The sequence below is a fragment of the Sabethes cyaneus genome, chromosome 2 (genome assembly GCF_943734655.1).
Source record: "Sabethes cyaneus chromosome 2, idSabCyanKW18_F2, whole genome shotgun sequence".
NCBI classification, from domain to species: Eukaryota; Metazoa; Arthropoda; class Insecta; order Diptera; family Culicidae; genus Sabethes; species Sabethes cyaneus.
The window spans coordinates 5,649,333-5,793,511 of record NC_071354.1 but is presented as its reverse complement, the minus strand read 5'-3'; the positions used below and the strand labels follow the sequence as shown (position 1 = coordinate 5,793,511).

The window sequence follows — 144,179 nt, the reverse complement described above, 5'->3', positions numbered from 1 at the left end:
AAAATCGTGTCTCTCATTCGAATAAGCCGTCACCTTGTCTTAACCCTCGCAGCGTCTCAAAGGGACGAGAATGTCAACGAGATGCGCACGAAACACATTACTCGATCAAATGAAGCTCTAATCAGTCACGTGAGTTTATCCGGGAAACCGCCTTCGTGCATTATCTGCCATAGCTGGTCTCGATCGACTGCATCGTATGCTACTATGCTAATTTGTTTTACGCTATCGGTGACCGCCGGTTTAACAGGAGTTGGTAGAGTACCTTGGCGGTGTAAGGCTTGCACGCGATAAAATCTGGCCACCTCAATTTTGCAATAAGACAAATTTGCTAGAAGTTTAATCCATGAAACAATTTTATATCATTTATGTGTGTATCGTTAATAATTATCGAACAAATTAACATTATTTATTTGGTATGCATGAAAAATTGGCGAACTTTCGAGTTTACCTTGCCATGAGGGTCAGTGTAGACTTGTTGGCAACCAATTTAGCTACGTTTGCCCAAGATTTTCGAAATTTATCCATAGTTGGTTCTGGGACAGCTCTCTCTTCACCAAAGCCCAGTACCGCTCGATGGGGCATAACTCTGGACAGTTAGGTGGATTCGCCTCCTGCGGTACAATATGGACTCCATTTAGCATCATACCATTCAAAAACATCTTTGGTGTAGTGACTGGATGCCAAATCAGGTCAAAACAGGAACGGTAACAATCGTTTCTGCAGGCATTCTTCACGGTATATTTCCTTGTTAACCGTTCCCGTAGTGATGCAACTTTTGCTTACTCGACCACAGCTGCATATGGCCTGCCATACTGAATATTTTTTGGAAAACTTGGCTTTCTTCTTTGTCCTAAAATGCTCTGCAACTCCATTCCGTTTCATGGCAGTGTAAAAAGACATACCAGGAAGCTGTTTAAAGTCTTCTAGGACATACGTTTCATCGTCCATTATAACGCATGGAAATTTCGTTAAATCACTGACGAACTGACATGATACATAGAAGAAAATTCTTCGAAAACCATCGTCCCACACATTTTGCTTGCACACTAGCGCCCTCTGTTATGCGTGTTGCGGAGTAGCTTACATTTGCAATAAATCGCGATAAAGCTTACGAGCGCGTGTTTTGGCCGTCGTATTTTGCTTATCATTACGGTTTGGCACAGTCCTCACCTTGGAAGAATTCATGCCTTGTCGTTGCTTAGAAGTGTGCACGAATGTTGGCGACATTTTTATTTTACGAGCAATGGTACGCACAGAAAGATCTGGTCTCCTCTGTAAAATTTGTTTTACCTTCGCATCCTTGTGGTAGTTCCTCAGATCCGTTTTTGTTCCACTTCCCTTCTTCCTAGCTGTTGTCAAGCGAGTATCGAACGATTTTAAAAACACTGTGAACAGTGCTTGGAGGAAATCCAAGCTTTTTGGCAAGTTGCTTTTCGCATCTGCTCTTTCTTCGACGCCATTTTACGCTGAGCGCTTGTAAAATAAACAAGTGTTATATTTTCAGAAAGAACATACATACGTCTACCACTCTGCAAAATATTTCACTCATTGGTAATGTATTTCCGAAGCTGTGTGTTTACGGGTTTGTCAAATTTTGTCGCGAACAAGCCTTACCAGCGCTATGCCGCGAAAGTTGCAGCAGTCGAGCCGATCAATCTTTTTGTAGATGGAACAAACCACTCTGTGATGTCCTGCGGTCCATGATCTAACACAAACTGACTTACTCATCCCATTTTCGCGGGAAGCTGTCAACTGACACTCTCTATGCCAGTTACACGCTACCGGCAACTACTTAAATAATGGGTCATTAACACACACTACGCATTCAAGGCAAATCTTATAATATGCTACAAATACCAGGATGCCATACACTTCTTCCATCCATTTCTCCGGTAGCTTCTTCTCAGAATCTTGGAAATTACCCCGTATAGAGCCGTTGCTGGTAAACGGCTGAATAATGCGTACCGTCGGTGCCTTGTGCACGTGTAGGCATAAAATAGACCCTACAGTGGTTCATAGCCTCTTATTCAGCAACTCCTATTCCTACCGCCTCGTGGTACCAGCCGGGATACGAGCAACTTTGATGGAGATCGGGTAACCAACCCCAGTGGAAGCCAAGGTCGTATGCTGACAGGAAAGGAGGGCTCTTTCGAGCTTCGTTGACCCTCCGGCGAAACAGGGGGTTGGTGTAGCAGGCTTTGCAAGCCGTCACCACGAAAAATATTAAAGCATGGAACGAAGAACAAATATATTCTTACTGGAACAATCGGAATAGACCCACGCGACGAAAAAGGACTATGGATTGGAAACTCGGGACGTGGAACTGCCGATCTCTCAACTTCCAAGGGAGCACTCGAGTGCTCTCCGACGTATTGAAGAGCCGCAAGTTCGACGTCGTAGCGCTGCAGGAGGTGTGCTGGAAGAGCTCAACGGTACGTACGTTCAGAGATGGACATACCATCTACCAGAGCTGCGGCAACACACACGAGCTGGGTACAGCTTTCATAGTGATGGGCGAGATGCGGAAACGGGTGATTGGGTGGTGGCCAATCAATCCTCGAATGTGCAGGTTGAGAATCAAGGGCCGATTCTTCAACATAAGCATCATCAACATGCACAGCCCTCACCTCAGAAGTACCGATGACGACAAGGATGAGTTCTACGCGCAGTTGGAGAGTGAATACGACCGCTGCCCAAAACATGATATCAAGATCGTCATCGGGGATTTCAATGCTCAGGTCGGCCAGGAGGAGGAATACAAACCGGTGATCGGAAGGTTCAGTGCACACCAGCGAACCAATGAAATGGGCCTAAGACTTATCGACTTTGCCGCCTCCAAGAGGTGACGGATAGGTGGAAGCAGCACTTCGACGAACACCTGAATGGCGCCCAGGCGGAAAACCATGGCGGCGGGGTAAGCGATTTCGACGGTGCAGCAAACGGGGAAGAGGTGCCAGCCCCAACGATAGGCGAAGTTAAGGAGGCCATCATGCAGCTACAGAACAACAAGTCAGCTGGAAAAGATGGCATCGGAGCGGAGCTTATTAAAATGGGACCAGAAAAGCGGGCCGTTTATCTGCACCGACTAATTGTTAGAATTTGGGATACGGAACAGCTACCGGAGGAGTGGAAAGATGGGGTTATCTGCCCGATCTACAAAAAGGGCGACAAGTTGAACTGTGAGAACTATCGAGCGATCACCGTTCTCAATGCCGCTTATAAAGTGCTGTCCCAAATCATTTTCCGCCGTCTATCACCAATTGCGAATAGATTTGTGGGAACTTATCAAGCCGGCTTCGTCGTAGGTCGGTCTACAACGGATCAAATATTTACACTGCGGCAAATTCTCCAAAAGGGCCGTGAATACAGAGTTCCCACGCATCATTTGTTCGTTGACTTCAAAGCCGCATATGATACCATCGACCGGAAAGAGCTATGGAAAATCATGGACGAGAACAGCTTCCCCAGGAAGCTCATCAAACTGATTAAATCTACGATGGATGGTACACAGTGCAGTGTTCGGATTTCAGGTGGATTGTCAAGTTCATTCGAATCACACAGAGGGCTTCGTCAAGGTGATGGTCTTTCATGCCTGCTGTTCAACATAGCGCTACAAGGTGTTATGAACCGAGCGGATATCAACACGCGGGGCACGATATTCAGCAAATCTAGTCAATTCGTCTGCTTTGCCGATGACATGGATATTATCGGCAGAACATCTGTGGCGGTGGCTGAACAGTACACCAGACTAAAGCGCGAAGCAGAAAAGATTGGGTTAAAGGTAAATACGTCTAAAACAAAGTATATGCTGGCCAGGCCAGCGGAACCGAGGCCGAACGACACCGCTTGGGCAGTAGTATATTGATCGACGGCGATGAGTTTGAGGTAGTCGATGAATTTGTCTACCTTGGCTCACTGGTAACGGCGGACAATGATACCAGCCGTGAGATTCGGAGGCGTATTATCAGCGGAAGTCGTGCTTACTATGGGCTCCACAAGCAATTGTGGTCGAGCAGATTAAGTCCCCGTACAAAGTGCACCCTGTACAAGACGCTTATTAGACCGGTTGTTCTGTACGGGCATGAAACGGGTTTGGACTCCGTCCTATGACTTTTGAATTCTTCGTACATAGCAGATTCGTTAACATTTCAGCCGTAGGATGCGTCGAATGTTGCCCTGGAGAAACCCGGATGTCCTTCCACCCTAAGAGGATCACTATCAACTTGTTGGCATTGTGCTTCTTGAGCAGCGTCGCAAGGATAGCCCCCCCTAACGGAAACTTAGCCCCCCTAGAAAAATTGACTTGGCCGACCAATAAAACCGTCGAAAAAAATTCCGGGGCTATAGCCCCCCTAGAAATGAGCGCTAGTTCCGCCAATGGATATCATAGCTAAGACAGTCAATAAGATTCTAACGGGTTCGTCTGAATACACTGCCGTTTTGTCACTGCGCCAGTAGCATCATTTACTCCTTGGACCCAGCAAAACCATTTACTAGCTACTGTGGGCATTGGCGGAACTAGCGCTCATTTCTAGGGGGGCTATAGCCCCCGGAATTTTTTTCAACCGTTTTATTTCGTCGGCATATTAAAATTTAATGCACATTAATGCCTGAAATCTTATAACAGTCATGCAAATAAACTTTACTCTGAAGTTTTTCGTACCTACAGTTATCTAACCATTGGTTTTTCAAAAATTACAAAACTCAGTCAACTTTTCTAGGGGGGGCTAAATCTTTTCTAGGGAGGGCTTAGCCCCCCCTAGCCCCCCCCCCCTAGTTCCGCCAATGACTGTGGGGCAGTTCACACCGCACCAATTACGGCCTTCATGAACCGATTCGCCAATGAATTTTCAGTGAATTTTGTGTACGATTATGTTATTTATTCTCCATGTATTTAATGTTAAATTTTTGTATGTTTTAAACAAAAAAGACGATTTGAGCAACTTTATTATTATCATGTTTATTCAAGGATTGCTTTCCCAGTCATATCAATACGACAATATGTCGAATCTATACCTATAAAGAAGGATTTCTGTCTGTCTGTCTGTCTGTCTGTCTGTCTGTCTGTCTGTCTGTCTGTCTGTCTGTCTGTCTGTCTGTCTGTCTGTCTGTCTGTCTGTCTGTCTGTCTGTCTGTCTGTCTGTCTGTCTGTCTGTCTGTCTGTCTGTCTGTCTGTCTGTCTGTCTGTCTGTCTGTCTGTCTGTCTGTCTGTCTGTCTGTCTGTCTGTCTGTCTGTCTGTCTGTCTGTCTGTCTGTCTGTCTGTCTGTCTGTCTGTCTGTCTGTCTGTCTGTCTGTCTGTCTGTCTGTCTGTCTGTCTGTCTGTCTGTCTGTCTGTCTGTCTGTCTGTCTGTCTGTCTGTCTGTCTGTCTGTCTGTCTGTCTGTCTGTCTGTCTGTCTGTCTGTCTGTCTGTCTGTCTGTCTGTCTGTCTGTCTGTCTGTCTGTCTGTCTGTCTGTCTGTCTGTCTGTCTGTCTGTCTGTCTGTCTGTCTGTCTGTCTGTCTGTCTGTCTGTCTGTCTGTCTGTCTGTCTGTCTGTCTGTCTGTCTGTCTGTCTGTCTGTCTGTCTGTCTGTCTGTCTGTCTGTCTGTCTGTCTGTCTGTCTGTCTGTCTGTCTGTCTGTCTGTCTGTCTGTCTGTCTGTCTGTCTGTCTGTCTGTCTGTCTGTCTGTCTGTCTGTCTGTCTGTCTGTCTGTCTGTCTGTCTGTCTGTCTGTCTGTCTGTCTGTCTGTCTGTCTGTCTGTCTGTCTGTCTGTCTGTCTGTCTGTCTGTCTGTCTGTCTGTCTGTCTGTCTGTCTGTCTGTCTGTCTGTCTGTCTGTCTGTCTGTCTGTCTGTCTGTCTGTCTGTCTGTCTGTCTGTCTGTCTGTCTGTCTGTCTGTCTGTCTGTCTGTCTGTCTGTCTGTCTGTCTGTCTGTCTGTCTGTCTGTCTGTCTGTCTGTCTGTCTGTCTGTCTGTCTGTCTGTCTGTCTGTCTGTCTGTCTGTCTGTCTGTCTGTCTGTCTGTCTGTCTGTCTGTCTGTCTGTCTGTCTGTCTGTCTGTCTGTCTGTCTGTCTGTCTGTCTGTCTGTCTGTCTGTCTGTCTGTCTGTCTGTCTGTCTGTCTGTCTGTCTGTCTGTCTGTCTGTCTGTCTGTCTGTCTGTCTGTCTGTCTGTCTGTCTGTCTGTCTGTCTGTCTGTCTGTCTGTCTGTCTGTCTGTCTGTCTGTCTGTCTGTCTGTCTGTCTGTCTGTCTGTCTGTCTGTCTGTCTGTCTGTCTGTCTGTCTGTCTGTCTGTCTGTCTGTCTGTCTGTCTGTCTGTCTGTCTGTCTGTCTGTCTGTCTGTCTGTCTGTCTGTCTGTCTGTCTGTCTGTCTGTCTGTCTGTCTGTCTGTCTGTCTGTCTGTCTGTCTGTCTGTCTGTCTGTCTGTCTGTCTGTCTGTCTGTCTGTCTGTCTGTCTGTCTGTCTGTCTGTCTGTCTGTCTGTCTGTCTGTCTGTCTGTCTGTCTGTCTGTCTGTCCGTATGTTCCTTATAGAATCGAAAACTACTGAACCAATCGGCATGAAAATATCCATGTAGAGGGTTTTTGGGGCCAGGAAAGGTTTTAGTGATGGTTAGAAACCCCTCCCCCCACTAAGATGGGGGGCTCCCATACAAATGAAACACAAATTTCTGCGTAACTCGACAACTAATCAAGCAAATAGAACAAAATTTGGCATGTGGGTGTTTTCGGTGACAAGAATTTATTCTATGGTGAATTGAGACCCCTCCCCTCTTTATAAGGGGAATTACAACTCCTCTCCTTTTTAAAAGGGGGGGGCTTCCATACAAATTTCCTCATAACTCGAGAACTAATCAAGCAAATGGAACCAAATTTGGCATGTGAAGGTTTTCGAGGGCAAGAATATTTTCTATAGTAAATTAGGACCCCTCCCCACTTTAAGAGGGGGGGCTCCTGTACCAAAGAAACACAATTTTCCTCATAACTCGAGAAGTAATTAAGCAAATGGAACCAAATTTGGCATGTGGTTGTTTTTGGAGACAAAAATTTTTTCTATGATGAATTGGGACCCCTCCCCGTTTTGGGAGGGGGGGATCCTATACACATGAAATACAAATTTCCTCATAACTGAAGAATTTCCTTGATTAGGAAATGGAACCAAATTTGGCATGTGAAAGTTTTCGAGGGCAAGAATATTTTCTATGGTGAATAAGGACCCCTCCCCACTTTAAGAGGGGGGGCTCCTATACAAACGAAATACAAATTTCCTCATAACTCGAGAACTAATCAAGCAAATGGAACAAAATTTGGCACGTGGGTGTTTTTGGAGACAAAAATTTTTTCTATGATGAACTGGGACCCCTCCTCACTTTAGGAGGGGGCTCCTATACAAATGAAATACAAATTTCCTCATAACTCGAGAGCTAATCAAGCAAATGAAACCAAATTTGGCACGTGGGTGTTTTTGGAAAGTTGAAAGTTTTCGAGGGCAAGAATATTTTCTATGGAGAATTAGGACCCCTCCCAACTTTAAGAGGGGGGGCTCCTATACAAACGAAATACAAATTTCCTCATAACTCGAGAACTAATCAAGCAAATGGAACCAAATTTGGCACGTGGGTGTTTTTGGAGACAAAAATTTTTTCTATGATGAATTGGGACCCCTACCCACTTTAGGAGGGGGGGCTCCTATACAAATGAAATGCAAATTTCCTCATAACTCGAGAACTAATCAAGCAAATAGAACCAAACTTGGCATGTGGAGGTTTCTGGAGGCAAAAATATTTTCTATGGTGAATTAGGACCCCTCCCAACTTTAAGAGGGAGTGCTTCTACACAAATGAAATACAAATTTCCTCATAATTCGAAAACTAATCAAGCAAATGGAACCATATTTGGCATGTGGGTGTTTTTGGAGGCAACCATTTTTTCTATGATGAATTAGGACCCCTTACCTTTTCAAGAGGGGGGGGGGGCTCTGTTACAAACGAAATACAAATTCCCTCATAACTCTAGAACTAATCAAGCAAATGGAACCAAATTTATCATGTGGGTGTTTTTGGGGGCAAGAATATTTTCTATGGTATATTTTCTATGGATTTCCCCACTTTAAGAGGGGGGGGGGGCTCCTATACAAATGAAAAACAAATTTCCTCATAACTCCCCAAGGAACAATTTTTGCTTATTAAACGTTTAACCGACAGCTTTTATTCAGCACATGCTGTATAGCTGCTTTTCAAGTATGTCTAAACACCTCTGTTCAATGCTTATACAGTTGGTTTTGGAGAATTTAAGCAGCACAGTGCTGAATATGGGCGTGGAAGATGCGTTTGTATGACTGTTAAGCAACGTATAGTAAAATGTTTATTCAGTACGTATAGATATGTTTATTAAACTTCTGCTGATGACACTGAAGCTACGTTTATTCCACAGCAGTTCAACTTTTAGACAAGCAAAAAGAAAAAAATATGCAGGAAGTATTTTTTTTTATTTTGTGGGTTTCGCTATTTTCATGGCCATTTTTGTATGCATATATTATAATTTAATAAGAGACTTTAGTAGAAAATCATTGGTTGACTCTAAATTGATCAAGCCTGCCATATACTTTTTTATTCACCCGGATTCGAACTTACATCCTATCGGTCGGAAGCCGTCAACGAACACATCTGAGATAATCTGACATATGACAGGCGCCGAGTTTTCAGCCGATGTAGATTTACCAGCTTAAGTTTGTCAAGTGTGGAACAAAAATTGGCTAAAATACATTTAAGCGCTGAAGAGTAGTTTCTTAAATCATGTTTGGCATCTGCTGTACAAGATTACTTTAGAAGCATTTATTCCGCACATTTAATAAACTATTTGTACTAACATAAAGCATTTCGCTTGTACCACCAGCAACATAACACAGTCGCAACGCAGAGGACTTTTTTCTTATGAATATTGACGACGGTGAGCGGTGCTACTGAATAAAATTAACTGGAAACCAGAAATCCAGAATGTTCGGTTAGCGATTGTTCATTTAGTTAGCAGTGATGTGACTAGCAGCAGTAGTGATTCGTGATGTGATTAGTTAGCAGCAGGAGTGATTCGTGTTAGTACCGCAGAGGAGGAGTACTTTTGTCACCCCGTCATTAGTTTACGCAGATAGTCCTGAGCTTCCAGAAAACAAAAAAGAGCAGCGGATGGCACGAGAAGCAGTGGTGTTTTCGCGCACCGGCAGCGGGAGCAGTGGTGGTATCGCCACTATGCCACCCGATCATAACAATTCTGGCGGCTTTAGCCCGACGGAATTCATCTCGCTGAGTAAATCCATTGTGAGTAACTCGCAAAGCGTCAAGCAGCCGGCTGCTTTTGGATATAAGTTTGTTAAAGTTAAATTTCGGTACGACGAGGGACAACGACACACCGAGGGAAAAGATACACACCGTACAGGCAACACTTAAAAGGATTTCCACGACCAGCAAAGATTTGCGGCGGCTAAAAGTGGTTATGCAAATGTTTTCTATTCTTAATGTACCAAAAAAATAAAATAAAATAAAAATAAAGTGTACCTAACATAAATTTAAAGCATAAATTATAAAGTGTAAAGTATAAAGTGTCATTCAAGTTATTGGTGTTATTGGCTGCCATCAAGCACCTTTTATTCCACCCCTGCTCTTGGTGGTGCTACTGATACGTTTGTACGACGATTATTCGACACATATTCCACAATTCCTCTTAGCAATGCAGCTGATGCATTTGGGCAACTTTCATTCCACTCTTATTCCACACTCACTCTCAGCAATGCTGCTGATACGTTTGCGCAACGCTCATTCCACACTTATTCCACTTTTATTCCACACCTTCTCGCAGCAATGCTGCGCAACATTTATTCCACTGTTATTCCACACTTGCTTTCAGCAATGCTGCAAATTCGTTTGTACAACATTTATTCCACTGTTATTCCACTTTTATTCTGCACTTGCTCTCAGCAATGCTGCTGATACATTTGCGCAACGCTCATTCCACACTTATTCCACTATTATTCCACATTTGATCTCCGTAATGCTGCTGTTACGTTTGCGCAATGCTCATTCCACTCTTATTCCACTTTTACTCCACAATTGCCCTTGACTGACACGTTTGCACAACGTCTATTCGACATGCATTTTCATGGTAGCTTTTAAGCGACCATTATTCCACACCTGCTCTTAGCCGTACTGCCGATACGTTTGCATAACGTTTATTCGACTCTTATTCCGCATTTATATAACAACGTATAGATGTTGATTAGAAGCTTGAAAAAATATAGGTTATGACGTTTAAACAACAGACAATTCAGCAAATTCGCTTATTCAGCACCGAATGCTATCAAACAACTCTTATTCCACACCTGCTTGTTTAGGTGCTGCCGTTTTGTTCCTTGGGTCGAGAACTAATCAAGCAAATGGAACCAAATTTGACATGTAAGTGGTTTTGGACGCAAGATTTTTTTCTATGGTGAATTGAGACCCCTCTCTTCTTTAGAAAGCGAGTTATGGCCCATCTCCTCTTTAAGAGGGTAAGCTTCCATACAAATGAAATGCAAATTTCCTCTTATCTCGAGAACTAATCAATCAAATGGAACCAAATTTGGTATGTGGGAGTTTTAGATGGCAGAAATTTTTTCTATGGTGAATTACGACCCCTTCCCTTTTTAAGAGGGGAGCTCCCATACAAATGAAATTCAAATTTCCTTATAACTTGAGAACTAATCAAGCAAATGGAACCAAATTTGGCATGTGGGAGATTTTGGAGTCTTGAATTTATTTTACGATAGTTAGAGACCTCTCACCCCTGTGGTAGCGGGGCATGGACTCTCATACAAATAAAACAGAAATTTTTGCGAAACTCAAAAACTAATCGAACTCGAGAAATTCGAGACTCTTCCATAAAGCATTAGTCAATACAAGACCACAAAAACTATCTATAGTAACACTAGATCATTCAGGACGAGACGGTCGCGAGTGTTGCCGGTGACCCGCCGTCAGAAGCGCCGCCCACTGGGGGGCTTGCAAAACTCGAGATTGTGACAAAGATCATCCTTGATTCATGATTTATGTACAACACAGGTTAATTTGTGGCAATACGAAGTTTGTCGGGTCAGCTAGTAACGTAATAAAAATATTAAACTCTCAAAACTATTTAACAAATCTTGTTTTTTTTTTCAGATTAGAACGTAAAATGCTTAACAGTCCCTGCTTTCGTTATATTTTTTCTGCTTGTTTTCGATGTAATTTTTATGCCGTCCATTCCCTCGCTGTAACGGCACCTGTCAAAATCCGTCGTAACGTAACTCCCATGCGATGACAGAGAGCGCAAATACGCAATGTTCCGTTCGCTTGGTTCGCTTCGTCGGTATTGGATTGGAGGAGGCGCACACACTTGTGCGCCCTTTCTGTTACGTGAGTAAGAGTGGTGGACGTTTATAGTTGGATTAGTTGTCAGCCCGCTTATACACAAGCAAGCGGCACATACACAGCCAACAGGTTTACACGGGCCATTTCGATTCATTATTCGTTTTCGAAGTTCGTTCAGCAGAAGTGCGACTCCACTAGCTCTGGACTGGGGCGAGCCGTTTCAAACGCTGCGGTAGTGCGGATCCGTTCTGTGGTGTGTCTCCGCTGTGTTCGTAGTGCCGACCGTGTCTTCTGCCTGTTCGTGGCCTCTGTTTCGTGTCTCTGCTTTCTGAGACCTAATCTCGGTGTATACAAAAAAGTCGCTTTTCTCCTGTATAGATTCTGCCTAGTTCGTGTAATCGGAAGAAAGTCGTACCGTATTTTGTAAGGATTTTATTTTCATTGTCCGGAAAAAAGGGCGAAACTAGTGTTCCGGATTGGAGGAAAAGTGTGTGTATCGAAAGGAAAATCGTGTAATTTGTGCAATTTGCTCCACTCGCGGAGGCATCGTGCGGAGAAGTAACATGACGCCGCAAACCAAGTGACTATTATTTTGTGGCACACAGAACGCAAAGTTTAAGGATAGTTTTGTTCGGTTCCACGGAGTGAAATCTAGTAGTAAATAGAGTTATTGTTCTGTTTCTTTGACCGTGAAAGCATCTGATTTTGCTTTGCTAGTAGACGGCAGAAGAGTAGTGCTCTGCTATTTGTGTGTTGTTCTCGCAAGTGTTCTTAGCGCAAAATGCCTGACCACGACATAGAGATTATTACCAGCGAACAGTTGCACAGTGAGCTGCGAAAATCGCACAAAAATTTTATCATCCTCGATTGCCGCAGTTCTAATGAGTTCGCGGAAAGCCACATCCGTACGGCGGTGAATTTCAGCATTCCAAGCATCATGCTGCGGCGGTTCGCCGCTGGCAAGATCGACATTACCTCGACGATCAAGTGTCGTGATTTGAAGGAAAGGATTCTGTCCTGCTACAAGGAGAGTACCTTCGTGTTGTACAACAATAGCAACGATGTGGTGATCAACGATCCGGGCTACAATAATCAGACGACGAATGACACTACCATCAACGTGTTGCACAGAAAACTCAAGCAAGATGGCTGCCGTGTCGTGTGTCTTGAAGGTTAATATATACAACATTGTTTAGTTCTGTGCTATCTAACCAGTTTCCGTTCATTCCACCCAACCTAACATTCTTCATCCCGTCCCACTAGCAGCTGGATCCATTTAAAGCCATTTCCTTATTGATGTGATCCAGATCTTAGTCATCACCATTCATCATTAATTGATTTAAAAGGAAATAACATTTGCTGTGCTGTTTAGAGCAGTAATTATTATTCATAGTTTACCAGACTGTGCGTGTGGTGGTTTACACCAACATCATGTCATGTATCAACCTTAGCGCACACACAGAGGAAAATGCGAGATTATATCAATGAGTCTTTCATTCCCATACACCCAACAGCACAACGCCAACCGCGATCCAAACTGTCAATTTCATTAAAAAAAATCTGTCCCGCATAAGCTCTCGCATGACACATACACACGCACACCAATCGAATCCAATAATACACAGGTTGTATCGGTATGTTTCTTCATCGGAAGCGAATTGAGTCCAGCAGCAGCTATAAAACGCGCCTGCGCATTGTTTATATATTTACAGTCGATTACTCCACACGCCCTTTCCCTGTTCCTGCTGCTGCCGTCCCGACCTCACCCAAAACCGTTCCACACCCCTATAATGTATGTATTTTATTCATCCATCCCAGTATGTCTCACAGCCAACGTCCGGCACCCTGCCCATGTGTCTTGCCCACGGGCATGATTTCATTCAGTTTTATCATACCAAAGCAACCTACACGTTTATTGGAACAACGGAACAAGTAGGTATTCGCTGGTGCAACGGGCATACCGTAGCAGGCGGTGAGAACAACTATATACTACAATGCCGCCCTGTTGCCACTACTGTCATTCAACCCGTGCCTCTGCTACTTCTGCTCCATCCAGCAGTGTCTACTTTCTTTCCCACCCATAGAAAAAAAAGAAACAATAGTACCTAGGGGAAAAGCATTCATTTGAGAAACCAACCAGTCAGCAGACTGGAGCTAGTAGATTGGTCCCATGTCAATACACATTTTTATGTCGTACCCGTACACCCGAAAACGGTGTCGGAAGGGGGTGGGCTGGGAAACGGCAAGAAGCAAACATGCGATTTTCATGCTCACTAACACGATGATTTTCATTCATTCCTTTTCGGAGTGGCTAAAACGCGCTATGCGGGCGTCGTCGGTCGGCTGGCTGCATGCAAGCGAGCACAAGCAAGCAAGCGAGCAAGCACAGGCACAGGCGGCCTTGGCGGTCGCGGTGTATGACCAACCATCCACCGGGAGGAGGTACTGGGATGCCTTGATGCTTTTCTGCTGATGGTTGGTAACGAACGATGATGTCTGTCTTAGTTCTTAGATTTACGACTATCGATTGAACTGTTAGGTAGCCTCGAACAGGTTTCGATCCAGGCAGGCCGGTATGTTTTTATTGTTATTTCGGTTAAGATGGGAGACGCTTGTAGAAGGTGATTTTTGGGCCGTCTGTACGTAATGCCACACAGTTTTTGAGTGGTTGTATTGTGAATCTTTCCGATAACTAATACCGATGCATCAGTGGTCCTACTGGACTGATAAAACACTGATATGTTTAACAGCGGGGCTGCAGGGGCTTTGAAAGTGCAAACAATATGACCACAAAAATGTGAACTAAATGAAAACAGCGTTGAAACTTTGTTCAGATTTCCTGACAAATCGTCAGGTTTAAGTTTAATATCCACGTTTTCACTGTGAGATGAAATTTTTCCATAAACAACTTTATACTCATTTATACAGCAGTGTCAGTCAGAACGTTTAAAAATCAATAGAAAAATAGAAATTAATTGACTTATAACAATTATTTGAAGTTTCACTGGAAAACTATAATATCGATTAGTACAGCCGCTTTTTACGCTATATTTTTATGGAAATTTTCATCATTTTTATTTTTTTTTGATTCATCCTAATGATCCCAATGAGTCATTCTCGACGAATATTTAACTTTTGAACAAACTTCTTTCTGTCTCGAGAACACTGATAGAGCTAATAGTTTGCGTAAAACTTTTGTAAATTGGTAAGAGCCGCAGAACAAACTACTGCGGTTGACAGTTGAAACGCCTACTGTGATCGTATTGTCGCACCATATCAATACAATAATTGTCGTCTTCAATCGCTTGAATCCGTTGACGACGGCTCCCATCTTCCGGGAAACTGCGTTGATGCTTTACCAACATTTCAAGCCGACTTACGATGGTAAGGAGCGTCAGAACTCGGACTGCTAGTCGAGCCTTGTAGCGAACTACGTTTTCCTTCTCGTCCTGCTTCGTTTTGAATGTCCAATCCAATTAAATATGCAATCAATGGCCTTACGGGAGACAAATATTCTTGGTCCATCGCGTCCTTCCGAAGTTTTGCTTTTGGCCCTCTCGATGGTCGACGTCCGGCTGTTAGTCCCTGTTGTTGTACGCTTGCCCTCAGCTGCTGCAGAGCGAGCGTAGCTTCCTCCAGTATCCAGTATCGTTGGTCCCAGGCTCGAGTTGGCTGTCTAAAAAAAACAATCGGAGGGTAGTCCTTTGCTTCGAAAGAACCTACAATACCACCTACAACCTACAAATTTTACCTACAATACTGCAACGATGGCATGTAAGAAAGCTGCTGTGACTTTTAAGGACATGGACCCTTTCATCATTATCAGCACACACACCTTCTCTCAGCCGTAGAAGTTGACAGGGCCCAGTCAGACTCTTATGCTGCATCTCCGCAGCCGCACTCTCCTGAGACAAACACACCAGGGCTTCTGATGACTGCAGCTGATTGAATAGGTCATAGGCTTCCTACTTCCAGTAGGTCATTATTTCACCTTCCGGGTTGATAACTTCAATGCCATCCTTGTCACTGGCGTGCTAAGAACTGAACAGAAAGAAGGTAGGGTACCGACCTTTCAAAAGTATTGGACAGAAAGTCACCAAGTAATCGTGGGATAACGGATTCAAAGTTTGGAGTTCCACTATTAGGACTTTTTTACATTATGTTTTAAAAAGAAGACGGGATGTGAAATCCGAACTGAATTTGACTTGGAATTGTTCTGGACATCGGATATTTCCCAGTCGTCTCAGAAGTCACAGTCTGGATTTTATGATGTCTCCGGTAATTGCCACTCCGGAATTGTCGAGCGCTGATAATGGCCGTATTCTTCAGGCGGTATTGGTCGGTATTCTTCAGGCCAGTAGAAAAGATCCGATCCACCCATCGTCCACGTCGACGTTTCCATGGAGTAGATGATGGTAGGGACGTTGTTATTGGTTTTTGCAACAAGCCGACTTTTCGTGCCAAACTGGTGTCCTCGAACGCTGTTTCCAACCTTGACCAGGCGTCCTTCGCAAAAGTAGCTTCCCGCCCTCTATGGACATAATTCGCCAGCTGCGGTAGAAGCATGAGATCCAGTGATCCATTTCCAGAGATCTTCTAGTTTCAAGAACGTCTGCCCAGCAAACTTCCACGTAGGCCAGTTCTACGGCGGCCTAGCAGAAGTGGTATAGACTGACGACTTGACGAACCGCCTAGCTGAGAACTTGTCGTTGGAGTTATCGTGTTCGTTTCAAAATAGCTTGAAACTGGATTTCACTGGTGCTGGGCCCATAATCTCTAGTGCGTTGGTTAGAGCGATTGTACGATTAAGTAGAGATTATTTTCTCTTCTACCATCTATATTCCACAAGCAGAGAGTGCAATCATAGACAATAACCATTGTATTCCACTGGCGTGTTCAACCTTCTCTGTAAAATTCAACGTAAAATGAAATAATTCCTCAAGGTGTAACCCTCGAGGTTTGCAGAGCAGCACTCGACTGGAATCCACAAGGACAGCGTAGAAGAGGCAGACCCAGAGGCTCATGGAGACGGAGCTTAGCCAACGACATCCGGGCTGTAGACGAGAACCTGTCCTGGCGACAGGTAAAAACCATGGCGGGTAACCGTCAGCAGTGGAGATCTCTGATTTCATCCCTTTGTTCTGCCGAACCGGCGGACATGGACACATAAGTAAGTAAGTAAGTAACCCTCTTAATCTTAAATTTTTATGTGGTTGCCGCTGGACTAGATTCAATCTTTTGATTTTAGAAGAGAGATAAAGATTTGTAAGATTCCAGTGGTATGGTGTTCTCGGCACGTGTCCTTTCCTAGCAGTTTTTGTCAAATGAAGGTAGGTTTTAGCTTTCTTGTGGTGAAAAAACCAGTTTATGTCGAGAAAACTAGAGCAAAATGCCTTCTATTTGGCCAAAACTGCTGCAAAAAGACACGTGCCGTAAAGAATGCAAAATGCACTAGAATTCCTATAATGGACCCGGTCGCCATCCTTTTGTAAACCAAAAGGTCCCTAAAAGGACTATATCGGCTCGTTTCATTATACCTGATTTTTATTTTCAGGTATAATAAGTTCAAGTTGTCACGTGATTTTCAAGCCACCATAAATCGCCATTTATATCTACCATTTTACCATTTTATATCTGAATTTTCGTAATTATACTGGCTTTTCAAGAAAATTTTCGAATGTCTAGATACAACCAACATGGTTCTAGGTAGTTGATCTGACTTGGATTGATCTAGTTTTTAAATTCTGGCGTAATTTGAGGTGTTGCATGATAAGTAGTTGTTCACGTCCTATACTGACCATTTCTCACAACGATAACTTAATCCGGAACATTTCCGGTTAGTCCCAATACAGCGTAAAACTCCTAAAATGGTCGGAAATGAGCATATGTTGCATAAAAATTAATACCGGCTGTGATTTACGTTCATTTTGGAAGTGTCATTGAAGATTTTTATTTACTTTATATGAGCAATCTGCCCTTTCAAACTTCAAAAGGGCGTAACTCAAAATTTTCGTCGATCGATTTTTTAAAAAATTGGCTCAGAGGTGTAGAATGACAATGCAAACCAACTGGCATTTGCCGTTTAAATGGCCTATTTTATTTTTTGATAACGTTATTTTGAACACCGTGCTTTCCACGTAGTTCACGTAGTTCGGAAGTTTACGTACGTAAAAATATTTAGTTTCGATGTGCTTTGATCGTTTCTCAATTCTGTCGCTTTTCACCAAACGAATGCAGCTTTGACTCGAAGATATTCTCGCCCATATTGATCAGCAATTTCCAAATCCAGCTTAATTCCTGCCACGCTACAGTCAATGCCACTAATTCGGCTTCTGTTGATGATAACGCAACTCATTTCTGTTTGTGGGATGCAAAACTGATGACACCTCCTGCAAGTCTAATAAAAGAAAAACCGGAATTGGACTTCGGATTTCGATGGTCGTCTGCCCAGTTCGCGTCTGCGAACATCTCCAACCCCGCAGCGGTATACCCGAGATGTAGTTTATGGCCATAAATAGACCTCTTGCCAGTCCAACTGTGTCGCTGTAAATACTGTCTGCTTGAATCACATCTTCCGGCAAGTTGCTTCGATGTTTTGGTCGCAGACACGAGCGGATTGCTTAAGTCCATACAAACTTCTCTTCAGCATGCAGACTGTGTTGGATCTCCCATGGTCTTCATGCAGGTGATTTCATCAAGCTTCCAATGAAAATAACATCCATATGCTTTACCAACATCTCACATCGGCTTGCAATGGTAAGGAGTGTCCGGAGAGTCACTTGCTGGCGATGGGAGCGAACACCTTATCAAAGTCCACGACGAACTTCCCGTACCGCTTTTCGTCCTCCTTCGTTTTGAATGTTCATTTGCCGCCAAAGGCCTTGCGTTTCAGAAGCAATTCGACCTGGTCTTAAGTACCTTTCTTAATCAGAGACAAATACTCGTCATCCGGACTCAACTTCGCTCCTCTAACGGTTTCGGATGCGTTTCGTGGATCTGTACTGCTCAACTGTCGTCTAGCTGCTAGTCCCTACTGTTGTACGCTTGCTTTAGGCAGTACTTAAAAAGGGATCGCAAGTTGACTGTAACTGCGTGAATCCGTACGCTTTCTGCATTCAACTTGCGCTTCATTTGACTGTTTTTTGAATGCAGTCAATCTGCCGCTTGCGAAATCTGCCGCCTCCAGTTCATGTGACTTCTCAGGAGACTGGGAGCATAAGATGACGTATTTTTTCGTCTTTCTTTTTGTCTTCAAATCGACTACCCACAGTAAAAGTTTGTCGCTCGGCATCGGTCCGACGCAAGTAGAATGTTCGTTATGACGGACAGCGTCCGACCGATTTCTTGGTGGTTGTTTTTGTAGTATTGTCATACAAAAGCGCACTGACTTTTCGTTAGTGCGATGACTGCCTGTTAGTTGACTGTTTTGCAGTCATTCGCTGCTCCAAACGGTAAAAAAAAATGTTAGAATGTTTGCGGTAGAAAAAATGTTTTAACTTGCCAATCAGGTAGCACTTCCTTACGGTTCGCTGCAACACCTGTAGCTCGGCTGGATTTGAAGATGTTTGTGGATGGAGCGCAGGGATGGTCATGTCATTTCTTGGGCAGTCATAATCGACATCAGTGCGTGATTCATCGTCATTTATCGCTGGTAGTTTTCTGACTTCGAAGACCTCCTTGAACGGAAATGGATCCCCCAGATCTAGACGGACTGTGTTACGATCAGCTGCGGTTGAGTGAGTTTTGAAAGTTGACGACGATTGCCCTCCTATCTCGCTGGAGAGTGTGTCAAAAACCCGTCAAGTTTTGTCATCCGTGAACGTCAAATAGTATTGGTTCTTCCTCCATTGGTCGTCAAATCGCTTCCAGTTCATCTCAACTAGTTACTGCTCATCGATTGTTGCCTGAAGGTCACGCGGCACGCATTAAAGTTAGAATTATGGAAGCCCTCGATCCCTCCGCCACTGTCGTCCCTGCCTTGTGTGTTGGTGTGATGACGGGATCTTCCAAGTTACGCTTCCCAGTTATGTAGGCAAGTGCAGTTGTAATCCGAACATTCCTCTTCCGCTGATGTATTTCCCGTTTCCAGCTTAGGATCTCTACGTGCAGGGAGTTCTGTTTTGGACACGCTAATGACGCGGATGTGCGAGGCTTAAGAAATAAAGTGAACGACCTACTCTTTGCATCTAATGACTGCAACTATGGTGTAATATAATGCTAGCTGAAACCGACTTAGAAATTGTCTGGGCTTGTAAATTGTCTTGAACGAGACTGTGTTTCTGCTGTCATCTGTGGAATGAAGTTTTTGCTTATTGCAGTTTACATCCCACCTGACAGAAGTAAAGTTATCAGACTTATCGACGAGCATATCCTCTCAATCCATGAATAACGTGACAAAGGATCTTTAGACGAAAGAATTCTCATTTGCTGTGATTATAACTAACCGCAAATTTCTTGGTTTAATGGAGAGGATGGAGTACAGTACGACAATTCTCTGTCGCTTCCTGCTGCGGTCTATGGATTTGAATTTCAGGTTAATCCACTGCATAATTAGCTTTCGACGAACACTGCCCAAGTTACGTACTCGACTCCGGAAACTAGGTCATCTTTCATCGGTTACAGACTGTCTGTGCACTCTCCTGAGACGAAAACGCCAGGGTTTCTGATAACTGCAGCTATTTCAGCTTAAATAGGTCACGCTTTCCACTTCCAATAGCCATTATTTTACCATCCGGGAATAACTTTAATGCCATCCTTACCGAACATAACCGTTATTCCACATTTGACCGGGATTCACCTGAACATCATACTTCCTTTGAAGAAAACCTTCATTTTTTCTTGGTTGCCAGGAACGACTGTACCACTGCTACTCGTGGAGCTCTCCGAGAATCGCTCCGACAGCAGTTAGAGTATAGGACAATTGCGGTGACTCTAACCGCCTCTCCTAGCCGAGATTCGAACATACGACGACTGGCTTATTAGACCAGTATCGTATCTCGAGGTCAATGGGAAGCAAATTTATGGCACCACCTACGTTGCTACCCTTTGCTAGATCATCAGAGGGAATCGGTTCTTCATTCTTCTTGTCTGGTTTCTTCCACGGTCTGTTACTTGCGTATGCGTCTGCACATCTCGTTCACTCCTTTCCTGGGTCCGATCCACTCGTCGCCGTCATGTGAAACCGATACCTCGTAGATGGGGTGCCATTTTTATGATACCGCTGATGAACGCTTCCCTCGAGTTGCTGGTAGTTAGGGCTCCCGACAAGGAAAGCTACCCTCATAGGCAGTTACACCTCCACTCCGCTCGTTCCACTAACTTCGACAGTTTTTTCAACAGTATGAGTATGAGAAGCATAACATTCAACGCTTACGCCACGCACGCAAGCGTAAGACAAACGGCCGCCGTTGCTGTGTGCAGACATTTTGCTGCCTACCCAATCGCGAACGCACAGCTTCATATCGTCTTTCTGCATAGCCCACTCGCGAGTCAAACAACTCGTGAGCAAACAGCTGCCCGTGAGGACTGCGGGTGCACTGGGATGCATTACTTTTTCTTTTCACGGGTGGCAGTGCGAGCCCTCGCGAGGTATCAGCAGCTCGGGTTGCAATGACGGACGAGAACGATGACCGTGACTGTTAGCTAAATAGACACTCGCGAAAACTCATCGCAGTGCATGAATGAATGAATAAAAGCGAAAGTCCGACAGAGATGCTTATGGCGGCGTGTTAGTTAGCTGGAGTTCCGTTTTCATACAGCTTCGGCTTGACTGCTTCCCAAAGAAGATCTTCCAGTTCCAAGAACATCTGGACCGCAAAGTTCCACGTAGGTCAGTTCACGGCCTTCGGCCTAGCAGAATCAGGATCGGTGCAGAATCCCCTCCGCCTAGATGAGAATTTGTCGTTGGAGTGGTGGAGTGAGTTCTTTTAAAATAGTTTGAAACTTAGCCTAGAATAAACTACTCCGGTTAGCTGTCGAGACAGTAATAAAAATTTTATTGAACTTGCTATAGAAAATTTGGTAATTTGAACTAGTAAGCAGTGAGATTATTTTTTTTTCTACTATCACAATCTAGCTTCTATCTTTGTATAATCAGGGGCAGAGCTGTCCGCTAATAAAATGGGAAATTTTGTAAATTTTGGCGAATCTTTAAAAATTTTAATTGACTATTTCGTTCCGACATTTGTCTTGAGGCTTCAGAGCTGTCGTTAAGAACAAGGTCGTCAGAGTCCATTTATGGCAGTCAGCATGGCACCGAATATCAGCCTTCCCTTCCCTTCTTCAGTGTATCAACATGCTCCCATAGACTCGGGAAACCATCACAAATAAAAATAAAATTAGTTCAACTAACCTGCTAGCCATAATCAGATCTAGCAACTCGAAGCACTAAACATTGCATTCTATAGGTTCTATTACTTTTTGGGGCTTAACTTACACTAAATACTAAGATTTCTGCCCTATTAAAATTCATCACTATATTTTCACTTTTTCGTCGTCTTTTTCTTTAATTTTTTTCGGCCGTTCCATTCATCACATCACTTGCGAAACTTAACTTGAAACACAGAAAACTTTAATTTACCACCCAAACAGTTATCTGGTAAGATATTATTATGATTTTGCCCAAACTGTTCACTTGATTTGATATGAAAAACTTTACTTCATTCCGATTGCAATTCCGAATCCGCGACCGTCGTTGTTGATACGTTACCAAGGAAACGGAAGTGATGCCATATTTACGTTGAGAGTGAAATTGGCCAATAATTTTCACTATAAAATTAACGGTCGTAAAGTGTCGAAAATATACTTATAAAATTCTCTGATAATAAAATTTACCGTAAACAACATTTTATATGATAGAATTTATTGTCGGATCTCGTTCAACAGCAAAAATAGATACGCGATTCTACGTTTCATAATTGTTCATAACAGATTATTACCTACTACTAGCGACTTAGCATAAACAAAACGATAGTGGAAACAAGTACTGAAATCAGTAAAAAAGCAGCTGGCCTCTGACGATCTTCACCTTAATTTGTGCTTGTCAACCTGTCTGTCTGTATAACACTTATAGACTCGCCAATCGGCGTGAAAATTTGAAATTCGTTGAAAATTCGTTCATTCAGTTGCAAGCGTAGCAACAGTATAATCAATATATATAGAATGCCAGTGTCGCTGGTGATTCATGGATATTTTGGTGGCAAACATGTTGCTGGTTCGTGTCTTGGATACGGGAACTACATTGTCAAATTGCCCAATAGAAAATTTTCCTGCCGACGAAATACCCCAAAACGACCAAATCGGGTGATTTATCCTACGTGATTTACGGAAAAGCAGAAGGATTTTTTATTTGGTTGCCTTTTTAGTTTGACAATCAGATTCCCGTTTCGAATCGATCACTCACACATATGCGCATACAGTGTAAATACGTAATTTTCAAATGTGTGATGTTTACTATGAGCACTGCAGCGACACTGGCATTCTATATATATTGATTCTACTGTAGCAACACTCGCACCGGGTTCGGCTAGTGAATAATAAAACATAGGTGGAGCAATTTTCACGCAAATTTTTAAAATTTATGCGGTTTCCTACGCGCTTTACGTTACTATCCCTCGCGTAAAAGGCGACTTTACTGCGCAATAAAAAAAAAATATCACTCATTTATCCCACGATTCGAAGAAAAAAAGCTTACATCAAAAAGCGCTGACCGATCGCAGCAAACCTCGCCACCGGAACTTACAACACCGGTCGATCGGTCAAAGAAACGCACGACGCGAGGGGTCGCAGTGCGCGCAGTAAACGGATTCAAATTAAACATCCCGCCGTCGAACACGGCACCTACTGCTGCTTACTAGGTTGTTGTCTACTACGTGTACGTGGATCAATGCGCGAGGTCGCTGGCTGGCTCGTACGGTACGTACCTACCTACGTTCACCAGAGGAGCTAGCTAGCAGCGGAGAGGGAAGACACGCACGAAGGACGAAACGATATCCGCTCATTCATTCGTTCGTGTGGTCGTCGTCGTCGTCGCTGTCGCCACTTTGCAACTCATTCAGTCGCAGTTTGTGCGGCTTTTTTCCGCTGCAGCTGTGCTGTGCTGTGGCTGTGGCACTGTTCGCACACTACCTGCGACGGACGATAGTTCCCTTCGCACTCGCAGAGCCGTCCGCTTACGTCGTGGTGTATTTTACCTACCCTTTTGTGGCGACTTCGCCGCTCCGTGGGGACTCATTCATAAAATATTGAAGTCGACGGTGCTTCGGCACGATTGGGGACGAGAAACATGCGTTACAAAACGGAAACTGCGAATAAAGTGGCGAAGATGAGGGGGTGGTCTAAAGCCGTTGACTTTTACGGTGACAAAGTGATGTGTGGTCAACAGTTGCTACTCAAATGTAAGCTTACTCACCGACGCATAATATTTGATAATTTGTGCCACAACAACCGGAAAATGACATACTTGAAAGAAGAAAAAAAAAACAAACACTTGACCGACAGTTTGACACTTGCTATTTCGTAACCCCGTGCTGGGTGCTGAAGATTGCATAAAATATTAGCAAACTTCTACGTTACCATGGCTACGTTTTTCGCGCAACAACTTGCTGGCCGGTAAAACAGCAATCAGTTTTCGTCAAAGAAAACCTACGCGCCCCAACTTTCGTGTGTTTGACGAATACGACGGGCAAAGACGTCGAAGTAGCCCACGATCCGGTGTCGGTTGCTGCGAAACTTTCCTCCACTGCACTGTGCTAAACTATCCGCCCCGTTGTTGCATCCGATCGGCCACCGGCACGGATCGCCCCCTCGCGTGGAGCTATGGCAGAGATAGAAAAAGCTAGAGCGAGAGAGAGGGAGTGAGCTGGAGCTCAATTGCGCCATTTCCTTTCGCCAACACAGTTACTCTGCTGCGTGCCAGCGGCAAAATTGGCCTGACCGGGTCTTGTGGGCCGCCCTCTTACCATCCTACCATCCTACAGCGAAAAACAAATAGCTGACACCATTATCTAACCGACTGTATGCGACTACGGAATGTGATCTATAATAGTGCGCTGATTGGTTCTAGAGAGGAAGCAAACTACCAATGAATGAAAGGAGCAAGGTTTATTCAGTGATAAGACCGACCGACCAACCGACCGGCGTATTGATCAACACCAGCTGCATGCACCGGAAGATTAGATAGTAAGCAACTTCCGCTGTCACTCGGTGAGGTACAGAAGCACTATTTAAGTACAGCTCGATCGGACGCGTTTGTCGGGGTGTGACTTTCTACACAATCATAATCAATAAATTAGAGATACATAGACCGAACGAGCCTTTCACAATCTTCGCAAAATGTAGATAACAAGGTGTATATAAATAGGTGACGCACCTTTCATAGTTAACAGCAAATGATTAGTCAAACCTAAGTACCTACTACATTCTGTTTTTTGTTCGACATTTTCAAGGCCAACATGGGACATGGCAGTTTGATGAATTTGGCACATTAGAACACCTACCTATGTAGGTGTTTTGGGTGCAAAATCGAATTGACACAAATGCTTTTTTTTGCACAATCCAACGTTTGAACTAAAAAAAACTGCACCAGTACGCAGTCCCCGCTTGCTATGGCCCCGGTAAAGTCTCCTATCAGCAACAGCTGGCCCGATAAGGGACGGCTGTGTATTATTTGCACCGGATGAGCATAATAACGGATGATGTTGTGGATGATGATGATGATGGTGATGGTGATTACCCGACAACGATTTGATTATGTAGACTAACCAATTTCCAGATTATTCAGACCTGCTGGAGGAGCTGTGGTACACATTGCTAAATTGCACTTATGAAGGTTAAACTTTCAAAGTACTTTCAAGTGCTGTCAGTCAAGTGGCAAGAAATGAATCCAGCTCGTGTTGAACTGAATGAATCTTTAAAATACAAGATTTAGCAGAAATAATACATCGATAATCGCTGCGCCCTATTCGAAAGCGCACGAGCAATGGAAAATTTCCGCAGCCACCAACAACCAGTATAGGACTCGAATTTCGTTTGGCCAAGTTTGCTATATGCTGTGTACGAAAGAAAGCCTGCCAACTGAAGTGGATTCTGCTGGCTCGACGATTGCACAGCACAGAAGACAGAAATGCCGTGGAGAAGTAGCAAAAACATGAATGAAATTCGTCACATTCATTCCACTGCTGCGAGACCTTTGGCTTACCTAACCCTAGCTTGGCTAGAGCATGGTCGAACCACACCAGTTTAGCTTTCTCACACTCTGCCACGATAAGCACATTGTCGTAACGTGTAGCACCCATCGCAGTAAGCTATTGTGGTGGTGTTAAAAGAAAAAAATACACGAATAAACATCATTTCATCGAGTTGTCGCTGTGGGGCTTCAGTGTGTGAGAAAGCAAAACACAAATATAATAAATCGAATTGATCTTCGTCCGCTGCTAACGATAAATGGTTCTGGCGGTCGGGACGGGAAACGTAACCGAAAAAAACGATCCTTAATTTCAATTTCCGTCAGCGGTTACGAATGTTTTACGAAGCGTTCCGGGAAAGTTGCTGGCAGTGTCGGTTTACCGAAGGGAAACCAGTAGTTTAAACCGAGCATTTTGCTGACGTTTTCAAAAAACTTCAACCAACGTTATAATCAAAGTTGCCTGGAAAACTCAAAATTATGATGCCAAAGCTGTCAAATTTTTGCAACGTCATCATTACTGTTGGGCTTTAACAGTTTAACAGCAAAGTATTCCGTTTAAACCAAACACTTCATCGAATGAGAGAATAAACAAGCAGAATTTTCATTTTCAAGTCCGAACACCTACATCTTTTGACCCAAACGAAAGCAGCTTAAAGCTCGGAAAAAATTCTTGTGAAGTTACAACGCCCGAAAACCGATTTCAGTGAAAGCGATGACGCAAAATGTAACCGACCGACCGAAAGAAGAAGAACACAAACCCACACAAAACACGTTTCTCTATTACCCATCATGCCGCCCCGTTTCCAACCGCCCCCCAGCACCCAACTCACAGCCACAGCCACTCCTCCGACCCGACCATTCAGAACGACGACGCGCGTTCTAAGCAAACGAATCGCTGCTGCTGCTGCAATGACGTCATCCCCGCACCGGACTCCGGAGTCCGCGTCCGTGTCCGTTTGTTGGCCGCTCGCTGTTTGCTGATGCGTGGCGTGACTGCCTGCCTGCCAGAAAGTAGAGTATAAACATTGAACAAACAAACCACACAAAATCCATCGAAGCACACAGAGCATGGGCGTCAAGTCAAAGAAGCAGTGGGCTTTCCGTGCTGCCGGTTCCCTCCGGCCCGGTCGGCCGGTTGACCGGCCGGCCTGCCTGTTCATAAGCAAGCTTCTGCTTCTGCTGCTGTAAAATTGATTGTCAAAACCCGCGTAGAGTTTACTCTCGAAACAAAGAATGGAAAACTATAGTCTGTCTGGTCTCTTTAATGGAATAACTAGCTGATTAAGAGTGCTACTTTCGTGGTAAATTAAAATAGTAAACCACGCGAGAGCGAATTCGGAAAGTAGCAAAAAATGTGGGAACTAAAACGGGAAACGTTTCGAGACTTTCCGAACGAGCAAAGCAGATTCGCACAGGCTCGCTGCTTACAGGGGTCGCTCATAAAGGAATTTTGTACGTTGTCTGGAAGGAATTCCGCCGAAGCTTGGTACAGATTGTCTTATTGCTTATGGAACTAACAGTCATGTGCAATAAGACATCACTTCGGTAAAGTCATTAAACTCATTTTAAAAACTAAACAAGATGTTTTTGAGTTTCGTAAACAAACCACTGCCCGAAAAAAAGGCAATCCTTAAGCGATGTTCAGAGTAGTTTGCCCGTTTAACATTGGAGTTCCACAAGGAAGTAATATATAGGTCCTCTTCTATTTTTGATATACATCAATGATATTGGAAATTTACTCGCCCTCTTATCTAGTTGCTCCGCTTAGCATCGGCCACAATGAGCACCCGGTCACCCGGTAGAATGATTCTCTCTTCACCGATTCATCTCTCATTGGAACCATCTCCCAGATCCATCGTCTCCAGAAGCAATCTAGTTAATGTTGTGTTATACTCCATGAATTCTACACCGCTTCTGAGTTATACATCGGCTCCACCACAAGATGTCGAATGCCGCTCGAGGAAGAAGCTTCTATGACCAACGTACTAAGCGGCTCTTCGTCCAGCTTCCGGTTACTACTGTAGGCGTCCAACATGACCATGCTTTACGGAGCGTATTTTGCGCTCCCATGCACCGCCCATATGGCGAACCGAAGGAAGAATTTTAGCGTTATTGTATCTTCCTTCCAACAAAGCTAAGCAGACGGAAAGAAGTGAAACCATGCTATCGTAGCTTAGGCAGAATCACTGCAAACTTCATTACAGCACACACATTCGTCGCTGTCTCTATTTGTCCATCCCCTTACACAATACCCGTTTCGTCGACGAAGAGTGTCAGCTGGTAGAACGTGTTTTTTTTTTCAATGTTGCTTGACCTGTTCTTGGTCGGTCATGGTTAAGTGTTTCGTCGGGGAGTTCCTATTATAACGGCATCGCAATCCATATCACATCCCATGCACGTATGACGAAACCCTGGTTAAACTCTCCTACTTAGAAAAACTTTTATCAGAACTCAATCCTTGCAATGCTTACGTGGCTTTAATTTTGCTTTTAACGGTACGCCCCGCCAGTTGTTCTTCAGTTTTAGTATTTCACCAATCCTATAAGCTAGGTACTGCCTATAAGCACCTGTGACTCGAGCAGCACGTTCCCCTCATACTTGCGGGGTTCCATAATAAACCGCATCAGTCCATTATTTGTTGAGAGGCTAACTGCGATAGCTTAGTTCCAGTAGTTTTTGCCGGACTCGTATTGTTGGGTACGGAGCTAACTGATTCCAGCTTATCAAGCATCTCTTGGTAATGATTGATCAATTGAGAAGCAGTTTCCGGTTTCGGAGTTATTTGTGACTTTAAAGTAGCAGGCCGGGTGGGATCAGAGGGAATAAGTTTACCGATGAGGATAGCGCACGACCGTTGGTCCAAGCATTTGATATCGTTTTGCAAAACAAGTCGATGCTATTTGTTCTATTGTTAAATTGGTAAAGACTCGAACAAATGAAACACACAAAAATGGTTGCTAAAAATTCAAAAAGTTGGCTTCTTTTACAAATGCTCAGGGAATAAACCACTACATTAGGTTAGGTTTTTAAATTTTCTACTTGATTGCTACATTGGATCTTCTCTTCATTACCGAATGCTCGCACCTTGCCCTTGATAAGGTTATGGGAAATGGGAAACTGATTTGTTTGATACTTTTACTCGGCGCTTTTCCTCCAATAATTTAATTGCTGTAGTAAGTTCTACGCAGTCTGGCTTGTAACTTGTCCATCGAGCGAAGTTCTAGATGTAGAGGCCGGCACGTTTAGCTGTTTTTTGGTCAAATTAGAAGGAAACATCCGGCTGCTTTGCCGCATCGCGAATCAACACTTTTGGCCGACACCTTCCTGGTCTTCATCAGGTCAGTTACCTTCGGTTTTCAGCCGCTGCCTGACCAGGACCACCGCTGGGTCGTCTGGGGTCTCCTTGAATGGCTTCACCACACCGGACGCCGTCGAATGATGAATTCCTATGTATTTCCCGAACCGATTCCCGGTTCTAGCATTATCCGCCACACCTAAATTCGTTTGACTGAATCGTACACCGCCTTGAAGTTCACAAATAAATGATGTGTCGGCAAATTGTACTCCCAGAACTTGTCTAGTAACTGATGCAGTGTAAACATCTCATCCGTCGCGGAGTGACCCTCAAGCAAACCACCTTGGCACTCACCGACGAAACACTCCGCTAACGGTCTCAGTCTACAGAACATGGGATATGGGAGAGAACCTTATAGGTAGAATTGAGCAATGTAATGCCTCGATGGTTTTTATACTCGTATCGATGTCCCTTTTTAAAAATAGGGCGAATGAGACCATCCAACCAATCCGTCATCTGTTTTTCCTCCCAGATCTTGACAATGATCCAATGGATTGCTGTGTACGGCCTCTCGCTCCCCGCTTTTAGAAGTCTTTTTTTAATTTTATTTTATTTCTTCTAGGGAAGGAAAGCCCGTTGGAGTGAAGCTTCTTTTAAGCCTTTTTTCCAATAGGCACACAACCTTCAATCTTTTCTCAATACATGTACTTCCAGTGAGCTTAATTGCTCTTTTAAGGAAGTGCGGTAAACTAGGAATTGTCACAATTCATTATTTATATGATTATATGAAAGAATAAATTGAATGCCTGATGATTATGTATATCGGTATCTTGAATTCGACGATTTAGTATGGACTAGAACCGTCTGGACCTTGTAGAGCCGGAAGAATGCAGCGTTGCAGAAGATCACAAGCAGGGCCGTCGAATGGCATAGATGTGGCACCATGTTCTACCGAGATACCGTCCTTTCCAGCAGCCTTAGCGTTTTTCATCTCACTTATTGCCTGCTTAACCCCCACCTATGTTGGTGGCTCCACGGGCTTCGTCGCGTTCGACAAGCTTGCGCGAATCTTACACACGACGAGATTTGGTCCCCAAATAGACCGTAACATACAAGAGGCTCCATTTGAAGGTCTCCAGGTGTGTTTTCGAATATTTAGAAGGTGAAAAGTAGGTGCTTCAGATGGCCACTCCTCTGGGTACGGAAAAATGTTCGAGCCTCAGACCGTTATCATTGGTCGACAGGTGACTTCCAGTAAGAGGACGGAAGAATTTCTCCCTCCTGATCCGCTAAGCATTTGCATCTCCGATGATGATATTAGCGTCACGTTTTGGACAGTCTCTCATACAAGCAATGCGTTTAGAGAGATCCCATAGATCATAGCTGCCGGACGGAGCATTGTTGCGGCTGGAAAGAAGTAGCGGATGATGCTGGAAAGTGATGCATCCGCAGATTCCAACCTGACTGGCATTTCGACAGCTTTTTCTGTCGTACATATTTAGGCAGCTGGGATAAAGTTCATTACTTTGCAATGCTTTCTGTGTCACACTCCCGCATCCGATGTCGCGACGCTTGCAGACACTTCTTCGCCTGTTGTCTTCCTTTCCTGTAGCAATTCCGGCCGCGGTTAATATACGTTTTAATCTTTTGTTCTTCATCTTCGACTGCACCTCACTGGCTGTGGCTGTGTACTGGGTCACGTTACTAGCCGATACCACCCCTGCGCTTATGAAATCCCGGAAAGAAGTGTTGAGCTTTACCTTCGGAAATTCGCCCACTCCATATTCCTACGTGCGAGTAATTCCTTAATCAGTTCCAAAAGCAGGAATGTGTTCGTCAGATGAGGTCTACTGCTTCAGGCTTCTAAGTGGTCATATACACTTTGAACCGCTATCCCATGCTCGTGAATTGTCTCAAGCCTTGGAAGCCTAAGGTGCTTAGCTAAAGACCGCATCTTATCCAACAGTCTGTAAAGAGGCACAAGTTCCAGCAGTGAACGATGGCTTTCTAACGACTTCGTAGGCCACACATTTCACACATCCTTATCGTCCGGTTAGTTTTTCCACAGTGGACTACCCAACCCGGTGGTTGTATCCCTAAATGTACTGAAGGAAATAGGCCAATCCCTGCGGGTTTTTTAAGATATATATAAGATTTATTGGGAGAAGGAAAACCCCTGGGAGTGAAACATTTACATTTGAATTCATTTACAATGGATTGCACTTCCAGTGAGTGAGAACTCTTTTAAGGAAGTGCATAATTATCACATTTAACAAAAAATAAAAACAATTGCTTAATTGCATAACTACCGGATGTAATATACGATACAGTACAGCTGTGGTGATTCGTTCTGAGGGTTACGGCTGGATCAGAGCCAACAAGGGCTCGCATAGTGCCTTATTCTGTGCGTCTCGATGCGACTCCGACCACAATACCGAAATGACATTGGTGGCAGGGTACAGTGTGACTATGGCGATTCGTCCTGAGGGTCACGACTGGGTAAGAGCCAGCAGGGTTTAGTTGCGTGCGTCCCGGTTGAACTCCAACTGCTGACTGATGACTTCGGAGTACTGGGCTCTAGCGGGTTCGTAACCATACCTCTACGGACAAAAAACATTTCAGGGGCAGAAAAATCCCGAATATTCAGCGTACTTGCCTGAGGGTACAGGCTGAGAGACCCCTGCCACGACTCCGACCACAAGACCGGGACGACATTGATGGCAGGATACAGTATGGCTGTGGCAATTAATCCTGTGGGTTATGACTGGGTCAGAGTCAGAAGGGGCTCTCATAACACCTTGGTGCGCTCGTTCCGGTTCACATTCGTGCAGCTGAGCTGGAAATGCAGACTGGAAGACCCTTGCCACGACTCCGACCACAAAACCGGGATGACCTTGATGACAGGATGCAGTATGACTTTGGCGATTCGTCCTGAGGGTCACGGGTCAGAGCCAGCAGGGGCACTCATAGTGCCTTGTTGCGTGCGTCCCGGTTCACATTCGTGGAGCAGATGAGATGGATCGTGGTATGGCGAGATGTGCGAAGTCTTAGGTTGATGTTACAATGGACATATGGCAATGGACATATGATCGGGATGACATTATCGGCGAGATACAGTACGGATATGATGATTCGTCCAGAGGGTCGCGACTGGTTCAGATCCAACAAGGACCTTGTTGTGTGCATCCCAATTGAGCTCCGACAGTTGACTGCTGAACTATGGGCAAAAAACATTTCAGGGGCAGAAAGATCTGGGATATTCAGCGTACTTGCCTGAAGGTACAGGCTGAGAGACCCCTGCCACGACTCCGACTACAAGACCGGGACGACATTGATGGCTGGATACGGTATGGCTATGGTGATTAATCCTGAGGGTCATGACTGGGTCAGAGCCAGCAGGGGCTCTCATAGTGCCTTATTGCGTGCGTCCCGGTCCACATTTGTGCAGCTGACGAGATAGTTCGTGGTATGGAGAGATACGCGTTCGTTATATGGATATGAGATCGTTATATGGAGAGATAGCACTTGGTTGAATGTTACGATGGACGTATGGTTGTTTTAAATCAAATATCGACGAATCCGTGTTCTTATCAACGTTATAACGGCTTGCTTATATTTTTTTGTATTTTGCTCTGACTTCAACGCTCTGGGTAAGGTATTGAAACACTTCCTGCTAAAACATGAAACCGATCTCTTTGCCATTTCTGTATGTGTTCGCGTCATAAGCAGAACTGCAGGATTCCTTAGTGAATATACATGTGACGGGCGTTCCAGATGTTGATTGTGATGCGCTTTTTGGTTGTGCAGGTTATTGTGAAGCTGAAGCAAACATTGGAGCTTTCTCCAAGCAGCTACTGGTAACACTGACCGAGGACTAATGTTGTACAAATCGGCAGTTGAGTACAACCTCGGTTTTTAAAGTATAGCTTTCATACAGCAGCTTTGCACGGTTTGTAATGGTTTTAGTCGAGACTTCGTTGCAGCTCCCCAGATGGAGACTAGGTATTGTAGTCGAGATTGTATAAACGCGTGATACATAATTATCAATGCTTTGGATGGTAGAAATTTGGAAACCGTCCATAGTACGCCGCACATTGAGGTAATATTCCGTTGCAACGAGTTCACATGATCACCCCATGTCAGCTTTGAATCTATTTGGAATTCCTCTGACTCCATAATACTCTAGCTTCTGCAGCAAAATCTCATGGTCCATAGTGTCGAATGCCTTCTTTAAGTCAAGATAGAGTACACCTACCAGTTTCTTGGAATCTATTGCTGTATAAATCTCGTCAACTAGCTCACTGGCTGCTGTTAGTGTACTGGAACCTGCCCTGAATCCATATTGGTGACTGTACAGGATCTTGTGATCGTTTAAGAAATTAAGCAGCCTAGTCGCAATCAGTTTCTCTAATATCTTACTCAAGACCGATAGTATAGATACTGGTCTGTAGTTGTTGACGTCAGTTCTGGATCCACTTTTATTAATAGGCGTTACACGTGCTACTTTCAAATAGCCCGGGAAAGTTCCCGCACTTATTGACTGGTTAAAAACATTCCTCATCAACACTGAGAAAATCTGATGATGGTCCTTGATGAATTTTACTGATATGCCATCTGGTCCACAGCTTTTGTTCACGTCTAAGTTTTTGATTTCGATTACAAGCTCGTGCTCTGTAGTGGGTCGTAGGAAAATCGAAGCATTGAGTGGTGTGAGTGTATCGTGTTTGTTGATTTTGCGACGACTGTTTTTTGATGAGGCAAGCTGGGGTCCAATGGTGCAAAAGAAATCGTTGAATGCATTCACTGCCGGTTGTCCGCTAGTTAACCGTTCATTTACTGATAATTTTATTTCCGTTGAGCTATCGGCTCCTCTTCCCAGTATTTTGTTTAGGTTAGTCCAGTTCTGTTTATGGTTGTTTGAACGAAATAAATTCTCATAATACTTCTTTTTGCATTTATCCTTGGCTTTTTGCACTATCCTGGAAAACTGTTTACTGACCAAAGGAAAAGTTGACCGGCCAACTGCAATGGGAAAAAGAACATATTTCGGGCATTCTTGCTATTGTAAAACCCAAATTCGCTTTTGACCGGTGTGCAGGTAGCGGATGTGTTGGCCTTTAGAAATATGTACGAATTATGGTCCTCCAGTACTGTCGGTGCTCTGTTGCCATTCTAATCTCAAGATCTCAAGAACTCCATTTTACTTCGTTTTACTTCGCGGCTTACGTCATTGTCACAAGTCACGAGTGGATCAAGGTATATATAAATCAAGTGGAATTTGGCTCCACCTCGGCACCACCAACACAATTTGGACGGACCTACATTTCCTGCCAGCAATCGTGTATTACGTTTTGGCGGTGTTAATTAGGTAAGTCCCAATCTTGCTACTGCTTACACTGCTCTTCGGTTGACTCTGAGGTTGACTGTGGTCTCACTCGCTATTCTGACGCATGATTTTGACCCATCTAGCGTAGCGTCGCACGAATCAACGTAACTGGTTTCGTCGGAAAAACAAGTTCTAGTATCATCTGCTACAGCTCATTTCGTTTGACTAAATCGTACACCGTCTTAATGTCTACAAAGAGATTATAAGTGTCTAGTAACTGACGCAGTGTGCAAACCTGATCCATCGTGGAGTAAATCTCAAGAAAACTCCCCTAAAACGGTCTCAGTCTACAGAACAGCATACAGGAGAGCGCCTTACAGGTAGAATTGAGCAATGTAATGCCTCGATAGTTTTACACTCGTGTCGATGTCCTTTTTTTAAAAAAAATGACATATGAGGCTATCCAACCATTCCTCCGGCATTTGTTCTTCCGCACAGATCCTAGCAACAATCCGGTGAATTGCTTCTTACAGCCACGTTCTGGCGTATTCCACAATCAGGCCATCTGTCGTCAACCGCTGGATGTTGCAATGTAGCGTCTTCTCTATGCGAGCCTTCGCCGCGTTCGATAACCTTGCGCGAATCTAACACATAACAAAATAGAGTCAACATTTGGTTCCCGAAAAGACCGAACATTCTAGAATCTCCACTTAGATGCCTCCGGGTGTGTTTTCGACTATTTAGAAAGTGGAAAGTAGTTGTTTCAGCTGACCATTCCTCTGGCTGCGGCAAAATTTATAAGCCTCAGACCGTTATCGTTGGTCGACAGATGAAGGCCATGTCTTCCAATGACAGGACGGAACAATTCCTCACTCCGACGGCGAGTCACCAGCGCACCCTCGCGGCCGTCTCTAAAAAAAATAAAAAATAACTTTTTTGTGTTAGGAAATATAGACATAGTTTCTTCGGAAAAGTTGTAAATATTGTAAAAACAAGCAACTTTGCTGAAGAAATAAAATTTCTATCTTTATCGAGTGCTGAACTATAGGGCCTATTCTTTAAAACTTCTTTAAAAATTGATTTTCCATAGTTAGCTTTTCTTAGTTGCATTTTACAAGAATACAATGTTCTAGGCAGTTGTCGAAGCTCTCAAAACAGACGTTTTTGCAGAAGACCTCAAGTCTCTTGGATCTTTACTTGCTGAGTTATCGCATATTCAAGCTATAAATTTCCATAGCTTCACGTGTCCGTGGGGTAAAATGGGACAAGTGGATTTATGAAATCAGTGCTTCATCTTAAAGCTTAAGTCGAGTACTATAAACTTGTAAGGGGTTCCGCTTGTCCCCAACCACCCAAATGAGAGTACGGCAAGCATACGTTTTATGTGTTTCGCGTTCGCTAAAGGCTCGATATACGTCCATTTTTTTGTGTTAGTAGATAGGCACATGGTTTCTTCGACAAAGTTATCGAAAATATAAAGGCACTCTATCGAGTGCAGAGCTATAGAGCATTTTATTTGGAAATTCTTTATTAGTTTAATTAGTTCTTCATATATAGCGTATGTTGGTTGTATTTTACAAGAGTATATGGTTCTAGGCGATTATTGAAAGACTCAAAACACATGTTTTTGCAAAAGATTGCAAATCTCTAGGACCTTTCCTTACACAGTTATCGCTTATTTAGGCAATATTTTTCCTTAACTTCACGAGCCAAAAGCGCAAAAGTATCAGTTATGCTCTGACAAGCCTCTTCTTCGATGTAGGCTCCATTACCCACTGAACCTTGCGTTTCTGGTACGGCTTGCATCCCAGGTCCTGTAGCTCTCGAGTAAACAAGCCAGCTCATGGCAGTACATGGAATGCTCCGACCTTCCAGGTACTTAACGAGTTACCTTGTTCTTTGCCGTGTCCTATACCAATTGATCCGTTTCGTATTTCCGTTATTTGTAGTAGATGAGAGTTTCAGTATACTACTTTACCTAGGCTATGATACGTGCATCCCGCTGATGGGCCTATCAGGCCGCACGCTATGAGGCAGACACTGTTTAAGCCGTTCCTCACCTGGGGAACAGGCGCTCAAGCTTGTACCTCCTAGCTTAGCTGCTCCAGTATGTCCATGAAGTATTTTCAGGTATGGCCAAGGCCATAGATCGTCATTGTTTGATTTAAAACCTCGAGAAGGTGCTAGGTAGGGACTTGAATGAACCAGAGCTATGTTCAACACTCCTTGCTGTGTAACTCTTCCCATTTCATACCCTTTCAGTGAAATCTATGTTGCACAAATTCAAACTACGTCATAAACGGACTGTGTTTGTTTATTGAAAAACAGTTCTGACAGTCACAGACACAGTATCTTTTTACTCGAAAACAAATAATAACCTCTGAAAATGAGGCCATGCAAAAGCCATAGCATACTAGATTGCATCAGAAAATTTGCCAAATTCATTTAATCGCAGGGTGAGCACCGATTAAATTATAAAACATATTTACTTGTCTTTTAACTTAGAACTCGAGTATTTCTGATTGTACTTATGCGTAAAGAAAACCATCTCATTTATCGGCAAAAAATTTCCCAGCAAGAAAAGGCCCGTCATCGTGATTAGTAAAACTAATTTCACCGACTCGCTCGTTCGACCAAATTTCACTAGAATTTCGCAGCCACTACTTAGAGTTGTGTTTTAGCTCATTGGCGGCGTTATTTTTTTTTTTTTTTTTGCTCCTTTCGCTTCCACTTAGCTGCCTGCCGGCAGTTTGCTTCCTGGCACAGTGGCAATTACAGCCGCCGCCGCCGTAAGTATGTTTATTATACAACACAACACAGCTAGAACAGTGTGTGGCGGTGTGCGGCAAACACGGACGGAAAAACGTGCTCCCAATCATTCATCAACTCTTTGGCTGTTTGGCTGTTTGGGTTGGCGGTTGGTGGTTGCCTTCGATTTGTGCTCAATGAATCTTGCGAGGCCGGTGGGCCGTGGGGAAAACACACTCACATTCGCGCAAACACACCGAACGCAAACGCTCCAAGCTACTTAGATTGCGCTTGAGGTTACGTCATTGTTGTTATTTTTTTTTAGTAAACTTCAGTATGGGTGGCCAAGCTTTAATGCCATAGGGTTTGCAGTAGATTACGTTCGAAATGATTTCATCATCCTTTAAGTGCATTCTGCACTTAAGTTAAGCAAATCATTCACATTCGAAAACGGTGACATTTTAAGAACTTTTTCTGACGTGTTTTGTTTTGTTCAAACAAGGAACGTTAGCTGACCTTGCAAGCGCCGCGTACAGTACAAAATCGGTTCGGTCAATCTCGTAATCGAAGGTACCAACGCCCACCCGAGCCGTCTATCACGGCCCAGCCTTAGCGAGAGAGAGATAGACCGACTCGGCACTGCACTGGCTGAAAGTGGGCGCGAAGTAGGACGGATGCCTCGCACGCGTATCATTTTCCGATACGCAGCGAATTGCGCGCCGCTGCTTCTGATAAAAGAGCTTCTTCAAGCAAGCCGGGCGGCGAAGACGCGTGGGACGAGTGCCTATACTTCTTGCGTGTTTGCCGCAGCGAAATGTGCACGCAGGCAGAGACGTCAGAGCGAGCGATGCGAATTCTCGTGGTTCGTCTCGTGCCGTCCGGCAGCCAGCCAGCAGTGGTGGTGGCCCATGAAATTTTAAACACCCAAACCCGAGAAACAGAAGATATTTTTATGACAAATGATAAAGGACAGAGTAGTTAAGTTTACTTAAACCTGGCTTTCCATCATCGCCCAAAGGAAAATTCTAAAAGTAGTAGTCGATCCTGCCAAATTCTGCGAATTTTTATTCCAGAGGAGTCGGACATTATTGATTGCGCAGTTAATTATTTTCGGTTGTCGGCAATGGTTGAGAATAGATGCGGATAATTTTACTCCGAATTCGTGTGACGACATTCCTAAAATTGAATTCGAAGAACTGAACAAAAATAATTATTTTTCAAACTTTGAGAATAATTTATGTCTAGAATGAGCATTGTTAATTTTAGGCACTCCTATTTTGGAGTGTTTCATCCTACTCAATGTTTACAAAAACCATCTTTTTTTTTCAGAATCAACATCGATCAACTGAATGAGTTAAAAAACAATGTTCTTTAACGATCAAAAGATCATGAGAGCCCTTGGTTGTTTCGATTTTCATTATTTGCATTACAGCATGGCATAAAGGTTATTCGCTCTTTATTACCTTTTCTATTTAGGGCTTATGCTTCAGCGTGACTTACAAACGTGGATGAAGAAGTGCATCTGTAACACAACTACAACCCACTTGCATTTACGTTGAATAGTTGTGCAGCAGTCAATTCATTTCGGCGAACCATGCGGCCAAATTGACTGACGCAGGCATCGATATTGGCTACATCATTAGATACCTTTTTACCGCTGATCTTAAGGAAACGAATGTTATGTCGTTGGATAAATTTTCGGGTACATCCTCGACTTCCTTTGAACTACCCTTCCCCGTAAATATAAGCGAATAAATTCTTAGCTTGGATAGCTGACATGTCTTGATTGACAGGAATATATTGCTCGCGTTTTAGAAGAAACTAAATGTCCGTCCGTCTTTCATCCTATCTAACCTCAAAATGATTCAATTGTTTCATTGATTCCTCAAAATAATCAGTTCTGGAAAAGTGTTTCTTGGATTGGAAATCTTTTAAAAATAAACCTTCGATGTACTCTTCTAAGTTCACTATACACAATTAACATCGGTAAAAAAGTCCATTTTGATCTGATAATTTGTTTACTAAAATGTAAAACTGAACTGTCAACCGAAACAAAATAAAAAGTCAAACATCAGTTCTAAGCAAGCGCCTACTGCTACCGTGCGTGGACACACTAAGGGTCGGGACAACTGCTAGAACTAGAACTGCCACACGAAGAATTGCCTTGACCGGCGGCTGTGTGTGAGTGTTAGTGTGCGTGTCTTTCATACTGCTGTTCGGAGCGGAACGGAATCTCTGGTGGCTTTGATCGCCAGCGCGTCACCACCGCACCGCACCGCACCGTTCGGTGCTCTTTCGGTAGGCGGTGGGTGGTTGGTGGTTACTCCCAGAAAGAAAGAAAAAAAAAAACAGAAAATCTTCGTCCAGGGGTTACCACTTCGTCTGCCACTTGGTTCTTGGTTGACTCGGTCGAACGAAACGGGTAGGCAGTAGGCACTGCGCGCTGCCGCTGCTGCTGCTTGGACGAAGGAAACTCCAAACGGAAAGCACCCGCTCGGACCGGAAAAACATTGGAAGAAGAAACCAAATCGCTGCGTGGGCTGCGACCGGAGAGTGTTGTGCTTCTGAAGGGTAGTAAGTATAGAATCAACATCGAGCACGTGTGGGCGAACAGAAGCGAACGTGGGCGTTCGGAGCGTCTATATAGGGACAGACGTGGTCGCAATGCTCTGATTACATTATGTATGTACTACAATTTCCCTACCGTAGTCCTGTGTGCCGTGCCGCCGAATGTCCTTTGTTAGCGTATATTCGGAAGCGCCCACGGCCAGACAGCAAAATGTAACGAACCGGTGGTAGTTCGATGGGTTGTACAAACAGAGTAGCACCAGGTTGGCTACGGATACCTTCGTGGACAAATACTTTGCCAAACATCCTTCTTGTACATATATATAAACGAAGGCTGCATATCGCAAAAAGTATGAAAGCCTTCGGTGCTGGTACGCTATATGTACACACCCACGCCACCGATAGAGAAGAGAACTGGGAACGAACTTTCAGGCACACAGTTGAACCGCCAGGATTCGTGGGTTATCCTTTCAGCAGCGGACTGCACGCCCACGCCAAACAGGCTGTCGTGTTTTGGATTCCATTTTCGCATACCGAATGGGTATGACTGCGAACACAAACAACAATGTGGTGGGAAGACGGTGGGTTTTATGCTTTATGTTATCTAAGCTGGGCTTTATGATTTTTCCTCTGCGTTACGGTGCTAATTTATGCGTTCGTGAGCCGCGCTACTGATGTAAGCGGCTCGTTTAATTACGTAAATATTCGGGCGTCTGACGAAGCAGGCCATGATATGACGGATCGCAGTTGAACACGCATCAGAGCGACGCTTTGAAACGTCAAAGAACTTTCCTTCTAACTAGCAGGGGTGAGCAGAAGCAGCACACCACCAGCAGGGGTGAAAAATCGATTTCTATACGTAACTTCATTTCCCGGTATTGCCTGCCGTTGTAATGCCAGGTAAGGTAGAATAGGGTGTTGCTGTCCTCTAAAACGAGTCGTAAGCAAATGAATTATCGTTGTGAGCACTTCCCTCTGTGTAGTCATAATGCTTGGTCCATTGAGTAATGAAGCAAGCACAATTACGTGTATTTCGAATTCTGAATTAATTTCACACACTTAATTTATATTTATATTAATTTCAGGATTTTATTTATATTTTCGTCACAGCCTTGACGGAATCCTCGGTTTTCTTAAAATACCACTCGTCCAGTCCAACGAGTTTTTATTTCACGTGGTTTTGGCCATCAAATTGGCCTGAATCCGGCATAACTAGAGGAGTTTGGGTGTTTTGGCACAAACTGCATTCCGTTGACGAGGTACCATTGTAGTAGTATCAGCTCGCATAAGATCAACGCTTATCAAATCACTCCTAGTTGCGATACTCGTACCAGAAACAATAACATGAATGATTTTAGTTGTAGGAAAAAGAAACTCGTTTATTATCGCTATAAAAGAAAAACAACGTTAGAGGTTATCTAAAAAATTGTCCCTTCAAGCAAATGCCAAGCCATATGGGTATTCAGGTCCTTAAGAACTTGACCCTTCTTTATCGACAGACTTCGCAGCCGGTTGTTAGAGCGTAGAACAATTACGGGGCAAGTGGAACGATCCTACTGACTCTATAGCAGCACCGGCCAGTCGAGATTTGAACACACGATGACTAGTTTGTTAGGCTAGAATCGTACGCCGAAGCTAAATAAAGCGACAGAAAAGAAGACCAAAAATTACTTTCTTTGGCAAACTGTTTCTCTTGGCCCTAATCATTAATATTTGGTGGTATATCCGTTGTTACGAATAACTTCTCCCATACTCTCCACGGCATGGACTCAAAAAGGTTTCGACATATGCTGACAGGGATAGCGCACCATGCGTCCTGGGTTGTGGCCCACAGTTCCTCCTCGTTTTTTTATTTCAGAGGACTCGCGCTTTCTTTTATGGATGATCGTGATATTTGCTACTTCATGTTTAAATGTTTTTATTGTGTACCAAGGTTTGAAAGCAGAGTCCTTAGAACGGCGAATCCATCCGGCGTTTTCCTTCGAATCCAATCAAATTTACTTTTGTGTCATCAAATCATAGAATATTTCGCTATTTCTTACCCTTTTCGACTCCAATCCGGTCTAGATGTTCCTTAGTGTATTCCAATCAAGCTTGGAGATGCTTTCGCATGAGCATTGGTACTTTTCTTGGGCTCCTACCAACGAGCCGCTTCTCAACAACCCGTCTCTGAATTCTTCTGCAACTCACTGGCAACTTGGATTTATAGGCGTGCTAAAACAGAATTCACTCGAATATTAATGCCACTTGGTGCAAAATTTATTAAACTTTTTCCACCGTTTGAAATAAGTTGGTCTGCGTATCAACTTTACTGAAAACAGCAACTTTCTTTGTTTGTTGGAATCCCGAGATATACCGAGATAAAGTTAACGGTTCATAGACGTTGTACAAAATACAACAGCGCGGGTAACGGACGGTTAAGCAACAGTTTGATGTGATCATCATTCTTAGCTGTGGTTTTCTGGGGACGTACAGTATTATCCAGGGCTGCTGTATCAGTCGAATTGGATCAGCATGTGTTCGTAAAGCGTTCGAACATGAGTTCTGGAGCCAGGCTGTTCTCTTCAAGAGACCGGCTTGCTTGCTTTTGCCGGCCGGCTCGTCCTACTGAAACCTTGCCGAAGTCGAAAACTTCGAAACCGTATTGCGGGCGGCATCGAACCTTTTCATCAAATTACGATCTGCAGTGCTCGGATTGCACTGGCTGGGAGGCTGGAGGCTACGAACAACATTATTGAACGGTAAAAGTCATATCTCGGGAACCTTTCTTCATGTGTGAATTAGAAAACGACAAATCACACATTTCTCTACGAGCCCTTCTAGTGTACCATAAGGAAGTCATTCAGGACCATTATTACCATTGTTTTTGTTTGCTTCGAACTGCATGTTCTAGAATGCAGCAAGCAGCTCAAGGGTTGATGGCTCCGAAGACCGAGAGTCTCTGAGCACCACGCGCGGGGACGAAGAGAGTGTGTGCAAACCTCTCGCACGCCGCTGCTTAAATTTTAAAACAACACCCTTCCCTGAGTCACCAAATGAACTCCCAAAAAAAAGTTGTTTCGCACTTCGTTGTTATTGCAGTATCGCTATAGAGTGAGCGAACTGCTTATTATCCGTGCTTAAAGTGTCGGTGTGTTTTCACCCCTTTTTCCCTCTACGCTTCTTACTACTTTTCAACCAATCTAGCTCTAGAGCCAGGAAGTGCGGAGACTAGTTACAATTTGTCCTTGGACAAGAGGCTTCGTTCGCACCTCGAGCAAGTATCATTCTTATAACCAGTCCCGGCTAAAGGCTCAAGTTAAGCACAGAGTGAGGGTGTGTATGTGTGAATGTATGTGTTCCTTACTACTTATGCATTACCAATCTCGTTCCCAGAACCAGGAAGCGGACCATGCTATAATTTGCCCTTGAACTAAAGGCTTCATTCGCATCTCAAGCAATACCACTCTTATAACATGCTCTGGCAAGAGGCTTTCATTGTTAGTAAATGCATAATGCAGTAGGAAGGATGTGGAGTGGCCTGAGAATAAAGCCATGCTAATATCACTCTACATCGAATGGCCTGATTCTACTAAGATTCGAACCCACGACCACTCGCTTGTCAAGGCAGACTCGGTAACCTTGCGGCTACAGCTCAAGTAACAATTTGGGCTTTATTACACTCTTATGATGGCGTTTAAGACCAAAATTGGTCTTGAAAACCACCATAACAGTACAATAAAACTCACATTGTTGCTTGGGAGGGCCCCCTTGAATGTCTATAGTTCCTACGCAAGCATACAGCTGTGCATTCTAGAATTGCTTGTATTTCAGCTTGAAGCACGGTTGGCCATCTGCCCATTGGAATTGACATGTCAATTCCTGGCCCAGTTACTCTTGCTCCCACTTTATTGTCCATTCTAGAACCATTTGTGTAGAAAACCATCGAACCTGAGCGATGATCGGGATCACCATTATCCCAAGATTCACGCCTAGGTTCAAATACACGAAATATTTGATTAAAATTGTATTTTTTTGCCATCCAGTCCTCATTCTTAATAACAAGAAAATTAATACTAGTTGCTTTTAGAATACTGAGATGACCTGTAAGAACGCCTTCAAAGAGATTCTTAGATAGTTCATAAGGATCAAAAGCTCACAGCACTTTTTTTCAGTTTCTAATTGTATAAGCTGATGCAATGGAAGCATATAAAGTCAATCATCAAATGTCTTCGATGGTGTACTTCTTATTACACCTGTTATTAAAAGGGTCGCTAGCCTTCGAAATCTTTCTAGCTTTTTTGGGGTAACCTTCTCGTTTGTTTTTGGCCACCAGACCAACGAAATATAGGTAATCCTGGTTCTCACAACAGCCGAATAGGTTCAAAGAAAGGTACAGTAGGACTTCGTATTGGGCAACAATCGAAACCGTGCCAAAATCGAGACCCTTTTTTGATATGAAAAAATTGAATGTAAATGCGTTAGAAATTGAGTGAATATTATTAATCAAAAATTGCATCCATTTTATGTTTAAAAAGTCCGTCAAGAGCTATCCGTCCGGTGGAAGTATGTTTTCGTCAACCTGCGGTAAGACGTAGTCCTACCACAGGTCCAACGGCAATAAAAATATTATTGTTCAAAACATTATATAACTGCAAACTTTTTTTCATGAACACACTCTGGGCATCATTTTTCGTGAAATTCCCGTCGTAATAAGTAAAGCCATTCTAATTTTCATCATTTTTTGGATGGATTTAATGAATACTCCAAAAGTTCTTGTGCTGATTTGACTAAAACACGCTTACCTTCCGATCCGTGAACTTTGAAATCACTGAAAAGCGATTATTAAAGCGTATTATTGAAATTACGCAACTGACTTTATTTCTTAAATTCGTCGTACCGTTTTAAAATCCGTCCATCAAAATTTTTCATCGTCCGAACTAAAAATCACGATGTTTACGAAGTTAACGCACATGTATTTGTGTAGGACGGCATGACAAATATTATTCTGCAAAATTTCTGCAGGTCAGGCAAGTTTTCCAGGCTGTAGAATAACGACAATGCCTTGCGTGAGTTATTTTCATTTATGAATGACGGAAATTAAAACGATTAGTCGACATTTTCTTGTTCATCGCTCGAAAAAACGTAGAAAATTTGGCTGGTAAGACTCATTTAATGATAAAAAGCATTTAAATAGATCTTAGCTCACTTTGATTGATCGCGTTTGATAGACAACAAACTAAAATATTAGGGAATGACTAGTTTTGCATTGTGTGTCATAAAAATGCTGATATTTTTAATGATTTATGTTGGATATGACGGGAATAGGCAAATATGACGAAGCAGCAACATACCCTATCTACAGAGCATTTGTAGCTTTGTTTACTGCTTGCTCTAAATGTGTGTTCCAATTGAGCTCTCTGGCAAGAAATACTTCAAAGTATTTGACAGCGTTTAACAATTTCAAGTGTTTCTTAGTAGTTTTATTGGCATTAATGTTGAGGCCCTGCCTATCACATACATCTTATATCATTCGACGTGAAATTTTTTCTTCGCATTAACGGTATATTAGTAATTTTACTGAGATGAACATTAAGGGCTTTCCCATCACAACAAAACAAAATTTTATGCAATTTGCATTCAATTTTAGTTATAAAACAATTAAACATTTGACGTACAACTATTATTATATCATTTAAAAAGCAAACTCCAGCCTATGGCTGTCAATGTGAAACGAATTTTTAGTTTATCCACAAGCTCAATTCTGGAGTGAAATTATAATTTTTTCTCGAGAAAACATTTGAAAATAGAAATGAAAATCTTTTGAAACGCCCACGCACTCAGCGAGACCAATTTTTAACGAATTAAAAAAACAACATTTCCAATTTATAATAATTTACTTTGCTGTGGTTAGTTTAGCTGCGGCAATGCCCGTCTTCACCCTAGCCCTGCTGCGCTGGTTGGTTCGTTCGTTTGTGTGCAAAACCCACGCGACGCACGAGCACGGAAAGTATGAATGAAACGAGAAAAATCGATATCGTAGCAACCTGTGCCCGGTCGGTTGGATCGTAACTTGTGTGGTGTACACCGGTCCGGGTGACATCAGCAGCGGAGGCCATGAGAATTGCTCACACCACCGCCGCGCCGCGTCGGTTTAGTTTAGCATGCTCGAAATATTTATATTGTAATCCATCAGGTATTTTCACTAGTTGGCAATGGGGCAACTACGGCAATGCTGACACAGTGTTTAAACATCTGCTTTGTTCACGAACGTTGCACTCCCGGGTCCGTTACTCACATCATAGATGAATGTACAACACTATCATTAGCCCATTCCCGCTGTTAAACAAAAGTAAGCAACATCGTTTGGAACCTTCACCGTTAGTGAGCAAACAAAAGCATATCGTATAGAAAAATCCCGTCCTACTTCCGTTTCTACCTTCTTCCCAGCGCCGGCGGCGCATATTTAAATGCGCTTTGTGCTACGACGACGGGGCTGGATCCGAATTACAACCAGTTTTTAGCGAAAGGTGCAGGCAGGGTGTGTGTATCGGCGTCTTGAAGGCCGCCGAGCTAATCAGGTCTGCTCATCCGGTCGCAGCAGCAGTAGCAACAATCCAGTAATACCGGACCGGAAAGATCATGCGATGAATGGCGGGCGGAACTACGAGCGAGCACGCGTGATTCAAACCATACACCAACGAAACAAAGCATTGAAGAAGCTCATTCATAAAAAACGGACGATCTCCACTGCTCTATTCGGGTGACATGTGCGCGCACAGGTTGCTGCGTTAGGAACCAGCGTTAGGAACGGTCTGTCATTTTTATTTTTAAGGTAATGTGACCGAACAAAAGTGATAGATAAATCAGTGTTCAATCGCGGTCACATTTTTGGAAACCAGGAAGGATCGTTATTGCCACATGAAAGTCTTGGGAAAGGCGTCCGACAAAGACAAAAAAAACGGTTTCAGGAGTCGATTAAAAACAAGCGGATGCCAACGGAACGAGCTTTTCCGATTCGCTAAATTTAGCGTCCCCGCTTGCGATATGGCTCGAACGGATGGCACAAGCATAGAGCCGACAGCGGACAATCGGATTCGGCATTTTGCTTGTCCAAAATAGATCTACAATCAACCCAAAAAAAAAGAAAACTAACAAAAGCCTAGATGGCAGGCTTGAATGAGAATAGCTAGCTGTGACTGTATGAATATCTACATACCACCAAAGCAGGCGACGACGGGTGTCGTTTTTCGATCAATGAAAACAAGTTTGTATGTAGAGGGCCCCCTTTTCGTTACAACACAGCGCTACCAGGGCTGAGCTCAAGCCGAATGAGCTAGTGAATGGAGCGGGGTAGGCTCTACTGGAGCCTAGGTGCTAGATTAGTTGCATGTTGTACTGCACATTATACACAAACAACCAGGCATCAGGCACAGCGAAAAAAAAACTAGCTGTATGAATGACTCAACAACTACTCCATTCATTGGAAACGCGATGAGCACATGAATGCGCTGCAATACTTCAACGAGAGAAGGAAGAAAAAAAAGCTATTCATTCATACGGGCATACCTAACGGGCGACTGTATACGAAGAATATCAAATGAATTTCCTTCGGATTTAAACTATTTCCTTTACGAAGGAAAGGGGAGAATACGATGAAGGCCGAAGGTTGCAGCGTTTTTTTTGTCGATTTTCCTGATTTGAGGAAGCACCAGCGGTAGTTATTCAACGCTTTCTTTTATCAGAACAATGTTTAAGGGAGTGTGTGATAACTGGTGATGAACTGGTGATTGTGCGATTCCAAATTACAATTTACAATTAATTTTGCCGTATATTTTTTGATTTCATTTAAGAAATTCTATGGCATAAATTGGAGACAGTAACTAGCAAATCAATCGTACATAATTAACACACTTAAAAGGTGAAAAAACTTGCACCGCATTGAGAACAATGAAAGGCCATAATATGTTACGACCGTAAATATGTTCGAAATCTGTAATTTGAAGAACTTTTGTTATTTTTGTTTCCTGCAATCTTGTCAACAAGGGTTCTACTTCTCTTTTTTCTGTAATTTAGTCGATCTGCTGTTATTTTTCGGTGCAAAGGATTTCAAAAATAATACTAAATTTGCGATACAATGGTTATTCGGTTCCTTCGCTATTACTAAATCGAAATGCTTCCATCTGACTCGTCCGCCTGACTTCCACTGCACTTATAATTAACGAATCAAGTGAACTTTTAACCTTTAAAACCATCTGGTTTATTAATTTTGCCACCGTTCGAAGTCAGACAGACGCATCCGGAAAAACGCCTTAACGAACTTGACGCGAACCGGCAAACGGAGTCCGCTCGCAGCCTTGTCGGGGAGTACACGTGGCGGACGCGTTCGATTGATTTGCGTATTTCTGGGCACTACATAACCAAGAATAATGGCACTTTCCCTAACCTCTCCAGACCCTTTTCATCCGTCAACATCAGCCCACGCACCAGCAGCGGAGCATATCCTCCGCACTCCGGCGCTGACTGTTTGGCCCTAACACCATCCACCATCATCATCATTGCACCCCCGCATCGTACACAAAAACGTTTTTAGCTGTTTGTGAGACTCACACTTCCATTCCGAGAAGAAAATGAATGAAACGATTCCCAGAGACTCTCCTGGGGCTGCCCACTCGTTTCTTAAACTCATCCCCCCGTGTCGACAAGGACGGCGGACGGTGCGGTGGGATGGTTTAGAAGCAAACAGGCACCTCTCTGTCTGCTCCCGTTATCCTTTCCCATCTAGCATTGTAACAATATTAACCACCGGGCGTCTCCCTCTGGGTGTTCGCTCGATACATCGATAATACCAGCTTACACAACATTCGTTTATTTTTTCTCATCCGTTAACTTTCTCTTTCACATGACCTACCCTGCGGCTCGGCGCCTACTCATCCCTCGGTCGTCACTGAACGTGCGTGAAACGTGAAACAAATTCTTGCCGCTCTGCCACCACTACGACTACGACGCCGACGACGACGACGGCAACCGATCGCGTAGGCGGCTATGCGAACTTTCGGCAGTCGTTTCCGGAATGGTGCGAGGATGAAGTCATAAACGCTAACCTGCAGTCGGGATGTGCCGCTACCGAACAACTGATGGGATTGAGGTAAGGAAAACCTTCACTTGTTTAACCACGAACAACCGAAGAGCAGTTCCGCGTATCGCTGCGAGCGAGCTGGTCGGTCGTCCCGCGTGACGCTTAGCTTCTCGAGTGAAAAACTTGCAGTGAAACAGAAAAAAAACGTTAAAGTTTGTGCAAATGGTTGTGACAATCAGCGCCAACAGTGCCGCTACCGCTGGTTGGTCATTCGCGGGGACAATTTTCACGCCGGACATGTAGTGGAAAATGTTCAATTCACTGTGTGCGATTGTGTTACATTACGTTCTGATGGAATCCCACTATTGTTTAAGCTGGATTATGTGGAAGAAACGCTCGTACGAGGCGCCTGTTACGGGCAGGCTGTTCAATAAACGGTACGATAGTTTTGCTTCTACACCGATGAGCAGTTTGCAGTGCACATAAAGTGTTCTTGGGTTCTTTTTTCTGCGTCTAGAGCGTCGTTTTCCAAAAAAAAATCAAAGCAACCTACGTGCCGACGCGACGCTCGTTTTGGTTCGACTCTGGCTGGGCTAGCTTTCGAAGCAACGCCTGCCTAGCAACGTCACTTTCATTATTTTTCCGTATCGATTTAGAATTGATGCAATAATTTTAAGGAGACATGAACGACCAAAAATGTTGAAAAAAATTCTATTGTTTTATCTCAGATTTGGATTCTACATACTCTTCCGCTTATTTTGATATTAATTTTGTAACGATCCGACCACGAAAAGTGGATGAAAACGGTCTGTAGGATCCAAATCTGAGCAGTGGTCGAATCATTATCAAATTGCTATAAAAAAAGACTATAAAAACTAAATCTGAAATAAAAAAAAGTGATTTTTAAAAATTTTTGTAGTCGTTTATGTCCTCCTAAAGACTTAATTTTGTTTCAAAATAATTTAATTAACCATTTAGTAGAGACTCTAGTAGAGCAGTGGTTATTGTAGCCCTACAAATACGAACTATCACTGTAATTTGTTGTCTCACGTCCGGCAGGACGTCACTCGTCTAATAGTTCAATTACAAACGAAAAGGCGATTTACGTTTCGAATAAAGTCATAGGAAAATTTACTACTTTTTTTTCGACCCTTGAGAAGTGTTTTCCAGAGAAAAAATTCTCTTTCAATGTAGTAGGTAGAATCAAAGCAACCTACGTGACAACGTTTGTTTCGATTTTTTCGCGCCCTGAGCTTGCGAAACATGATGAGACTGCCTAGCAACCGTCGCCCGCTTTCGTCAGTTTTCTACATACCTAATAATCAATCGATTTGAGAATAAAATGAAGATAAATCAAACAAAAAAACCTTTAGAAAGTGGCTGTTGTAACAAGTAACATTCATTCTTTTTTTATTTTTTACATCGTGAATCGTGCAAACGGCGTTTTCGTAGGGTTTAACTGCGGCATTCAGTTCGAATAACAAACATTTGTACCATCAAACTTTGTGCTAAAAAGTACATTGCACGCCCGTCATGAGAATAAACCCGATTTACATAGATTGTGAAAAAGTTATGTGAAAAGCCCGTTTTCTATTTGGAAGTAGCTAAGCGTAATGAAACTATTAATATGGACAAAACTAACTGTGAGGAACAAGTTCTTCAAACAGAACTAAGAGAACTGTTTGGCCCTTAAAGAAGCAACTCTCTTTGCTGATATGGCCCAAAGTTCGCATTTTTTACGTAGGACTACGTTTTATTGGAAGGTAGCGAAGGTCAGGGGGTCATTCAAAAAAAAATCGAGAAAAAACCCAGAAAAAGGATAGGTTTTAAGTGCAAATAACTCGGTCATTTGTCAACCAATTTGAGAGATATTTATATCAGTCGGTCAGAAACCGTTCGACGAATAGAATGATACAGTGAAAACAATTTATTTTTAAATATTCGCTTTTGATAAATGCATAAAAGTCAACCATTGTCAATTGATGAATCGACCAATCGCGTATCAGTGCATTTTACCTTCCCAAGTCTGCAACGGCAACCATATAGACGTTCAATTTATTTGTTTCCATTACTGAAAAACGGTGCCAGGTTTGATGCCAGATCTACGGATTTAGGAATTTTCTACGAACCTACGGATAAAGTGCTCCAATCTACGGGATTTTCATAAACTTTGCGGAAAAGATTGAAAATTTGATTTAGTGACAAAAAGTACGCGTACGCTACATGCAATGAATAATATCGATAATATATTTTTTTTTGAAACGATGATTCTACAATTGATGAAGGGACGGTAAGGTAAAGTAATGAAGAAAGATTTTTTCGGGAATAAAGGGGAAGGGTGGAAAGGAAGGGGGGGGGGGGGTAATAGGTAGCTATGGTTAACAAGTTGTCGTTGTGACTCCTATCTTTTGTCCAATGCTGGAAGGTGCATGGGTCGAACCAAGCTGTAATCAGAGATTATAACCGGATTTGAACCCACAACACCTGCCAGGGCGTGTCGCTCACTGGTACCCGTGTACCTTTGAACCACAGAGGCGCTGGACAAAAGAAGTCTGCACAACCCCCCCTTATTAACCATAGCGCGACCTTGCAAGTCGTAAGGGCCTGCATAGTGTCGTCGTCCTGAAAGTAAAAAGACGTTAGACTAAAACTTCTCGGTCGGTGGTTTCTACAGTAGGTGTAGGAAGAGGCACAATTTGTGTGTCTAAAAATAGACCAACCCATGTCGCGCTATGGTTAATAAGGGGGGTTGTGCAGACTTCTTTTGTCCAGCGCCTCTGTGGTTCAAAGGTACACGGGTACCAGTGAGCGACACGCCCTGGCAGGTGTTGTGGGTTCAAATCCGGTTATAATCTCTGATTACAGCTTGGTTCGACCCATGCACCTTCCAGCATTGGACAAAAGATAGGAGTCACAACGACAACTTGTTAACCATAGCTACCTATTACCCCCCCCCCCCCTTCCTTTCCACCTTTCCCCTTCATTCCCGAAAAAATCCTTCTTCATTACTTTCCCTTACCGTCCCTTCATCAATTGTAGAATCATCGTTTCAAAAAAAAAAAAAATTAATATATGCCTGACCGCATTTCAAGGTCATGACTAAAGTCACGAGTTTGGTCAATCGATAATATCTCGAAAAGCACAACTTTATTGTTGCTGAGAGAAAGAAGCGAATAGAATACTTTTTTTAACGAGAATTGTTTTCAAAATGGAAGATTCGCTTTATTGCTGTTATGCTATCAATAATACTGATATTTTGATTGAAAATGTGAATAGAAGTCGATGGAACTATGCTGAAAAGATGGCAAAAATGCGATAAAAAGGCGACAAAAAACTGCAACAAAAAAAACACGACAAAAAATGGAAAAGAGACATTTAAACACTGTCAAACAGTCGATAAAACATGCAAACAAGACTACGAAAAGACAAGAAAATTACAACAATTTTGTAGTCTTGGAAACAAACAGGACGAAAGATGATAGAAAGATGACAATGAAAACGAAGAAAAGGCGGTAAAATGTCATAAAACGAAAATACGATGGAAAGATGGGAAAAAGACTATAAAAAGACGATAAAAATGTAACAGAGAAATGACAATGAGATGACGAATACGGAGAGAGCGCAGTAAAGAGATTACAAAAAGACGACTAAATGGTTCCGAAAAAGCAACGATAATATGACGAACAGACAATGCAGGGTAGCGAAAAGACGATGAAAGAACGATCGCCGAACAGACAGTGAACTGCCTGCGAATAAAGCTTTTTCGTGACAAAATCTGGACACCTCAATTTTGCAATAAAACAAATTTGCTAGAAGTTTAATCCATGAAACAATTTTATATCATTTATGTGTGTATCGTTAGCACATAACACAACAAATTAACATTACTCATTTGGTCTGCATGAAAAATTGGCGAACTTTGGAGTGCAGACTTGTTGGCAACCAATTTAGCTGCATTTGTCCAAGATTTTCGAAATTTATCTATAGTTGTTGTTTGTTGTTTGTGCTGGGACAGCTCTCTCTCTCTCTCTGCACCAAAGCCCAATATCGCTCGATGGGGTGTAACTCTGGACACTTAGGTGGATTCGCCTCCTTCGGTACAATATGGAAACCATTAGCATCATACCATTCCAAAACATCTTTGGCGTAGTGCCAGGATGCCAAATCAGGCCAAAACAGCGAGGGTACATCATGGCTGCGTAGGAACGGTAACAATCGTTTCTGCAGGCATTCTTCACGGTATATTTCCTTGTTAACCGTTCCCGTAGTGATGTAAGTTTTGCTTGCTCGACCACAGCTGCATATGGCCTGCCCTGCCCATGGATGCATAGTCGACGTAACGACCAGCACCATGATTGTTGAGAAAACGCATTTTTATCGTGGAAAACGTTTAAAGCCATATAATCTTTGCTATAAACTTTTTCAATCGAATAATCTGTCAATTTAGTAGAGTTTATTAATCAAAACAGGACTGATAGGGTTTTACGATTCATTCCTCATTTATTGTGTTTAAAAAATGCGAACGCCAGTTTATGCGAATAAACAGACTGTTTTTTTTGAACGATTATTCACATAACTTGGCGTAAAGCTACAAAAACAAATAGGTTACTATGCTGATTGATTATGCGGGTAATTACGTCAATCATTAACATTACGTGAAACCAATAGCAGAGTAGCTCAATTTTCCTAAATTTCTCGAATATTTTCGAACAAACTTAGGTTGTTTGAGTATTGGGCATGTGAACAACATAGTTAAGAGTGCGTAGGACCGAAAAAGTACATTTTGTCATTTTGGTTTTTACGTCAACTATGCATCCATGGGCAGTGCCATACTAAATATTTTTGGGGAACTTGTCTTTCTTCTTTGTCCTAAAATGCTCTGCGACGCCATTCCGTTTCATGGCAGTGTAAAAAGACTTACCAGGAAGCTGTTTAAAGTCCTCTAGGACATACGTTTCATCGTCCATTATAACGCATGGAAACTTCGTTAAATATTCGCGATAAAGCTTGCGAGCGCGTGTTTTGGCCGTCGTACTTTGCTTATCATTACGGTTTGGTACAGTCCTCACCTTGAAAAACTTCTTGCCTTGTCGTTGCTTAGAAGTGTGCACGAATGTTGGCGACATTTTTGTTTTACGAGCAATGGTACGTACAGAAAGATCTGGTCTCCTCCGTAATATTTGTTTTACCTTCGCATCCTTGTGGTGGTTCCTCAAATCCGTTTTTGTTCCACTTCCCTTCTTCCTAACTGTTGTCAAGCGAGTATCGAACGATTTTAAAACACTGTGAACAGTGCCGGGGGAAAATCCAAGCTTTTTGGCAAGTTTTCTTAACGAGAGATCCGGATTTTCATTGCGGCCGCACACAATTGCTTTTGCTCTTCTTTCGATGCCATTTTACATTGAGCGCTTTTAATATAAACAAGCGTTAGATTTTCAGAAAGAACAGACATACGTCTACCACTATGCAAAATATTTCACTCGTTGTTAATGTATTTCTGAAGCTGTGTGTGTTTAGAAGTGTCCAAATTTTGTCGCGAACAAGCCTTAGATATGACGAAGAAGTGAAGACACTAAAATACAGGTAAAAGACGCCAGAAAATCGTAACAGACAGCGACAAAAATGCCAAAAAAAGCCATACAAAACGGCGAAAAGACTGTAAATAGATGTAGCCTTTGGCTAAAGGTATTGGAGAAACAAATAAAAGTCAACAAAACAGTGACAAGCTATGCCAAAAAAGACACTAATGACGATGCCATCAAACCAAAAACGCCACAAAAAGCAATAAAAAATGACGACCAAATCACTTAAAAGAGACAAAAAGACGATGATAGAATACCAAATGTTAAAAATAACCCAAGCTGTCACACAGCTCACATCAAAATAAACAAAAAACGACAAGAAGATGACAATAACCTTGGAAAAATTGACGGAGTACACTTAGCAAAACAAAAAAAACGAAAAATTGAAGACAAAATACAAAATAACCAAACGACGAAAAATTTAAGAATTTGGTAAAATAAAGCCTAAAGGCGAATGACGAAAGCCAAGTTTATGCGTTCTTGATTAATATAGAGAAAATTTGCAATGTATCATAACCTGATTCGATTCAAAAGAGTATTAGTTTGTTTTAAATGCAATCAAGAATACCTATGCGATCAAAAATGTTACTTTTTAGCAAAACTGAGAAACATTTTATATGAAGAACAAATGTCGGCCAAATTTCCATTTAAATCAAAAGTTTGATTTCAAATTTGATTAAGTTTTATAATTTATAACCCTTTCCTCTGTGATTAAAACACAGATGGTAAAACTACGGATTTTTCTTCTGCAAAACCTGGCATCACTGGCCAGGACCTCCCTGCCCCAAGAGGTCACGAGTTAATTTTCTTTGTGTCCACTTAAACGAATTTGATGTGCTGAACGTAAAATTTGTTCGTAAACCATGGAACAATTCATTGTGTTCGGACACAGTCCGGAACGATATTCTATTAGAATCTAATCAAAATTGATGTCTCACGCGAAAACGTGGGTGGGTTGTAGCATGCTTTTTTGCAAAAAAAGCTCGATATTTAAACACTATTCTTCCGAGGACAAAGGGTCTATCAGAAATACATGCAGCTGAAAACGAGATAGGCTAAATTACCACAGCAGTGGAAATACCAACTGAAAAATTAGTAAAACAACTGCTGACTCGATCAGTTAGGAGCGCAGAAGATTTCATTGAAAACTTAAAGTCCTCGGGATATTAAGATGTACTGGGTATAATGTTGTAATTCGACGTGACGAGATTGTTTCCGAGCGTTCCAGCGCGCTCCCTGCTTTCGCAGCACAGTGAAAATGAATTAAAAAACAAAATTACAAATATGTAGGTATGGAAAAAAATCATATTTTATAAACAAACGAAAGGGGCACCCTTGAGGAGCCTTCTTCCAGTTTTTCTATGTAAGCTCTTCATGGTAAACATAGAAAATAAATTCAATAAAAGAATCTCTTACTAAACCATTGGTGGTGAACACAAAATGGCTTCTTTTCTTATATGATCCGTTAAATGGACTCGATGCCTTTCGGTTTTAAGGCAAATATTAGAATTTACGCGGTTTCGAGCGTAGCCATTCTTTTTCTGGTCTCCCAGTTGAGGCACGACACTGGTCTCGCAAGCCAATCGTCGCATGTTCGAATTTCGACTGGGTTTGGACTGTCAAAGTCAGTAGAATCGTAGCACTAGCCCCGCATTTGACCTGTACACTAACACCTGACTGCGAAGTTTTGTGAACATTCCATCGGAATGTAGCACCAAAACTTCACCTTGCCTATTACTTCATTCGAGCGTGTCCTTTGCTTAAAAATTAACTTCAGTGTAAGACATTTTTGAGCAGCATGACCTAATTAAAATTTTTTTTCAAAAGCTTATTGGCTCATAGTTGAGAAGAATGAAAAACTTCATCCAATCTAACATTGAGAGACTCTCTTCAAACACCTTCTCTTCCGATTATCACGGCGACATAAACGCATTTCAACCCAAGATTTGTTAAATATTAGCTAGCCAATGATGCATTTGAGGGGCCCTGAGTCTGCCTTGACAAGCGAGTGGTCGTCGGTTCAGGTCTTAGTAGACTCAGGCCTTTCGATATTAAGTGACTTTAGCATGGGCATATTCTCAAAGGCCCCTCTACATATTTCCTTCCTACTGAATACTGCATTAATCAACAATGAAGCTTATTTTTGTCCAAGGAAAAATTATTTTCTAGGCTCTAGGCTTTCTGGCTCTAGTAGAGATCGAGATTGGTTGAAAGGTAGTAAGAAGCTTAAAAGAAAAAATGATGAAAACGATGAAACTTAAGCACGGATAATAAACAGCAGTTCGTTTACACTATAGTGATACTGTAAATAGAATGAAGTGCGGAATACAACCTTGGACCGTATGATAATAGACCAAAATGCTGGTCTCGGTAATAATGTCGGAAAAGACGTGCATTTGCCTCTTTGTAATAAGCTCAAGAGAGCAGAGATTTCTCATTATCGCTTAAAGCTAAAGTATTCATGTATCTTTAAAAACCAGCCTAGCGATGCTGTTTCTGGCCCAAAAAAATCTGTCGCACCAAAGTGGTTAGCCCACTGTCAGATACGTATTTTTAAAATTTCCTCACAAAAAAAAACCTCACAAGCTGCTATAGCCTTGCCCCTTTCCCTCTATCAGTGATATCCATTTATCTACCATGCCAAAACTTCAATCAGTCTTTAGTCAGACCAGTGAACCATATCTGTGCCTAGGGGATCCAATTTTCTGTTGGCTACTTTACCATTTACCACCAGTAAATCAGTTTGAACTATTGTGGTAAGCCCCGTTTATCCCTCAATCTATGACGGAAGGAATTTTTCCGAGTGTTTGGAAGTCTGCTGCAATTACACCTTTCCATAAAGCAGGTAGTACTGACTCATGACGTTACGAACTACCACGGTATCTCGATTCTTAGTTGTTTGCCAAAGGTTTTTGAAAGCCTTATCCATGATTTGCTTTATCCGAAGGTTCATCATATTATCTCGGAATGGCAGCATGGATTCGTGAAAAAACGTTCGACGATCACAAACTTGATGGCGTATGTTTCAACACTGACGAGAGCGCTTGAAAAGCGACAGCAAATCGATGCGATTTACGTTGATTTTGCTAAAGCTTTTGATAGGGTGCCGCACCTGTTAATAGTAACGATACTAGAAAGAATGGGATTTCCTGTGTGGCTGACACGGTGGATATCGTCATACCTTACCGGTCGGAATGCGTTTGTGCCTGTAAATGGAGCCAGTTCAGGTTTGCCCCAAGGAAGCCATCTGGGCCCATTGCTATTTATCCCTTTTGTGAACGATTTGTGCTCTACAATTGTATCCCCTAAGTGTATGTTTGCCGACGACCTGAAGCTCTACCGTGTAATAGCTTCGAGAGTTGATTACTGTGCCTTATAATCTGACATTGATTCGTTACTAAATTGGTGCAATCTGAACGGAATGGAGGTGAATGTGCAGAAATGTAATGTCATCTCATTCTGCAGAAATAGACAGATCACTTCGTTCGGCTATAAGATGGAAACAGCCAGTATCACCCGGGTCGATACCGTAAAAGATTTGGGTATTCTTCTGGATAGCAAACTTTGTTTTGCGCAGCACGTCGCAGTTACTACTGCTAAAGCTTATGCTGTACTAGGCTTTATCAAACGGAATACACAGCATTTCCAGGATGTCTACTGGGTGCTTGTATGGGCGCCCTACCATGCAGTTCAAATTAACCGGATCGAACGAATCCAGCGTAATTTCATCCTGTACGCTCTTCGAATGCTGCCTTGAAATGACTCAATCCGTTTGCCTACGAGCCTACGAGCACCGTTGCGCCCTAATACGTCTGCCCACTTTAGCAAATAGGAGGAGTATGTTGCAACCACTATTTATCTTCGACCTCCTGCAAAACAATGTCGATTGCCCGGAGATGTTAGGACAGCTTCAACTCAACGTCCCGCCAAGGCGTACCCGACGAGCGGACTTCTTTAGACTTTCAATGCACCGTACTTTGTTTGCCAGAAATAATCCTATTGATGTGTGTTGTCGTGAGTTTAATGTTGAATCCGACTGTTTTGACTATAATGTGACAAGAACTACTTTTAAACTTAGAATTAGTATACATTAGAATTGTCTGTACGATACCTTCGAAGACCAGTATTAATAAATTATTATTTTTTCTGTACGCTTCTAGCTGACCTGACCTATTACTTATTGAGGAAAGGATAGGCTGGTAGCTGGAGCGAGACAGGTGTCAATCAGACGCGACTTGGTTTTTGAACCTTATTACCCTGATCGGCGACGCAGACCATATCCCCCCTTCCCTTTTAGGCATATTGCAGTCTGCGTGCTATTTGTGCTCCGCAATTGCAGAGCAAGTGTTCCGAGGTTAAATATCATCTTGTACAAAACCGAGGTTCCGAACATGATATCTACTCGGACAATGTCCTGTCACAAGACCGGTAAGCGTGCTGAGATCTCTCTTATTTAGACTCAGCCATTTTTGAGTACCTTAATACTCAAAGTTATAGATTTCTAGATTGTTTGAGCGATTGTACGGCTATCCAATTGACTATGACTGTTCGGCTCTCCCTTCAGAGTTGGAGCCACCTCGTCTGTCGACTCACTACGAGTCGGCGTATTGAGGATAGACGAGGAACAGAGTTGTTCCTCCCCTATTCTCCTCTCCACCTCCTTCGTTTTTTCGTTTTTCGGCAGAGAGAGCATGCACGGTAAGAAATCGTCCACTGCATCAGCGACCAGCTTGATGCAGCAAGGGCAAATTACTGTGGAGGGAGCCGTGGTACTCCAAAGGCTCCGTTGCGGCGAGAGAATTTATAGAACCCCCTCCATCATTCATCCCTCGGTACGGCTTACGTCACAGCTATTAAAACCATCCTCCTTTTAGGAGCTTTGGACCCTCTGCTTTGGTTCTTACTTATTTACTTAGGAGGCTTGCCGTCCTGCGCTCCTGGTCGTCTTGTTCCTACCGGATTTGAGGCGAACACCATCTTTACAAGGTAGTTGTCCGGCATTCTTGCAACATGCCCTGCCCGTTGTATCCGTCTCCGTCTTCTGGATACTGGGTTCGCCATAGAGCTGTGCGAGTTCATGGTTCATCCTCCGCCTCCGTACTCCGTTCTCCGTTCTCCTGTACGTCGCCGAATATCGTTCTTAGCACTCGTGGTTCGAAAACTTCGAGCACTCGCAGGTCCTCCTCAAGCATTGTCCATGTTTCATGCCCGTAGAGACAGGGATGGTTCGATCACTTTGACTCAATTTTGATTCATTTGACAGTAGCGTCCTAACCGAGCAAAATTTAACAAATTGATGTATGGGACATTTCTAGATAATAGCTAAATCTACAATTTTGCTGAATAAAGTGTTGCTGTATCTTTTATAGTTACGGTGCTACAATGCTAGTACCTCATTAGTAACTAAATGAACGTTCATTTAGTTACTAAAGAGGTACTAGCATTGTAGCGCCGTAACTACAAAAGTTACAGCAACACTTTATTTTGCAAAATTGTAGATCTAGTTATTATCTACAAATGTCCCATACATCAATTTGTCAAATTTTGCTCGGCTGAGACGGTAGTGTCAAATGAATCAAAATTGAGTCAAAGTGATCGAACCATCCCTGCGTAGAGAACAACCGGAACAACCGGTCTGATGTGCTGTTCAGCCACTGCTACAGTAGATTTAATCAGTTTGATGGGCTTCCTGGGGAAGCCGTTCTCGTCCATGATTTTCCATAGCTCTCTCTTCAGTCGATGATATCATTGAATTCAAAGAAAAAATGATGCGTGGGAACTCTGTGCATTCACGACCCTTTTGGAGGATTTGCCGCAGCGTAAATATTTGATCCATTGTAGACCGACCTTCGACGAAGCCGGCTTGATAAGTTCCCACAACTCTGTTCGCAATTGGTGATAGTCGGCGGAAAATGATTTGGGACAGCACTTTATAGATGGCATTGAGAACGGTGATCGCTCGATAGTTCTCACAGTCCAACCTGTCGCCCTTTTTATAGATCGGACAGATAACCCCATCTTTCCACTCCTCCGGTAGCACAAAGCCGTTGCGGGATCCGTCCAGTTTCTGGTAGAACTTTCGCGTTTCCCGAGAACAATGCAGCCGCTCCAACTCTGCATATTCCTGCTCTTCCCGGTAACGTTTTTTCTCCCGAAAGATTTGGTTTCGCTGCAACTTCTTCTGTTTGTGTCTTTCCCCGTGATGACGTTTCTCATTCATCACCCTCCTATATTCATCGTCAAACCAATCGTTCTGCTGATTCCGGGCCACATGCCCGATGGAGCTCTCCGCTACACTGCTGATGGCTGTTTTGATAGTGTTCCAACAGTCCTCGAGAGGGTGGCTTCGTCCAGCTCGTCCTCTTTCGGTTTGCGACGACGTCTGGCTGCTTCGGCCGCTCGAGATCTAACCACAACGAAGAGTCTTGGGCGCATCTTAACCATCCCTAGGTAGTGGTCCGAGCCAACGTTAGCACTTCGATAGAATCTGACGTCGATAATGTCTGAGAAGTGCCAACTGTCGATCCAAACGTTGTCGATCTGTGATTCTGTCTGATTTGGTGGCCTCCAGGTGTACTTGTGATGGATTCTGTACTGGGAAAAGGTACTACGTACGGCCATATTCTTGGAGGCGGCAAATATGAATGATGAAGGGGGCCGTTACCCTACAAATGGTTGAGTTTTTCGAGTTCCAGTTTTGGATCGATCGTCAAAAGGCTGCAGATCGTTGTATTTTATATAAGGCTACGTAAATTAAAATGTTAATATAACAACTTTTATAGTTTCAGCCGGGTGCTCCGGCTGTTTGAAATTTGTCCGATTTTCGGTTAGTCAGTTCTGGCTAGTATACCTACGGCAAAACCATATTTACTAAATTGTAAATGAACTAACTTTTCTCGGTCTGTGTGGTTATCATCACCGAATGACGCCCGAATGCTATAAACCTTTTTAATTATTTTCTCTCAATTCAAGAGCCGCAGGCCACTCCGCGGACGGTCTCGTGCAACAGCTGATCCGGAAAGCGGCTGGCGCAGCACTGATGCCACTGTTCGCCTATCCGTAAGCAAACCGACCATTTTCCACTCTAGCTGTAGTTTTGGATGATTTCAGAGCTCTGACAGCCTCTCCTTTCGGTGTTATTATTTTTATTAGCAAAGTTGTTCTGTTTCGTTGCGATTTTGCTTCGACGCATGCGAAAAGCGCGTGGCTGCTTGCAATTTTCAACTGCTGCTGATCAATCAAGGGTTGCTGCGACCTCTCGTGTTTATTTATCTGAACTGTCAAAGAGACCCACACGCCGCACGTGTTCTCTCACGTTCCGCAGCTTCGATGTGCGGGAGAAAATCAGCAGTATGGTCCCATGTTTGTTGGGTTTTATTTGTGCCCCACCCTAAAAAAGTGCATACACAAACTGATTATTTATCCAACCAGTTCGAAGACATCCCACTAACCTGACTAACTAAACAGTCGCTCTGTATTACTGTATATACTATCATGCTGTGTACGCACTGTTCTAGGCAGCTTCAGAACAGAGAGCACCATCACGAAGTCACATTACTGATAACATTCCACCGTTATTATTTCGACCCTTTGCAGATCGCTCCGCATATCCATTCCGTTCTCGGACTCGGCCTGCAGCAGCAGCACCGAATCGTCCGATTGTGAAAGTACAACGAATTATCTCGCCGAACCGGTTAAGGTCGAACCGGTGGAGATCTTGACTGGCCTCTTCCTTGGAAACGCTTCCCACAGCGAAGATATCAAATCGCTAAAAAAGTACAACATTAAGGTAGGTCACACGGCTGCTTAAAACATTAACGGGTAAGTTTAAACTAATCTTTGTTTTCGTTTATTGCAGTATATTTTAAATGTGACTCCTGATTTGCCAAATGTTTTCGAACGTGACGGACATATAAAGTATCTGCAGATTCCTATAACCGATCACTGGTCGCAGGATCTGGCCGGGCATTTCCCAAATGCAATAAAATTTATCGGTCAGTATTAGCACTCGGTTCAGCCGACCGACATTCGATCTAATTAGTTTTTTTTTGTGTCTCGTACCCCCAGATGAAGCCCGTTCGAAAGGTGTGGGAGTGCTGGTACACTGCCTAGCGGGCGTCTCGCGATCGGTAACGGTGACCCTCGCCTACATTATGTTCGCCCAGACGCTCCGCCTAAACGATGCGTTCTCGCTGGTCCGAGCTCGCAAACCGGATGTTTCCCCAAACTTCCACTTTATGGAGCAGTTGCACACCTTCGAACGGCAGCTAAACGTCGACTCGAACCACCGGGCCAAGCTACTGCCCGGCGGTGCCGGTGTTGGCGGTTGTTCCTCCGCGTCAACGCCCTCGTCGTCGTCGCACAGCCGAGTAGAGTTTCCGTCCTCCAGCGGATTGGGCCTACGGCGCAATCTATCCGGCGATCAGCCACAAGATCGGAGCAGCAGTGGACCGCGGACACACTTGGGCAAGTACAGCTGCACCTGTTTCGAAGTCGAGTGCAAATGTACCCAGGCAGCTATCGAACTACTGGGACCGTTCAGTAGCGGTATTTCGCCTGACTCCGGCATCGAATTCGACCGGTGGACACCCAGTAGTGACACACCCAAATGAGATTTTGCCGTAGAGAAAAGGTTCACTCTTCCAGACCCGATCCAACTGCCATCAACCGAATCGTCTTCACAGCCGTCTTCGATTGCGTCGCCACCCTCTGAACACCAGCAGCAGCCGCAGCAGCAGCAGTAAAATTGCAGTAGGCAGGATCTGAAAGGTAGAACTTTTTCTCTACACAGCCATAAACAGATGAAGCAGGAAGAAAAATCAGGTTTGTCCAAAACCCACAGTTTGTTGTAGCTAAATGAGCAGATTTTATTGTAGAACATTGTAAAATGTCGTTACTTTCCTCAAAGGAGATAGAAACATGTCTGAGGAGCGAAACTTTATCACTGTTCTGGTCTAGCATCCTAAACTAGAATCTTGGAGGAAATTTCTCCGCGTTGTCAAACGAACCCCCAGTTAGAAGGTCCCGCCATTCCGGACAGCTAGAATGATATTGACCGAATGTTTTTGACGTGAGTTTGTCTCGAATCGCAAGCGAAAGGGACTTAGATCGTTCGTTTCGGCACTCTAAGCGTGCACTGATTTTTTTTAGAAATATTTTGACAAAAGCTTATCTCGCGGCCCAACCGCCGAGTCAGGGAATACTTACTCAAATTTGATCCAGTAAAAGTAAATAACCTTAAATTTGTAGCATTAGTAGTGATTTTTCTAACGCAGAGAAGAAACGAATTTCAAAGTTTGTTCAAACAAAAAGTCCAACCCGTGGCCGAAAACAGAAGTAAAATATAACCGACGCCATCATACATACCGCGATGATGCAGACCTAGCAGAATGATAAGCGCGCGCCAGGTGTTCCCTGGACTGTTTGCAAAATGTACAACTAATCACGTTACTATCGATAAGCGAGGTAATTAAAGCTTCAATTAAATAAAAACTTTAAAACACAAATTTGAACTAAATGAGGAAATAACTTATGATGTAATATAGTAACACATTCTCAAAACGAATGAATGAGTACACAAAAAAGCCAAGATAAAGTAGAACTGAACAAAACACACACACACGCAGCAATTATTTATGTTGACTTTTGATTATTATTATTATTATTATTAATGATAAATAAATAAAAAAAAATCTATTATGTGAATCAATCCAGCTGTCTGCCAGAGGCAGAACTAGCCAAATTAAATACTGTATTAATTGAAGATGGGCAGTCACGTAAGTGTTAATGAATTAATACTGCAAAGTTGTGTAATTATTAAAAGTTTAACCAAACACACACACACACACAAACACCCGAACACACACACATCAGTAACTGTTTATATACAAGACAAGGGCAAAACTTTAATGAATTCCATTCTAACCGATTTAGACACAGACTAAAAAAGCGAATCGCAGAATCCTACCTACTAAAAATAGTACAGAACAAAACTACAGAAACTTTAACTAGAGAAAAACAAGAGTTAGAGAGAAAGAGCGAAAAAGCGAGCGCCAGCCTAGAGAAAAAAAAACCCCTTCCCGAAATATTCAACCGAATGCCGCGTTCCGGATTGCCTACGGGGCAAAACAAAACTGTTGTAGGGTGTAACTGTAGTTTGTCGCAGCTCTAATATTCGCCGCGCGGTTGAAGGCTCTCTTTTGTCAACCCCCCGCCCCCGGCTTGGTGATCAAAGTATAATCGCGACTATTTTTTTTTTCTCAGTAAAACAAACAAAAGAAGAATCGACGCTAAATGGATTAATATTGAAAGAAAAACGTTGTAGAAATATATTCATGATATTTATGTCAGTACTAAAATTATGTGTCGCGCTGCTGTGTTCGCTTAGTACTAGAATACATATCCGATTTTCAAATCCTCTTTTCTTCAGTCGTTTCAGAAGTAGCAAATCACTTTCGACCTGGTTGAGCCATCTTTCACGTCCAACTCCCTGTTCTTGGTGCCGGTAGAGTTGTAGAAGAAAATTGTCCCGCCGCAGCCTACCGACTTTCGCCAGATGTACGATGGGAATCTCTCCGAGCTGTGCGTATAGCTCGTCCACACCACCTTCCACTCGAACATAGCAAGGGCGCGTATGTTCTCCGTGAACAGCATTACGGCTTCAATAAAGAACTACCGACCTAATAAATGTTTTGTACATTGTTTCGTACGGCGGCGTATGGTATTCTTCTTGATCGTAGCGTTTTGCGAAGGAAAGAGTCCAATCCTAGACTCCACTTTCTCTAGCTTCGCTTCAGTCTTATGTAGATTGGCCCTGTCAACGCAAATTTCCGGCTGGCAAAGGGTGAACATGTGCATTCCATAACCTCTGTTCATTAACTCCTATTTCTACCTCCACGAGGTGCCGGCTGGGGTACGCAACTTCGGTTGTCGTATGCTAACAGGAAAGGGGGCACAGTGGCTTCCGCCCACACTAAGATGGCAGCCCCATCAGCGGGATAAGGACCTTAGGTTAACAGCCTACTCTACCGGAACACAAAAAAAGTTACCGAGAATGAAATAAGAAATCTCTCTGGATTATTGGCAACGACCTTCAGCATGAAAACACGGACACGAATCGGAACATGGAATATACTGACTCTTGCCCAGCAGGGCAAGCTGGCTACACTTGCAAGGGAAGTTAGCCGCCTGAAGCTTGAGATCCTGGGGCTAAGCGAGGTCCGCTGGCCGAGTACTGGCGAACACAGGACATCATCCGGGCAAGTCTTGCTCTACTCTGGCATACGTGTAAATGCTACTCGAGAAAGAGGAGTTGGATTCCTACTGAGCCCCGGGGCACATGCGGCCCTGATGAAGTGAGAACCGAAATGAGCGAATAATCGTTGCCAGATTCAGAACACGGGTTAGGAACCTTGCGGCAATCCAGTGCTATGCGCCAACAGATGCTGCCGACCTGCAGGAGAAAGAGAGTTTTTACAGCCTGCTGAACAGCGTGGTTGAGAAAATCCCGAAGGGGGACATCCAAATTCACATGGGCGACTTCAACGCGAAGATTGGCTCAAACAACGCGGACCTTGAACGCGTCATGGGACGCCATGGCCTAGGAGAGATGAGCGAAAACTGGGAGCTGTTTACAGAATTCTGTGGTAATAACGACATGGTCATTGGGGGATCGCTCTTCCCCCATAGACCAGTACATAAAATCACGTGGGTTTCCCGCGACGGCCGAACAGAAAACCACAGACCACAGAAACAGAATCAATCGCGTGAACTCGGAGGCGCCATCGCTGGATGAAATTGTAGCAGCCATCAAGAGTATGAAATCCAATAGAGCGCCAGGGATAGATCGTATTTCAGCCGAAATGCTCAAAGCTGACCCATCTTTGTCAGCCCAGATGATGCATCAGCTTTTCAGCAAGATTTGGGAAACCGCAACTTTTCCGGTGGACTGAATGCAGGGCATATTGGTCAAAGTCCCTAAGAAAGGAGACCTAACTGAATACGATAACTGGCGTGGCATCACGTTACTCTGTATTACTCTCAAAGTACTCTGTAAGGTAATCCTCAACCGGATCCAGGAGAAGATCGACGCTACTCTGGCGGCAACAAACTGGATTCCGTGCTGGCCGATCATGTGTAGACCATATCACAACGCTCCGCATTATATTGGAGCAGATCAACGAATTCCAGGACTCTCTTCTGCTGGTGTTCGTTGACTTTGAAAAGGCGTTCGACCGACTCAATCACGAAAACATCTGGGGCGCACTTAGGCGTAGAGGAGTTCCAGATAAGCTAGTCCATCTCATCGAGGCTCAGTACGAGGCGTTCTCGTGCAAAGTTTTGCACGACGGCGTCTTGTCCGACCCCATAAGGGTTACTGCTGGCGTGAGACAGGGCTGCATTTTACCACCGCTTCTGTTTCTCATCGTTATGGATGAGATATTAGTTGGAGCAATTGACAGTAGACCAAATCGAGGATTGCCTTGGAATCCTCTAGCGATGGAGCAGCTAAATGACCTCGACCTAGCCGACGACATTGTCTTTTTTTTTTCCATGTGTGGACTCATTACTGCGACCAGTATAGTTGATCTATTGTAATATCGCCCGGGTGTTTGCTGTATGACCTGCACTGCATTTCTTTTTGCTATAATCGCTATTAAGTGAGCGATAAGCTTATTAAATTTTATGCGTGCTTGCGTGTATTGGGGTTTACCCTTCCTTCAAAGCTTAATCTACTTTACCCACTTATTCCTCGCTGCCAGCACTATCCCATATTATAGCCGTCCCTGGCGAGGACTCATTCGTACCTCTGACCAGTACACTTAACTATAGGAGGGACATTTGCACTGTCAAGAGGCTTCAGAGGGCAAATATAGAATTCAGCACGAAGGAAGGGTAAATGGAGGGGCCTGAGAATAAACCCATGCTAAAGTCACTTGACATCGAATGGCTTGATTCTACTAAGATTCGAACCCACGACCACTCGCTTGTCAAAGCAGACTCGGTAACCTTGCGGCTACGGAGCCCCCCGACGACATTGTCTTGCTCACACAACGCCGAAACGATATGCAGAGCAAGTTAGACGACCTCTCCGAGAACTCCCAGGCAGCAGGTCTCACAGTCAATGTAGCGAAAACTAAGTCTATGGCAGTGAACACTGACAATCCCATCAACTTCACAGTAGCGGGACAACAAGTTGTGCAGGTAGACGCCTTTCAATATCTTGGTAGCCAAACAACGCCCGATGGTGATACCAAGACTGATATAGCCACACGGATCAGGAAGGCCAGGGGTACCTTTGCAGGTCTGCGAAACATTTGGCGCTCAAACCAGATCACTCTACGTACGAAAACCCGAATCTTGAACTCAAACGAACGAGGTTTGCAGAGAAGCACTCGACTGGAATCCACAAGGACAACGTAGAAGAGGCAGACCCAGAGGCTCATGGCGACGGAGCTTAGCCAACGACATCCGGGCTGTAGACGAGAACCTGTCCTGGCGACAGGTAAAAGCCATGGCGGGTAACCGTCAGCAGTGGAGATCTCTGATTTCATCCCTTTGTTCGGCCGGACCGGCGGACATGGACACATAAGTAAAGTAAGTATCGCAAATTTCCGGGCTATGATCTCAGTCAACTGCAAAGCTTAAGAGTTGGTGCTATCCAGTTTATCCGGACAACCGTGTTCGTGCCGTAGCTGGTCTCGATCGACTGTATCGTATGCTGCTTTAAAATCAGTAAAGATGTGAAGCGTGAGCTCGTTGTACTACCTGAACATTTCTGTAAGATCTGTCGGATGGTAAAAATATGTTCCGTATTTGCGCGAGCCTCCTTAAAGCCCTGTAAGTTGTCATCGTTCAATTAATCTTTCAAAACATCAGTAGTTTTTTTTTTAAATAACCCTCCACACACCCCCGTTACCAAAAAGCTCACACAGAGAGCCCCCTGGTATCGCACACTTACAGACCTCAGCTAGTAGGAAAAAACTGGACAGCGAACAAACTAACCACAAATTTATAGCTGAGGTATTTACAAAAGAGGTATAATTACTAATTTATTACACAATGAGCACCCAGTGGAATTTATGATTCCTTTTAAGGGGCTCAAAAATAAAAAATAAGCTTAACATTAAACTAAAAACAAAAATAAACTAGGCTACTGGTTTTAATCAACAAAAAAAATGTTAATATTGTTTTAATTTACATACGGTTGGTTGATACGGCTAGATTATATAATTACTTATATTAGTTTTGAGGTATTTTTTCACATTACATTTAAAAACATTGATGCTGGTGATCTGTTTGAATTCATCAGGTAAGGTGTTATAAGTTGAGGGACCGAAAAATGAAATTCGCGTCTGCACTCTTAAATGATTCTACCTGTAAATTGGTCGTATTTAGTTAAAGTTAGGTTGAAACTACTTAAAATGCCCTTAAAGTGTACAAACTCAGATTTTGAGTAGTTTTTCAACCAAAAAATTGGTAGTAGGAACTTAAAATTGCGTTATTTGTCCTAGAGAATAATTCAATTATCGGTAGCAAGTAGCCAAAATTGGTTGAAATTTTTACCCAAAGTTTGAGTTTGTACACTTTAAGGGCATTTTGAGTACTTTCAACCTAGCTTTAACTAAATCCGACCTATTTACAGGTAGAATCATTTAAGAGTGTGGCCTAGATTTGTGGTGGCTCTGCTACGCTGTATGAAATTTGCTCGACGAGTATTTTGCAATCTATTGCCAACATTTAAAGTCATATTATGGTGGTAATCTGGTTGGTGCAAGACTTTGTGAATATGAATAACAGTCTGCATATCACGTAAGGCAAGGACAGGTAATATAGTTTAGACTGATCGTCCCACACACCAACGAACTTCCCACAAGAACAGTCAATAGTAGGTTTCGATACGCTAAAACACGCAGCCCACCAACCTCCCATTGAGTTTCCAGACCAGGAAGGACCAGGAGAAGGAATGCGAAACCGCGGGCCGCTCACGGCTGATAAGAGGCGAATTAACTGATGATTGACGAGCAGATTAAAGTATTAAAGAGAATGAATGGGGCCCCGGAAATGCAGAAAGATTAGCCAGAATTAAAGAAAGTGGGAGAGAATCAAAATTTAAAGTTTGTGAAACGCTAAACCAGTGACTTTCAATCAAGCAATTCCTGATCCCCACGAAATTTATATAAGTGTGTCGGCCCTGAGGTGTATGCTATTCAGGGAGTCCTCTAGAAGCTCGCTGCTAGCTTGCCGGCAGTAACAGCCCATCTGGTAATTCCCTACGATACCCTGTGTTATCAGCGACAATCGGTGTAACAGGATCTGGTAGTTTACCTTGTAATAAAACTAGTTTGGTCGGAAAACCATGTTCTAGCATTATCTGCTACAGCTCATTTCGTTTAACTGAATCGTACACCGCTTTAAAGTCCACAAACAGATGGTGTGTGCAAGTTGCACTCCCGGAACTTGTCTAGCAACTGACGTAGGGTAAACATTTGATCCGTCGTGGAGCGACCCTCACGAAAACCAGCTTGGTACTCGCCAACGAAGGACTCCGCTAACGGTCTCAGTCTGCAGAACAGGATACGGGAAAGCACCTTGTAGGCAGAATTGAGCAATGTAATTCCTCGATAGTTTTTACACTCCAGTCGATGTCCCTTTTTGAAAATTGGGCAAATGAGGCCATCCAACCACCCCTCTGGCATTTGTTCTTCCCCCCAGATCCTGACAATGATCCGGTGGATTGCTTCGTACAGCCGCTCGCTCGCCGCTTTTAGAAGTTCAGCCGGGATACCGCCTTCCCAGCAGCCTTACCGTTTTTCAGCTCACTGATTGCCTTTTTAACCTCCTCTTGTGTTGGTGGCTCCTCAGCTTGACCATCGCTTACAATTCCTATTCTGTCCCTGCTGATCTCCGCATTTACCTCTCTATTCAACAGTGTCTGAAAGTGCTTCCACCTGGCTGCTACCGCCGTTTTGTCGATAAGCAGGTTGCCAGCACTATCATTGCACAGCACAGGCATGGCAAATTTCCTGCATCTCAACGACGATGGATTCTTTTTTCTGCAGCTCTAGTCTCTCTGTACCTCTCTGTTTAGACGTGTTGCCGCAGAGAGCATGCGACTCCTGGCCTGATTCTTTTCATCTGTCACTCTCTGGCATTCGGCATCAAACCAGCTGTTACGCTGTCTTCCACGTGTCGTGCCTACCACCTCTCTCGCTGCTGTTTGGATGGCACCATGCATGGATGTTCCTCCACAGCCCATTTATATCTTCTCCTTCTACCTGCTGTTCTGCGATTCGTTGGTCAAGCTTCCTGGCGTACTCCACTGCTACGCCGTCTGCCGTTAACCGCTAGATTTTGAAACGCAGCGTCCTCTCAGTGCGAGCTTTCGCCGCGTTCGACAGCCTTGTGCGAATCTTACTCACTACGAGATAGTGGTCAGAGCCGACTCCATGTTTTGCTATTTTACCGCCACTGTAATAGATGTGGTACTTGAAAGAAGTGCCTGCAATAGGGTCTACTGCACGGAACTCCCTTTCTCCGGAATTTGGCCACCGAACTTCCTGAAGAGCAGCGATCTCCACTCCGAGTTGATGCAGCTTTCGAGCAAGCAAGCCAGTCCGTGCCGGTTCATGGAGAGTTCGGACATTCCAGGTACCATGTTTCCAATCGTTATCCCTTAATCGTTTCCTTGTCCCTTGCCGTGTCCTATACCGATTGTCCCGTCCTGAATTTCTTTCTTCGTTATTCGTGGTAATTGAGTTTTCGGTATACTACCTCACCGGGGTCGCGATACCTACATCCCGCTAATGGGTCTTAAATGGTGCTATCAACTATCTTCGAAAGCGAATCAGTTTTTTAACCAAAAGATGTGCATCCAACTGCAAATATTTTAAGTTTTGAGCAACTTCATCAACTGGTAAGCAGTTTTATACAAATTATCCAAAGGTGCTACAAATCACGCAAGAATCTTCAAAATGCGATGTCACCGCCAGTCTCCAGGACTGTGGTGTGGTGATTTAACTCTTAGTGGAACTACAAAATCTAAGAAACTGATAAAAACGACATACAAATTGATTAAAATTACATGCAAATTGATAAGAATAATATTTATTTCAAGGCTTCCATAACAATACAGTAAATCATAAAGTTGGGTAACGAACTGTTGATCGTTTGAAAAATTTCAAGCATGGTCGAATTGTATCTTCATTTGTAGTTCCACGTCAAGGAAACGTTCGTACCCCTAGACACAGACTTTTATACTAACTTTTTCTCTCCATCACCGTTTGATGGCATTCCCCATCAAATCAATTATTTTGTACAGGGTGTTCAATAAGTTCGAAATTCGAATTGAAGACATGTCTTCACATGTCTTCAAGTGAAGACATTTCACTTTTTTGCACCAAAAATGTCTTCAAAATGAAGACATGTCTTCACTTCTGGCATCTCTGGTTCGAATACAACTTTTCATCGTTGTGTAAGTGCGCATCATGTGCATTCTGTGTATTGGGATTGGTGTCAGCTTTAGCCTTATATATAGGCTAACCGAACCGCGCAAGGTGTCGACTTGATGTCATTTATTATTTGTTTACCGCGCGCGATGAAGGAGTACCGCAACGTCGTAGTAAAGTTGCTTGTGAGAGGTGAGCGACCCGGCGACATGTTTCGGCGGTTGAAATCCCACGGGGTGAAGTGGAATTTCATCTATAACACCATCCGTCGGTACCGGGAGACGGGTTCAATCAAGGACCGTGCTAGATCCCGGCGGCCGCGTTTGGTGAGGACGCCAGCAGCCATCAAAGTGGTGAGGGAGCGGGTTCGTCGAAAAATGAACCGAGCGGTCCGGAAGACCGTTGTTGACCTGGATGTGTCGATCGGGCCTGCCCACACCATCATGGCGAAGGACCTGGGATGCAAACCGTACAAGAAACACAAGGTTCACGGGGTAACGGAGGCTACAACGAAGAAGAGGCTGGATTGAGCAAAACTGATACTTTCGCGGCACGCTGGTCAGGAGTTCGTGTTTTCTGATGTGTAGTATAGTAGTAAACCTATGTAGCTGTGATGTCTTGTGGTTTACATGTGTAAGTGGATAACTGAGATAAAAGAGAGTGCACGCAGTAGGGGCAGAAGTTATTTAGACAGCAACGGGTAAGGACGCTTGATTCCCTCTCCAACGGACCTCGATACTACATTTGGCGACGTGGATTAAAATGGCGAATTCATTTGGTAAGTATATACAAAATACCCTTGGAAACATTTATAAGCGACGTGCGAATTTCACAAGGTGAAATTAATGAAATGGATCAGTCGCTTAAATGCGGAATAAAATAGGTCTGACTCCATTCTGCGTGAAAGCAGGAAATATGTAAGAAATGGATCAGTCGCTTAAATGCGGTAAAAGGAAGTCTGATTCCATTCTGCGTAAAAGCAGGAAATTTACTTGAAATAGAACAGTCGCTTAAATGCGGAATTGAAAGTCTGGTTCTATTCTGCGTAATAGCAGAAAAAAAAGGGCACGAAGCAATCGCTTAAATGCGGATAGGAAAATAATGCCGGGAATAGATGGCAAAGAAAAGAAAAATCATTACCAGTAACGAGACGGTTGCGTACATAACGCTAAACAACTCACCCTGGAAAGGTCTCTAGAGTGTGTGGGTAAGATGAAAAATAAAATGACGAACGAATGCTGTACTGTGAGTGAGCGACGAAGCTGACGTGAGAGAAAAAAAAGTTCCACCACTACCAACGCGCTGAGCGAGGCTAGCGATGTTTTTTTTCTTGTTTCTTTATATCAGAACCTTCGTTTCGGTTCAGCTCGGCTACCAGCGATGCGATGTACACGTTTGGCTGTTTTTCACTCTTCGCTCACACTTACGAGTACCATCAATGAACAGTGAACAGAACAGTAATTCTTATCTATGTATTATTTACAGATATGCTTCGTTCTCTCGGTTTGCAATTGCAAGCTTTCGATTACGCAACTCATACCGACGACGTTGGTATCGAGTGGCGTAAATGGCTGATGTCGTTTGAAACGATGGCACGAGCAAGCCGAATCAGCGACGACGAGTGGAAAAAGGATTTGTTGCTGCATTACGCCGGTCCTACCGTACAGCAGCTGTTCGATACGTTGCCAGATTTGCCGGGCGATGACATGCGTGGCCCATTGATAAATGTAAACAATTATACGCCGAACATGACATGCTACGAGGAGGCTGTTGCAAAGCTGAATGCATTTTTCCTTCCAAAAGAAAACTCAACATACGAACGACACTTACTACGGCAAATGTCACAGAAAGCTGGCGAAAGTATTGATGCATTTACAATTCGATTGCGTGTTCAAGCTGAGCGATGTGGCTTCGGCGATAAAGTTGAGGAAAACATAAAGGATCAAATTATCGAGAAATGTGAGTCAACCGTTCTACGTAGAGATCTACTCAAACTGGGTGATGCTGACCTGCAACAAGTTTTGGGAACATCGAAGATTTTCGAAACAGTTGCCGTTCAAGAAAAATCTTTCACCAGAGAACCTTCGAAGCCTGAAGCTAATGAAGTGAGCAGAATTGAAGTAAAATCATCCTATGGTAACAAAAATCGCTCTACGGAATCAGTGCGAGTGGAATGTCATCGATGTGGTTATTTTGGACACATGGCACGGGATGAAAAGTGCCCGGCGAAGGGAAAATCATGCAATAAGTGTAAGGGACGTGATCACTTCGCGAAAAAGTGCCGCAAACGGAAGCAACCGATGCCACCCGGTGCCAACGGTGAAGTTACCCCGAAGGCGGTTAACAGGGCAAGTGATAAGGCCAGACATCAAGGTTCCAGTATAATCAACCAAATTGTTGATACCGAGACGGAATATATATTCAACGTCACGACCACCGACAACGATGGCGAAATACAATGTGAAATAGGAGATGTCGTTGTTTCGGCGGTAATCGATTCAGGGTCGAAGTATAATCTGTTGAGCGAATCCATTTGGGAGCAGATGAAATCTAAAAAGGTAGTTGTTAGTAATCAAACGCTGAAGGTGTCCAAGATCTTTAAAGCTTATGGCGGACAGGAATTATTAGTCCTCGGCGCATTTACTGCAACCATCAAAGTGGGCGAACAAATCACATCGGCCGAATTTTATGTTGTAAGAGGAGGTGGGAAAATCTTGATAGGTCGCGATACAGCAACGGTTATGGGAATCTTGAAAATAGACACTGCGGTCAATGAAATTGACGCGAAAGACAAAGCTGGCCCTTTGGGAACCATTAAGGACGTAGTCATTGATATCCCCGTCAAGGCAGATATTGTACCAGTCATTCAGCCGTATCGACGCATTCCTGTGGCATTAGAAAAGCTGGTAGATAAAAAGCTTGATGAATTATTGAACCAAGGAGTTATCGAAAAGGTGAACGAACCTTCCAAATGGGTGTCTCCGGTTGTCGTCGTGCCCAAAGGAGACGACGTTCGCATATGCGTAGACATGCGGCGGGCTAATGAAGCGGTGGAAAGGGAGAATCATCCATTGCCGACGATTGAGGATTTTCTTCCGGACCTCGCGAAGGCAAAAGTCTTCTCAAGACTGGACGTAGAAAATGCTTTTCATCAGGTGGGCTAATAGCGATTACTTGACTCCAAATTGACAGTGTTGCTAAACCGAACAATTTGCAATTTTTTTTACGTTAGAGATACATAAATTTGGAATCATTCCTTGTTCACTAAACTTATGAAAGTTGTATTTTGACGTAGGACTACGTCTTACGGCAAGTTTTGAGATAGGGTGTCATTCCAAAAAATCGAAAAATGCGAGCGTCACGAAAAATGAAAGGGTTTGAGCGCTAATAACTCAGCGGTTTTCCGATCGATTTTCGATATTCTTACACCAATCGATCGGAAAATCTTCTAAGAATTGACTCAAATGAAGAAAAGTATGGATTCTTGATGTTGAACTATTGAAAAATTGAAAATAATGAACCTATGTTTTACCAGAATTCTCGCTTCGTGATTGGTTGGAAGATTCTATACGATGATCTAAACCTATACCAATTTGATATCTGTGCTTGGGAAGTAAGCCAAAACAAGTGACAAAGTTTCCTCATTTCAACAAGATTTCTTAACACCGCGGTTCAACCTAGACCATTTTGATGTCCTTGCTTGGGAAGTACGGCAGAGAGAGTGACAAAGCCCCCTCGTGCCAACAAATTTCTTACGAACGCGATTAAACCTAGTCCAATTTGATGTCTGTGTTAGGGAAGTGTGCCAGAAAAAATGACACAAGTTCGCTGTCCCAATAGATCGCAAATTCTTTACTGCGAGACAATTAAACCTAGGCGATTTTGAAATCTGTGTTGGAAAAATGTGCTACAGCTGTGGTGTTCGGTTACAATATGACTCTGTATGAATACGCATGCTTGCCGTTTCATTAGAAGTGTAGTGAAAAGATGTGCTGTTGATAAAATACGATTGAATTTGTGAAATCACTTCAACGTGGGAAACCATGGATAATTAAAACAATCTTTAATTTCAGTAAGGTAGCAGGAAAGCAATAGTTTGTGGTCTTGATTTTGTTAAATTGTTTTCAAACGCACAATCTTTTGAGAATTGAACGTATGCAATGTTACTACTTTGATAAATGTTACATACAACGCATGTATAGCATGTATATATGTTACATATAGCATGTATACATGAAGAATCGAATGATTACAAGCATGAATACATGCTACTATCACTATACAAAGAGACTTACGTAGTCCTGCGTCACCTATATATGCGGTCGTGTCTTGTACACAACCCCTCTGATTTTTTTTTTGACATTTTAACCCAATTACTGGAATTCAGAGATATGATTAACTGTCAATTTGGGACGAATTTTTAATAAAGAACCTTGAAGTTTAGATGCATTGAGTTTTATTTTTAGGTGAAAATTTCCCAGAGATCCAGAGAAATAACAACGTTTATCACACGCAGAGGCTTATACAGGTATACTCGCCTAATGTTTGGCATCAGTTGCGCTCCCGAGCTATTCCAGAAAATTATAGAACAAGTCTTGAGTGGTTGCGAGGGTTGCGTAAACTTCATCGACGATATAATTGTTTACGGATCTGATAGACAAGAACACGATATACGTTTGGAAAAGGTATGTCGCAAACTACGAGAGATGAATGTTAAGCTCAACGATGCCAAATGCTTGTACGGAGTATCTGAGTTGAAGTTTTTAGGGCATATTTTGTCTTCAAATGGAATTAGACCCGCCACAGATAAATTGGAATCAATCCGTAACTTTCGCGAGCCTTGTTCGAAAGAAGAAATTCGAAGCTTCTTGGGCTTAGTCAATTATGTCGGCAAGTTTATACCGAATTTAGCGACCCTGACCGATCCGCTTCGCCAATTGACTAAGCAACAGAAGTTTGTTTGGAACCGGGAACATCAGAAAGCTTTTGATGATCTGAAACTTTCCATGGTAAATCCTACAACTTTAGGTTACTTCGACGTTGATGATCGTACTCAACTGATCGCTGACGCAAGCCCTATTGGTCTTGGCGCCGTCCTTATACAGATTAACAGCCGAGGCCCAAGAATTATCTCATACGCCAGCCGAAGTTTGACAGACGTTGAAAAGCGATATGCTCAAATAGAAAAAGAAGCCCTCGCATTAGTCTGGGCCGTTGAGCGGTTTCATTTCTATTTATATGGTCGTTCATTTGAATTGATCACTGACCATAAACCATTGGAAACAATCTTCGGACCACGATCGAAACCCTGTGCGAGGATTGAGAGATGGGTGGTCCGGTTGCAAGCGTATAAAGTAACAGTCATTTATCGGCCAGGCAAATCCAACATAGCAGACCCTCTATCAAGGTTGGCAGTGACATCTAAAGTGGACGGTAAGGCTTTGGATGAATATACGGAACATTACGTACATTGGGTGGCTTTAAATGCTGCTCCAGTCGCTCTGAAAATGATAGATATTGAGCAAGAGTCGGAAATGGATACCTCAATCGGAGCCGTCAGAACTGCTTTGCAAGATGGCGTATGGAGTGACGATGCAGCTCCATACAAACTGTTTGAGACTGAACTATGCTTCGCTGGAAAAATTTTATTGCGCGGAACACGAATGGTCATACCGCAGAGTTTGAGAAGGCGAACACTTGACCTGGCGCATGAAGGTCATCCGGGCATCTCATTAATGAAGCAGCGACTGCGAGCAAAGGTATGGTGGCCAAAACTAGATGCACAGGTTGAAGCATACGTCAAAAACTGCCGAGGGTGTATTCTAGTAGCGACCCCTGCTGCTCCTGAACCGATGAAGCGTAGAGAGCTTCCATCTGCGCCCTGGCAGCATTTGGCAATCGATTATCTGGGCCCACTGCCATCTGGTCATTATTTGTTGGTGGTGGTTGATTACTTCAGCCGTTATATTGAAATTGAGGTCATGAAGAAAACAGATTCTGCTGAGACCATCAAGCGATTGGATCCCATGTTTGCTCGTTTCGGTAATCCATTTTCCATCACAGCTGACAACGGTCGACAATTTATCAGCGAGGAGTTTAAAGATTACTGCGTTTCAAAGGACATCAAGTTAATACATACAACCCCTTATTGGCCACAACAAAACGGCGAAGTGGAGCGGCAAAATCGATCCATTTTGAAGAGGCTTACGATTAGCCAGGCAACCAATGCAGATTGGGAAGAGGAACTGATTAAGTATTTACTGATGTATCGGTCCACTCCACACTCAACAACGGGAAAAACGCCATCGGAGATGCTTCTGGGTTACAATATCCGTGACAAGGTTCCATCGATCCATCAACCGAAGGAAATTGATGAGGAAGTTGCTGATAGGGATAAAGAAAAAAAAGATAAGGGTAAAACGTACGCCGATAAGCGGCGTAATGCCAGACCAAATAACATTGTTGAAGGAGATGCAGTACTGGTAAAAAGGATGACGAAGGCTAACAAGTTGTCATCGAACTTTGATCCTGAGGTATTTAAAGTGATTAAAAGGAAAGGCGGAGATGTCGTGGTGGCTTCAGAAGAATCTGGAGTTGAATATCGCAGGCATGTTTCTCATTTACAGCGCATCAACGTTGATAATGAAACCTCAATCATCAATCCGGATACGAACCAGTCATCATCATCACCTTCGCCGATAACATCAGGTAACAGCAGCGAAAAACGGACAAGAGACCCTTCAACAAGTTCTGAGCCAAGAAATAAGAGGACAACACGACAGCCAGCATATTTGCAGGATTATATTCACCATGTTTAATTGTTGTATTTACAAATCAGTAATCTAAAACAAGAAAAAAAATAAATCAAAAAAAAAAAAATGAAACGAGAAAAGTGATGTAGTATAGTAGTAAACCTATGTAGCTGTGATGTCTTGTGGTTTACATGTGTAAGTGGATAACTGAGATAAAAGAGAGTGCACGCAGTAGGGGCAGAAGTTATTTAGACAGCAACGGGTAAGGACGCTTGATTCCCTCTCCAACGGACCTCGATACTACATGATGAGAAACTCTTCATCTTGCAACAGCCGCACAATGTCCAAAATGATCGGCTGTGGGCGCCGACGTCGGCCAGCATCCCCCCGTCCCACATAGACATCCCGCGGTTCCAGAGCGTCGCGTCGGTGATGATTTGGAGGGCCGAATCCAAGCGTGGGTAGTTTCGACTGGTGTTTATCGAGAAAAACGTAAAAATCAACGCCGCGTACCACAAGACCGAGGTTCTGGAGCCCACACGGCGAATACCGTCCAAGCGGGTGGTGTCGGGAGAATTTGACTGATTTTCTCGATAAGGTTTGGGGCCTCCCAGCTCCCCGGATCTTAATCCCCTGAACCTTCATGTATAGGCGTACATGCTAGCCAAGCCGAGCGAACATAAAGTGAGCACTATGGACCAATTTAAGAAGCTCATTTCCAAAATCTGAGACGAGTTGCTGATGGACCAGGTGCGTGCCGCGTGTGATTCTTTTGAGAAACGTCTCAAGCTCGCCATAAAGTACAAAGGGGGGTGCTTCTACCAAATATGTCGTAAAGGTTCTCAATAAAAATTAACTCTTCAATAAAAATTAACTCAGAAAAAAATATCTTGTATTTTCATTTTTTTTAAACACATTTTTAAAGTGTATTCGAACTTATTGAACACCCTGTATAGTCTGAAGTCTGCCGTCACCTTCTTCGAGCTCTGAATCCCCTAACTTCTCGAAAGAAGGCAGCGCCTCGTCCAGTATTGGCGCGTAAATCTCGGCAGATTGTGGATTATCTAACTGCGGTTTTATGAAATTGGTCATGAAAACCGCTATACGAACGTAATAAAACTTGGAATTGTTACTTGGGTAAAACCGCTAATAAAATTATGAGCTCCACCAGAACTTTCTGATGACCGCTATAAAACTGCTTTCTGACCAAGTGGCCCATTCCTCAGAATGTTTTCATAACCGCTATAAGAATCAGGTTATAAACTCAAGTAGTCGTATCACGCTCTGCTAAAAGCAGCAGTAAAACCGATTAAGCTTTCGCTGCTTGACAGCCATCGCCATAATTTAAAAAAGCTTTTCGCTTTTCTAGCAAACGCCCGATAAGTTCGCTAGCTTTGTCAACTTGAAAATATATCCGTGAGCAGAAAAGTTTTAGTTTTACTGACAGATCATTCTGAATGATTTGGATTATAGCGATTAGAATAAAATATCCCATAGAATATTTATTAAATTATAAGCAATTTCTTTGGTTTGCACTATGTGCGCATTTAATTTCATCGTGCATTTTGATATGATAGGTCGATAAAACCAGCGCGCCGCTGAAATTGTGCAATTTTCGAAACTGGTTGTTTTAACAAATTGAAAATATTCAGTTAGTCAATCTCAATTTCTAGCAAAATCATTTTAGTTACTTCCTCTGACAGGAATACCGACTGATAATAACCTTCTTTCTGCAAAATACTTTGCTTTGATGAATTTTTGTTTGCGAGCTAAACAAAATACTAGAATATGGCAATATGGCTTCCTATAAAAAATAATTTTGGTGTTGAACTTTGGTATTCTTCATAATAGCTGCAAAAAAACTGTTTAGTTAGGGCACAGACAAACAGACGAGACACTCGCGTTAATTCCATCGTCCAATCAAAAACCACTCATTTTTCAAAAAAAGATGTTTCGCAACATGACCACCTGCGGCGCGCGAGTGTTACTTCGAGTTTTCAGTATAAAACCATACAAATGTAAAAGCCCTGCAGCATAAAACCCTACAAATGCAGGCTACTCCGCGACATACGCATATAACAGAGGCTGCTAGTGTGCAACCAAAATGTGTAGGATGATGGTTTTAAAAGGATTTTCTTCTATGTGTCATGTCAGTTCGTCAGTGGTTAGGGTGTTACCGTTTCAATAGCTTTATAAAACTAACAGATTTATTGCGGTTTGACAAGTAACCGCGATAAGATCAATTTTGATTGGTGCGCCATTTTGTATTGCCACGCCACACTTATGGTAGGTTTATAAAAGATGTGGTGCAGCCAACAAGTTTTAACATGGTAATATAAGCAACCACAATACATTTGCTTCATTAGCAGTTTTACTGTGGTTTTCTAGCTAGTTATAAGTGTGTTTGGACTTGTATCCTCTTGGTATTGCGCAATACCACAATAAATCCAGAGGTAATGATTAATACCGCAATAAAACCATTATAAAATTCAAGTAAAACCAAGTGGATTTAGAATTGTTACTTGGGTGCCTTACTAGTGCCACGCAATCGAGTCTTGTGATGGGGCTAACGTCTTAGGTGCCGAAAGAACACCAGTGCCTCCTTCCCAATTGGTATACGACCAGCTGGTACCACGAGAAGATAGGGATAGGAGTTGCTGGATAAGGGGCTAGCCGTTCAGTAACCATACCACACCACAGAGCGTTTCCTTTTGGTTTGGAGGTACCCTGTTTCTGCAGACAATTTGCAGCAAAATGTCTTGTTTTTTTTTTTGCTTCGCACTTCTGTGCTTTCGGTTGTCGTGGTTTTCGCTTGGTGTAGAGCTCTTTCCGCACTAGAGGCCTTCAACGGCCACTTCACATCTTGAGAAATTTTTGCTTTTACAACGTTCGCTGTCAGTTCCATTTCGGATGTTGGAAATCCCATGATCATGGGATTGTATAGTATTCGCGGTGTCCTATCAGTAAAGAAGTGGTGGTGTAATTAAAAATACGTCTGTAGTGAACTAAGTGTGACTTGGAATGAATTTATTTTCCAACTATTTACAGGGTGTCAACAACTTCCGGTTGCTAATGCTAAACAACCACACCACATCAGATATCCGGTATTCATCTACCCCAGAAACCCATACGCTTTGCTGCAGGGATGGTTTGATCACTTTGACTCAATTTTGATTCATTTGACAGTACCGTCTCAGCCGAGCCAAATATACCAGTGTTATATATAGGACATTTGTAGAACTAGTCCTAATCAACAATTTTTCTGAACAAAGTTTTGCTGTATCGTTTGTAGTTATGGTGCTACAACGCTTGTAACTCATAAGTGACTAAATGAACGTTCATTTAGTCACTAATAAGATACTAGCATTGTAGTGCAGTAACTACAAAAGATACAGCAAAACTTTTTCAGCAAAATTATAGATAATAACCTGTTCTACTAATGTCCCTATAAATTTGTCATATTTGGCCCCGTTAAGCCGGTACCGTCAAATGAATCAAAATTGAGTCAAAGTGACCGAACCATCCCTGCTTTGCTGTCCTATACTTCATTCGTTGATGCTTTGAAACGTGTACATATACATTGCAACTAAAATCTTGAAGATTGCTTATATTATGCTATGCATTCTGTGGAGTATAGTTACTATATATATATAGTTCGGCGGATAGAAAATCGGGAGCCAAATAAAAGTCAAAAGCGGAGCCAAAAGCTTTTCAAAATCCAAAATGCAGGAGTAATGGTAAAAAAATACACTTTATTTTCATAGAACTAGTCATTTTCAACACCCGCCAGTGATTATTTTTCGTAAAAACCTGCACATTTCACCATAATTTCAAATTTAATTTCATAAATCAGGGATGCCAATTCGTCTGGTTTTCTATCCGCCGAACTATATATATAGTAACTATACTGTGGAGGTTCATGGCAAAGTATGTGTCTGGGATACGATATTTATATATTTTTGAATAGAATTAAGTGTAAATTCGATTATCTGGACAATTTTAAGCAAAGTGAATAGAAATTGGAATTGTGTGATTACATTTAAACTGACCAGAATGACGATTCTTAGCATACTACTGATATTTGTAAGCGCTAAGTACAATAATTGGCTTAGCGTTTTCAAAAAACCAGCCCTCCGTCCAGATTAGAACTCCGTTGAACATATTTGCGATCATTTTAAAGATTAGTTTCTTAGATCCCAATGACCCAATACGATGCAGATGTGTCTCGAATCAACAGTGGTCGACTGAAGTTTTTTTTATCGGTTTGACATAAGTCGAGACATTATACAAATAAAATCACGATTTACATCAAAATCTTTGAACCATGGTCGATTATTTGGGAAAAATAGAGTGTAACCCTCTTCCTAGTTCCCCATTGTTCCAGGAGTTTTGCCAATGTCTTCTGACGTATAAAGAAGCAACATATTCATTGAAGGCAATAGGTCTTTCATATTGTGCGCAATTTAGTCTATGGATCAGTGACTCATTGCCAGTAATAATTACTGTTATATATTTGTTTGTAAATTTGTTCAATCATTGAATCCATACAAAGATAATATGAACACAGTTTTCAGTTAAAGAATATTTAAGCTTTGATCATCGGATAAAAGAGCGGTTTATTCTCACTGTTTAAAAAGTGAATACGAAATTAAACAATGAATCGAATATGAATATCCAATGAAACGATTTTCACGGACGCTGTTTGTTGTTCTTATTAGGACAGGAGTCCGACCAAATATTCATTCATTTTTTCACACATTTTCACTTTAAGTTGATATTTCAGTAAAACGATAACATTGATTCCTGCCTATATTGATATGTAAAAAATCATCGGTTTCTAGAAATTCTATTTCCTCAAATCAGTTTTAAAGGTATGTAAGCATATAATGTTTTAGAAGCCGGTTAAATTCCAATTAATACCGTTGAAGACTGGAGTTCGACCAGATTTTTGGCTCGTTTTTGTTTTACAAAAGAAACAAAATCAAACTTGTCCGATTGTGAATTGAACCTAAAGTTTTACGATGTCATCGCCACTTTGAGGGCTTTTCCTCTAGCTAAAATAAATAAAAATAAAACGTTAATCTTGTTGATTGCACTTTTATCGTTTAAAAATATGCCGTTTTCCCGGAAAATGACATTCGTATACCAACGAGCGACGTTCGATAGCGCAAAATCGATCGCTCTCATTTTACTTTTTGTCGTTTGTTGTTTTTCGGTATGTCGTCACATCCGGTGGTAAAATCGATCATTAGCGTGTAAAACATAGGTAAAATGCGGTAAGATGTAAAATCGGTATATTTCTTACACTCTTAAATAAGTTTGTCTATAAACAGGTGGGATTCATCCGATTCATTCATCAGCATGTTAGCTGAAGCCGCCTCCGCCTCCGATAGACCTTCCCATTTATGTGTGTGTTTGTGCTTGAAAATGAGGCAAATTCGCGTTGACGGCATTAAACGATCTCTTGCACACTCATAGAAATTCCCGTATGTACGTGTGGGTGAAAATCTGCCAAAATGTTTCGGTCTCTTGCGCTCTTTCAGAAATTTCTATTCCGCTTCACCCCTACAGTAAACTTTTGGAGGTGGCAGCAGCTTACGTTCGTCAACGCGAATAGGCATCAGTTCTTCCCCAAAATGAAGCAAATATCATGTATATACACGCGTATTTCGTGTTCGCTAGTGTGGGTGCTTGACAGAGGTGGGCACCGCTAATCGAAATTTTAGCTTCGCTAACAGCTAAACCGCTAATTCAAAACGTTAGCTTTGATAACCGCTAACCGCTAAATTAACCAAAAATGTAGCGGAAGCTAACGCTAACCGCTAAATTGGTCAGAAATCAATTCAAATTTAGCAATATTTTGGAACCGATTTTGGAAAATTTTGTAAACGATTTTTTCAAACATTATATTTTCTGGATCGCCATAAAACATTACATTTTCGTTAAAAAATATTTGCTCTACTACATGCTTGGTTCCTGAGATATGAATTATCAAAGTAGTACAGGAATTCCCCAAATGAGACAATGGTTGGTGCAGTACGCCCACCGCGATTTCTCAGTGATCTATCGATCAACATAACTGACTTTTGTTATATTGTTAGAGCCCGTTATATGCTTGTTAACTATCAAACACCAACTAAGTTGATTACGATGAAACTGGGAAAATGCAGTGGGCGTGTAGCTCCACTCACCGCCTTATTCTGCTTATGAATATTTTAGGAATTTTTTGGTCATCACTCAGAAATAAAAAAATAACACTATCGTGAAATTTTAATCCCTAACAATCACACATTTGTCGGTATGTGAAACAAGAAAAAATATTTTGGAAATTTTCCATAAGGTAGTGCATAGTTTTCTAAGCTTGCTTTTGAATTTTTCGCTTCATGGTAAATTTTGTGAAAAACTGTGTTCCAGATAACAATTCTGCTTGATTCTTGAGAAAACTTTGTTACATTTTTATAATATTTTTTCAATGATGCTTGGCTTAAAACTTATGAATTTTTGAAGTAATATATGTGATGTAAGTGAAGTGAATAAATCGAACAATTTCTCTTGATGTACGAAAATTGATGGACAAGACACAAACACGTATCACTCTTACAACAAGCTCTTGATGTTTTCTGAGAATATAGGTGATCTCGAAATTTTTAAATATTGATTTAGTTATTAATTATGCTCGCTACGCTATTAACTATGCTTTCGATTCAGATCTGTGCGATTGATAGATAATAGCTAAGTAGTTGAATTAAAAGATAATTTTCATATTTCTCAACAATTTTCCTCTTGCTAAAAAAAGTTAGCGGTTTATTTAGCGGCAGATAAATTTAGCGGAAGCTAACAAAAACGCTAACGGTTTTAAAAATTAGCGAAAACGCTAACCGCTAAACAAAATGTTAGCTGAGCTAATTAGCGGATTAGCGGAATTGTGCCCACCTCTGGTGCTTGAGTTGTCAGAAAGCTCTATAGAGGTGGTAATAGAGGTTGACAACAAGTTTTGAAGCGAAGTTTTTACGGTGCAGGGAGCACCGCTTATATTTGAAGATAGAATTGACAAAAGGGTGAATGTCGCAAGCGTAAACAAACCGAGTGAGGGTTAATTTGCTTATGCTGGTCCAGCAAAAAATAACTCTCACTCGTTTTGGTTACATTTGCGACATTCGCCCTTTTGTTAATTCTATCTAGATTTGATGCTGTGCAGTATACACTCAAAATAATTTTCACGTCGAAATTACGGGAAAAGTTATGTGATATCTTCCATCCATCTTTTCCTGTACTAATTACGTGAATTCCATCACGTAGTTTGCATTAGTATGCGTGCATTTACGTGGACATCAGATAGATGTTATTGTATTTTCAAATAATGTTCAACTGAAAGTCACGTAACTCCCTGTGGAGAAATTTACGAGCCAGAAAGCTCAAACGGCTTCAAGAAAAATGTATGAAAATGACCTTCGTGCCAGGGATGTGATCGACGCACGATTTGTTGTTACTGTTGGTAGATTTTGCATGCTTGTTTTTGTTTTCTCCCAAGTCCCCGGTAAAAAAACGAGGCGAATATTGGTAAAGGTGTATGCATATTGTTTAATGCAATGCGTTTGGCAAACTATTTCTGGAGGGAGCCACCGGCAGATTTTACACACAAAAAATCTATTGCTTTCTTCGAGCCTGTTAATCTGTTCTCTGTGAAAAACGATAAGTTTTTGTAGCCTTTTGCACTAGGTTTAGCAAGCTCTATATTATTTATGAAGTTATTGCTCTTTGCATTGAAAGTTGGATTTTGAACACACTTGTCCAGTCACACATTTTGTAGGTGAGAAAAGTTGCCAAAATTTCGTGGGAAAAAAACGATGAATCTTGGTTGATTTCTATTTAAATTCTAATGCTTACGTAGAGTTGTTATCGACGCAAAGAATAATATAAAAATAGTTTCTAAATACATAATTCCACGCATAATTCATAACTTGAATAAATATGCAGCATATATGAAATAAATGAAAAATTAAATACTATTTGCTTTCCCTACAACTGGTACTGGCGCCACTGCTAAATCAAATGTCAGCTCAGATGGGAGAGTTGTAATGATGGGAAATGTCGGTCAAAATCTATAACGATTATTGATAAAGTTTTGTTATCGTTAATAATTAATAACGATAATATGGCAATATAAGCAAAAATACGTAAGAAATAGAACAAAAATGTTAAAATAATAACAAATCAAGAAGAAGATTTCACTTTAAACCCTCCAATTTTCGATATTCTTCCATGACGATAAAGTTTGATGGTATTATCGATATAAGATTACTAGCGATATTATCAGTAGCACACGTTTTGAAGGTTGCACTTAATAACTGTGCAGTGCATTCAACATATCCCCACTCCCTGCTGTGTTATGTAATATTTGAACGGCACCTTACGGGGAACGGCAACCTTTGTACTTTGCCCTTCGTCGAAATAATTCTCATTAATCGTTTAAATTTAAATCCCCGAAAATAATTTATTTCCGATAAAATATACATAAAATTTTGTGGTAGAAACTACAGACGATATATAGAGTACAGACGCACAAAGAGCGTGGCATAAAACACCAATCGAACCGTCAAATCGAGGCTCCAAATGACACATTCCAGTGTTACGGGACACAATCAGCACGCATTGTTACCGTGTGAATCGCCTCCTGTTTCACCAATTTTTTGGCAAATACCTTGTAAAATAGCTGTATAAAGAATACTTTATCTTCCACTAGAATATCAGGGATTTAATGAAACAAGAACCGATCTGCATAGTAGGGATAGTGTCCCGTAACGCTGGAAATGAGCAAAGTAAACAACCTTGAGTTTCGTATTATGGAGAGGGAAAACTACTCAGGTAACCAATAAACATAACTAATGCCATTTATAAGCAAGTCAATAAGCATTTAAGTCACCTTAATTGCTATTTAAATGCTACTTTGGCAAAATATGCGGCTACTTTACTGCTAAAGCGGGGTACGCTGCTGAAAAGTAATGGGTAAAAAGATAGGACAAGAAATGCTCAAGAAACCGATTTCGTTTACGATTTCTTAAGCAGTACGCACTTCATAAGAAATATTATTTCACGTTCAGATGGCGCAGTTTTACATGCAGGTGAATTAAAACGTCACTTTTCCGTACGGAATAATATCCGGCGCAATTATTACCACAAGAAAAAATGACAGAAAAATGACTCTTAGAACGCTGTCAATGCTTGTTACCAGCTGATTATCAACAACCACACTACCACAAGATTTAAAATAGAATTTGGCATTCCAATTTACAACAGCTACGCAATCAAAAAGCTAATATACAGCAACGTGCTGTATAAAATGCCAGATATGCTAATAAGCGATTGATTTACAGCAAAGTTTCGTTAATTGGTGGTTCGTTAATTGGGCGGTTCGTTAATTGGGTGTTCGCTAATTGGGCTATATGACAACTTGAATGTCAAAATTGTATGGAATTTTCGAGTTTAGAAATTTCTAACAACTGTCAGTCGGCCCAATTAGCGAATCAGCTGGAGTGCAATCGTGGCCCAATTAACGAATTCAGGCTGTACTGCTTATGGTAATGCTTATTGGTTAGCTGGATAAGTTTTGTAATCTACCTTAAATGTTAAAACATAAACTGATGATTTACTAACAACATAAAAATCCAATTGGTTTGTTCAATTGGCAAACTATGCGTCGTAATTCGCAAAGTTTCACGGAACATCTCGCGATTCACGCAACTTACTGCTGCTTATAGGAAAATTGATTCAATGCTAACTGGTTGCCAAAACTATTTAAATAAAATAAACAAAAGAAAGTGTTGCGGAATTAGACAGTTTTTCGCTCTGCGCGTCTGTACTTTATCTACCGTCTGTAGTAGAAACAATGCGCTTACAATGATATTTATCGTGATCGTGAACATATATTGAGCTTGCTGACGTTTACCGTACGCACCACCTCCACGACATCGCTATCTTGGTCAATGGCGTCGCATTGATTTTCTATGAAGTGATTTCTCGCCCAGTATTTTTGACGTTTCAGATTCAGTCACGGAAAAATGGCGACGTGCCGGGGGGTCGGTAAGCACACAACGACGCGCGATTTATTGTTGCTGTTATTAGATTTTACATAGATTTTACACTTTTTTTTTTGTTTTCCCCCAGTTATGCCTCGGTAAAAAAATTTTTGTAGCCCTGTAGCGGCTTAGCGAGCTCTATATGAAATTTAATGAAAATGAGAATTTTTATTTGCGAATTATTAGATTTTTTTTATTGAGCTTGCTGACGTTTATCGTACGCACACATCGACGCGCGATTTGTTGTTGCTGTTGTTAGATTTTACATTGATTTTACACGTTTGTTTTTGTTTTCCCCCAGTTATACCCCGGTAAAAAAAACATACGTTTGAGTGATAAACGATAAGTTTTTGTAGCCTTTTGCACTGGGCTTAGCAAGCTCAATTGTTACGATACTTAATAAACCGTCATTTTATGGTAAAATCTCTTAAAATTATAAAAGGTATGATGAAAAATCTTTTCTGTCAATAAAAATTATGATTTTAGCAGTATTTTGTATTCCAACCGTCACAGGAATTTTTAATTCGTGTCAAAAAATGAATTTGACTCCGACCGCTGTCACTCCATGGAAATGCACGCACACTAGAAACTCCGCTAAGCGGAGGTGAAATGGTGCTTCAAATCGATAACCACCGCTCGATTTCATTAGCCCCCTCGGTCAAACAATATATCGATTTCACCTCTGCTCGCTTGAAAAATTGAACGTTTCCGCCATCAAACTCTACACTTTGTGCGACGACGATTGCTGCGAAGAAAAGAAGAGTAGAAAAAACTAAATGCAGCAGCCTCGCAGAAGCTCGCATCGGGAAAGGAAAAACTTTAAAATTCTCGAAGTTGGATACGTTTTCTGGACGTTTTCAAACGCAAAATAATCGTGAAATATGTGCGTTTAATGGACAATAGTGTTTGTGCATCGATTATCTGTGCGAAAAGCGTAGAAAAGTCAAGTCCGGTTAAGCCTCAGTGGGAAGCAGCTATCTGGACAAAGTAGGAACCGTAAGTAGAATCTGTTTTCTTCCTTTTTGCGAAATTGATTTCTCGATAGCAAAGTGGAAAAGAAAGTCTCGCTGGTAGCTGCGGGCAGTAGTTTTATTTATTTTTGCGTTTTTTTTCCGCTATGATAAGCTACTAATTTTGGCGAGTCTCGAAGTCTCTAAGTAGTACATTCAGCTTTTTTTTCTTGTACGTATTTTGGGTGTACTCCGCCGCGATTATTTTACACCCGTGTTGGTGATGTGAAAAGCCATCAGCAATTTTTTCTCCATTCGTGGTGCGAGTGTTTGTGTTGTTTCATCCAAGTAACACTTGGAATAGAGCTAGAAAAAGCAGCGACAATAGAAAATTTTTGTTTTTTTGGTGAGTTTGGCTAAATTTCTGTATTTTTCTGGCTTGCAGTGAAACAGGAAAATTTGAACGCTTGGAAAAAGGTAAAGCCATGGCGATCAGAAAAGAATGCAAAGTGGAACGGGTTTGTCTGGTTTTACGATGAACGAAAAATAATGTAAAAAGACAACTAGTCGAAGAAAGAAGTGTGCAACGACTGTATGAGGAGGAATAGTGCGAAGGAAAAGTAAAAGAGTGGGGGGAAAGATCGAAGAAGGATTGTGTCACGAAACGATGGAATTTTCATCTCGCGTAAAGGCTCCCGTGGATTGCGAGCAAGTCTCCAACAAATCTGTGGTGACCCTGAAACCAAGATCATTGCAGCCAGGAACGGCTTGCCGAGCCATTTTTATTACGCAACAAAAACAAGAGGCTTATAAACGGGGTTCAAAATTTGCTAGTTTTTTCACGTACCATTTGCTGCATTCTCAGCCATTTCTGAGTCAGTTTTCGTGGCTACTGCCGTTGGAGAGTTTGCCGATTTTCATTGTGTCCGTGCAATGATCAGAAAAATGAAATGGAAGTGCCCGACAAGCAATAAACATTCCAGTTAATGCTGACAGTTTTCATAAATTTCTTGGGCTACTTCAAAACTGATGATACAGCGATCGCGGCGGACATTTTCTTTTGCAACAGATCGCTCATTTAGCAGTGCATAAAGGTAGGATATGGCATAATATTTGCAAATCTAATTGCTGTTATCGGGATTTTCGTCTTCGCGGACTTCTCTGTCTGGCCAACTGGGAAAACTTGGTGCTCCATCTCGCGGATCGCGATTTCGTGCTACGAACGAGTGAATGGTGTATGTGTGTGTGTGAAACATTTCGTTAAACACGCAGCAACTAGAGCTGGTTCCTGCACGCACACATCTGCTCGTATAGTTGAGTTGAGTGTGCAATGAGGAAAAAATATCAAGCCTGCTTCTGTGTGTGTTATTTTTATAATAAAACACCGAATTGAATTCATTTTTATCTTGTTACAATTTTTTGTCGCAACTCGCATCGTCGCAATTTTAAAAATAACGCCATCGTCCAATCTAAGATTCTACGGGTCTGCCTAATGATGAGGGAATTTTGCTGTGCTTGCTCATGATTCTTGCGTCCGGAAGTCATGCAATGGCAGTCGCATAACACAAAAGCAGCAATGGCGAAATAGAGCGTTTTTGCATCCATTTTATTTTTCCTCTAGTTTTTTCATGTTGGCCCACTGGGATAATGATCAAAACAACAGTGAAGAGTAAGAAGAACCAAGGAAAATTGATTTTGTCTGACTTCTCAACCCCCGCACTGCAGTCGGAAACATCAGAAAATGGTTTTTCTGATATGCGAGATAGATAGTCAACGAAGCAGCGGAAGAAATTGTTCTTAACATTAAGGGTTTCGTCGAGTAATGAGAGCACAGAAACTGGCTTGCTGAACGAACGATTATCGCAACTTTTACGTATTTTTATGCTTCGAGCGACGTCGCGACGTGTGTGCTTTCCGGCGCTGTAGTAGTGACGGGGGCGAGCGAGAATTGGAAAACAGATTGAATTGATTGAACTCTGCGCTCGAACAGTTCACTAATACCACTCTACTATTACCCGATCGAGATTTTCGTTCACAGTAGGCTCGACGTGTTGTGATTCGAGCCAAAAAATGGAAAACAGTAAATTTAAAGTTGGGGTTTTAACCATTTACCTATTTATTTATTATTATTATTAGTTCGTTGTGTAAATTATTCTTGAGATTAATTACGATCGAAATTTGTTAGTTTCTCAAGTAATTTGCAGCTATCGATCAGAAGTTTTTGTACGAAATAAATACAGTGGTTTACCGATTTTATCTACCCATCCGAAAATTTTTGGTAGATATATTTGGAAAGTAGACAAATTTGGGGAAAAATAAATTGCTCCAAAATAATTTAAATGAACAAAAAATATTGTTATTATTAATCATTTTTTTCAATTATGTATTGTTTCAGCGTAATTATACGCATAGGGCTCATTTTATTTATATCAAAAATTAGCCATAATGCATGTTAACTCAGCAATATTATGAAAAAAGACATCGAAATTCAAAATTACTCCGATTTGATTCAAATTTTGTGTACTTTTTCGTTTACAGTTAATTTTAGATCCGTATTTTCATTTGGTACTTAGGGTTCTCTTTTCTAAGTCAGTGTGGTCCTAAAAGTTACCATTTTTTCACCTTTCTTTCCTTAAAAATTCATAACTGGAACAAATTGAATCTGCTGCTGAATCTGTACCCTTTCTTGGTCATTCGTTTACCCAAATCGAGTTAGACGAATCGATGATAAAGTCAGCAATAATTAGACTCAAAGCGTCTTACTCCGTTCGCCCTGATGGCACTCCATCTGCTATGCTGAAAAAGTGAACTCCACTGCATCGTATTTTTAATGTCTTTGGCTAAAGGCAAGTTCCCGACTTTTTGGAAATCTTCGTTTTTGTTTTCTGTCCATAAAAAAGGGAAGAAAATGCACATTGAAAATTATCGTGGTATATCTGCCCTGAGCTCTGTTGGTAAACTTTTTGAGCTTGTTGTATTGGATTGCATTTTTGGATTTTGCCAACAATACATTATTGAGGACCAACATGGATTTATGCCAAAGCGCTCAACTGTGACCAATATTTTATCGTTTACTTCTTATATAACAGATAGCTATAATCATTCTGAGCAAACTGATGCAGTTTATTTTGACCTAACAGCGGCATTCGATAGTATTAACCACGAGATTGCCATAGCCAAACTGGAAAAGCTAGGATTCGGCGGCAGAGTTTTCAGTTGGTTGCGTTCGTATCTCACTGGCCGTCGGCTAGCAGTGAAAATGGTGGTAATTATTCTGAAGAATTTTTTGCTCCATCTGGAATTCCCCAAGGCTGCCACCTAGGACCGTTGATATTCCTTCTATACATCAATGATGTGAATTTTAAACTCGAAGTTCCCCGTTTGTCCTTCACCGATGATTTGAAAATCTTCTATCGAATCAGCTCTATCGCCGACGCCCACGTGCTTCAGCAACAGTTAGACAACTTTGCAGACTGGTGTTGCACAAACCGTATGAAAGTTATTCCAAGTAAATGTGCCGCAATTACTTTCTAAAGAAAAAAAGAACCTTTCTCTTTCGACTACAAGCTTTTAGATACCGTGTACCCCCGTTGGTATGACCTTCTTTGATCTGAACATTTTTAATCTGTACCCCGGTGGTATGAATGCGTTCAGATTAAAAACCGATCAAGCGTCACACACAATTGACGTTAAATTGGACCGGTAAATTAAAAAAAAGCAAAAATTCTTAGTGCGTTTCCTCTTGCTCAGGAGCTTTGGCAATATAGCTCATATGCAACTTATCTCTCTCCAGTACTCAAAATAGACCATTTTAGTCGAAACTGCCGAGCCAATTTCGTATTATACAAACCGAACCTTTAGAATTCGCGCATGTTTGAGATGTTTTCGAAACGTTTGTTTTCGTCAAATCAAAACAACAAGTTCATAGGGTGCGCGTCTTGCGCGTGTGTGAAAATGAATAGAGTTACCAAATATTCAGATTAAAAATGAACTCGCCCAATCTGAACGAGCTGTTTTTCATATTAGCGGGGGTTGAGTGTACTAGCATTGGAAGGACTAACTGCATCAAAGATCTAGGCGTGCTATTCGATAGCAAACTATCGTTCCAGCAGCATATTTCATATGTAATCGGGAAATCATCTCGTTGCTTGGGATTCATAATAACAGTGTGGGAATTTTACGGACATTTACTGCCTGAAATCTCTCTACTGTTCACTCGTTCGTTCAGTTCTTGAATATTGCTCGGTAATTTGGAACCCTCATTACCTCAATGGAGTACACAGGATCGAAGCTGTCCAACGAAGATTTGTTCGATATGCTCTTCGGCGGTTACCCTGGGATAATCCACACCAGCTACGAAGTTACGAAAGTCGTGCACAGCTTACGGGACTTAACTCACTGCAAGAGAGGCGTGAGCTTTCACGTGCTATGCTGATTGCCGATCTGCTAACCAATCACATCGATTGCCCTACGCTTCTCGGCGAATTAAATATCAACGTCCGCTCTCGAGCTCTTCGCGATAGTGCCTTCTCCAGATTGCCTGTTCGACGTACTAATTACGGAACCCACGGTGCCGTCATCGGTCTGCAGCGAACCTTTAATAGAGTTTCTTCTGGATTCGACTACCACATTCCACGTTCTAGAATTAAAGTGAATATTTTAAGTATACTTAAGCATCATTAGGACCATCTGGGTCTGTTGATTGGTAACAAATAAACAAATGTAAACAAGGAAAGGGTCACCGCACAAGCGCAGAGGGCAGCGGCACTAGAAACAGAGGGGTTGAACGTGCCATATATGGCTCATGCAGGCAACTTGTGGGGTTCATATTACAGGCTCAGTGCTGAACAGCAACGACATTTTCACATTTCATGTATTAACCCTTTATAAGATCGTGGCAACTACGTGTAGAATTAACACAAATTTCATCAAAACATAATGTTCACATTCGGCAGAACCCATTAATATACTTTTTTGTTGAAAAAATAGCTGAAAAACTTGAAAAATTGGTGGCAATATAGTTGCCACTGCCCGTCCAGAGCAAAACATTGCTGGCAATATAGTTGCCGCTGCCTGTCTGACGTAAAACGTTGGTGCAATCTTTTTGCCGCTGTCTCGCAGGATCACTTTTAAGAAATTGATCAAGTTTGACCATTTAATTCTACAACTATACGAGGTATGTGTTAACATTTAGCTTCTTTTGCTGAAAAAATAGCTGCAAAACTTGAAATGTTGGTGGCAGTATAGTTGCCACTGCCCGTCTACCGCAAAACATTGGTGGCAATATGCTTGTCGCTGCCCGTTAAACCCAAAAAACATATTTTCGAATATTCGTGCTAAGTTTTTGGATAAATCCGCATAATCTATCACAAAAGGTCGTAAATAGAATATTACCATCCAAAAAGTTTCCAAATTATTGGTTTTACTACGAATTTAAGCCAAATTTACTGCTGACACTCAAAAATCAAGAATTGTTTTCATAAAAGTGACTCGCAAGTGACCATTTTTACGAATTCAGCGATTTTAAAACATTGAGTGCATAATAATCCATGCCATGTTAGAGAAACAAAAACAATATTTTTGGCTGGTGGCAATATAGTTGCTACTGCCTTATAACCGGTTAAGAAACTATTCGGCATTAGGCGAAAGGTACCAAAGTTTATAGGAGTTTTTTTACAACAAAAGTTTGGTTTTTGTGGCAATATTAAATTTTTTCATTTCATATTTTTATAAGCCATCAGAAATGTACAATCAAATTACCGAAAAACACTTTGGGAGTGGTTGGTTTTTCGATTTTAAATGAGAAGTTCCTTGAAATCGACTTTTGGCCAACAATGCTGTTTATTTTAAAAACATATTTTTATGCTTTAAAAATGTTTGATTTTATTTCCACAAGCATAGATAATTTTTGCCACTCAAAGAAGCAGTGCACTTTGGCTCAGAGTTTGCCGCGTTCGATTCCGTTTTCCTCCAGGCGACGAACACATGCGGGCAAGTGTATGAGTGAGCTCGCTCGTTCGACTATAGCGAGTGAACGGCACACATTTCACGTTTTCAATTTCCTCACTACTCACCCGTCACGCCGACCCTCTGGCCGAGCTGCCACGGTTTCCCTCGATCGGACTGACGGACGAATGTATTTAGTATGTGGTGCGATGATGATGTACCTACTGTGCTCTGCTCGGTGTATATGCCATGTACGCCATCCAATTTTGTACGATAGCAGCCAGAGCAGAGCAGGCCTGTGGCAGGGCAAACGACGAATGTTCCGTTTCGATATGTAGTAGGCCGGGGTATAATAGTGATTGAACAAAATCGAGCAACCGAACGAATAGGGCAATTTGGTTTGGGTTTGTGTTTCGTTTCGAGTCAGCCAGCAAAGGCAGCGGAACATTCGTGGAAGAGAGCCACCGCGCACCGAGAATGTGTGATGGCGGCAGTGTCGCTGCGAGAGGAAATGAAATAATTTTTAAGGAAGGATAGAATGCGCATGTTTATTATTCATTTTTTCGTCTTGTTTATTTGCCCGCTTTGTATGTTGTTCTTTTTATGTGTGATCACCTTTTTTTTTGTTGTTCAACGCAAGCACATACAACAGCCTCGAATGTATGCAGTCTTTTGATGACGGACTGGAATGAGATGTGAGTTTGAAAATATGAAGTTACTAGTCAGTGCCCTGTGAAGCGCTGCGTTTCGCAAGTTTGATTTCGTTGTAGAGTCGATCAATAAATTGATGTTTCTGGCTGTGCAGCTATGAACGGACTACTTTCCGACGGGAAGAAACCGTTGCTGCTAGTTACATTAGTAAACTATAGGCATTCTATAATAAACAACCTTTTCGTATAATCAAATCTAATTCATTTGTAGAAAATGCATCGCCTTCTATGAATTAGCTGGTCTGCAGATAGAAACAATAAAAAAATTTTGTTCATTATGGGCTGGGAAACAGTCATATATTTATAGTGTTTTAGACTAAGTAATATTTAACAATCGCTAACGCGACACGTTCAAATATAATATGACTTGACTGCCAAATGCAAAATAACAAATACACAGCTCGTGTGTTACTCCGAGTTTTCCGTACAAAACCAGACAAATGTGAAAGCCCTGCTGTATAAAACCTTACAAATATAAGTTACTCCGCAACATGCATAATAGATGGTGCTAGTGTGCAAGCAAAATGTGTAGGACGATGGGATTTAAGGGATTTTCTTCTATATGCCATGTTAGCTCGTCATTGGTTATACATAGAGTTAATTTGCAAACTTCTCATCACATTATAGGGAGTATATTGTTAGGAGTAATATTGGATGTCCGCGCCTTCTCTCTGTTAATGCTAAAATGCATCATGCATGACTTGCTTTGGATCAACAGCTACGGTTGCATCAGCAAAGAAAGGTTAATAAACAGCAAATATTGAGTACGTTGGACCAGCGTATTGTCTCAAGTTCAAACTACGTAGGCATTTAATGCATTCTCAATTTCAGAACATCTCTTGATGCAAATGCAAATTTCAGACCGTTTGCTGAAGCATCTTGTACTACAAGTACAGTAGAGTTTGCTTGCTTGTTGGGTGCTGTTTTTTGTTACCATTCCATAAACGTCCTTCAACTCACATCTCCATCTGAAGCCAAGAGTAGTTTTTCCATACAAATTTGATCACAACGCAGTGTACGTGTCATATTGAACTGTGCTTGCATTTTCGTTCTCTGCGCCTTCCTGCCTGCCTGCTCCAGCTCTAGCAGTCCAGTCCAGTACAAAGGCAATGGAATATTTTTCAATACCTTTATCGTTGGTGGTGGTGAAAGCTATCTGGCGAATACTTTTGCACAGGTTTTATTATTCTTCCTGCCCTGGCTGTGCTTAAGTTGACTGTGCTTGCATGTCCATCGGGTACTGTTGGGTCGGGAACATGAGAAGCTAACAAAACTCGCGAAATTTATGCTTCGTTTCAACTGTTCGCTGATTATTCGTTTTAATCGTTTGCAGTTTCATCTTTTAACTTCATACTCTCGTCGAATAATAAAACCGTTGGCACAGACACTATCAAACAAGAAACATACTGTACTCTTTGGAAAAGTGAGATGCTGCTACTGCTGCAGCAGGAGAATATCTGTTTTGAGCAGAGCGAACATTTCTCCCGACAAGCAAGACCGCGAAGACGGAGTTGAAAGTTATAAGAAAACAACGGCGATGAATACGATAACAAAGAACTGTGAACTGACTAAACGCAGCTTTGGTTGGCGTAAGTCAGAGCAAGAGAATCGAAGTTATGTTTATTTCCGTTCCGCGCCTGTGTCTTTTTTCCCTTCTCGTCTTCTCGTTGCGAGTTGAGGTCAAAACACATTAGCACACCCTGTGTGGTGTTTTGTAATGTAATGTGAAACGATTGAGCAACGAAGCAAAAGCGGGTACCATCGTTCTGTTTGTCAATTTCCCAGACACAAACAGATGCTGCTTGCTTCATTTTGGAAAGTATGGAACAACACTCGTACTAGCGCAAGTCGCCGCAAAGTGCAGACATTTTTCTTTTTTGTTTTTTATTTGATGTTTTCCCATGTACTATTTTAAACGTAACCATTGACACACTACTCTATCTTTTCATTATGCTTATTGCAGATTTTCGGGATATCCTGATATGAACCACTTTGTAATGGCCGTTATGTCCGTACCAGTACCAAAAACTAGAGGCCAACCGACGATTCATAGCATAGGTGATCCTCCCTCGGTGACAAACACACTGCAACGTAATCTAGTAGTACCATCGGTAAAACAGTTAGAAGCTTTTGGACCCGGTCGCATCGCGTAAACACACGACGTCCCGCAAGGACCCAAACCAAGATACCGTTCTTCGTCGATTATCATCAAGGTACAGTTTTGCTCGTTTCATTAAGTAACTGTTTTGTTTCATTTTCGACTCCTTACTAAGAGGCCGAACCGAAAGCTAGATAAAAAGAAATAGGTACTATGCTCCAGACAAGATGGAAGACACGGAAAACTCCACTAAAGATCCGATTGATAAATTGAACAAAGTGGGGATATACAAAGTTGAATGCTTCCAATGTGATATTTATACTCTAGAATCTCTGTTTACGTCCATTCATTTTACGTGACTTCGTTTTACGCTCACTTTACGCCCGAAATTTGAATTAACGTCCTCTTATTTTACGACCGATTTTTTGATGTCACCCAATAGTGGACGTGAAGTGAGATTTGAGTTTATCTTTTCTATTGGTCATACCAGAAGAAATTTGGGGATCCGGTTTAAGGAACATGTTTCAGAGGTGGAAAAGGCGAAGAATGGTTCAAAGAAACTGATCTACCGTATCGTTTCAAATCGAAAGTAGCCGAACAGTCAAGGAAAACCATCCAATATCTCCGGAGAACATCCATTTGGTTCGCACTGTTAATAGCTGTTGGAAATTATGCGTCGTTTTCGACCTAATCGAGCCATCTCACACGTTGAACCCTTCTATTTCTGGTGCCGGTAGAAGAGGACTGGTTTCGGGGCACTGTCGTCTGGCTTCCTTACGACGTGTCCGGTCCACCATAACAGAGCGCCCAGACCGCCCACCAGAGCGCATATGTCCTCCGCGAGCAGCGTCACAGATTCAAATCCTCTCAGAACTATTTGGGACATGGCTAGGAGATACCATATCTTTCACCCCCTCTAGGGGAACCGTGTTTGAGCATTATCTGCAATACTGCATTGCAAATTGAACCTCCGTTCCGAATTCAGGAGCCGTCCGCGCTCCTCGGTCTTGGACGGCCGCTCTTCAGTCGCCCCTAACACCCACTGCTATAGCATCTTCGTCAACAGCGCTCGTCCAACGTGTACGGGGTCTGCCTCGAAGTCGTCGGGTTCTCTGCTGGTCTCGCATCTGGCATCCTTGCTACAAGGTCAGCCCACTGTAGCTTGCTGTGTTTTATTCGTTTCACAATATCCGCATCTTTGTATACTTGATAAATTTCGTGGTTCATGCGCCTGCGCGCCACACTCCATCTTCTAATATGCCGCCAAGAATTAGTCGCTGGAACTTACGTTCGAAAACACCAAGAGCTCATCCGTGGCCCTCTTTCAACATACCTCCTTAAGATGCGTTTACGCTTCTACCACAACTCTACGGTTAACACCGATGATATCGATGTAATCCGCAAACCCTAGGAGCTTGTGAGATTTCGTGACCGCTTCTCTGCACGCCTGCCCTTGGAATAGCACCTTCCAATGCAATGTAGAACAGCAAATTCGATAGTCCATCTCCTTGCTCCAAACCATCTAACGTCACAAACGAGTCCGATGTCTCACCCGCTACCCACTGACGCTTGATTTTGAACCAGCTCTTGAACAGCTCATTTCGTTTAATTCAATCGCACGCCGCCTTGAGGTCTATAAACAAATGGTTTGCAAGTTGAGTTCCCGGAGTTTATCGAAGATTTGTCGCGTCAGCCTCAATCGTTATTCTATTTCTGTAAACCGTTCCATTTTGTTCACCATTCAATAATACATCGAAATGTTTCCAATGCCTAGCCACCTCCGATCTTATGGTAATCAGGTTTCCCTTCTTGTCGTTACACATAACAGGAGTTGGCAGGAGACCGGTTCCTGATTCCATTGATCGTACTAAAGATTGCATCTCGAAGCAATTCTCCGATTCCGCAAGAACACGAACCGAGAGCCGGCGTTTTTTACGACGGTGAAGTGTGTTTTCGGCAGCTTTAGCATCTTGATATCTCGTTCTGCTCTTGCGTGTCACTGTTGCAGCCAATATGTGACTTCTGGCTCGATTCTTCTTGTTGGCACTTTGTGTCAAACCACTCACAGCATCTACCGAAAATATAACCAACACCTCTAGAAGCAGTACACTATCCGAATGTGGAACAATCTTAAGGCCTATATACATGTACAAGCATGTTGACAGCAAATGCTGGTGAATTCATGCTCGTCTGTGTGTGAGTGCCACGAACCAAGCTGGCAAAAGATGCTGAACTCGGCGCTCAGCCTGAATGACCCGTCAACATTTTTTTCATTTCAAACCCAACATATGCGTACTGAAGTTGATGGTGCTCTACGCTACTTACCTAGCAATGTTATCGATTTTAACTTTTTCTGAAACTTGAACTTTTTCTTCTCGATTTTTTTTGAAATCGCATCGTCACGTTGAAACTGTAATCAATAAGCTAAAATTCTCCTTTTCTGTTAGTCCCGATGGGATTCCATCATGTGTGCTGAAAAGATGTGCTGCTGTATTCATACGTCCATTATGCCTACTAATTAATGTATTACTCCGGCAATGCGTATTTCTTATCAGCTTTCCGTTATATTTCCAGTATTCAAAAGAGGTGATAAACGTGATGTACAGAATTACAGAAGCATTACATCACTTGCTCGCATGCTCGAAGATTTTTTAAATCGTTATAAATGGCGGCTTTTAACCGAGTTGATCACGGAATTCTTTTACCAAAACTCAAACATCTAGGCATCTCACCTGCTATTGTGGAATGGTCTGGATCTTACCTGAGGAACCGCACTCTGTGTGTAAATCGGATTGCAACTTTCAGCACAGTTTACAAATACCTCAGGAGTTTCGCAAGGTAGCAACTTAGGACCACTGCTCTTTACGTTGTTCATCGAAGACATATCGCTGCTAATTCCGGACAGTAACCGGAAACTATGCAGATGATGTAAAAATATTCAAAGTCGTCCGAAGTAGTCTGGATTGTGGTGAACTTCAGCAGCTCGCTGACATTTTTCATTTTCTGACCGGCAAAATTTTCTGACCATCGGCATCCAAAACCATGTTCAATCAGCCAATATGTAGAGTCACGCAGGTGCGTGATCTAGTAGTTTCTCTAGATGATGCGCTTTCGTTTAGAGTACACTACAGCGAAATTATTACTGATAAAGCTAACTGACAGCTTGGTTTCACTTTTAAAATAACCAGTGAGTTCCGGGATCCGTTGTGCCTCAAGGCGCTATACTACTCTTTAGTGCGACCGATACTCGGAACCAGTTCCGTTGTTTGGTATCCGTACCAAAGTACCTGGATTGACGAGTAGCCCAGGATCGAATACAGTGGAGAAGAATTCTTGATACGGCAAGATACCCTGCCCTTTTTGCTGGCAGAAGTAAGAAGTGAGTCCACCACCATAGATCAAAGAACTGGTCGTAGTGATCCAAAAAAAAAAAAGAAAAAAAACGAAGTAAGTCGTGGTAGTTTGGTCTAAATAGGTTGTTTCACTAGGGCCATTCTATACTGAAACAAGGGTCATGGTAACTGTTACCATATTAGAGGATAAAATTAAGAGGTCACATATGTGAATTTTTGTAGAAAAGATTTCTGTTTAGCTTCAGCATTGTTCTAGTCAAAATTACTTAAAAGCAAGCGTTTTCTGCAAAATGGTACGAGATACCATGGTTCTTGTTTCAGTGTACAAGGTCTTGTGATGGGGATGCCTTCTTGACTTTAATGCCAAGTCAGGCGCTGATGTGAGCCGCTCCTAATCTGACGTGCACAACGCTCATTAGGATGGAGAAACGTTCCAACTTGCAGTGGAATCATCGTTAACATGTTTTCAGACGCTCATTAACATGAGACCGACGCTCAAGGCTGGCAAGGCTATTTCTCGTTCCAACACTCAGCATTCGCATGACTGCCCCCTTCCCGGTTACCATACGACCTTGATTTCCATTTGCTCGTACTCAGTTGGCAGGCGAGGGATTGGAATTGTTGAATAAGAAGCTGTGATCGCAAAAAACCAAACCTCCATCCAAAAACCCCTCGTCAGTACCTTTGGAATATGGGATAAGGAACACTTTGAAACAAACTATTTTTCAGTTCAAATATACGCTTTGTTCTACACACACGCGTTTTAAAATTCGATCCACTAAAACCTTTCCATGAACCACTTCTGAGCTATCGTAGAACATTGGTCCTAGTCGATCCGGATGTATTCCGTTAGTTATGGAACTGGTTTAATGTGGAATACGAAGCGAAAAATGTGATTTTTAACCGATTTTGCACCAACTGCAAAAAGTTCGCCATCTTGGCAATAGTGTAAACCCGATGAATCGTGTCCGGCGCACGATCACTGCTGCAAAAATCCGCCATTTTGGCAATCGTGTATTGATTGACTTGATGAATCGTGCCCGGAGCACGATCACTGCGTAAAGAAAACAGTTCGAACAGTAAAGTGAATTAGCGAAGAGAAAGATTCTCCTATGCGTAGTGACGAAGAAAAGGAAGAAACGCCGAAAGTGGCGCGTGACATTACCCCGAAAAATCTTTTGGACGCTTTGACCGGTGCGAATCCCAAAATCACACCTCAGAGCACGGTAGCACTTCAAAAAGCGGCGCAGACGCAGAAAGAGAACGAAAGGAAAATGGCGTTACGGCTGGAAAAGGCCATCGATCGTCGAGAATTAATCATCGAGAAGCTCTTCAGGATTCGAGAAGGGTTGAATAAAGAGAGTGTCAGCGTTCACTGGTTGAACCTTCAACTGGAAACAATACGTCGGTGCAGCGAAGATTCCGAGAAGATATTCATAGAAATTTGTGAAATTACCCCTCGTGAGCAACGAGACAAACATAAGGCAGAATATTTTCGTTGTGAAGAGTTGTTTAATGACCTGTACATCATCATCCAAAGTAAAATCGGTGAAACGAAAACCGCTGAGGCAACGCAGGCTTTGCTTAACGTGAACGCAGCTCCGTTTAACCCACAACAACCGATTGTAGTGAATTCGTCCGCCCCGCACTTGCAGGTGCCATTACCGACCTTTGATGGAAATCTCGAGAATTGGTATTCCTTCAAATGTATGTTTCAGACTATCATGAGCAGATATCCAAATGAATCGCCAGCAATCAAGCTTTACCATTTGAAAAACTCTCTCATCGGAAACGCCACTGGTAAAATCGATCAGGATGTAATAAACAACAATAATTACGATGCCGCGTGGAAAATGTTAGAGGATACGTACGAAGATGAGCGGTTAATAATTGATACTCACATCGATGCCCTGCTGAGTTTACCAAAGATGATAAGTGAGTCTGGCGAAGAACTACGGAAGTTAATTGATACTTGCACAAAGCACGTCGATGCACTCGATAACCGTGAGTTGCCTGTTGAGGGATTAGCTGAAATGGTCCTTGTGAACTTAGTCGCTAAACGCTTAGACAAAGACACGAGAAAATTGTGGGAGTCACAATTGCCCAAGGAAGGATTGCCATCGTATTCGGAGATGATCGACTTTCTTCGTGAAAGAAGCCGCATACTGCAGAAAATGAAGGGCTATATTGAACAGCGCCCGGTCACTGGGGTGTCTAAGCATCGAATTAAAATTGAGCAGAAGAACACAGTAGCGAAGAATTTTGTTCAGTCTCAGTCGGTAAAGGAGTCGTGTTTCAGTTGCAATGGTGATCACTCTATATACAAATGCAATGTATTCAAAAACCTCGGATTAGCTGACCGTTACAACAAAGTGAAACAAGCCGGCCTCTGTTTTAATTGCTTACGCCGTGGTCATCGCACTATCGATTGCAGATCGGAGCAATCTTGTAAGTCTTGCGGACGAAAACACCACAGCCTTTTACACCAAGTGAAGACCGAATCATCCCAAAAACCGGAAGATTCAGCTACACAAAAGTCTACGCCGATACCGAAGGAGGTAGCGGAATGCTCTATTACACAAGATTCTGGGTCAGTGAACTGTGTGCGTGCAGGGTCTAAACGACAAGTACTTCTCTCAACAGCCGAAGTTATAGTAACCGGCAGCTGCAATACAAACTTCACATGCAGAGCGCTGCTGGATTCAGGATCCGATTCGCATGTTATAACTGAAGAATTCGCGAGGAAACTGAATGTTCCCATGGAAAGAATCAACCTTCCGATCAGTGGATTAAATAACACAGGCAGTCTGGCTAGGTTTAAAATCCATACGAAAATCCGATCGCGCGTCAATTCTTTTGAAGCCGTTCTTGACTTTCTTGTGGTACCGCATATAACCAATTTACCTGTTGCCGAGGTAGACATCCAGACATGGGCAATCCCTGTTAACATTCATCTGGCGGATCCGTATTTCAACATACCGAACGAGATACAAATGATTCTTGGAGCCGAACTCTTCTACGACCTCATCAAAGAAGGTCGAGTGCGGCTCGGCAACGCAACTCCAACATTGATCGACACACAGCTCGGTTGGGTAGTCAGCGGAATGACAGATAGAAGAAACCAAAGGCAACCGCAGACGTGCCACTTGAATGTAAGTAACGAGGATCTCAATCACACGTTGACAAAGTTTTGGGAACTTGAAACGTGTCAGGAGGCATCCTGTCTGACAGCGGCAGAGCAAGCTGTAGAAGCACACTTCGCACGTACTTTCACTCGAGACGGTAACGGTTGATACATCGTTCGACTACCATTTAACGAACATAAGACGCATCTTGGAGATTCGCTGGTTACCGCTCAGCGCCGTTTCGAGAAACTATTACGAACGTTCGTCAGCGACGATAAGAGGATCCGATACACAACATTTATGAACGAGTACTTGGCTCTTGGCCATATGGTCGAAGTAAAGGACAATCCCAGTGATAGTTTCTTTCTTCCTCATCACGCAGTCTATAAAGAAAGCAGCAGCACTACTAAGATACGAGTAGTTTTCGACGCTTCAGCGAAATCAACAACAGGTTTTTCGTTGAACGATGCATTAGAAATAGGTCCTACGGTGCAAAGTGACCTAGTGTCCATTATCATTCGTTTCTGCAGTCATCAGGTTGTACTGACGGCAGACGTACCAAAGATGTACCGGCAGGTACAAATTCACGAAGACGATCGAAAGTATCAGCGCATCCTCTGGCTAAACACAGAAAACAAACCGGCTTTTTTCGAACTGACAACTGTGACATACGGTTGTTCCAGTGCGCCGTATCTGGCGACCCGTGTGCTAATTCAGTTAGCGACCGACGAGGCAACAGACTTTCCGCTTGCATCGAAAGTCATACAACAGGACAGCTACATTGATGATTTCCTCACGGGAGGAAAAAACTCCACCGACGTCATCGAGATATACGAGCAACTCTCTGAAATGCTACGCCGAGGTGGTTTCGGTGTACATAAATTCTGCTCCAACAGTGAAATTGTTCGTCGACACATTCCAATCGAGCTTCAGGAATCGCAGATGAATTTTGAAGATGCCGACATCAACAGTGCGATAAAAACACTTGGGTTAATCTGGAATCCAACGCAGGATTATTTCACGTTCCACGTCAACACGTTTGAATCGAAGAATGAAACAACACTCACGAAGCGAATTGTACTTTCTGACATTGGTCGTTTATTCGATCCACTGGGATTTTTGGGACCAATCATCACTTTGGCGAAAATGCACATGCAAGACCTTTGGCGGCTTGGACTAGAATGGGACGAACCTTTAACAACCGAACAATCTCATCACTGGACAACATTTCGACAGCAGTTATCCCTGGTGAACCTAATGAAAAAGAATAGATGTGTAATAGCAGATTGTGCACAGGTAATTGAACTTCACGGCTACTCCGATGCTTCTAAAAGAGCCTATGGCGCAGTGTTGTATACGAGATGTATCTCCTCCGACGGAGCCGTTAGTGTCAATTTAATATGCAGCAAATCGCGTGTCGCACCACTGAAGCCAATAACTATTCCACGATTAGAATTGTGTGGGGCTTTGCTACTAGCCCGTTTAGTGAAGAAAACCGTAACTGCAATGCAAACCTCCTTTCAACGTGTGACACTTTGGTGTGATTCGCAAGTGGTGCTTGGCTGGTTGAAAAAGTCGCCGCTTGCTTTGAATCAATATGTTTCAAACCGTGTTGCAACTATAATCGAATTAACTTCCACTTATGAGTGGCGGTATGTGGCATCAGAAATGAATCCGGCTGATGTGCTATCACGAGGTTCAATGCCTGAAGATCTTCTGTACAACGACATGTGGTGGAGAGGTTCAGCAACGCTTTGGAGCACTACAATTGCAGATGGAAAAATCATCGAAATCGACGAAGCAGAGTTACCAGAATTAAAACCACCAATGGTGTTTACAGTTGTTTCACGTGAACCTGAAATAAACTTACAGCGACTTAGCAGTTTTCGACGCCTGCAGCGAGCATGGGCATATGTGCTCAGGTTTATCAAAAACGTACGTACAAAAACTCGAGATTCAACCCCGTTTAGTGCGCAGGAAATGACCGATGCTAAAATTACAATTATCAAGTTGGTTCAGCAGCAATCATTCGGCAACCTTGCCCGATTGCTCGCAAGTAATAGCAATAAACGACACAATTATACTAGTTTGGCTCCCTTTCTCGATGCCAATGGATTGATTAGAGTTGGAGGTCGCATCAAATACTCGTTAATACCATATGAAGGAAAACATCAACTCTTGTTACCGGAAAGGCATCACGTCACTCACATCCTTATTCGACAGTTACACGAAGATAATCTCCATGTCGGACAGCGAGGTTTGCTGTCAATTATTCGAGAACGCTTTTGGCCTGTGAAGGTAAAACAGTTAATTAAAAATGTCATCCGGAAGTGCTACATTTGTTTTAGACAAAATCCACGACCGGTCAATCAGTACATGGGGAATCTTCCTGATCATCGTGTCACGCCATCACCCGTTTTCTCGAATACAGGCGTTGACTACGCAGGCCCTTTCTTGCTCAAAGAATTAGGTAGAAAAACAGTGGCTTATAAAGCTTACATATGTTTATTTGTTTGTATGGCAACCAAGGCCATACATATTGAATTGGTTTCAAACTTAACCACAGTCAACTTTATAGCTGCTTTGCAACGGTTCATTAGTAGACGCGGTATGGTCAGTCACATTTATTCTGACAACGGAACAACATTTGTAGGAGCCAATCATGAGTTGGCTTCTCTAAGAAAATTGTTTGAGGAGCAGAGTCATCAATCTACGCTAAACGATTTTTGTATTGACAAAGGAATACAGTGGCACTTCATCCCTCCTCACAGCCCACACTTCGGTGGGATATGGGAGGCTGGGGTAAAATCGGCCAAACATCATATTAAACGTGTGGTGGGAGAATCTCAACTGACATACGAGGAAATGTCAACATTTTTGTCCCAAACCGAAGCAATTTTAAACAGTCGACCACTCATTCCTGTATCGGACGATCCAAATGACGTTGAGGTGTTGACACCGTTTCATTTTTTAACCGGCAAACCCCCTATCAGTATCCCCGAACCATCATACGAACATGTAAAAGTAGGCAGATTGAGTCGTTGGCAACACGTCCAATTAATGAGGGAACATTTCTGGAGGCGCTGGTCAGCCGAATATCTTCACCACCTACAATCCCGTCCGAAATGGCATGATGCAGTGACTAAGATCGACGTCGGAGCCCTTGTAGTACTGAAGGACGACAACGCCCCACCCCACAAGTGGCGTATAGGACGAATTATAGCTACACATCCAGGAAGTGACGGTATAGTGAGGGCTGTGACAGTCAAAACATCGTTTGGGGAGTATCGGCGAGCTACTGCAAAGATTTGCTTACTTCCGTCGGTTGATCCGGTGGAATCAACGGGGGGAGAATGATCGCAAAAAACCAAACCTCCATCCAAAAACCCCTCGTCAGTACCTTTGGAATATGGGATAAGGAACACTTTGAAACAAACTATTTTTCAGTTCAAATATACGCTTTGTTCTACACACACGCGTTTTAAAATTCGATCCACTAAAACCTTTCCATGAACCACTTCTGAGCTATCGTAGAACAAGCTGTGAGATTTACTGTGGGGTTTAAACATCTCATGCATACAGGTACCGTGCAGTCACCATATTCAAGACAGTGCCTTATTCTGGACAGTTGCAGATTAAATTCTAGCTATTTAAACCAAAACCATTAATATAAAATCATCACATCAACATGTTGTGATTACTTAATTAGCTAGAATTTTGTAAAAATTTAAAAAAAATAACTGTACAGTACGCTCTCTTGAGTATGGTGACTGACACGGTACGCGAGGCACCAACGGTACCTGTTATCCAGCTAGCGATTGCTGGCTTTACTTACTTAGGTGGCTTGCCGTCCTAAGACAAAGCCTGTTGAACAATGTTTCTCCATGTAACTCGGTTGAGAGCTACCGCTCTCCAATTCCTCGGACACCGAGTACTCTCCGCCAGATCTCGCTACACCTGGTCTAACCATCTTGCTCGCTGCGCTCTTGGTCGTCTTGTTCCTACCGGATTTGAATCGAACACCATCTTTGCAGGGTAGTTGTCCGGCATTCTTGCAACATGCCCTGCCCATCGCATCCGTCTCCGTCTTCTGGATACTGGGTTCGCCATAGAGCTGTGCGAGTTCATGGTTCATCCTCCGCTCCCATACTCCGTTCTCCTGTACGCCGCCGAAGATCGTTCTTAGAACTCGTCGTTCGACGGTCTAATAAGCGTCTTGTTCATGGTTCACTTTGTACGGGGACTTAGTTTGCTCGTCCGCAATTGCTTGTGAAGCCCATAGTAAGCAAGACTTCCGCTGATAATACGCCTCCGAATCTCACGGCTGGTATCATTGTCCGCCATTACCAGTGAGCCAAGCTAGACAAATTTATCGACTACCTCAAACTCATCGCCGTCGATCAATATACTACTGCCCAAGCGGTGTCGTTTCCGCCGGCCAGCATGTACTTTGTTTTAGACGTATTTACCTTTAACCCAATCTTTCCATGTCATCGGCAAAGCAGACGAATTGACTAAATTTGTTGAATATCGTGCCCCACGTATTGATATCCGCTCGGTTCATAACACTTTGTAGCACTATGTTGAACAGCAGGCATGAAAGACCATCACCTTGACGAAGCCATCTGTGTGATTCGAATGAACATGACAATCTACCCGAAATCCTGAACACAGCACTATGTACCATCCATCGTAGATTGAATCAGTTTGATGAGCTTTCTGGGGAAGCTGTTATCGTCCATGATTTTCCATAGCTCTTCCGGTCGATGGTATCATATGCGGCTTTGAAGTCAACGAACAAATGATGCGTGGGAACTCTGTATTCACGGCCCTTTTGGATTTGCCGCAGTGTAAATATTTGATCCGTTGTAGACCGACCTTCGACGAAGCCGGCTTGATAAGTTCCCACAAATCTGTTCGCAATTGATGATAGATTGCTGGCTTACTGAAGTTCAATTTAAATATTCAAATGGCTGATTTTTCAATTTATTAACACTAAGAAATCAGGAATTTAGTCAAGTTATGCAACAGAAACAGCAATCATTTCCAGCGAAAAACCGTAGGAGCACCCATGGGACATCCTTTTCAACTGGTTCATTCTATACAAACACAAAAGCGATTTTAAATTTTAGATGATAAATTTATAAATTTCGAATTGAACTGAATTTGGTAGTATGTGAGGTGTGGAAACCGCCTATTACTTTGAAACAGAAATATCAAACCGATTAGGCACAAGGTTTCTGGACACCCGGCATGCGTGCATATGTGTCGGTTTCCAAATAAAAATGAACGCCACAAGAATATGTTTATTTTTGCGTAGCTCAAACTTCAGTCTAATGTCAAATCTTTTTTTCTCGTTTTCTTTTCACAGGCAATTTTGTTGTTTCTTTTGGAAGAGAAAAAGTGTTCAGTTTAATGTGATTTGAGGTGGTGTACCGTACCAAAAGAAAACCATGTCTGCGACGTCGTCGTCCGCTAGTAATAACTTGACAGCAACGTCCAGCCAAAGTACTAACAACAACAATCCCGGCAATGTTCTCTCGTCACCGTCTGCGCCATCCAACATCGTCATTCTGGACAATCAGGTTCTGGATAGTAACGATGTAGTGGCCGCAGCCGGTCTCCAGCAGTTGTCCAACGCCGGTACTCTGAAGCTGACGAGAGACTGTGCGGTGCAGTATTCGAATTTAATCAGTAGCTACGCAGCGAGTAGTAGCAGCAGCAGTAGCAGCAACAATAGTGGTAGTAATAGTGGAACAACTATCGTGGGCAACAATAGCTCTCAGATGAATACAGTGAACATTATACCGGGAGACGCCAATCAGACCAGCTCGCGAGTGCAGGTGCTTAGCAATGTACAGTTGGTGTCGAAAGGCGGCTCCCAACCATCTACATTCAGTTACGTAGATGCCAGTGGAAAGAATTTTAACGTTCTCACATCAAGCGGCAAAATCGGCAGTAATAAGTTGATCAGTGTACCGATTACGAAAGTGAAATCTTTTAATCATATTGGTGGACAGCAGCAGCAGCAGCAGCAACAGCAGACGCAAATTGTTTCGTCTTCTGTGCAGCATCAACAACAGCAGCAAAAAGTAACAGTTCCACGCAGTATTCAGTTGGTAACCAGGATTCCAAACTCAACCATTTCCGTCAGCAATGGACGCGTTTCGCAGATCGCATCGACGATTTCGTCGCCTCCACAGCCATCGACGCAGCAATTCACAATTCAACAGTACCCGGACTCTAGTGCTAATTACACAAGCAGTCCCATTATCAGTGCCAGTACTGGTGCTGGCAATAAAGCAGTACCCGCCAAGTGTAAATCTACGGCGACATCACTCAGAATGTTGCAGAATTCATCCGCCAATCAGCAGCTTGGTCCCAAGCCAGCGGTCGGCAAAAGCATGAGTGTTAGTCTGAAAAGCGTACGGACTAACTCGAAGGCAGCAGTGTCCAGTGTTAACTCGCCGCAGTATTTTGTAAAAAGTTCAACTAACGGAACAGTGCAACAGCTAGGTGGAACAACTACCTCCATCTATACAACATCCCCGGCCCAAGCAGTCTACCACAATCCGACGCCTCATCCGGTTCCCCAGCCGGCATCGAATCCTTTTGCGCCGGCCACTGGCAACACCGGGAAGGGTCGAAATGTTTATAAAACATCGAAAAACCAGTTAATTGCACTGCAGCAGCAACAACAGCCACAAACATCTCCGCAACGCTCGGTGACACCGTCCTCGAGCAGCGGTTCAATCAGCACAATACCGCAGAGCTCTGTGTACGGTGGCAGCACAACGGCCTCCCTGGTGCAAGGTAACAACCGTTATCAACCGAACTACTACTCAGCCCCACAATCCCCGTCTAACCTAGCCAGCAACAACTATAAATCGTTTAACCATCTCTACACAGGAGTGCAATCGTCTTCGACAACGGCATACGATTCGACGATCGGTTCGTCCTCATCTGCGGTGGATCATCACGGACCGGTCGTTCCCTCGATGACGGTAACGGGTTACTGTTCGTCGACGGGTAAGGGAAAAAAGTATACGGCCGTTGTGAACAATGACGTGTCCGCGTCTCCGGTTAAAGTTCGCGGAATTGGTCGTGGCAGAAATAACAGTTTATCAAGCAGCTATCAGCAGCAGCAGCAGCCATCTTCGGAATCACCTTCCCCGTATCAACGCTATTCGGCCTCCCCGTCGAGGCCCACGCAACAGCAATTCCATCCTCCGCCGCTTACGGGCAGTACTCTCCACTTGCCGAGCAATAATCGAGATGATCAAATATTTATTAATGGCCAGCAAATGACGGACGAATCGTCCGCTCGCATTCTGCAGAGCTTGGCTAATAAAACACCCGATAACGGGGGAAAGTACAGCTGCAAACCGCAGCAAACGTTTAACTTCTACGGATCGGAAAGCATCCCGCAAAGTGCCGCCAGCAGCAGTAGTAGTGGCAGTGCAGTGATGAATACCGGCAGCATTCCGACTCCGTCGGGAGTGGTGTATGATCCAAGTGATTCTCGGTTCTACGAGGAGAAAGCCGATGGTAGGAGGTCCAGGTAATTTGTTCAACGTCCCCCCGTCGCTTATCAATTCTCCATAACAGTTTTTTTTTTGATTTCCTTTTTTATAACAGCACATCGGAAGTCATCACCTACGCGGATAACATCCCACTGCGTGAAGGCTTCCCGGCTTCTTACACCTACAACCACCGTGACGATGATGATCAGATAGGCGAGGAAGTGCGTCCAGCTCCGGTCGATACGTCCCATGGAATTCGGTATCACATTTTACAGGCGGTGCTGCAAGATCATACCTATGTAGCCACCGTTCCGGAGCTCAAGCTACCGGAACAACCGCCACCGGCGGTTGCATTACTATCTGGTGGTCCCTTGACACCGGTACCGAGCCAACCAGTGCTAAATCAATCCTCCCAAATGGTAGGAAGACTACCGTCCCAAGCACAGTCTAAGCTTCAGTCTAGCTTGTGCTCGTCGTCTACCGGATCCGTACCGTCGTACTCTTCAGTTATGTTAACTCAATCTCCCTCATCACACGCTATAGCGACTACAGTGTCCGCACCTGCTGTCAGCGTCACAATTCCATCGGCTTCCGTGCCGGCTCCACTAACGCAGATGAGCCTAAGTACGTTGGCTGCGATAACTGCATCCCAGTCGAACAACAACTGTGGTAGCAGCACCGCCATAAGCAGCAGCAGTGTCCACCAGCAGCAGAGCAGCGGCACGCTGGATCTGTATCATCGATCGACGGCCATCGTGACGGCGGCCGGGGACGTATCGACGGCCGGCGACGCTCAGGATGACGATGCTAACTCGGTGATCAGTACCGGATCGCGCAATCTGAACAGCACCGAGAACGATTTGGGCGAGGAAACCGAAACGGCCCCGGAGGGCGAGGGTGAGGACGATTCTGTCACCCGCTGTATCTGTGATCTGACGCACGACGATGGCTACATGATTTGCTGTGATAAGTGCTCGTAAGTATTGTGTTTGTTTTTTTTTTTTTGACGTGGGACTACGTCTCTCAGGAAGGTAGCTTGGTACAGGGGGCAATTCGGAAAAATCAAAAAATGCGAGCGTCACGAAAAAATGAACGATTTTGAACGCTAATAACTCTGCCAATTATGATTGGATTTTGATGATTTAGTGTGGTTCCCTTAAAAAAAAAATTCTCTACGACGTTTAAACCTATACCAATTTGACGTCTGTGCTTGGGAAGTGTGCCAGAGTGTAAAACCAGCCCTTTTCTTTAATCGATTTTATCTTCAAACATATAATCTAGTCTAAATTGATGTCCTGAAAGTGAAATGTCAGAAAAGTGAGCGGTCATCATTTCCTTTTGCCAAGATTACATGCATGAATTTGTTCGCAATTGTTGTCTTGCACGGAAACAGGGCTGAAGGGATCATTTGTGCATGTGAATGGAAAAAACTGATCGATGAGTACGTTAAATCTGAAATACTTTACTGAAGTTTTTGGAGCGTCTTAGTAGAATATGAAACCTGAAATTAAGTAAAAAGAAAACTATTCCAATTAAATTCTACTATCTATATTTATTGGCGTCAGATACGTATTTCGCCTACGATTTGCAGGCTTCCTCAGTGTCTGTTTTCGAACTAACAGAAACCGACAACTGTTCGTAAACAGAAACTGAGGAAGCCTGCAAGTCGTAGGGGAAATACGTATTTGTCAAGAATAAAATATACATAGTAGAATTAAATTGGAAGTTTCCTTTTTATTTGATTTCCAGGTTTCGTATTCTACTAAGATGCTCCAAAAACTTCAGTCAATACCAGTACTTCACATTCTTCTTTAGTAAAAAAAGTAAAAAATCTTTCGCTGCCAAAGAAATTTTCTTAGCGTCATTTCTTGATATTGAAGGTGCTTTTGATGCTGCATCTTTCCTATCAATGTACAATGTCATGAGAAATCGTGGGTTTAGTGAAAATATAAGGGTCATTCCACGTCAAGTGTCCGAGTGCCATGTAATCGACCTTCTCGGATTTGAACCAAATTGTGTCAGATTGTTCGTTTCAGGTCAGTAAGAAAAAATCCTAACTTTTTTGCCAGCTGGACGTTTCCTCGATTAATGGGAGTGTGTACCTTCATTTTTAATGAAAAGACACGTTTTTGTCAAATCCTGTTATTTTCTTTTGCTTATATCTTTGGAAATACTAGGCTTAGAAAGACTATTTTATCATGTTTCCAAAGGAAATTGTTCAAGGAATCCGAAAAAAGCACACTGAAGTCGCTTTTTATGCGACTATTTTTACGCGAATTTCGGAATTTACGCGGTTTTTTACGCGAATTTTGGAATTTCCGTGTTTTTTTACCCGACCTTCGGAATTTACGCGGTTTTTTTTACGCGATTTTCGGAATTAACGCGGTTTTGTTACGGAAATTTCGGAATTAACGCGGTTTTTTACGCGATTTTCGGAATTTACGCAGATGTGCTCAAAACGTCTATTTTTTCGCGTAGTGTTGAAATCCACAGTTTTTTTTTACGCGAAATTTTGGTTTTTTTACACGAATTTTGGAATTTACGCGGTTTTTTTTACGCGAATTTCGAAATTTACGCTGTTTTTTACGCGAATTTCGGAATTTACGCGATTTTCGGAATTTACGCGGGACGTATCCTTCGCGTAAAAAGCGACTTGAGTGTATTAGTTTTTAGCAGCAGTGTTGCCAAATATTTTTAAATTCGATTTAAAAACTAAGTTTGCATTGTTCTCTCAATGAGTACAATTCGATTTAAAAAATTCCAATTCCATCGTATTCCTTAGATTTTTTTACATAAGAAACGCTCAAAACTACAAGGTGTTCTTTACTGTTCCAGAGTTATAGTGATTTGAAGAAAGAAACCAGCTATTTTTCATTAATAATCAATAGTAAAATTACATTTTCTTGAAGCACTGACTCTCTTAGCAATGTAAAAACACTTTGTGTTATTGTGAAAGCATATATACCGCAGATATTAAAGTTTTTTTCTTAACAGTGTTGCCAATTTTTTAGTTTTTCGTATAATTGTTAATGCTAGCTATGGGAATATAAGTTGAAAATGGCGTAAAATATTCTAGCTATTTGCCCGAAACATTGTAAAATGCTTTTCAGCTCGCTGATAGCCTCTAGATTTTATCTTTACCTAAAATTTGGCAACACTGTTACGAAAAAACTTATGTACTGCATACATGCTTCCACGGTACCGCACAGTGTTTTTGTAGTGCATAGAGATTCACTGCTTCAATTAAATGTAATTTTACTCTTGATTTTTTATGAAAAATCGGAGGTTTATTGCTTCAAATCGCTGTAACTCTGGATCGGCAAAGAACGCCCCGTGGTTTTGAGCGATTTTTATGTAAAAAAATCTGAGGAATACGAGGAATTGAAATTTTTGAAATCAAATTGTTCTCATTGAGAGAAAAATGCAAATTTAGTTTTTAAATCGAATTTAAAAACATTTGGCAGCAATGCCGCAAAAAACTACAATTTTTTTCGGATTCCTTGGACAATTTCCTTTGAAAACATGATAAAAATAGGTGGTCTAAGCCTATTATTTCCAAAGATATAAGCGAAAGAAAATAAGAAGATTTGACCAAAACGTGTTTTTTTATTAAACATGGAGGTACTCCCATTAATCGAGGGAACGTCCACTCGGTACCGAACTTAGGATTTTTTCTTGCTAACCTAAAACGAACAATCTGACAAAATTTAGTTCAAATCCAAGAAGGTCGATTACAAGTTTGTAGTTTTTCTCGGTCACTTGACGTGGAATGACCCATAATTGATTGGGTTGTGGAAATGCTATCAAATAGAGAAATATCAGCTAATCTCGGTGACAGAAGTAGAAGTAACAGCTGCCAAAGGCTGTCCTCACGGGGGTGTCCTATTCCCTCTTTTGTGGTCTCTAGTAGATCTAGTAGATAGACATTTTGTTACACATAGACGTATTGAACAACAAACAAGTAAGGCAATAAATGCTTTTGTAAGTAAGGCTTTAAATGGGTCTGTAAAGGAACCTTTGGAAAAAATGGGGTCTCAAACCAAATTTGATATACTGGATATACTCAGTCAGTAATAGTTAAACCCAGAATCACTTATGCATCGCTTATTTGGTGGCCGAAAACAACAAAAAACTACAAGGTATACAGCCCTAAGGACTATATCAGATCATCAGATCAAAGACTAATATAAACTGCATTTCTGGCATATGTATGTTTATAAGAATTTTTTTTTTTGAGACAGGTTTCTTTTAAAAATCACTTGTGTGCATCATAAAGGTTGAAATGGTAATGAATGACCAATTTTTGTGTGAGAGTCCTTATCGTCCTACCACAGGGGTGAGACCCCTCATAAACCATCATAAAATAAATAAATTCATGCCTCCAAAAACCCCCGCATGCCAAATTTGGATCCATTTGCTTGATTAGTTCTACTTCAGAGTTATGAGGAAATTTGTATTTCATTTGTATGGCAGCCCCTCCTCCCTCGTAGGAGAGGCAGGGGTCTCAGTACACCATAGACAAAATTCTTACCTCCAAAAACCTCCACATGCTAAATTTGGTCGCATTTGCTTGATTAGTTCTCGAGTTTTGAGGAAATTTGTGCTTCATTTGTATAGGAGTCCGCCCCCCTCCTCTTACGCCCTCCTTAAATTTGCTGGTCATTTTATCTATCCAACTACATATAAATTGTTCAGTTTCGTTCAGTAGGGTAGTAGTTAGGTCATTGCAAATCATTTTCAAAGTTTTTGTCTCCCCACCTTATAAATTGGCTTGAAAAATCGGGAGGCAAAAAATAATTTGTAAGATATGAGTTAATTTTTTTTATAAAATCAATTGTCTGTGGACTCTACAGCTTGAAAAACTCGAAAAATGAGTGTACGAGTTGACTTAACGCTTCTAGCACGAAATAGAAATGGAAGTTCAAACAGTGGAATTTCCGAAAATCGGCCAAAAAAATTTTCTTTCGTTTTGTCTTTAGGTTCGTAGATTTTTGCATGAAAAAGCAAAAATAGATTTGGTTTTCACGTTTAAACTTTAAATAAAAATGCCTAAAATCCATATGTTTTTTGCTCGATTAAAAAATTCTCTTTGTTTTTTTTACGTGGTGTCAAAAACTTTCAGACCAATTAGCCTGACATCAACACTTCTAAAGTTGATGGAAAAAATCACGGATAATCACATCCGTAATAAGTTCTAAAAGAGCTCGGCTCTGCATGGCAATCAACATGTTTACCTACGCGGTAAATCTACGAAAACCGCACTTCATTGCCTAGTGACGCTAATTGAAAAGTCGCTCCAATACCAAGAGACGACACTTTGTGCTTTTCTTTACATTGAAGGTGCTTTCGACAACACGTGCTTCGCCACAATTAATGCGGCTCGCCTTAATAAGGGAACTGATCAGCCGGCAATGAGCTGGACTTAAGCAATGCTAACAAGCAGATAAATCACAGTCTCATTGAGAAATACGTCGATCACGGTCTCAGCGATCAAAGGATGTCCTCAAGGTGTTCTCTCCCCCTTGGTGGTCGACGCACTCTTGCAGAAGCTATCACAACATGGTTATGAGGTCATCGCGTACGCCGACGACGTAGTACTTACCTCTGATAGTAAATTTGACGCAATGCTGTCTAGTCGTATGCAAGGAGTTCTAAAGACCACTTTCTCGTGGTTTTAAGTTTACCGCCTGGCATGCCTATCAGTGACCAGCGCTATGCGCACCACACTAACTGCAGCCATGAAGGCAATGTTATGCTTGCTGCATTTACATCTTCGTGTGAAGAAGGAAGCCGAACTCACTAAGGTTGCAAAGGCGTCGTAACATACTTGAGGGGGACCAAATTGGCCACCTTCGCGTACTAAGGGAGTTCAAAATATCACCCCTAGTAACAATGATCCCTGACCGGATGGAGGCACGTCCAAACGCGATACAGATCGCACTGTATGGAGCATTGAGGGGCCTGTTCTTCCATCCGGTACCATCTGTTTCTTTACAGATGGATCAAAACTAGGGGCTTGCACAGGTTCCGGAGTCTACGGACCCGGAATAAAGGAAGCTCTTCCACTGGGCAAATGGCTCACTGTTTTCCAAGCGGAAGTATATGCAATATCTGCGTAAATGTATGTCTAAAATGAAAGTGAAGGCATGCGAAAGTCGGACAGCCAGACTGCACTAGTGGTTCTCAAGTCCACTAAATGTGCATCCAAATTAGTTTCGGAATGCAGTACAACTTTAAGGTAGCTCTCCCGCCAGAACAAGGTTTCATTATTCTAGGTGTCTGGATACTGTCGAATCGAGGGCAATGAGCTTACTGACAGCCTAGCGATACAAGGATCAGCTCAGCAGTTCTCCTGAACCGTTTTTGGGCACCTCTGACATACGGACCTGGAAAAAGCTAGAGTTAGTATCCAGTTGGTATCAAGCGCAGGACTGTAGACAGTTTATCTACGCAGACTCTACAGTAGTTAAAAAACTACTTACATTAACGCGTAGTGAATTGCGCACAATCACGGGACTCCTTACCGGCCATTGTCCCTCTCTTTATCATTTAAAGAGAATTGGCAAGGTCTTAACTATCATTTGCCGTTTTTGCAACTTAGAAGTTCAGTGCATTTGCTCTGCTCCTATGGAGCTCTTGCGTCTTCCAGGCACAGCTTCTTCGGAAGCTACCTACTACCTACTAACTCCATACTCTGTATGGAAACTTCATCCCAAGAAGGTTATTGGTTTTATTAACCATGTAGTACCTAATTGGGGCAGTCTCAACCTAGCTCAACTCATTCAATGGGTATGGTCAATTCGTAAACTGTACAGCAATCGGGGCCTGCTACAAAAGACAGTCTTCACGGCTGTCCTGGTGGCATTTTAAAACCCAGTGCCCTTCTGACATACAACAAAAAACCAGCTTTTATAATGATGAGATTGAAAGCTACGACCATTTGTTGTGCGACTACGCACACACTATCACAAACGACGATGATATCTATCTTGATAAAGGGCTAATTCAGCCCTGCAATATTTGGAATGCGCCGTTTCAATTAGGCGAATAATTTCATACGGAATGCATCACCTGATTGGGATAAATGTCCACAGTTGCAGAGGTAGTCTTGAATATCTCATAGTTTGATAGCTCATCGATGCAAGGCATAAAATGAAAGAGGACACACCCTCATATACCAAATTTGGGTCCATTTGCTTGATTAGTTCTCAAGTTATCAGGAAATATGTTTTTCATTTGTATGGGATCCCCCTTTCAGAAGGGGAAGAGGTCTCAACTCACATGCCAAATTTGGTTCCATTTGTATGGGAACCCCCCATCTTAAAGGAGAGAGGGGCTTAATTTATCAAAAGGAATTCTTGCCTTCTAAAAGCCCCACATGCCAAATTTTGTTCCGTTTGCTTGATTAGTTCTCGAGTTATGAGGAAATTTGTGCTTCATTTGTATGGGAGTCCTTCCTTTTAGAGGGGGGAGGGGTCGACCAGAAAAAAAAATCTGACGCGGTTTGTTTTCGTTTTTATCATCAATGCAGCAGGTGGCGCCACGGTGGCAGTTTGTACTCGAATTTGTTAATTGTATTTCTGTCAAGTATGCAAGTAGCTGTAAAGTAGAGTGTCGAAAGGAACTGGTAAGATTCAGAGGACGTTAGCTAATTGATATTTTAACTGACTGTCCTCATGCTAGTTATAAGACTATTATACTTCAAATCAATCTATCACGAATCTGTCGAACGATGCGGATTAGTGTTGTAAATGATAACCCAGAATAGCTATTTATTTTGTATTAATTTATACAAATGTTTTAGGGTATTTGTTACAACACAGTAAATTATAAATTTTCGCAACAAACCGCTGAAAATTTTTCAAGAATTGTCATGTCGCGTTGTACCCGCCTTCGTAGTTCTACGTTAGCCCCCCGTGTGTGCCCATAGGCACACACCTTCATACCGTTTTTCAGATATTTGGTTTCAGCGGAACTGGAACTGGTAAGGCTCAACAGAACCTAACGTTTTTTTCTCAATTTTATTTACTTTTTTCTCAATATAGCGCCTGGCAGCACGTCGATTGCATGGGCATCGATCGGATGAACATACCGGACGAGTACAACTGTGAAATCTGTCAACCGAGACCGGTGGATAAAGCCCGGGCTCGGTTGCTGCAGCTGGAAAAACGCAAAGAGCAGTCGCTGTTTCTGGCCAACAATAACCTCCAGTTGCCGGTTGCCGATTCGGCCGTAAGTAGTTCTAACCTGATCAATTCGCAGTCCGGAACAGGGGCCGTTGCCGGTTCCGGCAGCGGTAAGGGTGCCAACCAGTACACAACCGGAAAAGCGGTAGCCGGTTCGAAAAAGAACAAATCTTCCGGCGGGAGTGCGAAGAAAAAGGCGAACGATGGGAGCTCGGCGGCAAGTAAAAAGAGCAGCAAGAAGGGTTCCGACAGCAGTGCGCTAAATCGAGTTAACGGAAAGCGGAAAGAGCTCAAGAAGCCGTCGAAGAAAAAGGTGAAATCCAACGAACCGAACGCGGAAAAGATGAGCAACATGATTCGGAACTGGATCGATAACTACGAACGTGCCATCACGAATCACTACTCGCCGGAGCTGCGGGCACGTTTGCAGGCCTTCGGCAAGATGCAGTCGCAAAATCCGCTGCTGAACTCCGATCGTCTTATTCCGGCGATGGAGGTCGTGAATCTGCAGCAGAAGTGTACGACGGTTCCGCATGCCGGGGGGAAAATATTGATCAGCACCGGTGACATCGAACCGCTAGCGCCGATCATCGAAATCAGGGGAAAGTATATGCTCTCTTCGCAGCATAAACCACTCCAGTCGCTGTTCAATATGGCCGCGAACGGAAAGTTGGCCAACAACAAGAATGCTGGACCATTCTTGTTCCTGTACCAGCTGACGCAGGGTGGTATGGAGTTGTGTGTCGATACGAGGACGTACGGTAATGATGCTCGCTTTATTCGCCGGTCGTGTCGACCGAATGCGGAAATTCTGCACAATATCGAGAAAGGGGTGGTTCATTTGTATATTGTTTCTACTGCGAATATCAAGGCGAATACGGAAATTACCATCAAGCACGATGAGCAACTGATTCAGAGGGTTGGTGGTGTTGTTATCTTAACGCACACCACGGTCACGAACCTCTGCGCCTGCGGTTTAATCAAAGAATGTCAATATTCTGCCCAGCTGAGTGACGGATTGTTTCCAAACCAGACAGCGGCTACAAATGTGGCCGGGGCAATCGCTGGAAGTGCTGTTGGAGCGTTACCGCAGGCGGCAATTGGACCGGGCTTTACCCCGGGCGGAACTACAACCACCAAACCGTCCAAAAGCAAGAAAAATAATGGTGCTCTTAGCGGTGATTGTGAAAAGAAGCCAACGAAAAAACGAAACAGTCGTTCCACCAGTTCCAGTGCCGAAACACGTCTAAGATCGATCTCTTCGAGTGGTGAAAGTGCAAATGAAATGATGCTGTACGCTCAACACGCGCAGCAGATGCATCTCCAGCAGCAGCAGCAGCAGCAGCAACAGCCATCTCTCTCACCTGTGCCACAGCAATCTCAATTTCAACCGATGGCTTCACAGCATGTCATCTCACAGCAACTGCAGCAAACGGCGCTGCACTTTATTCACCAACAACAACAACAGCAATCTTTACCTTTAAACCATCCGGTTTACATGTACAGCCCTTCGCCGACACATCAATCTACGACGGTGACGACGCTGGCGCCTCCTCAACATCATCCGGTGCATCCGCAAACACCGCCACCGTCGAGCCCCGTCATGGGAATGCCCAACAGGCCGGGATTTTATACGGAGATAAAATCACCACTCAATTCGCCACCGCTCAATCTGAGCGGTCCGCCTCCGCTGGCCATCCCAGCAATGGCTTCGCCAGTCAAATCAATGGTTCAACTACAACAAATGGCGTCGCCGATGGCCAGTCCATCGGCCCTGCCGGTACCGTTGACCCAGACCCAGCACCCAGAGCATCAACACCAGATCTTATCCACAATCGTTCAACAGACCCAACAACCGGTTCAATTGCCGGAACCAGTTCGGTTTGATTCGATCCATCAGCAGCAGCAGCAACAACAGTACCAGCAGCAACAAATAATGGAAGACATTCTGAGAATAAAAATCAAATCACCAATCGCTAGTCCGATTAAGCAGGAACCTCCTAAATCTCCGGTGCAAGTCAGCATGTTGTCACCTCCCCCGCCGCCTCCCATTCCAATTGCCCAGCGAATACTATCTGCGGAGACGTTGAAAAGTGAACTTTTCCACTCCCATCAACAGTCACCACCAGCCCAAATGCAGCAGCAGCACGTTCCACCACCGTTGGCTAATCTGCGCCCGCAATCTCCAGTAAAAACCGAATTTCCCAAGCTAGAGATTAAACAGGAACATTCCTTGCTGCTTTCGCCACCACGGCCACCAATCGCGCTTGTTAATCAACTATCTCATCCGCCTGCTGTTGAGGTCAAAATCGAACAGCAGGAGGTTAAAACGGAGCCCGGCGTACAAATCACAAAACTAGAGGACGCACATCCGTCGGTGGTAACGAAGGTCGAACCCAGTGAGCAACAACCATACTATCTGTCGCCGAAACGGGAACCATCACCGCTCCCACCACCACCACCAGCATCAGCACCCTCTGTGCTTGACGATAGCAAAGAAGACATCGTCCCAGTGACGCCCACAAATGACGCCAGTCCGTGCGAGAGTGCCGCAAGCTCTCCAGTAAAATCTCAACCTCCTTCCACCGTGACGACTCCCGTCTCATCAACGTGCCCTGCAGCCGGAGAAGGTGGTAGCAAAGGTAACAGTACCAATAACTCCCCGCATTCGACATCGCAACAACACCACACGACGTCGGGCAGCAGTAAAAAGAAAGGCAGCAGCAAGGATTGCTCCAAGGAGCACACCGCAACGACGACGGACGTCGTCAAAGAGGAAAAGAAACCCTCTCGAAAGCTAACCCGCGAGGAGCGCAAAATGGAAGCCATCGTCAAGGCGTTCGAAAAGATGGAACAATCGCAGCAGCGCAAACAGGAACTCAAAGAGCAGCGCAAGGAGGGCAAACGGCGCAGCGTGTCGTCATCGACGCCGGATGAAAGCGGCGGCGGTGCTCCCGGCGGGACAGTGTCCGGGGGGCCGGCTTCAGCAAAGAAAAAGTCTCTCAGCTCGGCACAGCAGAAACGCAAGAAAAAGAAAAGCAAATCACTCAGTCAGCATTTCGGTTCGCCCAATCAGAGTCGAAAGAAGAAGGTGTCTAAATCGTCGAAATCTTCGTCGTCGTCATCGTCCAAGAAGCGAACCAGTGCCGGTGCTGCGCAGCAGCAAAATAGCCGCCCACAAGCGGATAAGGAAGCCGAACTGTTGCTCACTGCAATGTCGTCGTCGCAAACCAACGAAGGACCGAAGGAGCTGCTGAAAGGTGAGGAACAATCCCTTCCTGTGGCCTCCTACTTCGGCGAAGACGTGCAACCGATGCCGGCTGACGGTGCCGCAACGGAGAATCATACACCGATGACAACAACCCCCGTGAACAACAGTGAAAGTGAAACACCGTCCCCTTCGGCGGGGGGAAGCATTTCCAGCAGTCTACCGTTGCTCAGTTCTGCTTGCATGCTGGTGGAAGCAGCTGTTGGTCCACTGGAGCAAGCTTCCAGCACGACTCCAACGGAGCAGGATTTTAAATTTCCTCAAAAGGCGAAAACGAAGAAAAGTATGAGTCGCGAGTGGATGAGCGGTCAAACAACGACGGGTGGAGACTCGCCTGCTGCCGCACTTTCCTATCGGAGAGTAACACCGGATCAGGATTCTGGCTATATGAGTGAGGAGAAGACTATTGATTTCCGGCGAGGAGGAGTGCTGATGGATGAAAGCATATCGACGCCACTGGGTGTGGACGTTGGCGAACCGAGCATATGTATAGTGGCGAAAAAGGTTGAGGAGTTTATCGCTCAAAATTCTCCCCAATCGGACGAAGTCAGCGGTCTCAAGTGGGACGAAAAAGTTACCTCCGGTGGAGGCTTAACTTGTCTTACAACCACTGGCGGTTCCCAGGAACAGCATCAAACCCCAACTAGTGGTGGCAATGTATCGGAGAGTGCTTCCGTTAAAAAGCGCTGGCTTCGACAAGCGATCTCCGAAGAAACTGACGAACTGATGCACGCCTCCAATTCTCCTCCGCCACCGAACGGGTTCACAACACCGTTGAAAAAACGACGCGTTATACGACAATCAGACGACGCACAACAACAACAACAACAACAGCAATCGCTCAGTCAATCACAAAACCAAACATTTTTAGCCGCACAGAAAATTGACTTCACCGGAACGGTGGTACAACAGCAAAGCGTATCGCAGCCAATAACCAGCAGCCCGCAGCATAACTATCATGAACCTAGTCTGTACTGGTCCAACACTGGCCCACCTCCGCTAACGTATTCCACACGTGCTCATCCGCTGCTGGACGAAAAACAAGCCATGGATCTCTCGCGGACGGCACCGATCCGAGTACCGCAGCATACCGGCCGCATTCAACCGTACAAAATCGTCCCGATAGCGCAGGCCCTAACGCCGCTGCATTTCACCGATCCGGATCCACTTCCGATTCCACCACCAGTGGCAATAGTTCCCCCGCCAACCGCCATCATTCAATCGCACCACCAACATACGATGCATGAACGAACGTACGAACCGTTGCCTGTGGCAGCACCCCTTCCACCGCCCTCTGCCATGGCAGCAATGGTTCCAGCATCGCTAATACCACCAGAACTGCAACCCATGAGCGTAGCCTCCCCGGTACCATCGGAAACGTTACATCAACCGCAGCAGCAAGTGCGAATCGACATGAGCTATTCCACCGTACCTTCTTACCACCACCACCAGCCGGCGACTTCCGTCGGCGGTTCCGTCGGAGCGCTTGTGGCTGCGGCAGCGCCACCCATTCAATGCATTACCCGAAGCAAGGGAAGCAAAAAGTACATCGCTAGTCCGGCAAAATTTCAGCAACCACCGTCACCGGCGGATTCCGCCAGCAGTTGCTCCGTCACGGAAACGCCGGAGAAAAACTCGAACCTCAGCAGTAGTAGTACGGAGAATAGTGCCGTAAACTCCGACATCGACGAAGAACAGCAATCGGTGATTCGGGCTACCGTTTCCGATCAACAGGTGCCGATGGGACAACCCCTAGCCGGCGTCGCTGATGAAGTGGTTATCGTGCAAGAAAGTGAAGCGATTCCGTTGGAAGAGCCGGTCGTTAACGTAGTTAACGTAGTGCCGGACGTCGCGAGTGAATATACGCCTGTAGTGGAAGATGTAGTAATGGCCAAAGAGGACACGTTCGTTCCGGAAGAAGAACAAATCGTAACGGTTAGTGAAGTGTTTGCGGAGCAAATCGTCGAACCGATGGACACGAGCGGTGAAACGGTTAGCAACGATGACGGTGGGTTGTTCGAATCGCAGGAAGCGGAAGCAGTTAGACCACAGAAACGACCATTATCACCGGAGAATGTTGTACCGGTTGCAGCTTTAGCATTGAATGGCCGAGAGAAATCTTCTGCCCCTTTAACAGCAGTGGGGAACCGAGACGAAAATGAGTTGGAAGATTTGCAGAAGGTGATTGCATCCTTTCATTCCGAAAACATAATGAATCTAATTTCGAGAAACAAAAAAATGAAGAAAAGTGCCGGTCGCGACGGAAGCGGGGAAGACAGACCACGAGTAAGGCGGCAGCCCAAAAACAAACAACCTGCTGCGGCGGTGAGTTTGCCGGAAAGTGTGAATGAAATCGCTGGATCAATCGAGATGAAGACATCCGTTGAATCGACTGACCTAATAACAACAACAACTACAATGACAGCAACGGAACCAATTGTTCCGCAACCGGTCGCAGTCGAAACTACGGTTTCTGCAATACCCGTCCTAACGAGAACCTATTCGCAGCCTTCCTGGCTGTCAGCCACGACCGAAACGTTCCGAGAAGTCGGGTCTGAAGTAAGAAGTTTATCCAGTCTGCGACCGGACATTCCGGCGATTAGCTACAATTCACCGTCTACTTACCAATCAACAGCGGCACGAAATCTGCTTTCCTCACTGTCGGTTGGCTCGGAGCCACTGTCCACCCTAGGAAGCTATCGATCCGGATCGTCATCGTTCCTCGACTATCCCAAATCGTCGATAAATAGCATACCGACCGTCACCGGAACAACGGGCAGCAGCATATACCAGTATCGTCCGTCGACCGAAATCAGCTCACTGCTGGAGAAAGGTTTCTCCAGTTCGAGGCCATCCAGTTTTTCGACTTTATCCTCCTGCAGCTCTATCATCGGGACGGAGCGAACCGGAAGCTCCACGATCAGCAGCAGTAACAGCACTAGCAGCGGCACCAGCAGCAGCAGCATCAGCAGCAGTACCCTTCTCTCGTCCGCTACTCTCGGCGCCAGTCCCAAAATAACAGAGAATTTATCCACCCTTGGTGGAAGCAGCAATAGCTCGACAAGCTACCCGAAAATTTTCACCAAAACGGCGAGTTCAGATCCACGACTAAACCCGGCGCTGACCATTCCGGAACCGGCGACCCCCATCACACCGAAGCGAAAACTTTCCATCAACGAGTATCGTCAGCGAAAAATGCAAACCTGTCCAGCAGCAGCAACAGCTGCTGCTTCGTCGTCGTCGGCGGTAGCTTCGTCCAGTATGGACGGAACAGTTTCCGCAACTTCGTCATCCACTTCGTCGAGCAGTAACAACAGCCGGGATGGCTGTAATCTGATCAGCAGTAGCCTCGAAAGCAACGATGTCAGTTCGTCCATCAGCAAGGAGCTGAATCTCGAGCTGGAACTGGAACTCAGCCGCTCGGAAGATGATGAGGAAGTCGACGCTGCGGAACCGGAGAATCCTTCCGCTGCTGTCGTGTCGATAGTAACGACGGCGGCAGGTACTACGACCGAGGAAGCCGTTGCGGCGGTGGTGCTCATCGGTGAAGCTGGCGAACCCGGCGTCGTCACAGGCAAGGACGATACAGGTTAGGATTAAGCCCCCGTTGCGTCACATTGGTGATTTCACTTAAAACGATTTTTTTCCTCTTTTATTTTAGTGTAAGGTGGAAGGAACTCTAAAGGCTTAGGGTTTTGGAGTACTTAGTTTGTACCTGTCGATAGAATACGGAGCTTCTATTTCAGTTGCTACAGCATCGAATGCAGCGGTCAGCGCGTAACGCCATTGGTGAGTTGAAATTTTGCGTTACAAAACGATTGTAAATTATTTTTGAAGTTTTTGTCACCCCCTCGTCCTCTAAATTGACTTTAAAAATTGGGGGTAATTGCCTAAAATCAATTGTCTGTGGGTTATGTATCCTGAAGAACTTCAAACAATGGAATTTTCGGAAATCGGGGAAAAAATTTCTTTCGATTTTTTCTCTCATTTCGGAGTTTTGGCATAAGCTTTAATAAATACACGGTTATCTTGTTAAAATTTAGAGTATAAACAGTAACTAAGATAATAAAGTTAAAAATTTGTTTTTTGTTTAGTTTGTTTATTGTTTATTAATCAACAGGCTCGATTGAGCCCAAATGATTGTCAGGTTAAAATATAAATAGTCTAGTAGATCTTACAATAACGGTAGCTGAGATCTGTGAATCTAAAATAACACCGAAGCCTTTGATATGCGAAACACATTCAATTACTGTACCTTCGAGCTTGCGGTGCGCATATTTCCCAAGTCAATTACGTCAAGAGAAAGCAGAGATTCGTCGAGAAACTTGTTTAAATACGTTCAGTTTTATTCATTCCTTTTCCTGACATTCCGACGCGAATCGAAGAATTAAAATAAAGTAATAGTTTTACCTAGCGTTTAATCCCTTTACGATAAAACTGAACCTTGCCGTGGTGTAGGGCTTTTTAACTAATCAGTAAATGAACAGCGGTCACGTTTACTTCTGAATGTGGGTATATTTCAAAATACTTTTGTGATTTCAAGTGGGACTCGGGGTAAAAATTTACCAAATGTGATTGTTGCGTTGTTCAGAAAGTGCTTTTATTCCGTTTAAGAATAAGGCCAGTATGGAGATCTCTGATAATTAATAGATGAAGTTTTCTGGGATTCATCCCTGTTTATCACAACTGTCACAAATATCTCCGAAAAATGTCGGATTGATTGAGTTGGTCGGGGGCTCGCGGGGTCTGTCGATGGGAAGGGGTCGAGTCTTAGAGCGACGTTTAAGCCCAGAGCTTTACAGCACTAGCTCTTTGGTCTCGAGGGTTGGAAGGCGGGTGAGTCTCTATATTTTGAAGCTTCTGTCGACTACCGCGAACGTCCAGCTTGTCTGCGCTCAATTTACATTTATATTTATTTATATTTATTAACTTTTTTCACCTGACCTTATGTCTAAGTGAAGGTTTGAGTTTGAGAATTATAGGTTGAGTTTGAGAATTATAAGGTTGAGATTAATAACCTCATTCTCAAATCGGCTCAAAAACCCATTATCTTTTAACAATTAATCAATTTAACATTAACATTTAACTTATTACATAGAAATATAAACCAAATACAGAAAAAATTAAATTCGTATCACATTAAACTTGTCTTAATCCTATTTTTAAAAGTATTCGTCGAAATCGTAAAATCAAATTGGTCATACACGTCATTAAAAACACTGCACATCGCCTGAATTGGTTCGTGTTGTCCGTATTGCGTACGATGATAAGTAGGCCGAAGAAATTCTCGGGATCTGAGCGTACGAGGCATAATGTTAAGGTTAATGCAGGACAGAAGTTCAGGAGCATCGATATCGCTCTTTAGGAGTTGAGCAACGAAGACAGCTCTTGATACAAATCTCCTGCTACTCAGCGTTTCGATATTAAGTAACTTACATCTGTCCTCATATGGTGGGAGATTCCTGGGGTCCGACCACGGAAGATGTCTCAGCGCGTATCTGACGAATCTACGTTGTACAGCCTCGATTCTAGCCGACCAAATATATGTAAACGAACACTACACCACAGAAGCCATGTCAAGAATCGATCGCACCAACGAAAAGTATAAAGCTCGCAAGCAATGTAGATCTCGGAAATCGTCGGCTATGCACATTATGAAGGCTAAATTGCAATTCGCTTTAGAAATGATGTTAGAGTAGTGGTTTTGAAAGGTCATTCTAGAGTCCAGTTCAACCCCTAAATCTTTAACAACACAGACACGATTCAGTAGAGTCTAACTTTACTGAGAGTTGTCGATTTGTTAAGTAACTCTTAAGCCAGCGGACAAAGCCATCAGAAGCTTCTAGATGATTAAGTTTTCGAAGCAGAATTTGGTGATCAATACGATCAAATGCAGCTTTAACATCCATGTAAATGGTATCAACTTGTGCAGCGTCTTCAACATGTCGAAGGCAAAATAAACAGAACTGCAGAAGGTTCGTGTTGATTGAGCGTTTGGGGAAAAACCCATGTTGTTCTATAGAGCTGTACGATTTCACTTTGCTAAGCAGCAGCTTACCCACAAGAATCTCCAACAGTTTCGATCCGGCACATAAAGAGGTGATACCTCGGTAGTTTGCAATGGCACGTTTATCTCCTTTCTTGTAGATTGGAAAGACATAGAATCTTTTCCAACACTCCGGGAACTTGTTCTGTTCTAAAGACATATTACAAATCTTTTGCAAAGGTTTACCCAGAACTCCAGCACATCTTTTGAGCACATGTGTCGCGAAAAAACGTGTTTTTAATTTCGAAAGGCCAGTTACGGAAAACAGGAGAAGTCCAAGGTCCAAAATGTTTTCAGGAACGTAGCGCATCGCAGTATCTATTTGAGAGGTTGAGGCTAAAGTCGAATTAAACACACTAGATAGGTGTCCAGCAAACATGTCGCAAGTGGTTTGGATATTGTCAGACGTTGAATCACCCAGAAACATGCTGGGAGGAAAGCCTGTTTACGCCTGTTCTGTTTACGCTTCTTATTGACAAAGGACCAGAACCGTTTCGGATTTCTTCTAAGGTCGTCTTGTTTTCGCTTCACGTAGCATGAGTACAAATATCGGTTATATGAATATATGGTACTACCACCTGCCTTAGCAGAACATCCGTTCATAGCAATGATCCTATCATGTCAAAAAGAGCTGAATATGCAACGATTGGTCATGCTTCCCAACTCTTGTATGAAGGGCCAAAAGGAAATTGATCGATAAGCAACATCACTTACACGTACCAGGGATTTAGAGAATCTCCTTCCAAGGGCTAAGTCACCTGAGTGAATCGTTGAATAAACCGTCTTAATGCAGAATGACTCCAGCAGGTGGGAAGAAGAGCCCGCTCATTATCCACGGTGTGTTGTTAATCGGGCCAAGATTAACCCTAGAAAGTTGACTGTTTCACTCTCTCTAGGCCCACCGCTTCAAACAAGTGCTCTGATGGTTCCTCCCTCTTCCCGATTCTAGTTTATTTATGAAATGTGGTATATATGGGTAAAAATAGAACAATCTCACCAGCAGTCCTTCGAATGGAATAGAGTTGCGTCCTTTTAGTTTCCATAAATGCTTCTAATAATTAATTTAATTTTTCTTCTGGTATCCAATATCCATGTGCAGTATTAACACTCGTAATGGCCAAAGTTTTCACTATAAAGCAGTAAATGTTTCATAAGCTAAAATGAAAAAAATAATTAAAATAACTTATATTATGCTTACCAGATCGTGTGGCTCCACCGTCTGCCCAAAACCTCGATTATGAGATCAGGCAGCCGGGAACCACACAGCATCGCACCTCCTGGTTTGGCTACTCAATAGAGCATTACCGGGTATGGCCACGTGGAGGCGCTAGGTAGGGGCTTGGGATAAGGCAGCGTTCGATTTTATTGACCACAAAATACTACTACAGAATATCTCGCGACTTACTAATTTGTTGGATGTGCCTCACGGTTCTAACATGGGACCTCTACTGTTTGTGCTATTTTTCAACGATATCGGCCTGCTGCTTGGAGTTGGATGCAAGCCAATGTACGCCGATGATTGGAAATTCTACTCACCAGTTCATTCTCTAGATGATTGCATGCGGCTTCAGAGGCTTTTGGATATGTTCGCTGACTGGTGTAGGAAAAGCTGGCTGGTCATCAGCAACCCCTAAATGCCAAGTAATGACTTTCCATCGCATCGCTAGTTCAATCTTCTTTAACTGCCAAATAAATGAACATGTAACTTCGAGAGTCGACCAAGTCAATGATCTGCAACGGAGTTTTCATCGAACAATTTTTGGATGCAACAATTCTCTGCAGTTGAAAGCCTCTTTGAGTTCGGCGAACCTTCACATAAGTTTGCACAGAAATTATCTAATACTAGTTTTTTATAGGCATGACTAATATTCAATAAGGCGGCAACTATGTCAGTTAAATTTCACAATCAAATAAACAAATAATGCACGGACATCATTCGAGATCCGCCTGGAGAGACACGTTACGCAGCTATTAAAGAACGAATCATCAAGGAATGTAGTACCAGCGAGCAGAATCGCATCCATCAGTTGCTCAGCGGATGTGAGCTGGGCGCCCGCAGCTCCTACACGAAATGAAAGATCTCGCGAGAGACGCAATTGCTGATGAAAAAACTATAAAATCGCTATGGATGAAGCAAAATATCAGAAGCTAATGTCCAGTTACCGGAGCTAGCCGAACAAGCCGACAAACTCGCGGACGTTATTAAAACTCGAAACTGCTCGACAGTAGCCGTTACCTCGTACGTAGACAAAGAAATTGGCACAGCAGAGCTGCGTGCACAAATCACCGAACTGTCGAACGAGATATCCGCAGTTCGTCACGAGACAGAACGAGACAGATCCCCATTTCTACAAACTTAGTACAGTTTACGTCTCACTGCCTAGTAAACATGAGCGAAGGTGCACAAATTGATACCATCTACATGGATCTGAAATCAGCTTTTGGTAGAGTCAATCATTAAATTTTAGTCGCAAAAACCGATCGCTTAGGTGCACCAACTAGCTTTGTGAAGTGGATAGCGTCATATCTCGCAAACCGTCGACTGTGTGTGAAACCCACAGGGTCCCACGAATCGAATGCTTTTGGAAATCTTTCTGGTGTACCACAAGGGAGCAATCTCGGACCGTTGCTTTTCTCCATCATCAACGATGTTTGCCTCTTGATACCCGAAAGATGCAGACTGTTTTTTTGCGGGTGAGGTCCGTTGAAGACAGCAAGCAGCTACAATGGATAATAGGTTTGCAAACTGGTGTTCTGCAAATCGCACGTTGATCAGCGTGAAAAAATGTGCCGTAATTTCCTTTACTCATAAAAAACATCCACTGTATTGGCAGTACATTGATTGAAGATGTAATCGAACGAGTTTCATCATTCAAGGACCTTGGAATTTTGCTTGGTACAAATATCATAGCAAAGGCCAACCGCAATCTTGGGTTCATCTTCCGGATTTCCAAAGAATTCAACGATCCGTACTGTCTGAGAGCATTGTACTTCGCACTTGTGCGATCAACACTTGAAATGGATGGCAGCCGTAGTGTGGAGTGCATATCATGATGTGTGGACTAAAAGAATTGAAGCGGTTCAGAAGAAATTTATCCGCCATGCTTTAAGATTTCTGCCTCGGACAATCTCAAACGACTTGCCATCCTACGTGAATCGATGCGCGCTGCTTCGCTTGTCGTGAAGATTCTGTCGAAAAGACATGACATTGCCAGTGCTGGTTACGTTGAAAAACCACTGCTGGCTGAAAGAGACGCTGCTCAAATTTTGAGTCAGAATAACGTTAGCAATGCCCCAAGAAATCTTCGACTTCGACCGTTTCTTAGACTAAATTTTTATAGAACCGAATGCGCGCAGAACGAACCTGTAAGAAGAATGTGTTTAGTATTTAGTCAAGTGTTTGATGAATTCGACTTTAATGTCAGTACTAATGTATTTAAAAGTCACCTGGATTTAAGTAATTTGTGACAAACTATGTAGTTTTAAGTCATTCATGTAGACCCAAGTGTTTTAATAAATAACAAAAGAAACGGCTTTATCCTGAGGAGCGGCAGCAACTTCTCCGTCCCCAACATCACTCATAACTGAGTAAACTGACCGGCAGTGAGCGTCAATTAGATCGTTGTCGCGAACACGATCGGGTGGAATGTATAAGGCACATAGAAAAAGTAAGCGATCACTCAGCTTGATGGTCGCCCAAACCTGCTCTACGTAGTTCCACGACTCATTCTTGATGGCGCTCGTTTTCAATCCACGACCAGAAGTGAACAGCACCGGCGCGCCGGTAGATTTGCGACTGTTGTTAGGGTTCTGATCACAACACAAACTTCGAAATCTGGTGCAAAAACTTGGGTGGAGATCGTCCGTTAATTGAGCCACGTTTCGCAGATGACTATCTGGTAGTCTTCAATATCGGAATTCATTCCGCCGACGTTTTGATAGAAAACTGTGACATCTTGCTTACCGTGGGGTCGCCTGATCACCGCCATCGTCGTTGGGCTGCGTTGTCCTCACGTCAGTGGAAGGCTGGCCGAGACGAAGCTATCTTCTGAGATTGTCATTGTGTGCAATGCTGTGAAATGGATTGTCATCAGGCAGCAAATAAACTAATTCTTGAGGATACTTGCCTGAGGTGGCAAGTTGGAAGATTTCCGATCCACATCTAGCCACATGTCCGGGACGACTTAGCGGAATAGTGGCGGGAATCGGCAGGACTAGGTTAGAGGTACCAGAAGCTTCCAAAATGCAGTCCAATGGGTGTCCAGGCGGTGAAAAAGAGTGACTCGGGCGGTGAAACTGGTGTTTCCACCCCGAAGCCCGCATTTCGGTGGTATATGGGAAGCTGCTGTGAGGGCCGTTAAATTTTATCTACGGCCCATTCTCGCTGAAAATAAATTGACATACGAGGAAATTAGTACAGTGTTTGTGCAAATAGAGGCGATTTAAATTTAAATTTCGGATGACCCCAATGACATAAAGACCCCCACCTCCTGCCCCCCCCCCCCCCACTTGCCCAACATCCGAAGGACAAAAACTTTTTTCAATTTGTAGTGGCTTAATTTTTCAAATGTATCCCGTCTAAAAACATAAAAAACGGCTGAGAAATTGTCTCTGCCTCGGTTTGTTTATATTTTCAGACGTAAATAGTCTTATTTTTTACAGAAAAATTCGTAACGGTGCAATCTTTTTTTTTGTTGTTTCTTTTCTTATATAGCAGCGCCTTTTCAACCGAATTTGGCCGCGACAATTCGCAGCAGCTAATATGGTGAAAGCTAAACAGACGGCAACCGTCCCCTGCTGGAGAGTGCCCGTTTGCAAACAGCATCCACAATACCAGGACCAGGATCAGCATGATGCCAAAGCAAACCAAAAGCGGGGGAGAATACCGAATTGACAAATTTCTAACAAAAGACGACGGAAACAACAATAACTTGAACAACAACAACAACAACCAGGTAAACTGAAATTACGGAACAATTCGATAGCGACGCTGGCAGTCCAATTCGAATTACTACAACTCATCATGCAATTAATTGCAGGTAGAAAAAAAACTAGAGCCAAGCATGAATTTTAGTAATGAGTCTTGCGCTGCTGATGAGAAATCAAAATGACATAACATGTGTAACAAGTACGCGAATAGGGTCGAGCAGGCCTACTTCTTGTGGAAGTAGTATAATAATATTAGTACTAATAGCAGTAGCATCCAATAGCGGGGCAAGCATTGATAGGATAACGCTTGCCAACATTACGTAATCGATTATACACACTCATTGTCGATAGCTTACAAAAACGTGTAGCTTTCGGTGCTACATCTTGTAAATAATTCCCTTCAATGATAGCACTTATGTAATTGAACTACATCTCTTTTCCAAATGGATCTCCTTGATTATTTTTTAGCAAGGCAGTGTTATTCTTGGGGATAAGAAGATCGACTGTTATAAAGTTTTTTTTTTACAAAATCGTATTCATGAGTTGATTTATCAGTTATAAATTTAATTGAATTAAACTTGGATATCAACAGTGATCAGACTGTTGGTTTTTGACTAACAGACAATATCTTTAAATATGCAACTAAAATTCTGAAATGTTTAGAATATTCCCCGATTGGCCCTGTAAATAACGAATATGCGTAACAAATACAAACCGATGATGATAACTAATTTAAAAAAAAATCGTGAAGACTGATTACGAAAGTTGTGAGGCTGCGGGGCATTTTGTGCTCGCAGCAGCGTCTAATAGCGTGCACAGTGTAGTAGTATAGTAATAGTAGGCTCGCGAAATGGATACCCAGCGGTAACAATGTGTTTGGGCCAGTCTTTCCTTTTCAGCTTTTAGTTCAATTTTCCAACCGAAACTACTACTCGATCGGTGTAGCCTTCTGTAACGTTCGCAAGGAGTCGAATAATCTCATGTGCTTGCCTCGAATTTAATTTAAAACGGCGAAAATCGAGATCGGAATTGCAATTTCGTACTACTTATTTATGCTTTCATTTTGACAATTCGTTTACACTTATTCTTAGCACAAGCAGTGGCATCTACTCTAATAGGTTGGCGAAGTTTCACAAAAATGTAACTTAAATTGCATGGAATACCGTGCCATGCCATGTTCACTGAACTTGCTACTTAATATTGTAATTGTAAAAAATATTTCGAAAAACAGAAAGTTGAAAAAATGACTCCGAAGGCTTGATCCTGTCAGTCAACAGAACGATCTTTGCGGAAATTCTTAACATGGAAGCGAACTGAAGTTTTGGCAAATGGGATATAATTGACGTGTTGGCGACAAAAAACTAAACGATTTAATTGCTTTTTTAGTTTGAAATACTGTTTCTTTGAACTGCATTACATCATTCATTCAAAAGGGGGAGGGTGCACTGTAATACACTTTTTATCATAATCATATGCTAATCTGAATATTTCTTCATCGAAAATCACCATCCACTTGTAAGAAATCTGATCACCACCCCGCGCTCCACAATGCTTGGTTCCTGAGATATGGTTTTTTGAAGCAGGTAAATGTTCAGGAAAATGAGATTTTTCACCTGTAACTAAGGAACAGTCAAAAACGCTGCCTTATGGGTTCTGAGACACTTCAGCTTATTTTGTACGATAAATTTGAAAAATGGCCAGCTGATTTGAGATCAACTGCTGTTGTTAGGGTTCGATGGATTTCTGACTTTGATAAAAAAAAGAATGTCTGCATCTGCCAGACCATCTGTACAGGCATTTACTGCTGTTGCTTGTACAGTTTTCGCAACCGCCGGACTCATCCTGGATTTTTTTGCAAAATGCAGGGGAAAGAGTGGAAAGGTAAGGAGGGGAGGATACGTAGCTACGCTTAAATCCTGCGCCTCTATGGTTCAAAAGGTACAAGTACCAGCGTGCCTCACGCCCTAGCGGGTGTTGTGGGTTCGAATCCGGTTATAATCTCTGATTATAGCTTGGTTCGATCCATGCACCTTCCAGCATTGGACAAAAGGTAGGAGTCACAACGACGACTTGTAGCTACGTATCCCCCCCCTCCTTACCTTTCCACTATTTCCCCTCCATTTTCCAAAAAAATTTCATTACTTTTCCCTATCGTCCCTTCATCAATTGTAGAACCATCATTTCAAAAAATATTAATAAAATATGTTTGACCGCATTTCAAGGCCAAGACTACAAACTCGAGGTTGGTCTATAGAAATATGGTTCAGTTAGATAGTGCCTGGGAATGTACAATGAGTAAGCTAGGTCAGATTTAGGGTGGATAATGATTCTTATGAAAATATGTACTACAGTACACCACCCCCTTTTGGAAGAATGGTGTAATGCATTGGAGTGTTCTTTTTTTAGTCACAATGCATCAATTCGAAAAGGTTTGCCCTAAACTCGTCAATATTTTCTTCAGTAATTTTAATCATGGAATTGAAAAAAAAAATTTGTTGTTAATGACAAGATATTTACTGATTGGTCATGCTTAAACACGCGGTCCAGAGCTGTTTGACTTTATAGTCACTCAGATCTGGCAGAAAGGAATCTTGGGCATCAAAGGATCCTTCTTGGGACCGTTGTCGAGCATCTTTGAGAAGAGAAGTTATCTTTCTTAACTAACAAGACGACCGGTATCAAACAAATCCGATACACTTATGCGTAGCCTTGATTTTACCTGAACGGCGACTCAAGGGGGTTTAGTTTACCGCAGCTTTTATTATTAACGCATTTCTATACTTTTTAAGCATCAAACAAACATTATTTAAATAACAATCACTGCATTTTAACTACCGACAGAAAACTTTTCGTTCAATTTACCTATTGAACCAAATTCAAGAATAGCCACTTTACTGCGATGTACGCACACGGTGGCAACTAGGCTTATAACTTTGCAGCGAACAGCACAAGCAATATGCGTAAGTTGTTCAATGCTAAAAATGAACGAGTTAATGAAAAAAATTTGGCGAATAATGCATGCCAACCGCGCTCTATTTTCAAATCCCCTTTCGTACCAACACATTGTTCCTGGTGCTAATTCGGTATCAACAACCAGCACCAGGAATAATGTGTTGGTATGCTTGTTCATTGAAATCGTCTAAAGCAACGTTCAAACGTCGTGTGTTGAACGTTTTTGCTTCGTGACTAGATGAAATGGAATTAAAGCGCAGGCCCTGGTTCCTGAGTACAGAGATCTTTCGCGCCATTTCGAAGTGGAATGCGTGCTCTAAAACAATAGAGGAGCACTTCGACAATTTAACGCCTGCTTTACGTCTTTGAAATTGTTGAATCCCAGGACCTAGACTGGTATCGCGGTTGCTGATGCTGTTGGTCAAAGCATCCACCTCCCCTTTTGAGCCACCAGTTCTTGGTGCCAGTTCTTGTTGTGTTATTGGCAAATATATGTGTTGCCTAGAATTGTACAACAATGCCGAAGCTATTTGGATTTGTTACGATTCTGTCCTGCGTTGTGGTGTGTTACTCAATGTGTACATCACACCTCCCTTCTTTTTGGTAAATAATGTAATGAATTGAAGTTGCTCAAAATAGTAATGTCTCTCTCCGTAGACCGTCTCTTACATAGGTATTGAATTGGTTTCTTTCATATAGTTTGTATGTAAATGTGTTTTTTTTTTTTGTGAATTAATGCCTTTATGAGTCTACTTTTAATTTATGCAATGTTTGTTATTTTTCTCTTGTGTTATGTAAAATGATAAGAAGGACCTATCCAGAAAGAATCCGGTTTTTTCTACTCTCAATCCGTGACCAAAGATTTGGTGACGGTGATTTTGGTCTGCAAGTCCCGGGAAGGTTATTGGGCTTGTAAACCACATCATATCTGACTGTGAACTTGTCGTGGCAAATGACCAATCACTTGACAATAATAATAAGCGGTTTAATGATGATTGGCTAGCCTGACACGTGCAGTAACTGATGTCATACCATTTGACTACACAGGCATCCATCCTAGTGTGCTAGAAGCGTTGCATTTGCATAAAATAAGGTTAGCTCCTTAAGCTAATCTAAATTACCTGATTAGCGGATGATAACGACGTTATCCTTACCGGGAAAATATATTCAACTCGAAACTCGAATTCTAGATCGAGTATCATTCAAGTTAGTCTGCAAAAGGAGTTTTGCATTCAGAAGGGAACGCCTCCAACACAAGGAGATCTGTACTGACCTTGCTGAACATGCACGTTGACTGTCACGCTGTCACGCTGTCAGTATGGTTGTATAATGTATAATTGTCTGCTGCTTCGCTGTTTCTGGGTTTCTTATTTCCCATGTTTACAGGGTCTTATTCTCTGTTCAAGGTTTTGCACTTTTGGTGGTTTATTCTTACACAAGATTTCCTCTTTCGGTTTTTACGGTTCATTTCGACGTGTGGCCCTACAGCGACTTATATCTACAAAAGTAAAAGCCTCCACTGTAGTTTACTATTAAGAAGTTCCCTGCGTTGCCTACATTGACATCGTTAGAATTAAGTTTCATAGAAACGTTGTTGTTGCTATGTGTTGCTGTCTCCAAAGTCACTTTCCGACTAGGTCGTACTTTGAAATTGGATGTGATATTCACTCGTGCTGATTAATTCACTTCACTTTACTGCTATGTGGGAAACTGTTCCCAGGAAAACTTAACTTTATTGAAAAAAGTTACAATTGTCGTCTTAAAGCTACGCGTTGAATAATCGATGGATACTTATGTACAGCATCCCAGAAAAATTGACTTATATACTATGTCCCTTTAGATACCAGACTTTTCTTCAATTATCCATAATCTTCATTTGTTTTCCTTCTGGAGTCTAACGGGCGCTTATTCTAAAACACTATAATTGTTTGACCACTCCTCATTGCGTCCTAATGATAAAAAGAGAAAGAAATTCTAGATGAGACAAATGGGAGTGACTTAATTTTCATGCCCTAAATAAATAATCAAATCAGTACGTAATCCATGCGTGAGATGGTTTTTCAGATTTCTTTTCATATTCTGATTTTCCTACTCCCGATCAGCTGGATCGTGCATGTTCATCTGATCACGTCGTTGGCGCGCCTAGCGAAGCTGCTTCTTTGTTCTATCGCTAGAAGCGACAATACCTCCAGCTAAGTTGTTTATTTTTAATCATTCCGCTCTAGCAGCGACATTCCGGGGCCCGTAAATCATCCTAGATTTACTAATTAGTTTGTTGTATTTTTCGATACTACTATGCTTCGGGTGCAGCTGGCAGCTAGGCCTCCCTTGGTGCACTTTCAATATGCAGACTTATTTCATTTGTTTCATTCTTTTGGGCCGTCCTTCTCATTGAATCTCGGTGGGACAAGAAACTCGTTAGTGAATCCCAAAATGATGCTATAAGTTGCCAACCGAGACCGTATATATCATATAATATACGTCCGTGCATAAAGGTATCAATTACAAATTTAATTATCCTACCAATCATGTATATTCCAATAAGTGTGGAAAAGTTATATTCGCCAGCCAAGTTGACCAGGACATCAGCTTACTCCAATATTTTTCGATGACATTTTCAACTATCTTACTTGAAACAAGCGCATCGGAACGAAATCCATTTCGACTTGGAGATTGTGCTGTAGATAACATTCGTCACTTTACGACCTTCGTGTTTATTTTCGTTTTTAGTTTCTCACCTCTAACTGTAGAGTTTCGTTTTAGTTCGCGAATTGTATGAGTGTCTGTAAGAGTCACTCTAGTGAGTTGATGTGAAAGTCTACATTCTTCTGCAGTAAATTTTTTCACAATGTAAGCAAATCCTCTCCCGAATTCAGATGTATGCGAATGCATACCACAATGCTTAATTCGGCGCTTCTTCATCACCTTGCATTGGAATACATGTATTTCGCTTTTGACATTACGTTGTAAGACCTGTATTTGTACTTCTACCGTCGTTAAATTGTTGGAAGGTGGAATACAAGATGCTACATCTAATAATGAATAACTCGTTAAGTTAACTTCAGGATTGTCGCAATCATAAGCGATTAGTCCGGAACCTTCTTAGGAAAACACGGATCCGAATGCTGCACATATAATGTGAATAAGCATAAGTAAATTACCCCACGTGCAGGGTCTAATGATAGCCTTTCTCTTATGCTCGGGTTCGGGTTTTGAAATTTGAGCTGCAATTCTTCTGACTTCGTCAAGGTCAATGCACCTTCTTTTCCCATATTCGTATGGCTTAAATATTTCGGTTGGCGTTCTTTTTACTACACCAACAATGTTATGTTTATTGCCTGCACTTGACTTTACAGCATGTGGCTTCCTAGAAATTTCCTCTTCAAAATTTTGCTTTATTGTTTGCTTGAGTTCAACGCCTAAATTTTCTTCTCCTTTTACGGTACCTCCCTCTTCACTCGGAGGGTTTACGTCTAGTACGGCTAACTTGACAACGGGTCTTTTTAATATTCCTGTCGTCGTTCTGATTGCGGCCGAGCGAACGAGTTGAACGCGCTTCCACTGTTGTCTTGACGCTTCCGCTTTGGAGGTGTCATTCAGGGAAGGTTCTGCTTCCCCGGCAGGCATTAAAGTCTTTATTTCGTACACCTGCCTCTCCCAGCATCCACCTTGGTGCGGAGAGGCTGGAGTATTGTAATGCCATTCAATTCCTCCAGCCAGACAATCGACGTTGAAGTTTTTTCAGCTCGCTATCTGCGCCGACAAAAATAGTTCCGTTTTCGCTATAAAGGTACTTAATTCTATCTCGTCTAGCTTGAACTGTATTGAGGCACAATAAAAAAGCATCTGCACTTAAGTTCTGTGCCACTTCTATATAAACAGCTCTAGTTGTCATACATGTAAATAGAGCTGTCCATCTTTTCTCCGACTGTCTATTAACCGATACGTTATATGGACCAAAATAATCCAGTCCCGTATGTGTAAACGGCTTTACGAATGGTTGTATTTTTCTCATACCGGCATCAATGTGAACGCGATATGATATTTCTGTTGGACTGCTACTATAGCAGCCTTCATCTTCTCATGCTTGAAGCGCCCTTGTTGGTGTTTCAGTATTAACTCAGATACATGGTGTTTATCTGGTAAAATGTACGGATATCGAGCCGCATATGGAACAAATTTCGTATTTCTGTAACGTGTTTCTGATCTCATTATACCGTTGTCTGCCACAAGCGGCGTAAGGGTTCGAATCCTACTGCTTTTGTCAACCGTTCCAGCAGTTCCACCATCTCATCAGGAAACGCATTCCATTGTGCGGTTCGAATCAAAAACTCTGCAGCTTGCTGCACATCGGAAGCGGTTATTATGTTATTAAAGGGCAAGTTTCGCCTTTTACTTTTAGTGAATTGTGCAAACTTTTTTATTCTGCAGAGCGCTCTTTTCAACCGGATCCAATCAGAGCACCAAGTAATACATAATATATGGAATTGTGGCTTATCGATTTCCTTTAGAGTATACATGGGTCGTAATTCTTCATGAAATGACTCTTTAATTGGTCTTCTATAAATTTAGACTCTGATGAAATTACCTTTGTTCCTTCATCAGCAGGGTTTGATGCGGAATCTACATATCTCCACTGAGATTCCATTGTACTATCGAGAATCTCACTCACTCGATATTGCACAAACTGTTTATACTTTCTAACATCTGATTTTATCCAACTCAAGGCGGTTTTTGAATGTGACATAGTTCTCATATCTATTACAGTTGCGTATGCCTCTAATGATGCGTCGCAAAATATATGAAATTCTCTTCTAGCTTCTTTTTTGTTGAAGAGAGTAACATCTTGGAATACTCAGGTTCTTAAGTACCGATAGCTTTTTTATCCAAAACTAGGGATTAGTTTCATGCCATCTTCCTCCTGCTTCGCGTAAGACGTGGGATCTATCGTCATTGGCGTGGCGTATCTGGTTCGGGCGGTATTGTAGCTTAAAAACAAGGTCGTCAGAGTCCATTTATGGCAGTCACTATTGTACCGAATATCAGCCTTCCCTTCCCCTCTTCAGTGTATTAACATGCTCCCATAGAAACGGGAAACCATCACAAAAAAATAAAATTAGTTCAATTAACCTGCTTGCCGTAATCAGATCTTGCAACTCGAAGCACTAAACATTCCATTCTATATGTTCTATTACTTTTTGGGACATAGCTTACACTAAATACTGAGATTTCTTCCCAATTAAAATTCATCACTATATTTTCACCTTTTCGCCGTCGATTTTTCTTTCATTTTTTTTCGGCCATGCCATTCATCACATCACTCGTGACACTTAACTTGAAGCACAGAAAACTTTAATTTAGCACCCTTACAGTTATCTGGTAAGATATTATAATGATTTTGCCCAAACTGTTCACTTGAATTGATATGAAAAACTTTACTTCGTTTCGATTGCAGTTCCGAATCCGCGACCGTCGTTGTTGATACGTTACTAAGGAAACGGAAGTGATGCCATATTTACGTTGAGCGTGAAATTGGCCAATAATTTTCACTATTAAATTTACGGTCGTAAAGTGTCGAAAATATACTTATTAAATTCTCTGATAATAAAATTCACCGTAAACAACATTCTATGTGATAGAATTACTGTCACAACTAGTTCAACAGCAAAAATAGATACGCGATTCTACGTTTCATAATTGTTCATAACATATTATTACCTATGATTGGCTACATCTTCGTCGATAAGCGTTAATGAGGGGCCTGCGGATCGCCGTTAATGAGGAGTCATTCCTTTTAACTTCTGACAATCAGTTGTCCTGTGGTTGGCAGAGCAGACATAGCATTGTTTAATTTTATTTCTTGAACCGGTAGCCTTTTCAGTGTCCTCAGTAGCGTGTAGGTTGACCCTACGTGTGGTGTATCTTTAACATCCTGCATTTTTCTTAGTATTTTGGCATGTGGTTTGAGCCAATCATCATCATAAGTCTTTAAGCCTAACGAGATCCAAGTCCTCATAGTCTTCTGACCACTTAATTTGTAAGTTAAACGGTAATTTCTTTACCGTTTCCTCGATTAGACGCGGATCATTTAGAAAATTTGTTTTTTTCTATTGCTTGGACATTAGCCACGAGATTTTCTAGGGCGTCCGAACAATCGACGATAGCGTTTCGACTTTCTTTGCGAATCGAAGTTAGTTCGCCACGTAATTCTTTATAAATTGTTTCGGGTCTTCCGAAACGTTCTTCTAATCGTATTATTATCTGGTCCACATTTTTAGAATCCAGCATTAACTGTTTGGCGCATTTCTCGGCGCCTCCTCTCAAGGCCTTTTGTAGTCTGGTGAGATTCTCTAAATTGTTAAACGCACCTTCTTTGGTGGTTTCCGTATAAATTTTCTTGAAACGTGGCCATTCCATAGCCGACCCGTAGAAACTGGGTAACTCCCTTAGTGGTTGTCTTTTGAGATAAATGGTCCAATTGCTGGGATGCTCATGGCTTGGCCCCGCCATGGCTTCATCGGCGCGTTCAGTCTTCAAAGGGTTGAACGACTGCATCATTGTTGCCATAATGTCTCTATGGTCTTTAAAAATTTGCGCCATTGCGTCGGTAGATATTGCCTTAGCCGTCTTTGTGATCTACACGAATTGTGCGCACGTCATTACTTGCATCTCGTAAACGCCCAAACGAATCTTGGAACTTTCCCTGA

The 144,179-nt window shown here is 42.7% G+C and overlaps 5 protein-coding genes across 5 annotated transcripts; all 5 read left to right on the top strand.

Moving 5' to 3' along the window:
* The first annotated feature begins 11,574 nt into the window (after positions 1-11,574).
* On the top strand, positions 11,575-64,455 carry LOC128733583 (dual specificity protein phosphatase Mpk3). Its single transcript, XM_053827268.1, has 5 exons — positions 11,575-12,521; positions 48,490-48,598; positions 61,708-61,900; positions 61,970-62,105; positions 62,179-64,455. The coding sequence occupies exons 1-5, from the start codon at positions 12,131-12,133 to the stop codon at positions 62,721-62,723; spliced, it is 1,374 nt and encodes a 457-aa protein (XP_053683243.1). The 5' UTR covers positions 11,575-12,130; the 3' UTR covers positions 62,724-64,455.
* An 8,590-nt stretch (positions 64,456-73,045) lies between these two features.
* Positions 73,046-74,722, top strand: LOC128738972 (uncharacterized). Its single transcript, XM_053834498.1, has one exon. The coding sequence runs from the start codon at positions 73,046-73,048 to the stop codon at positions 74,720-74,722; it is 1,677 nt and encodes a 558-aa protein (XP_053690473.1).
* A 1,377-nt stretch (positions 74,723-76,099) lies between these two features.
* On the top strand, positions 76,100-78,376 carry LOC128738971 (uncharacterized protein K02A2.6-like). Its single transcript, XM_053834497.1, has one exon. It carries the CDS (start codon positions 76,100-76,102, stop codon positions 78,374-78,376), a length of 2,277 nt encoding a protein of 758 aa, XP_053690472.1.
* A 10,851-nt stretch (positions 78,377-89,227) lies between these two features.
* Positions 89,228-135,018, top strand: LOC128734634 (uncharacterized). The gene is made up of 7 exons (XM_053828920.1): positions 89,228-89,382; positions 97,956-98,205; positions 109,940-112,129; positions 112,207-113,067; positions 120,137-127,134; positions 127,207-127,334; positions 134,306-135,018. The coding sequence occupies exons 3-6, from the start codon at positions 110,022-110,024 to the stop codon at positions 127,209-127,211; spliced, it is 9,972 nt and encodes a 3,323-aa protein (XP_053684895.1). The 5' UTR covers positions 89,228-89,382; positions 97,956-98,205; positions 109,940-110,021; the 3' UTR covers positions 127,212-127,334; positions 134,306-135,018.
* LOC128738963 (uncharacterized) lies at positions 104,896-106,864 on the top strand. The gene is made up of 2 exons (XM_053834471.1): positions 104,896-106,715; positions 106,792-106,864. Exons 1-2 carry the CDS (start codon positions 104,896-104,898, stop codon positions 106,862-106,864), a joined length of 1,893 nt encoding a protein of 630 aa, XP_053690446.1.
* Positions 135,019-144,179: the final 9,161 nt, after the last annotated feature.

Bases quoted from the DNA above. Each gene is read 5' to 3' on its own strand.
- LOC128733583 (XM_053827268.1), top strand. From the start codon at position 12,131: ATGCCTGACCACGACATAGAGATTATTACCAGCGAACAGTTGCACAGT. The intron at 12,522-48,489 runs GTTAATATATAC...CCGATCGCGTAG, and splicing joins CCGTGTCGTGTGTCTTGAAG to GCGGCTATGCGAACTTTCGG. The intron at 62,106-62,178 runs GTCAGTATTAGC...TCGTACCCCCAG, and splicing joins AAATGCAATAAAATTTATCG to ATGAAGCCCGTTCGAAAGGT.
- LOC128734634 (XM_053828920.1), top strand. From the start codon at position 110,022: ATGTCTGCGACGTCGTCGTCCGCTAGTAATAACTTGACAGCAACGTCC. The intron at 112,130-112,206 runs GTAATTTGTTCA...TTTTTATAACAG, and splicing joins GCCGATGGTAGGAGGTCCAG to CACATCGGAAGTCATCACCT. The intron at 113,068-120,136 runs GTAAGTATTGTG...TTCTCAATATAG, and splicing joins ATTTGCTGTGATAAGTGCTC to CGCCTGGCAGCACGTCGATT.
- LOC128738963 (XM_053834471.1), top strand. From the start codon at position 104,896: ATGGTCGAAGTAAAGGACAATCCCAGTGATAGTTTCTTTCTTCCTCAT. The intron at 106,716-106,791 runs GTTAATACCATA...CTTATTCGACAG, and splicing joins GGAGGTCGCATCAAATACTC to TTACACGAAGATAATCTCCA.
- LOC128738972 (XM_053834498.1), top strand. From the start codon at position 73,046: ATGCTTCGTTCTCTCGGTTTGCAATTGCAAGCTTTCGATTACGCAACT.
- LOC128738971 (XM_053834497.1), top strand. From the start codon at position 76,100: ATGTTTGGCATCAGTTGCGCTCCCGAGCTATTCCAGAAAATTATAGAA.